Below are 138,564 nucleotides of genomic sequence, written 5' to 3'. Positions count from 1 at the left end.
TCAAGTCTGCACCTGTGACACTTTTTCAAAATGTTCAGAGGTAGCAGTGAAGGATAACATTTAAAAAAGAACACCATGCTTCTATGCCACCAAAAGTTGACCATCAAGGAAGGAATTGTCATTTTTACAGAGTAGACATGGCTTGGATATAATGATCAAACAGAGAGGGGCCAGAAGCTGAGGGATCATTGATCAATTCATTTACTTAGCAAACATTTATTGAGAACCACCCTTTGTCCAGTATTATGCTTGTCCCCAGAGAAAAGGGGGGTGACATATGGTCTTCCCATCACAAAGCTTATGGGGGGGCAGTAGAACATCCTACAAATAACTTCCTCTTCTGACATGAAAAGGCCCTGGAGTCCAGTTAGAGCCAACAGCCAGGGAGCACACCAGCGCTGGCTTGTGGTCAGCATGGCGCTGGGTGAGGTGTGGAAGACCTCTGAGGCCTGAGGGCTGCCTGGGCATGAGCTGGGCACTGGTCTGAATTGGGAGAAAAAAAGTCTGCAAAGGGCTAAAAGTTGGAAGGAATCCAGAGGGTTCTGGGAACGTTGAAGGAGCCACTGTGGCTAAAGCTATGAGAGAAGGAAGTTATCACGCAGGGCTTTCCGGGTCACTCTGAGGATCTAAACTACTTTCTAAAGGCAGTAGGCAGCAACTAGGGGATTTAAGCAAGAAAAGAAAAAAGTAAAATTTTAGTTTTAAAACTGGTGGAATTGGAACGGGAAGGAAGACAAGGTGATCAGTTAGGAAAGTGATACGTGCAAACCAGTGGCAGAGGAGGAGCAGGGAGACGGAGAGACACGAATAGTTCTGAGATTTGGGGGCCAGAATCAACAGGATTCGGGGCGGGAGGATGTAGGTGAGGAAAGAAGAGTAGGACATGACCCTGGGTCTGGCGGGAGCCCCTGGCTGAAGAGGAATCCTGTGGGAGGTGGAGGACCCGGGCTCCCTTTTGGCCAGCTTCTGTCTGAGAAGCCCATGGAACAGTCAAATGAGGCCAAAGTGCAGGGCGGAGGTTTGGAACACGGAGCAGGGGGTCTGTAGCCTGCAGAGGCTGGTGAGAGGCCCACAGGGCAGCCCCCAGGGAGAGAGGGGCCGGGCTGGAGCTGGTACCCAGGAAGCACTGAGGATTGTGTGTGTGTGTTGGGGGGGGGGGCGGTGATGGAACGACCTAGAAGTGAAACTGAGAGCAGAGGGTTGAGGTGAGGTTTTGGGAAATGAGGCAGGAGCCATCAGAGGAGAGGTTTACAGCAGGAGAAAACACTGACAGCCAGATCAGATGCTGCAGTCACTCTGCCTTCCCCACACTGTGCGATTTTCTTCTTTTATCTACAGGAATCCAAACCATAATGGCAGCCCCATACCATGATGTGGATTTCTACCACAGCAAACCAGGGACCAGCTATGGTGAGACGTGCACAGGGCCCCAGGCCTGGCCGCTGGGAAGAGGGCTGGGCGGTGGGGACCCCTCTGGTTCTGACAGCCAGTCCCCACTTCAACAGGAGAGAAACGTCCCCAGCCTTGCTCCTCATTTCTCTCCATTGACCCAGATCTTTTCCTTCCCTCCACCCTCTCCATTTCCTCCCGAGATGGCCATAACAGCTACTTCGGGGAGAAACGGAAAGGGCCCCCCATAGATCCAGGGCTCAGCACCATTTCTTACTCCCTGCTTCCCACAGCACAGACACCGCACAACAGCGGGCAAGGCCTCTCTGTTGATCTTCTGCTCCTTTCTTCATCCTGGAGGGGGATTGAGAAGGAGAAATGTGGGAGTAATCAATCCTTCCTCCAGGTCCCTGATTTGCCTGTTGCTGGGGTCCCCTACGACCAACAAAGTCAACAGGCTGACTCAGCACATCACAAAACCCCCCTTTACTCTTTTACCCATAGAAATTGAATATGTCAGTTGAACTGATTTATCAACCTAGCCCACAATTTAGTAGCTTAAAACACCAACTATTTAGTTGGTTCTTAAGGTCAGGCGGACAGTTCTTGGGTCTGAGCCAGCTTCTGGGTCTCGGCCTTGATAGCTTCATGGACCTGTGTGTGGTTAACAAGCTCTTGGGCAGGCCAAGGTGTCTTCAAGTAGGCCGGTCCAAGCGTCTTCACAGAGCAGTTGCAGGAAGAGCAGAGAGAAGGTGAACCATAGTACAGGAGCACTTTTGGAGTCTCTGTTTGAATTATGCATTCCATTGTGTCATTGTCCAAAGCATGTCACTTGGACCATCTTGATTCATCAGTTGCTTTTTAGTGGGAGGAGCTGCAAATCCATATCCCAAACAGGCGTGCACACAGGGATGGGAATGACATGGGGCAATCAGCCCATGGATTGCCATTCATACACTGTCAACACTGGCAGACTGGGGCGGTGTGGGAGCTGGGCTCTGGTGCCCTTCCATTCCACCTGCCGTGATTTTCCTGCTCCCCTTGCCCATGGCCAGCAGGCCAGTGCTCCCAGGAGGTTCCAAGGAGGGTGACTTCCTCCCTGATGCTAACTAAATAACAATGTGAATGTCCACCCACGTTTTTCCTTAGATAACTTTTGCCTTCCTTTATCCTGTGTTCTCAGACATAGAACTGTTGGAAATATATTTCTTTCATCTCCCGATTCTGGATCTCAAACATAGGAAACTTTACCATAAAAATAGTGATGAGTTGTGTAACCTGCTACTGGCTCTGTACTGGGAGCTCCATTTGGAATATAAATTGGGAAATGAATCTCCCACTGCAGAAGCTCCAAAGCCAAGTTTTGTGTTCTTTCCTAAATTACTTTGCTGGGATAGCTCTCAGCAGCAGTTCATAGTTCTCTTCTGAAACCATTTATGTCTTCCTCTATGGGCTGGGAAGCCACATATGGTCACAGTAAGGAGCTCAAGGGAATCCTGAAAAGAGAGTGAAAATGGGAGATCAAGGGATGTGCCAGTTGTCCAGGATGGAAATGGCCCAGAAGGCTATCTATAGACCCTGTGAGTACAGGCTAGCCTCAACAGAGAGAGCATGGGAAGCTGTCGGAGGTAGATTCTAACTCTGTGTCTATTTCCTTGAACGCCCAGGGCCCGGACACCAAGATCACAGAATTTCCCAATTGAGAATTGTATTAATTGGTAAAACTGGAGGAGGAAAAAGTGCCACAGGGAACAGCATCCTTGGAGAGAAAGCATTTAAATCTGGCATTTCATCAAAATCCGTTACTAAGTCCTGTGAGAAAAAGTGCAGTGTGTGGAACGGAAGTGAACTCGTCGTTGTTGATACTCCTGGCATTTTTGACACCGAGGTACAGGATGCTGACACACAGAAGGAGATTGCTCGCTGTGTCCTCCTGACCTCCCCAGGGCCTCATGTTCTGGTCCTGGTGGTCCCATTAGGCCGTTATACTGTGGAAGAACAAAAGGCCACAAGGAAGATCCTGCAAATGTTTGGAGACAGTGCTAGAAGTTTCATGATTCTCTTGTTCACTAGGAAAGATGACTTGGACAGCATCGATTTCCAGGATTACTTAAAGGAAGCTCCAGAAGGCATTCAAGAGCTGGTGGCCAAGTTCCATCATAGCTACTGTGCATTCAACAACAAGGCGACAGGAGCCGAGCAGGAGGCACAGAGGGTGGAGCTGATGACCCTGGTCCAGCAGGTGGTGAGGGAGAACAGGGGAAGATACTTCACCAATAAGATGTACCGGAGGGCTGAGGAGGAGATTCAGCATCAAGTCCTAGCAGTCCAAGAACGGTACAGAGCAGCGTTGGAGAGAGAGAAAGCACAGATAAGAGAGGAGTACGAAAGGAAAATCAGACACCTGGAAAGTGAGTTGGAGCGGGAAAGGAGAAAGGCCCAAATGGAGAGGACACTAGAGGAAACGGAGTCTGTCTATGCCCTGAGGCAGCAGAGTGCCAGAGTGGAGGTCGAGAACCAGAGTTGGATAATTGAATTAATCCTGAAAGCCTTGAATGTTGCTTCCTTGTTCTTCCATCTGTTTATGGATGACTAGACTTAAAGAAAAATGCATTTGGGGCTGGGGTTGTGAATTAGTGATAGAGCGCTCAACTAGCACCTGCGAGGTGCTGGGTTCAATCCTCAGCACCACATAAAAATAAATAAATAAAGGTATTGTGTCCAACCACAACTAAAAAATAAAAATAAAAAAATGTTAAAAAAAAGAAAAATGCATTTATATTTTCTGCATATTACCTGATGACCCTCCCCATGTGACTTGTTCACCGCAGTCTGAGTGCTCTAGTTTCTGTCTCTCAGGCTCTCAGGACCAGGGAGTGCAGGAAAGTTCACCCTTGGCCATAGGCAGATGTTTGACCTAGCAGGAGAGGGGCAAATCCTCAAGTTGTGAAGCTCAAAAGCAAAAAGTAATGATGCTTGCTGCCAGGGAATTCTTCCTTAGAGACATGGAGAGAGGGATGCAGGAGACCAAAGAACATGACCCCAAGCTGTATCCAGTAGTTTCTAGTAAAACTTTCTCCCCCAAATTCTTTTAGATTGGTAGATATTCTCTGTCCGTAGCTCCTACACACTTATCTTTGCCTTTAGGGTGCTAACAATATCCTACCTGCATAGTTTGTTAGAAAGCTTAATTCTTTGTTTGCATTAGGCAATCTTATAGATGGAGATGATTCTTTCTCAGTGAACATCAAATTATTTAATTATGATTCATAAAAGGACTCGAATTGTTCCTTATCATCTGCTCTTTGAGGAACAAGGAGTTGTTTAGAAAAAAGTTCTCTCAGAACTCAACTAAGTAGTGATCCCCAAAAGCCAGAAAGAGTGAAAGACAGCATTTCAACAAATAAGTGCACAATGTTTGATATGCTCAGGTGTATCTCTAGAATCTCTGTCCATCTCTTCTTAACCAGCTTGATGAATAACCAGATCTGACCTTTTCTTGAGAAACAACTAACTGTTGCCACCCCACGCCTTCACATCACACCTTGAGAACTTAACGCTTGGCAGGTTATCTGTACTTCTAATAAAACTTCTCAGTTCTCACCTGTTTGTACAGCATTGGACTCTGTTTTGTCTTGGAAGATACCACTGCTACTTCTAATAAAACAGATGATTTTCAGTTTTTTGCTAATAGTTCAAGATGATTTTGGAGCTAGACTTGGTCTACCCTCATGGCACCTCTGTTTCTCCTTTTCTTTTCTTTTTTTTTTTTTATTTTACCTGTCCGAGATTTTATGAGCAGGACTGTAGCGGCCAGTTGAATGGAGGGGGTGGGGGGGGGAGAGAGAGAGAGAGAGAGAGAGAGATGTGGGGGAGAGAAGAGGGAAAGGGAGAGTAATAGAGAGAGGGAGAGTAAGATGGAGAGGGAGAGTAAGATGGAGAGGGAGAGTAAGAGAGGAGAGAGTAAGAGAGCGAACATGAACAGGGTATTGATGTTTATGGGCTTAACCGCAGGATGAGGAGGAGCAGTTCTCACCATTCACAGGGATTGGAGGTGATGGTTCGTGCACCATTCAGTGTGTCATGGACCTGAGCTACCGGAAGAGAAGCGCTCCGGGCGCCATCTTTACCAACATTCCTCCCTTTTTTGTTTTGGTTTGGGGGCATCGTACTCGATCTGGCTACTTCCTGCTGAGTAGGGGCATTGATTAGAGGGAGGGAGGGAGGTCAGTTGGTTGGAGAAGAAGGGCCAATATGCCCCATATCCATGCACTGAAGGCATGGATTTCCTCCGGGAGAAGTCCATGAATGTGCTCTGCGGCTATTAGAAGAAACAGCATTAATGTTGTCCAGTCTGTGGGGCTGGTAGAAAAAGCCTGTGCCCAGGAGAAGGCAGATTAGAACATAAAGCTGAAAACCAAGGGCTTATTTCTTTGGCATGGTGGGTAGAGATGGCCCTTTGGTGCAGTTGTCATTCGGTATCTTCATCTTTCAGCACTTTGTGGAGGTTTCTTGGGATGACTGGATGTAGATGTCGTTCGGCTTGATGGCCAGTAGCTGGTAATCCCTGAGGAGGAGCTGATTGAAAGTTTAGTTAGAGATTTTGTTAATTTGTCCTTGAAGGAATTTTAAAATGCAAGGAAGGAAGGCACAGAATAAAGAGACTCCAACTAGAGGTCCCAGAATCGAGAGAATCCAGCAGCTGACGGGGTTTATGAAGAGGTCCCAATAGGATTGTTGTGCCAGTTGCTGATTTCTAAAAAGGCTGTGGGTGTACTGTGTTGACCTGTGTTCCTAGATCCTATCAGGAGGCCCATTCTTATATATGTTCTTCTCCAGAATGGGATGAAGGGTGGTGCATGACTGAAAAACGGAGCTTGAGAGGGTTATCTGGGGATATCTCACAGGTAAGTCTGGGCAATTGTGGGGGTCCTGCAAGGTTGGGAGCTGTGGTGGGATTGTCCTCTGGAGGGCTTGCCACTGGTTTTAACCTAGAAATATGAATCCAGGGGGTTAGTTTCTTTCCTTCCTGTTGGAGTTTTGCAGCATTGGGTGTACACAGGACTACCTGTAATGGCCCTTCCCGTTTGGGGGTTGAGGGGATCTTTCCCCTGGGGAAGAAAAGTAGACCCATTTTCCTGGTTTGAGCAGAAAGGAGGCAGCTGAGTTCTCTGGATCTGGAATCAACAAATCTTGTTGCTTCCATAGCTCAGATCGAATAAGGAAGAGGAGGGGAAGAGCATATTGGTCGGGGAGGGGCCAAGGCTCTGGTGAGATTCCCGGGGGGAGAAGGGGACAACCATACATTATCTCAAAGGGGGAGGCAAGGGATGGCTTTTATGGTAAAGCCCTCATGCGTAGTAGGGCAAGAGGGAGGAGTTTAACCCAATCTAAATGAGTCTCTAAAGATAGTTTCCTTATGATGTCTTTCATTGTGCGGTTGGCTTGCTCAACCTTACCTGAGGCTTGGGGGCCATAGGGACAATGAAAGTGCCATGGGATGGACAATGTCTTTGCCACATTCTGGGTTACTTGAGAGACAAACTCAGGCCCGTTGTCAGATTGGATTGAAGCAGACATCCCAAACTGAGGGATTACTTCAGTTAGGAGGTTGTTAGCAACTGTGGTAGCCCGCTTCTTTGAAGTGGGGAAGGCCTCTCCCAACCCGAGAATGTGTCTATTAAAACTAGTATGTATTTGAAGATTTTTACTCTGGGCATGTTGGGAAAGTCGATTTGCCAATCTGCCCCGGGAATATGGCCCCTAGCCTGATGAGAAGGGAAGGTTCCGGGTTTTAAAGATGTATAGGAATTCACTCTTTTGCATATCTGGCATGAGGCTGTGATTTGCTATATCACTTCTTTATCCTGGGGAGTCAGAGTAAAGAAAGAGTGGAGAAAGGCTTTGAAAGTCTGTGGACTGGTGTGGAAAACGGAGTGGAGGTAAGTAAAGAGTGCATGTTTATTGGGTCTCTGTTATTGGGTAATGATGGAGAGCACATGGCAATGAGAGATCCAGTGGGTTCTGAAAGGGAGGCTGACCTGGCTGCCTGATCTGCTTTTGAATTCCCCTGTGTGACGGGGGAGGAGTCATCCTGGTGTGATCCTCAATGTATAACTCCAAGTTTTTTAGGAAGCGGGGAGGGGGGCTTGTAGTAGCTGGGTGATGTATGTGGAGTTGGTTATAGAGGTGCCCTTTGAGTTCATGAACATAGAGAGTAAAAGGCCTATTAACATCTGGCAGGTGTAGAGCTGGTGCTTGTAAGAGGACCTTCTGGAAGGTTCTGCAATGTGGTGCAGCTGAAAGTAACAAGGGCTCATGCTTGTTCCCCTTTGCTAGATCCTATAATGGTCTGGCAAGTCATGAGTCATTTGGTACCCATGCCCTAAAATAGCCTGCCAGACCCAGGAACCAGAGAATCTCCTCCTTAGTTTTTGGTACTGGAAGGCTTTCAATAAGGCCTTTTCTATTGGTTGTGATAGCTTTCTTCCCATGGGGAAATGTGGAACCCTAAGTAAACAACTTCAGAGAGAGAGAGCTGCACCTTTTGCGGAGAAACCCTATATCCTCGGTGAGCAGGAAAATTCAGAAGGGTGGCTGTGTCAGACTTTGAGGTTTCTAATGAGGGACTACAGAGGAGGAGGGCATCAACATATTGTAGGAGGGTTGAGTTGGGGCATAGAGGGGAAAAAATCCTCAAGATCTCCATCGAAGACTTGTCCAAAAATATGTGGGCTGTCTCAAAACCCCTGGGGCAAGAGAGTCCAGGTTAACTGTCGGGAATGTCTAGTTTCTGGATCAGTCCAGGTGAAGGCAAATATGTCTTGGGAAGAGACAGATAGTGGAATCGAAAGGAAGGCATCTTTAAGATCAATAACTGGAAAAGAGGTGGAGTTTGCAGGAATGGAGGAAAGGATAGTATAAGGGTTTGGAACCAGGGAATGTATGGGCCTGGTTGAAGAATTTATTAACCTTAAGTCCTGCACCAAACAGTATGTTCCATTAGGCTTTTTTACTGCTAAAATTGAGATATTGAATGGAGAGTGTGTGGGATGGAGGAACCCCTTTCTTAGTAATCTCTGAATGATTGGCTTTAGGCCCTTAAGACTGGCAGTTGGCAGCGGATATTGAGCCTGGTTTGGGAAGTGGTTAGGGTCTTTAAGATGCACTTCCACGGGAGAGCAATTTGCAGAGGACGGGCTTTCAGTGTCCCATACAATTGGATCTACCATTTTACAGGGGAGGGGAAAATGTGTGTTCTCATGGCCGCTGGGGTCTCCACACCAGACACAAAGGGGTAATGTCTCTTCTTCATTGGAGAGTAAAGCCATGATGAAGATATAAGTAGGGGAGGACAATAAGAGTAAGGTTATGGAGGCCTTCAAGATGGATAGTATATCCCCTCCAAGCAATTACGCTAACCCGTCCAAGGGAGATAAGAGTGAAGGAGACGGAGGAGTTAGAAAGAGAGAATTAACCCTACGTCCCAGGCGGTCGATTCCCAGGGGTGCCCTAGCAGAGCACCCAGGGTCCACCGCAAACCTGATGGGTCTGGGTGGGGTGCATTTCTCCCCTAAAACACCCAGAGGGACTGTCAGACACTCAACGGCCAATTCCCTCTTTCTGGTGAGTTAGGTTCAGGCGCTCATGGGATGGGGGAACTCACCAATCTGCAGGCCTGTGGTGGATGTCAGGCAGGCAATCAGAGGAGTGGTCTACAACAGGAATGGTTGGGCTCGGAGTTTGGGAATGGGGTTCCTCCTTGAGCGACCGGGATCCCCGTCCGGGTTTCGGCACCAATGTAAAGGATGATGGAAAAGCTCCGTAAACTCAACAAGCCAAAACAACCGTTTACCTGTCCGAGATTTTATTAGCAGGGCCGTAGTGGCCATTCACAGAAGAGAAGAGGGGAGAGAGAGAGAGAGAGAGAGAGAGAGAGAGAGAGAGAGAGAGAAGAGGGGGAGAGTAAGAGGGAGAGGGAGAGTAAGAGGGAGAGGGAGAGTAAGAGAAAGTAAGAGAGGAGAGAGTAAGAGCTCTGTTTGTCCTTTTCCCTGAAAGATTAGCGCTATATCCTCAACCTTTCTACTGACCAAAGACCACAGCCTGGGTTCAATCTCCAGTACGATGCGCACACACAAAAATCTCTTGCTATGGTACACTTGACTACCTTTCCATTTATTAAAACTGTAGATAGGGCTGGGCACAGTGGCACATTCTTGTAATCCCAGCAACTAGTGTGGAGGGGTGGCTGAGACGGGAGGATCATGAGTTCAAAGCCAGCCTCAGCAATTTAACAAGGCCTAAGCAACTCAGTGAGACCCTGTCTCTAAATAAAATACAAAATAGGACTGTGGATGTGGCTCAGTGGTCAAATGCCCCTAAGTTCAATCCCCAGTATCCCCCCCCCCAAAAAAAAACCCAAAACCAAACAAAAAAAATCACTATAGATAGGGTTTTTTTTTCTCTACACTAGAATATTGCAATTGTTATTCATGGTGAAATTTGAAACAGATCTTCCAGCCTGTATGTGTTTCTCTATTCCATCATAAATACTAGCTACTTTCTTTAATTGTAATATGTTTTCATTTTTAAATTTAAAATATTTTCACACTTATTTTTAAACTAATATTAATTGTATTATATTATAAATAAAATTATAATTAGTATTTAAATTTAATTTTCAATTTCCATGTAGCTAGGTATAATGTAACTTGTGCTATCTAGATAAAATATTTAGAAATTTACAAATATTCAAATATTCAAAGACATTATTTAGTGCTTTAAGGATCATTCAGAATGAAGTAATCCATTGACACTTGAGTTGTTCAGTGAATTGCTTACATTGTTTGCAGGTGAGACCAGACTCCATCCATGGGGTAACATACCTGCAGCGCTGAATAGCTCTCTCTTTAGTGACACAACAGCTAGAGTGAGATATGTTTCCACCAACCCAGTGAAGTTGCCTTTTAAATTTTAAATTAATTTTAACTACCTAACTTCTGCATAGTACTGCAGCTTCTCAGGTGCACCAGCTCTGTAGGAGCTCAGTAACCACGTGGATCATGGCCACTGTGTTGAATGTTTCCAGAAAATAAACATTTAGAACTTAAACATACACACTTCTAAATAATCCATGAGTGAAAAAAAGATATCATAGAGAGTATAGAACATACTTTAAATGGAATGATAATGAAAACAGAATATACAAAAATTCTTGAGTTATGCGTGGAGGGGAAATTTACAGCTTTATATCTTTGTGTTATAAAAGAAGAATTTTTAGTAGTGTTGAAGATGTTGTTGGTAACATATTGTGGACTCTGGATACTGCTTTCTTCTGAGATTGTCCTAGCAGGCACCTAAACTCCTGGATCCCCTTGACCGGGAGGACCTGGTTTCCTTGTCTTTAGCAAGGGCCTGCTTTCATTGTGCTCTTCCCTGGTGCGGACCTCTTCCTTGTGAGGTAGGACCCCTTAGGTGTCCAGTGGAGATCTCCACGTTTCCAGAGACCTCTCACTTGGGGAACTGGAACTTCAAATTCCCGTTGCCGTGGGCTGCTGCCGCCTGGGATCAGCTCTTTCTCTCTCCACCTGGTTTTCCTCTGGATCCTCTGAGGTTGCCCTGTGCTTGTCCGGGCCCAGCCAAGGATTTGAACCTACTTCAGATACAGAATCTTCAGTCACCTTTCCCCATCTCCACCTTTGGACATTTGGGGGAAGGGGGGCTTCTGCACCATTTCCCACCTCCTCTGGTCACCCCCAAACTCCATCTTCTTGCTCTCCAGGGCCCTGAACTTTGGCCTGAGTGCTGCCTGTGCTCAGGACTGGGCAGTGCCCTCAGGAAAAGCTGCCTCAGTGCTGACCTGTGTGGTCCCCTCACCTGAGGCGCCCAGTCCCTAAGTGTGTCTGCACGCCTTTGGTCCCTCCCCAGAGACTCCAGAGTTATTTTTTGAGTTGTTCTTTTGCGTTTTCTATATAGTTTACAGACATTATCACAGGAGGCCTGGAGACTTCCCTTGTGGCTGAGCTGACTGGACCCACAAGCAGAATCCCTGCTTTTCCTCTTTCACTCCCCTTAGAGAAATAACATCTTTTAAAGGTTGCTATGACCACACCCTTGGCCTAGTCCACCCTTTCTCATCACACCTCCCCTTTATTCTGAGACAGACTGTGGATTTTCTAGAACATACATAGACCTTCCCCAGGTTTCTTTGAGGCGGAAGAAGTGATAGCAATGAGTAACATTTATCTTTCTTTCTGAAATGTGGGCAGTGTCTTCCTTACTATTTAGTAAACAAAGAGAAAAAAATATATGTTTGAGGTAATTAAAAAATTTTTAATGAATGTCATATTTTGAGTGACTTGCCATTTAGTTATCGGGTTAGGCAGCTTCTGTTACTATAACAAAATAACTAGGAATCCACTTATAAAGAGGGACAGCTCCCAGGTTTGGAGTTTTCAGTTCATCATCTAAATTAAAGGAATGCACCTCCTATCCTAATGCAAATGCACACGGTGTTGGCTTTCACTGTGAAGCTGCCATGGGTGGAGAGCCCCTTGACTCGGAAACAAGATGGTTTTGAGTCTCTTGTTTTTTGTGAAATCCCCCCCAAAAAATATGACAATAAAAATGCTTTCAGAGCTCATTTTAAAATGGAGTTGGGAGGCCATTAAGGGATTGGGCTCTGCACACATGACAAGGGCTTCCCGGGAAAGGGAACTCTACCTGGGCACGAGACAGTGCCATGGGCATGCTGACCTCTGAACCGGGCCAAAGGCTGCGAAGCCATGAACCCCTTTCGCTGGAGGTTCAGCTGAGTGCCTGTCACAAGGAGGAACAGCCTTTCCTCCAGACACAGCCCTAAGAGTCGACCCCGTGGGGTCCGGTGGGGCACCCTAGGGTCAGGACCGCTTCTCCGCACCAGTTACCATGCTTCTCGGCTTTTCCTTCCCTTTCCAAGTCGGACAATCTCAGCCACCCGGCAGCACTTAGCACTGACTCTAAATGTCTGAATCTTTGTTTTCCCAAACTGCAGGTCTCAGATGCTGAATGAAGCTCTTTTGTGTTTACAGTTTCTGAGCTTGAGGTATTTGCCAATTCTCTCAGACTTAATAGGTAAATGGAAGATGATTCCAACTAGAATTCCAGTAGGACTTTTCTTCTTTTTCTTTTTAAATTAGACAAGTGATTTTAACTTCCATGTAGAAGAATAAATGCCTGAGAATTAAAAAAAAAAATACATAAAATCGTAGTCTGGTGCACACCTATAATCCCAGCAGCTCATGGGGCTGAGACAGGAAGATCACAAATTCAAAGCCACCTCAGCAATGGTGAGGCATTAAGTAACTCAGTGAGACCCTGTCTCTAAATAAAATACAAAAATAGGGCTGGGGATGTGACTCAGTGGTCAGGTGCCCCTGAGATCAATCCCTGGTAGCCTGGTACCACTCCCCCCCACACAAAAAAACAACAATGTAGTCTGAGGAGGAAATTGGCTCACCATAACAAATCAAAGCTACTTTCATCAAATCGATATTTTATTCAAATAGGAAAAGTAGAAGATGTGAACAGAAATAAAAACTTTGACATAAGTCTTAGGAACTGTGAGAACTGAATCGGTGATAAATGCTGCACAGTCAGTCCAGCAGGAAGTGGATGGCCGAGTCAATAAATGCTCTGCACAAAGACTCTCTCAACTGTACACCAAAATGACTCTGTTCTGCTCTGAAAGAGCCAAGGACATATTTACACTTTCTTCGGAGGCTGCCCCTCTGGGAGAGCCTGGTGAGGCAGGCCTGAGTGGTAGGTGCAGGTCCTGGTGTCTGGGAGGACCTCCACCAGCAGAGGAGCCACCAGGCAGATAAGGCTGTGTCTGCTGATCTCCCACGGTCCTCAGCAGGGTCACCAGCACCTCCACTTCCCGCCCTTCCAGAGGAAGGCAGCCAGAGCCCTCTGCCCCATGGCTTGAAGAATGGAGAAGGGGACTGTATTGGGAGATCTTTTCCCTGTGGCTTCCCATCAGTTGGTTAAACCCCCCAGGAATATCTTGAGCCTCAAAGAATTTGAGGTGCCTCTGAGACACCTCTGCTTGCTTAGGTGGTTGAACGGCTTCCTATCAGAAGCCAGAGGCAGGCTAACATCCTCCTCCCTTCTCAGCATGCCTACCTCACTCCTGACAGCCTGTGTGCAGGACAGCCTCAAGGGGACTCACCCAGGAAGACACCCGTGCATTGGGAGTTCTCCTATAAACCAGACGGTGCTCCCAAGATATTTAGGGCACCCATCACCTTCCTTTGCAGGTTCCCTTTCTTTCCTGCCTCCCTCCATTCAACCCACCACAGATACATTGCTGGGGAGCCCGTTCACCTGCAGACCCTCCCCACTGTCAAGGGAGAGGCTGGGCACAGGGCTGAAAACTGTCTTCACCCTCCAGTACACAGGGCAGAGCTAATGAAGGGCATGGAACCCGAGGGAAGAGGGGAAGTAACCTGTAACCCCCAGTCTAAGTCCACCTTGGGGGAGTCGGGCTGGCCCACTCTGCCCACCTGGCACCTCAAGGGCCACCACACCCTGCAGCCAGGGCTAGGGCCCACACACTTGCCCAAGGCCAGCTTCTCGAATACTCTGACCCTGACTTCACTTGTTAGAGTTCAAGAGAAACTTTCTCCCTCTCTGCTCCTGCTCACTCTCCTCCCTGGACCCAGGCCCATCCCTCCCCATGTGTCAGAGTCCCTGGCCCTTCCTCCCTCCACACAGCAGGTGACTTAACAGCCACTCTGCCCACCCCTGCTGGACACAAGAGCAAAGCCCAAGAGATGGGAAGTCACCAGGTCAACAGCTACACTGGGTTGTGCCATGCTAACTGACTCCAATGGCCCGGAAGCCCTGGGAAGGCAAAGAGCAACAAGCCTGCCCTCAAGATGCTTTGGCTGTATTAGGGTGCAGACAAGGGCCCCCAGGAAACGCTAATGGGATGGAAGGTTCCATATGAGGACAGTGGGCTTTGGGATGGAGAGGAGGGAGGGCTCTGAGCAGCTACCCTGAAACAAGGCTCCACCACCTTGAACCAACAGATGCTGTGACCTGGGGACCAGGCGGTGCTCCATGAATAGAGCAAGTAGCCCTGCTGGACACAGGGGCACGGAGGGCTGAGCAAATCTCCTGCTCCCGTCCAGCATTGCTCAAATGGGCCTGCTCCTCAGGAGGCACCTGTCAGTCTTCTCAATGTTTTCTGCACTTGGGAAGCACTTCCAGCCAGGACCCCTCACTGATCGCCTCCACAGAACCCTGCTCTGGGCTCATTTGTCCTTCTGTGCTTCTCTGAGCAGCGCTCTGCTGGTGGTATTGGGAAGCCTGTTGCTGTAAGGACAGCCGTCGTTTTCCCACTGGATGCCTTCCACTTGCTGCATGAGCTCCTGCAGCTGGGCCTCCTGCTCCGGCCCCTCTGCCCTGTTGTTGAAGCCGCAGTGGCGCTGCTCACACAGCACACCCAGCGTGGCCAGGCTCTGGTTGTCGGTCTCTCGCACATATTCTTTCAAGGAGCCCCCAGCCAGGTCTTCCTTCCGGGTGAACACCAGGACCGTGTAAGCCAGGACCCCCGCTCCGAAGACCTCCTGGAGGCGCCTGACGGCCTGCTGATCCTCCCTGGTGAACCGGCCCAGCTGTGTCACGAGGAGCACCGCGTGAGGCCTCAGGGAGGAGAAGGTGCAGGCCTGACAGACCTCTGCAGCCGCCGCCCCTGCCTGGACCCCTGGAGACAAAATGTCGGGGGTGTCGATCACCTCCAGTTCCATCCCTGCCCACTCTCGGCAGCCTCTCTGGAAGGTTGTGGTCACTGGTCTGCTGCTGAGTTTAGACTCAAATTCTTTCCTGCCAAGGATGCTGTTTCCTGTCGCACTCTTCCCACTTCCCGATTTCCCCACCAGGATGAGCCTCAGTTTCCTTGGAGGAGGTTCTTTATCCCTCAGACCTAGAAGCATTAAACAAATTCATGAAAACGCAGGAAACAGGGTTAGGGTCCATCCTCTCCACTTATCAGGAGCTAGGCCTGTAGGTGCACTCCATCCCAGAGGGCAGGAGGTCCCAGGTTGGGGTGGGAGAGACACAGGCTGAGATCTCTCTCTGTGACCTGTCCTGGACTCTCATGCTTAACCCGTGTCCTTGAAGGTGGGGCTGAACATTCTCATCCAGTAGAATATCAGGTCCATTGGTCAAGAGAGGAGACTTAGAGATGTGCACCTAACCCTGGGAATTTGGTATCTAGATGTTTAGTATGACTGGGGCTGGAGGCCAGGTGGGAATTCTCCTCTCCTGACTTTGCAAGGCACCAAGGCCAAATGCACATAAAGAAGTGGCAAATATTGGTCGGTTTCCAAGTCTGGTCCCCATGAAAGACATTGATGGATTCAGATCATAGAGCACCAAGACTCCCCAAGGCGGCCGGACACTGTCTTTTCCTGAATCTCCTCAGCACCCATGGGCTTTGCTCCTGCCTCTGCACCTTGGGATGACCCACCCTGACCAATTCTGTCTCCCTCCAGCTTCTCAAGAGGGCAGGACAGGCATTTGAGCAAGTGAGCAGTTTCCAGGAAGTGGGTGTGGGGTACTCATTCTGGCCTCTGGCCAACACAGGGCAGGGGAAGCGAGGGATTCCCTGCTGAGCAGTGGAGCTGGCTCCCATCACGGGACTCAGAGCCAGATACATCGCCTGAGATCTGGGAGGAGTTTTGAGGTAACATCGAACCTGGCTTATGTAAGAAGAGGTAAAAAAGGCCAAATGCGAATTTTCCTATGTGATAGACTTTTTCTTGATGGCCCAGGCTCTTCAAGTTCATAAAGTAAAAAAAAATCATTTTGGTACATTACATTAAAACACCATGCGGGATTTCCTCTGGAGTGTACAGCATTCCTAAGTTCCGCCCTCCCAGGTGAGGTGACAAGCTGAGATGTGAGAGGGTTGAACCCTGTTACGGGCAGCAGCCACGGAGTCCATGCTTGTTCCCAGCGTCACCTGATGGCCCTGGCAGCAGTCACTCACAGCAGATAAGCACTGACATGAGGACTGAGGATTTCCTGGCCTTAGCCAAGGTTAGGAAGGTGAGCATGTCCCACCTGCACACCACAGGCCCCCCTCTGCTGGGAAAGTGGCTTTACCTCCTGACAGCTCTGCTGTAGGTTCCTGGCACAGCTCTTTTGGAGAATTCTCGCGGGGAATCTGGACATAGTCTTCCTCCACCTAGAGAAAGCAATGATCCATTGGACTGATTTTTCAATTGCATTTTAAGCTATGCTGCCTTTTGCCTTCCTTTGCCAGACAGAAGATGTCTGCGTTGGTTTAGGGATGGGGAGGACTGCATGAGAAGAGGGCCTAGCCCCCTGCCCTGCCCGACTCATGGTGGTCTCCATCATGAGTTGAAGAGGTTTCCCAGAGAAAAGGGCTGCTGGCCTGGAGCCCGAAGTGGGTGGGTGGACAGGGTCCAGGAGCTGTTGTGCAGGGAGAGAGGAGGGGGGAGAGACACAGAGGCAGGCGTGACCTAACCCTGTGTGTCCTGGAGTGGCAGGGAGGTTCCTATGGCTGAGTGGCCTGCAGGACTTGGGCAGGAAGTCGTGGGGAGGGCTGACTCTTGGGGACAGGCAGAGCCACCTGGGCTTGATCTTTGGAGAAGGCGCAACAGTGAAGGTTGGAGGGCTGAGAGCTGGTCCAGAAGACAGCCCCGGGGCCTTCACAATGCCCTGCTGCGAGCCAGACACCTCACTTTCAGGGTTGTGGCCATCAGTTCACAGCCTGTGCCTCAATGTCCCTTCACGGTGAAGGTTGGGCCTGACACGGAAGACACCATGAAGGCCCCTCCCCATATGGTCCCCACATATTTATAACCTTTTAACTCCTAGACCTCTTTGAAAATTAGAGTCACATTATCTCAACCAGGACTTCCATCAGCCACATGAGGAGAGCGCTGTGCACTTCTGTAGGGCTTAATGTGGTCCTGTGTGACAAGAGCCCATGTGCTGTGTCTGGGTCATTTTCTCTGGATTGAGGAGATTACAAGGCTCATGACTGCTTTTCCAGAACATGGGAGGATGGGCACAGCCCCGTTAATCTAGGGGAACCGTGGAAGCCCAGTTACAGGACCTTGACCGACACAGCTTTCTCTCCACACAGCACTGCGGGCTGTCTCTCCTGCTCTGTTCACCTGGCAGATTATTTAGTCCTCCGGGAAATCCCAAGGGCTGGCCAGGGGAGGACCACTGTGGACATGGCTTTGTAGCAGTGACTTCATTTAGTGAACGCCAGCTCTCGCAGGCTAGGCTGGGATGGAGGTGGACCAGGAAGATTTGGTGACTTCAAGGGAGAGAGGAAGCTGGACAGGTGGACAGCCACACTCCGTCATGGCCAGCCCCACGCTGGCAAGAACACAGTCCTCCACCCGTCAGCGGGCCCCAGGGGACAAGCAGGCCACTGCGTCCTCCCCCTGAGAACGTGGCCGGCTAACTGTAGACCCTCCCAGGCTCTTTGTCCCCAGCTTCCCTACGTCCAGTGGAAACTGAAGCAGCTCTGTGCCAATGCAACCTCATTCCACTTTAAGGACACAGGCGGCTTAGCAGAGGCCTGTGGCCAGCAGGAGAGGGCGGAGGGGGTGAGGAGCACCTGAGGCACTGCGAGCAGGACTTGTGGTTTGCACCGTGTCCAGCACAGCCCAAGGACAGGTCTGCACCCTCTGAACCAGGCAGCCTCCCCAGGGCCCCTCTCTGAGCAGCACCCACCCTGCTGGTCCCACTGTGTTTATTGTCTCCAGAAGATGGAGCAGTTGTCACCAGCTTGTTGTGCTGCTCTGGAAGAAAGAGAAACTCACAGAAGCAGCTTGACACACACTAAGCAGGGAGCCGGGCACAGGGCACACAGTGCTCCTAACTTCTGAGTCACAGTTTTTCCTATAATACCTCAAACACACACAGAGCACACACAGAAACACAAAGGCACATACACAACACACGAACCACTCCCACACACCTGCACACATGCACACAGAGAAGGGTACACGCAACCACAAACACACAAAGATTCCTAACACACATACACAAACAGCTCTCACACACAACATACACAAATATGGAAATGGATACACACACCCGCCCATAACACACACATACACACAAACAAAATACAGGCATACACAAGAATGTACACACACGCAGACTCACCGCCAGGCCGGCCAACAGACAAGAGGAATGGCCTCCTTTCTGGTCTTCTCTGGCCACACAGCCCTGTGCACTCCTCTCTATCTCTTCTGCTGGGGTCCACACATGCTCATCTCCTTGGGAGAGTAAATTAAGGAAGCGGGAAAGTGCAAAGATGAGGGAATTCATGGAGAACATCTGCTGTTCACTTTTCAGCAAAATGCTAGCCAAGCTCCAGGACACCCTCGAAAGGACTGCATCAGCGGTGAGGCCCAGAGCAGGAAGTGGGCAGGAGCCCACGGCAGGAAACCACGCGCTTGTACTTGTAACCTCAGAAATAGAACAAACCAGAATTCCCCTGCTGGAGCCATTGAACCCTGACCTGGGATAAGGAGCACAGAGGCTGGAGGAGCAGTGGGTCGCTCAGAAAAGTCTGTGCCAGAGACACAATGACTGGCCTCTCCTTCTGGAGGCTTGTCCACGTCCAGGGCTCCTGCATTCAGGCCTGGGCAAATGTTCCCTGTTTCTTTTCTTTCCCTAGTCGCTTCTTCCTTAGATACCTTCTTGCAGGAAAGACCCGGTTCTCATTCTTTCTAAGGCTTAAGTGTCTGAGAAGAATTTTTATGTTGCTCTGACAAGAGGAAAACTGCAGTAGGCTTGTGGAGAACAATGTTATGAGGAAGGACAGTACTTTATGAGACAGTACAGTTATGAGACAAACTAAGGAAGAAAAAACCTAGGAACTTCAAAGATATGTTTTTGTATGATTTTTTTCATTTATTTTTTATTCGTTTTAATCAGTTCTACATGACAATAGAAAGCTCTTTGTAAAGATGGAGCAGAATTTTTCACTTCTCTGGTTGTTTAGGAAGTAGAGTCACATCATTTGTGCAATCATACATGTACCTAGGGCAATGTTGTCCATCTCATTCCACCGTCTTTCCTACCCCCCTCCCTGCCGCAGTCTGGCTGGGCACAAATCACGAGCCACTGAAGCAGGAACAAACTTTATTTTTAAACTGCAGGAAAACACTTCACACAGCTCCCGGGGAATCCTCCCGAACGCGCCACGAGGCTTGTCCAGGAATCCCCAGCCGGAACTATCTCTCCCGGAAATCCCTCCTCCTGCACTTCCCCAACCAATGGGAACTCTCGGGGAATCCCCGGAAATCCCCACGAGAACTCCAAAATAGTGCGAGAACTCAAAAGTTGCGGCAGAGGCGGACAGGCAGAGGCGCCTGTCAATCAATACTGTTGGCAAAATGCCAGGGGCCATACAGACTCAGCCGTGGCTCTCAGCATCTCCCCCTTTTTGTTTAATTAAACAACAAGCAATGTGGCTTAGGGACCGTGCCTGTTAGGCAGTCCAATTCAACATATGGTCCTTACCCGTCATCGGATGAACTGACCTCTAGGCATCAGCCTCCTGTCTTAGGTTGGTACCACTGCAATTGGATCATACCCGTCACTGACTACCGGTCCAGCATACAGCCATACTTGTGGATAGGTCTATGCACCAGTGGGGGGGTGAGGTTCTTTGCCTCACCTCTGTTGGTCCCCAAATTTGGCCTTGGTGCCAGTGGGGGAGTGAGGTTAATGTGGCTTAAGGACCGTGCCTGGTAGGTTGTCCAATTCAACATATGGTTCTTACCCGTCATCGGAAAACTGACCTTTAGGCATCAGCCTCCTGTCTTAGGTTGATACCACTGCAATTGGATCATACCCGTCACTGACTACCGGTCCAGTATAAGCCATTGGCCCCCAAATTTTAGACCATCACTAGCAGAAGGGAGGAGGATGCAAAATGCCATGACACTAAGCCAATTGAGGGCTCCTTTGAAAAATTGTACCACCGGTGACACCATCAACAAAAATACTCCAGCACTATCACAATTCGCTGTACCAACAGATAGTTCACAATGCATACAAGTGACACATAGTCCAAGCAAGGTCTGCAAGCAATTCAAAGCAGAGGAATCTGTCAATATGTCCATTTCCTCCCAAAGTAAATCGACTCCTTAATTGAGCATTACTTGTGGAGTTATTATTCATTGATGCATCAGTTTTTACAGTTTGTTGTGATAACTATAGAAGAAGCTGTAGTTTGGTTTTATCTTTGTCTTCACCGGCACTGGGATGAAGATAGGAGTTCTGGCAATGATGCTAAGAAAAAAATTATGTAACATTCCAACAGGCACTAAGAAAACAATTTTTTGAACAATTTACATTATCCTGAACAGAATTATTAAATATAATGAGAAGGAAAGGTGAAAGTAAACAAACAGATCTGTTAACCTCCTATTTGTTCACATATTAAAACAATTTTCAACAGCTGTTTACCCAATCTAAATTAAACCATTAAAATCACGTGAATAAAAAAATTCGGATCCATTTATTCATGAGCGCTCCTCATATATGATATATGGACATACGCACATACAGACATACAACACAAAACAGAAGTGTGCACACATAACATACAACACTTAAGACAATAGTAAAGGCCTTGAAGCTTTACCTAGGTGAAATCTCCATTGCAATGCTTAAAAACTCCACAGTCAAAAAATAAAACTGATCAGAAAAACATTAACCTAGGTCTGTATGAGCTCAAAAATAAAATAGAACTTTATGATGTGGGAAAAGGCAAATAATAAAATAAATATTGAAAAAAGCATCCTGGTTAATCACTGTCGCAGATGTAAGAATAGCCAAACTGGAGTTCTGGATATCAGCTGTTATGGATTTGAGTCAAATCATCTTCCTTTTGGCCTGTAGAAATTGTTTTAGTTAATCTCTCTGGAATCCAAATCGGCTGCTGTTCTCCCTGTGGAAAAACACAAACAGAACCCCGACTCCAGACAATCACTGGGTCAGGACCTTTCCATTGTCCTGTTAGAATATCCTTCCAAAGTACCTTAGGCTTATGTACATTTTTTGGACACATATGCCTTTCCGCAGCACTAAGCCCTGAGGAATCCAAATTTAAAAAGTTTAGAGTAAAAAGGGTTATTTTAAGTTTATCTTTGGGTGACATATACCCCTTTCCAATTCCCTCTTTTTGCTTTAGTAAGTACATTTTAATAGTTTGATGAGCTCTTTCAACTATGCCTTGTCCTTGTGGATTGTATGGAATTCCTGTTATATGAGTAATGCCAAATGATGAGCAAAATTGTTTAAAAGAGGTAGAAGTATAACCAGGACCATTATCTGTTTTTAACTGTTTTGGAATGCCCACAGTGGCAAAATTTTGTAAGCAATGAGCTATAACATCTTTAGTTTTTTCTCCGGAATGAAGGGAGCCCATCAAAAATCCGGAAGAAGTATCAACTGTAACATGCAAATATTTTAATTTTCCAAATTGTGGCAAGTGTGTGACGTCCATCTGCCAAATATGGTTAGGTATCAGTCCTCTAGGATTGACTCCAAGATTAACTTGTGGTAAAAAGGTCACACAATTTTGACATTGTTTTATTATTTGTCTAGCTTGTTCCTTAGTTATTTTAAAGCGCTTTTGTAAAGTATTAGCATTGACATGGAACTTATTATGAAAATGTGTAGCTTCTTCTAGTGTAGAGAAAATATGTATGTCATGTGTAGTTTTATCTGCTAAATCGTTGCCCAAACTAAGGGCTCCAGGCAATCCTGTATGTGCTCTGATATGTCCTATAAAGAATGGATCTTTTCTGTCCCAGATTAGACTTTGTATAGCAGAAAACAAAGAGAAAACAGTAGAGGAAGGGGAAATCCTGCCAGCATCTTCAAGGGATACTATAGCATTAACTACATACTGACTATCAGAGAATAAATTAAATACAGAATCTTTAAACATCACAAAAGCTTGTAAAACTGCATTAAGCTCTACCTTTTGAGCTGATTGTTTGGGTACTAAAAATGTAAAAGTTTGATCAGGGGTAACTACTGCTGCTGTACCATTATTTGACCCATCAGTGAATACATTTGGAGCATTCATAATAGGGGTTTTTCTTGTCATTTTTGGAAAAACTACAGGATGCGAAGACCAAAAAGACAACAAAGGATTAGATGGTAAGTGATTATCAAATGAAACATTAGATTTACACATGATTATTGCCCAAGTATTTAACTCATTAGCTAACTCATCAATTTGATCCATAGTATATGGAGTAATAATTTTATTGGGAGAAATTCCAAACACTCCCTTTGCTGCTTTTATTCCTTTGAGTATTAATTGTCCTACAGCCTCAGGATACCTAGTAAGAATAGTGTTAGGAGAATAAGATAAATGTATCCACAATAATGGACCTTCTTGCCAAAATACTCCTGTAGGAATATTTTTTGTTGGTATTACAATAAATAATAAAGGCAAAGTTATATCAATTCTATCCAAATGCATATTTTCCATATATGTTTCAATAATTTTTAATGCCTTTCTTGCTTCAGGCGTTAACATGCGGGGTGAATTTGGATCTGATGGACCTTTTAGGATATCAAATAAAGGTCCCAACTCTCCTGTTGGTATGCCTAGATAAGGCCTTATCCAATTTATGTCTCCTAATAACTTTTGAAAGTCGTTAAGTGATTTGAGTTGATCTACTCGTATTTGAATTTTTGGTGGACGGACCATGGTTGAGGATAATAGAACTCCTAAATAATTAATTGGAAAATTTAATTGTACTTTATCTATTGCTATCTCTAGATTATAATTTTTTAATAAATTTGTAAGTGTGGCATAACATTCTAGCAATGTGTTTTTATCTTTGTGTGCTAACAATACATCATCCATATAGTGAAATATTTGTAGTTTAGGATTTTGATTTCTAAGTGGCTGGATTGCTTTGTTAACATAAATTTGACACATAGTTGGGCTGTTAGCCATCCCTTGAGGGAGTACTTTCCATTCATATCTCTGATCAGGACCTTCATGATTCAGTGCAGGGATAGTAAATGCAAAATGTGGACTATCCTCAGGATGAATTGGAATTGAAAAAAAACAATCTTTAATATCTATAGCTAAAACGTACCAGGTTCTTGGCAAAGCAGACAATTGAGGAATCCCCGATTGAGCAGGTCCCATAATAACCATCTCATTATTAATGGCTCTTAAATCTTGCAATAATCTCCATTTACCAGATTTCTTTTTAATGACAAAAATGGGAGTATTGTAAGGAGATACGGAAGGTTGTATATGTCCCTCCGCTAATTGTTGTTTGACCAGGTCATGGGCTGCTTGTATCTTTTCTTTAGTCAGGGGCCACTGAGGAACCCATACTGGTCTATCTGATTTCCAAGTAATTTTTATTGCCTCAGTGACCCCTTCTGAAAACCCAGTCCATGTCTATTTATTCCCTGATCTATTTGAATGGGTGTTGCTATGCCTTGTTCTCTTAATCTTTTTTCTTTCCTGAAACCTTGTCTAGCCCTAATAGTGGGCGCATTTGGATTGATGTTATTTGTTAATGTCAAACCTAATTGATCTAGGACATCTCGTCCCCATAAATTTATAGGAAGATGATCCAATACATATGGCTGTATAGTTCCTTCACATCCTTCAGGATCCTTCCAATCTAATACCATTGCACTTCTATGGGGATTAGTTGCCACTCCTAGGCCTCGAAGCGTTTGAGTGGCTTGTTGTAACGGCCAATGTTGTGGCCATTCTTGACGAGATATGATGCTAAGGTCTGCACCTGTATCCAGTAGCCCATTAAATTCATGTCCTTGAATATTTAGTTTTAGCATGGGGCGAGAATCTAAATTTAAAGATAGCATAGCCCAATCTACACCTGTGGAGCCTAATCCCCTGGAACCTCTTTCTATAGTACTACTGGAAAATTTATCATGTAGGCTGGGTATTATTAATAACTGTGCTATTCTATCTCCTGGTGAAATTACTGATATACCCTTTGGAGAACTAGCTATAATTTTTATTTCACCTTCATAATCGGGATCAATTACCCCGGGACTTATCATAAGTCCTTTTAGCGTAGAAGAACTGCGTCCTAACAATAAGCCTACTGTTCCTTGGGGAAGAGGTCCTTTTACTCCTGTGGGAATGATTTGAACTCCCATCTCTGGAGTTAGTACTGCTCTGGCGGAGGCGCAGATGTCCAACCCTGCGCTCCCTCTGGTTCGTCTGATGAGAGATCTGATGGATAATGTGTCCTGGGCACTACCCTGATGGTATTGCTGGGTTCCTCCATGGTGTTTCTGGGTTCCTCCAGTGCCCCGTACATTTGTGGTCGTGGGCCCCAGAGCATTGGGCCCCCCTGTCCGTTTTTTGGCAATGGAGCTCGATGCCTTTCTCCACGATATCGTGGGTAAACACTTGGTCCTTGTCTGTTTTTTGATAACGGAATACCCTCTATGGTGGTTTGAGAACGGCATTCATTAGCCCAATGTTTCCCTCTATGGCATCGTGGGCAAATACCCGGTATTCTATTCGTTTGATATCTAGCTTTGTTAAACCCTCCTCCTATGGGGCAACTCCTTTTAAAATGTCCTGTTTGATCACAATTATAGCATGTTTTTGGCCTGGCATCTAAAGCCTGTTGTACTGCTGCTAAGACTTGCCCTTGTTCATTAATGTCTCTACATAATTTAATATATGTGTTTAAATCTTCATGTCTCCATGGTCTAATGACCTCTCTGCAACAACGATTTGCTTGGTCATAAGCCAGTTGTTTTATAAATGGCATTGCCTGTTCTGTATCCCCAAAAATTCTAGAAGCTGCTTGAATAAGCCTATCTACAAATTCAGCGTAAGGTTCATTAGTTCCTTGTATTACCTTAGATAATTGACCTTGTAAACCTCCATGCCCCTGTAAAGTTTTCCATGCCCTAATCGCATCTACAGAAATTTGTGCGTATACGCCAGGATCATATTCAATTTGTTGCCGTTGACCCTCATAAGGTCCTTTTCCTAACAACATATCTAGATTTCTTTGAGGGTAACCAGCTGCTGCATTTCGCCTAGCTGTCTCCCTGCAAAATTCCTCATTGGCAACCTTCCATAACAAATATTGTCCTCCATTTAGCACAGATTTACACATACTAGCCCAATCTGCTGGCGTCATGTCCAAGTTGGTAATGGATTCGACCATGCTTACAGTGAAGGGTGCTTGTGGACCATAGGTTGTTACAGCCTCCTTTAACTGCTTCACTGTTTTGAAATCTAAAGCACGGTGAATTCGCTGCCCTCCTGCCTGCTCAAGTACAGGGCATGCTAATCTTTGAGGTCCTGTCTCAGGATCCCATCTATCAACTACGGGGTTTGAGGGCCACTCAGCTATCTCCATAGGGGGAGCTGTTGGTTGAATTACGCCCTCTGATGATAGAACGGTGTTAGTAGCAGCCTCCTGTTGTAGCTTTTTCCCCAATAGCTGTTTCTCCTCTAAGCTTTCTTCCTTTAAATTTTCTTCCTCTGTCTGACTAGCTTGAGAGACCTTCTCTTTTGCTTGATCTAAAATGTCTTTCTCCATGGTCTGAACCTCTAACAATTTACTTAACACTCTTTCAGTTTGTTTTTTACTAATTTCTAATCTGTTATAAAGATAACGCAACCCAATAAGATAACACAAAACAAAACCGAAACAGAATGAAACAAAAACGGAACAAAAAATTGTTGTATCAATTTTCCTATTTTCTTGATATGTGCATTTGTGGTCTATTTCTATCTCTTCCTCAGGGGCGAACAACTTCAAACCTTGAGCCAACCATTTTTCCCAATCTGCCTGAGAAAATTCTAGGGATAGGCAGCTTGAAACAAACACAAAACAAATCAAAACAAGAACACATTCTTTTTTAAAATGGTCACCCATTCTCTCGCCTTCCCTTAGGGGCAAGTAATTTCACTTACCCCGAAGCTTCAGACGTTCCCCGCACGGGCCACCAAATGCCGCAGTCTGGCTGGGCACAAATCACGAGCCACTGAAGCAGGAACAAACTTTATTTTTAAACTGCAGGAAAACACTTCACACAGCTCCCGGGGAATCCTCCCGAACGCGCCACGAGGCTTGTCCAGGAACCCCCAGCCGGAACTATCTCTCCCGGAAATCCCTCCTCCTGCACTTCCCCAACCAATGGGAACTCTCGGGGAATCCCCGGAAATCCCCACGAGAACTCCAAAATAGTGCGAGAACTCAAAAGTTGCGGCAGAGGCGGACAGGCAGAGGCGCCTGTCAATCAATACTGTTGGCAAAATGCCAGGGGCCATACAGACTCAGCCGTGGCTCTCACCACCTCCCCTTGCCCCATCCACAGTTTCTCCACTCATTCTATGCCCCCCGATTATGGATTAGTGAAAACATTCGGACCCTGGTTTTTGGATTGGCTTATTTCACTTAGCATGATATTCTCCAATTCCATCCATTCTCCTGCAAATACCATAATTCTACTCTCTTTTAATGCTGAACAATATTCCATTGTGTATAGATACACCACAGTTTCTTTATCCATTCACCTATTGAAGGGCTGGTTCATCTATCTAGGTTAGTTCCACAGTTTAGCTATTGTGAATTGTGCTGCTATAAACATTGATGTGGCTGTGTCCCTGCAGTATGCCATGTTTAAGTCCTTTGGGAATAAACCTAGGAGTGGGATAGCTGGGTCCAATGGTAGTTCCATTTGCAGTTTCCCAAGGATTCTCCATATTGCTTTCCAGATTGGTTGCACCCATTTGCACTCCACCAGCAATGTATAAGTGTACCTTTTCTCCCACATCCTCGCCAACACTTATTGTTGTTTGTATCCTTAGTAGTTGCCATTCTGACTGGATTGAGATGCAATCTTGGAGTAGTTTTGATTTGTATTTCTCTAATTACTAGAGAAGTTGAACATTTTTTCATACATTTATTGATTGATTGTATATCTTCTTCTGAGAAGTATCTGTTCAGCTTCTTAACCCATTTGTTGACTGGGTTGTTTGTGGGGTTTTTTGGTGTTATTTTTTTTGAGTTCTTTATATATCCTGGAAATTAGTTCTCTATTTGATGTGCATGTGGCAAAAATGTGCTCCCAAAATGTAGGCTCTCTTCACCTCAATTATTGCTTCTTTTGCTGAGAAGAATTAGTATTGTAAAAAAATGGCCATATTAACCAAAGTGTTATACAGATCCAATGAGATTCCAAATTCATTCCTTATAGAAGTAGAAAAAGCAGTCCCAAAATTCATTTGAAAAAATAAGAGACCCAGAATAGCCAAAGCAATCCTTAGCAAGAAGAGTGAACCAGGAGGTGTCACAATACCAGACCTTAAACTATACTACAGAGAAACAGTAACAAAAACAGCATGATATCAGCACCAAAATAGGCATGTAGACCAATGGTACAGAATAGAGGACACAGAGACAAATATAGTTAACAAATAGTTATCTCATACTAGACAAAGGCGCCAAAGCCATACATAGAGAAAAGATAGCCTCTTCAACAAATGGTGCCGGGAAAACTGGAACACAAAGTGGCTCAAGGACCTAGGAATTAGACCAGAGACCCTATGCCCAATTGAAGAAAAAGTAGGCCCAAATCTTCATCATGTTGGATTAGGCTCTGACTTCCTTAACAAGACTCCTAAAGCACAGGAAATAAAATCAAGAATCAATAAATGGGATGGATTCAAACTAAAAAGTTTCTTCTCCGCAAAAGAAATAATCAAAAATATGTTTTCTAAGACATTCCCCACAGATCTGACCACAGTAATTAAAAGGAGGCCATTGCAGGAAAGACCTGAGACCCTCTGAGCATAGGTAATGATATAGTTACCATGTAATTTAGGTTGTGAAGATTCTCCCCAAAATGTTAGTCTAAGACAGTGGTTCTAATTTTCTTGTTCTCTTCTGATTGAACAAAGCATTTGCCACAATCATTACACAATATATAAATCTTCTAATCATCTAATTTAAATTATTCTGCAAATGCCTTCACTTGGTCAATTCTTAAAGGAATTATGTAGCTATTTACCATGTCTTCCATTGCCTAAGTAATGAAAATGTTGTTGCTTAGCCCATAATTGAAACAGTCATCTAATTTTAATTCCAATATTTGGCATTTTCTGCAAGCTGAACTTGGAGTTACCCAGACCTGCAGCAGAGCCGGGCAAAGATTAGGCTAGCATTCAGACACTGAGATTTCGGAAGTGTTTATTACTGCAGCATAATTGGACCTAACCTGACTGATGCGAATGTAAATCTAATGTTGAATATTTTTCCAGCTTGTCACTTATTTTTCTTTCTTTTCTTTGGCACCGGGGATTGAACCCAGGGGCACTCAACCACTAAGGCACATACCCAGCTGTTTTTTGGGGTATTTTATTTAAAGACAGGGTCTCACTGAGTTGTTTAGGGCCTTTCTAAGTTGCTGAGGCTGGCTTTGAACTCACGATCCTCCTGCCTCAACCCCCCAGATACAGGAGTGAACCACCAGGCCCAGCTCAGACTCTCACTTTTGATGATTTCTTTTCTGGAAGAAGTTATTGTAAATTCAATATGGAAATTCCAGGGACTGAAATCAAATGACTTTACTCCGGGGAGGGTTTGCATAAGTAAGAGGCGGGTGCTGGTGCTATTGTAGCGAGGCCACATTAGCCCCATCCTGGGATCTCTGGCTCCAACTGCAACTTAGGTCCCAGAGGGCACGGCAGACATCTTGATTTGCAACTAGCCTTCACTTCGAGTTTATGGCTCACAGGTCCCATTTCACTTTACGTTCTGTTGTGTTATTGATTACGTTTTGTATTTGGCCCTCATTTCCTGCCATTCAAGTCACGTTGTTTTGTTGAGGAAGCACCACTGTGTGCTAAGCTCTTAAACAGAACACATCTACACAGAACCTGAGCTGTGGTCTTTCTCGTTGCCTGTTTCTTAAACCACGTCTCTTGACCAGAACCCGGATACCTGGCCCAACTAACTGCAAGAGCAGTGAGGACTGGAAGAACACATGGTTTTTGGTGAACACCCACAGCTTTGGATTCACCATCCAACCTGGGGTTTTTGCAAGAAAAGGTCAGTCCCAGTTACAGAGAAATAGCTACAGAAAAACAAAAATGTGGTTTACAGAAAGAATGATGATCAATAATGACTAATATGCAAAGAGCACTTTCTGTGTACCAGGCACTGCTTTAAGAACTTTACATAAGTTAACTCATTTAAACCTCGTAGGCGTCCTGGGAGGGGGAGCGTACCCTATCCTTGGTTTTTGAAGTTGAAGACTGGAGGCAAGGACACTTCTTAGCCAAGGCAGAGCTGCGGGCCGTCCTCCTGGGATTTGAACCCACAGCCCAAATCTGAACAGTCTGAAGTGCTGAACACAGTGCACAGGCCCCACCAGGAGCACCCTGTGGTTCAGAAAGAATGACCCCAAGTTCACAGCACCCGATGTTACCTACTCTCTGTCCAAAGCAATAGTAAGAGCTGAGCAGCGGCAAGGGGCAGTTTTTAATTTGCGATGCTATAAAAACCCTTCACCCAGACATCTCCTACAGGCCCTTGCTTACTGGACAAGAATCTTTGTTCTTTTTTCACATGCGTGTTACTTCTGTGGGAGTGGGAGCAGTCTGCTGGTTCAGGAAAAGGACAAATGACACAGAGCAGAGGGACCCCAGACAGCCCACATGTGATGTGATGGTTGGTTTGGTGTGCCAACTTGCCTAGGCTGCTGTACTCCGGTATTGGGTCAAATACTCCCCAGATGCTCGTATGAAGGTACTGTTAGCTGCAATTGACAAGAAGCCAGGAGACTTTGGTAAAGCAGGTCACCCTCCATGATGTGGGTGGGCATCATCCAATCCGTTGAAAGTCTTAAGATCAGAGACTGAAGTTTCCCAAAGAACAAGGAATTCAGCCTCAAGACTGCAAAGTAGAAGCCTTGCCTGAGATTAAGACTGCTGGCTTGCCCTGTGGACTGTGGACTGAAGACCTTAACTCTGAGCTGCTTTCCAGCCTGACACTTGACAGCTTGTCGGTTGGACTTTGTACTTGCCAGTCCCCACCATTGTGTGAGCTAATTCCTTTAAATAAGTGTCTCTCTTTCTCTCCCTTCTTTCTCTTCATCTTCCTCTCTCTCTCTCTTTCAATGCAGATAAGAATAAAGATAAATAAACGAGAAAAAAATTGTTCCTTGGTATCTGCCGAAAATTTTCTGTATGTGTTCAGCCCTTTATATAAAATGGCATTGCATTTCAGTGTAACCTGCACACATGATCCCTTCACTTTAAGAAATCTTTGCATTACTTATGATACCCAATACAATTGTAACTGCTGTGTCCATTGTTGCTTTGTAGAGAATAAGCACAAGGAAAAGGCTCAGAGGCAACGATGTGTGCCTATTGCGTTTCTGATCTGAATCCGTGGCTGTGGAACCTGCGGACACAGAGGGAAGGCTGTATGTATCTAAATGTAGACACAGATACAGAGAAAGTATAGATGGATGCAATTGATTCTGTTCCTCTATCTCTGACTAATACCCAGAGAGCCACAGAGAGTTCCAGAGCTGCTGAGCTGGGCCAGCTTCAGTCCACTGAAACCCAACCAAACACAGACATGCAAGTGACACACAGGGAGCCAGTCATTGGTTTGGAAGCATTATTGTGGCTAAAGATAATAAATATGCCACTAACCCCTATTTAATTATCTTCACATAAAACACTGTTTGAATTTTGCTTGATGTCTTTCATCAATGAAAGATAATCAAATGATTTTGTCCTTATCTTTATTAATACAATGAACTGTATAGGTTCCCCGATAGTAATCCATGTTTTCATTACAAGAAACTTTATTGGTCCTGATATATCACTTTTTATTACATTGTTGAATTTCATTTCTGATATTTGTTCATTTTCCGTTCATACTTAGAAGTGAAATCAGATGCATTTTCTTTTTCTTTCTTTTTTTGGTACCAGGGATTGAATTCAGGGGTGCCATACCACTGACTTACACCCCCAGTCCTTTTTATATTTTATTAAAGACAGGGTCTCAGGAGTTGCTTAGGGTCTTGCTAAGTTGCTGAGGCTGGTTTTGAACTTGTGATCCTCCTGCCTCAGCCTCCCAAGCTGCTGGGATTACAGATGTACACCACCCTACCCAGCTGCATTTTCTTTTGTGTGTATGTGTGTGTGCAATAGTTATCTAGTTTATGTGTCAAAGTTATAACCTATACAGAAGACAGTGACCTGCATCTTAAAAATTAGAAGTAGCATACCCACACTTGGGGGACTATCTGTGCAGTTAACCACTGCTATAGTGTATTGGCCACATACCAAATAGATTTGGAAATGTGATAAGGTTTTACTCTCTCACCTGCCTCTTCTCCCTGTAGAGTCTCAGCAATATACTATCTTGAGGGATCACAGTGTCATGGACCCACTGCTGAGACATCCATCTACATTGTATCAGACTAAGGGACTATCAGGAACAGTGAAGGGTATGACTTATGCCACTTGTAAGCCAACAAGTTGGCCTGCTGACAGTTCCATGGATTCTGGTAGAAGACATCAGACTTCTGGATCAGAGACAAAAAATAGTTCATTATTGATACAACAGCAGTGGTCACGTGTGCCAATGTGGGGTTTTACAGGCACAGACTCCCTCAATAGCTTCAAAACTCATCAGAAAGCCTGAATCATTCATGCCCATCAAACACACTAATGGAAATTAATAAATATCCATGATAAAAATGGATTGTACTTAAATATTGTTATGACTTGGATCTGATATGGCCCCCAAAGTAGGTCACTTATACCATGGTGGAGACCCATCCTCCTGACCTCAACTAATACTAACTATCTCCCAAAAACCTTCCTCAGAACCCTTCCAAACATTCTGTGAATTTAGTATGACCCTGATACCAAAACCAGACAAAGACACATCAAGGAATGAAAATTTCAGACCAATATCCCTGATGAACATAGATGCAAAAATTCTTAATAAGATGCTGGCAAATCATATCCAAAAACATATTAAAAAGATAGTTCACCATGACCAAGTGGGGCTCATCCCAGGGATGCAAAGTTGGTTCAACATATGGAAATAAATAAATATAATTCACCACTCAACAGACTTAAAATCAAGGATCACATGATTATCTCCACCGATGCAGGAAAAGCACTAGACAAAATACAGCATGCATTCATGTTGAAAACACTAGAAAAATTAGGGACAGTAGCAGTAAACCTCAACACTGCAAAAGTAATGTATGCTAAACTCAAGGCCAACATCATTCTAAATGGAGAAAAATGGAAAGCATTCCCTCTAAAAATTAGAACAACATAGGGATGCCCTCTTTCATTAGTCCTACTAAATATAGTCCTTGAAACTCTATCCAGAGCATTAGGCAAAAGAAAGAAATTAAAAGGATACGAATAGGAAAAGAAGAACTCAAGCTATACCTATTTGCCAATGCCATGACTCTATATTTAGAAGACCCAAAACACTCTACCAGAAAACTTCTGGAACTCATAAATGAATTCAGCAAAGTAGCAGGATATAAAATTAACACACATAAATAACCATGTTCCTCTATACCAATGATAAATGAGCTGAAAGAGAAGTTAAGAAAGCTATCCCATTCACAACCACCTCAAAAAAAAAATCTTGAGAATCAATCTAACAAGAGGTGAAGACCTCTACAATGAAAACTACAGAAGGCTAAAGAAAGAAGAAGACATTAGAAGATTGGAACAGGTAATGGGGGGAATGAAGGAGGGATGGGAATGGGAAAGGCAGTAGAATGAATCAGACATCACTTTCCTAAGTTCATATATGAATACACAACCAGTAACTCCATGCCATGTACAACCACAAGAATGGCAAGTTATACTCCATGTCTGTATGATATGTCAAAATACAGTCTACTGCCATGTCTATCATTTTTCATGAAGATGGGACTCTGAGAACATGGGTCAGCAGAGGCTAGGGCAAACAATCCAATTTTTGAAGTGCTGTTAACTAGCAAAGGTGGGTTCACTTATGAATATTTATAAAAATGATAAACAAATATCAAAGAACACTCATCTAAAAGACTAACCCTGCACTACTAAGTAAAATTGAAAGATAGTTGGATATTAGGACATTTATAAATACAATTCATGGTGATAATATATCCAAAAGGAGCACAGCTTGAACATCTGCTTGGAACTGCCACGGCTTAGTTTAAATGTGTCCCCCCAAGGTTCATGCAGTAGACATCACTTTCCTATATGGAAAATTGGTCCTCCCCATGATGATGTTAAGAGATGTGGGACAGGTAAGAGGTGGGGTCTAGTGGGGGTTCCTCAGCTAAGAGGGGACATGTCCTCAGAAGAGACTAAGGTGGGTCACCTGCAACCCTGAGATGGGTCTCCCAAATGGACTTGTTATAAGAAGTAGGACTGAATCCTCATGTAGTCTTATCTTGCCACCCCATCTCTCCCTCCCCTGCACTCCCTTCACTGTGATGGCATCTGCTCTCAGGCCCTCATTAAAACTCTGAAAGAAAGAAATGGAAGAAGACACAAGAAGACGAAAAGACCTCCTATGTTCACAGATGGGCAGAATTAATTTTGTTACAGTGGCCATGCCACCAAACGCAATATACAGATTCAATGCAGTCCCCATCAAAATACCAATGACATTCTTCACAGAACTAGGAAAAACAGTCCTAAAATTCATTTGAATACTAAAAGACCAACTGGGCTCAGTGGTGCATGCCTGAATCCTAGCAGCTAAGGAGGCTGAGGTGGGAGGATCATGAGTTCAAAGCCATGATCTGCAACTTAGCAAGGCCCTAACAACTCAGAAAGACCCTGTCTCTAAAATAAAATATAAAAAAGGGCTGGGACTATGGATCAGTGGTTAAGGACCCCTGGGTTCAATCCCTGGAAGAAGAAGAAGGAGAAGGAGAAGGAGAATACAAATAAAAAATGCAGAATAGCCAAAGCAATTCTAAGCCAAAGAGCAATGCTGGAGGCATCACAATACCTGATTTCAAATTATACTCCAGAATTATAGTAACAAAAATTGAATGGTACTGGCATAAAAAGATACACAGACAAAAGGTATCGAACAGAAGACAGACAAACTCACACATCTTCAGTCATCTGATGCTTGACAAAGGTGCCAAAATCATACATTGGAGACAAATGGTGCTGGGACAACTTGTTACGCACATGTAGAAGAATGAGACTCGACCTTTATTGCTCATGCTACACAAAGATCAATTCAGAATGGTCCAAAGACCTCAGAATTAGACCAGAACCTATGCAACTTGCAGAAGAAAACAGAAGATCAACAATCCTTTATGTAGACACAGGCAATGTCACTCTCAATAGGACGCTAAAGCTCAGGAAATTACTTCAGTTAATAAATGAGTGACATAAAATCAAAAAGCTTCTGCACAACAAAGGAAAGAAGAATATAAAATGAGAACCTCCAGAATGTGAGAAAATCTTTGCTAGCTACTCTCCTGACAGAGAATTAATATCTAGTATATATAGAGAATTAAAAAAACTTAACACCTAAAAACCACATAACCTGATTAATAAGTGGGCAAATGAACTAAACAGATATTTCTCAAAAGAAGAAATACAAATGGCTAACAAATACATGAAAAATGTTCAACATCATTAGCAATTAGGGAAATGCAAATCAAAACTACACTGAGATTTCATCTCACACCAGTGAGAATGGCAGTCATCAGAATACCAACAATAATAAATGCTGGAGAGGATGTGGAGGAAAAAGAACACTGTTACACTGTGGGCGGGATTGTAAGTTAGTACAACCACGATGAACCAGTATAGAGTCTCCCCAAAAGACTATGCTTATGACCCAGCTCTATCACTCCTCAGTATTTGTCCTAAAGAATTAAAGTCATCTTACTACTGTGATACATGCATACCCATGTTTATAGCAGCATAATTTACAATAGCCAAACTATGAAACCAGCCCAAGTGTCTGTCAATGGATGAACAGAAAAAGAAAGTGTGCTATATGTACCTAATGGAATTGTATTCAGCCATAAAGAAGAATGAAATTATATCAATTTCAGGAAAATGAATGGAACTTGAGAACATTGTGTTAAGTGAAAAAAGCCAAACTCAGAAAGTCAAGGGGCATATGTTTTCCTCATATGTGGAAGCCAAAAGGAAAGGCAAGAAAAGGTGAGGATATCTCATGAAAATCAGTAGAGGAAAGACACCAGTGAGAGGGAGGGCGGGTTGGAGGGGAGAGATAGTGGGGAATGATACTGGCTAAATTATATTGTTACATTGTGTGCATGTATTAATATGTAACCACAAATTCCATCATTATGTGCAACTGTATCTCCCCAACAAAAATTACAGAAAAAAAATTCAAAGCAGTACACTATACCTAAAGGAAAACTCTATAGCATAAAAATGTCCATAAATTCTTCATAAGTGCATCTATGAATTTAATTCAGAGTCTGCACTTTCAAAGCCTTTGGAATGGTTTTAAACTGGAGAGGTTTGAATCCCCTGCCAGTGAAACCAGCTCCTTATGAAGAAATTCATTGACCACATGACACAGCCACTGGAGAGCACCCTCAGGCTCTCTCCACCTCCTCAGCCCCAGAGATGCCCGCCTGAACTCCTCCTCCCCAACTGACCCCACAGCTTCCCGATAGCTCAGGGAGGCCAATTAGGCACTTTCTGGGTGTCTCTGGCTGAGTGCAGCAGGGGGCAGATTCTGCAATGATATACAAGTATAAAATCATAAGGATCACCGAAGGAAGTGAAGGAAGCAGGGGGCACCAGGCTGTGATGATTCACAGGCCCCTGAACCATCTCACTAAGACCCAGGAGCCAAGGTGGCCCTTGGAGAATCCCACACCAGGGCCAGGGCAGGCCTCTGTACCTCTATACTGACCAGACATGGGATTTGAGCTGTCCTGAGCATCAGCATGACCTTGGATGAGGCGACCCTGTCCATCTGAAGGCAACCTTCAGGAGATGGCCAAGGGAGGGGACAGGGTCAGCTGAAAGCTGTTGGCCATCAGCACTCCCGCCACCTGAAGAACTGGGGCTTGGGTCGGGATTATTCATGTTGTATTCAGTTTATTCTGTTTGAATCAGGATGCAGCGAAACTCCAATAAGATGGTCCCACGACATGTTAGGCATTTTTTCCCCAAAACTTTGAGTTGGTCATTTCCCCAGGAATCCTTGACTTCTTTTGTAGGGAAGCAGTGCTGATGACCACACTGAGCACAGGAGCTAGTTAGGCAACTGGGTGTGGCTTGCTTTGCCCTTGGCCTTTTCGGTGTGTGTGGTGTGTGTGTGTGTGTGTATCCAACACAGACACCACATGATGCTTTGAGGATAACGAGACCAATATCATTGCCAACATTATGACAATGAAGAATTTAAAGGCATTTTTTAGTTTTTTTTCATCTCTAGGTATTGTGCTACGGATGGTCAGTGAAATGAGTGTGTTTTAAATACACATGGGTACATAGTTATGACCACTTGTCTCTTTTTATTTTTTATTTTGGAGAATTAATTTCAATATAGTTTTCCATGAAATCATATACAACATTTGTATCGTTCTAAAATCAAATCTACAAAAGTCAATTGGAAGAAGTTTGGCTTCTGTCCTTGTGATTGTCACCTCGTCCCCTTTCTCCAGACACAGTAAGAACTTTTCTTGTACCCCTTATTAGCTGGGTGGTGGATGCGAGGCATGACTTTATTTGCCTCACAGGCTTTGCTCCACAATGTAACCTGGAGATGTTCCAGTCGTGTGCAGCATTGCTCCTGGTGAGCCTGTGATCAGCTCGCACGACTCATGAGCCTGTGATGAGCTTATTCTACCCATCTTTGAGGATGGTGATTAGCATCCTCCTCTCCTTTGGCTTTTATAAATAATAGCCTTGGAAATAGACTTTTACACTCTATTTTTATATTTTTGTCAGTGTCTTTGGGCCCCCTCCCCTCCCATCATGCCCCTCTACCTTATCCAAAGTAAATCTATTCTTCCCTAGCACCCCCCACACCTTATTGTGAATTAGTAACTACATATTAGAGAAAACATTCAGCTTTTGGTTTGGGGGAACTGGCTGTTTCACTTAGCATGATATTCTCCAGCTCCATCCATTTATTGGCAAATGCCATAATTTCATTCATATTTCATTCCTTTTAAAGAAAAAAAATATTGAAATGTAAGGCTGTGAAAGATTTATTTTAATGGGGCTGGGGATGTGGCATGCCTGCGGCCCAGGTTCAATCCTCAGCACCACATACAAACAAAGATGTTGTGTAAGCCAAAAACTGAAAAATAAATATCGAAATTATATCTCTCTCTCTCCCTCTAAAAAAAAAGATTTATTTTAAAACTGTCTTTGTCTTTTTTTTTTTTTTTTTGTATAGTCAATGCAACATAACATGTCTTTTTAAACAGTCCAGTCTTGGTAGCCACTAACCTGGACTGGCATAGCATGAAGGTCAAAACAGGCATGGAAATTTAAAGCAGGCTCATATTGGGGCCCAGCACAAATTGGCTACATATGAGGTTTGTAGGTTTTCATCTTCAGTTGTCTCAGATGTAGCTTATATAAAATTATTTTATTAAACGAATACAATTCTAATTGCAAAGAAACAAAAGCAAAACAAAAAACAAGCTACAATCATCTTATTGCTATTCTGAGTGCTTCTAAGTAAATGTGATTTTTAATTAAAAAATAGAAGGCAAAAAAAGAAGAAAACTACAGATGAATCTCATGTATGATACCAGTGCCAAGTTTGATATAAAATTATATCAAAGTGGATCCTACAACTTTTTTAAAAATGATACATCATGACCAAATGGGATTTATTTTAGAAAACTAGAGTAAGGTAGGAGGTTCACCAAGAGAAAAATTATTAATATAATCCACCAACAACTGCCCAGGTGAGGAACATTCTATAAAATATGAAATGAAACATGTTTTTCCATGTATTTCCTCCTCCTTCTCCCTCTCTCTGTCTCTTTGTCTCTCTCTTTCTTTCATCTACTAGGCAACAAAGCCAGCAACTTATGTAATGGGGAAACAGTTTTCTACTAAAATCCTAATATCTCCACGTCACTTACTAAGGGCATTTGAGAAATTTATCAATACAGGTAACAACAACAACAAAAAGAGATTAGAAGCAAAGACATAATGTGTTTTCAAAAGCTGTAGAACAAACTGTACAAATATTGTGCTCTGTTTGGCAAATTTGTTTCTCATGTGTATATGGGTTAATAATATGTATAAGAATTGAGGAAATGTATAAATATATCACAAATAACACTGGACAAACAAGTTACACATGAGGAAATAGGGAAGGTAGAATAAATCCTGAGTGTGGATTGGTGGAGAAATCAAGGGGATTTAACATTTTTTATTTTTTAAAAAAAGGTAGGTAGGTATCTTCTTAGAGTGAGAGAGTGTGGGGAGTGGTGAATGAATCATTGCTTTGAACTCTCCTGGACAGTGGGTCACCTCCCTTGGAAATTTAGATGTGAAGGTGCCAAGAAAACTGCCCATGATCTGAGGATCATTCTGGGGGGGGGGGAACACTGGAAGTGGGTGAAGGGCCACAGTAAGCACTGTCCTTGGAGAAAATAAACTTGTTTCCAAAATTGCCACCCACACTGTTACCAAGACCTGCCGGAAGCATCCAGGCAACGGAAGGGGAGATTGCTTTCAATGCTGACACCCCAAGGCCGGAGCCTGGACAGCACCTGCAGGAGGTCAGTTGGCGTGTCCTCCACTCCTGCCCAGGGCCCCACCCCATGGTCCTGATTCTGCAACTGGGCCTGCAGAGCTGACCTGCTGCCACTCTCAACCGAAGGCCAGCCACAGGCATCAGCGGCCCTCGGATCGGAAGGAAGCATTAAGGGGATGTCTGTGTCAAAAATTTTTATTGTTTTCAAGGATCACACTTTGCCCTGACATCCAATTTTATTTCTCTGTAGAGCCCCAATTTGGTGGTTAGGTAAACTGATAAATTATAAGATTTTGCCATAAGATACAGAGACTGGTTTTCCTTTGGGGCTCACAAGTCCCAGAACAATGCCATGGGAAGAGTTGCCCGGATATTGAGAAGGGACAAGAGGGTGAGAGTGAGCACCTCAGATTGAGGGGAGGCGAGGTGAGCGATAGTAACAACGCCCCCCACCCCTCGGGACCTCCCACCCCTCCCCCTCCCTCCTCCACTGTAACAGGGCCCCCTACCTGGTTCCTCCCACAAACCCCTTGGCCCTGACTTCTGTCCCATTCATTGCGGGCCCTAAAAGCCGGTCCTGACTCATTCTATCCCTCATTTAGGTCACAAGGGTAAGTCTCCTCCTTCCAACCAGATTGAGATCATTTCTTGTCAACACTTGCCAGAGCTGAACACAGGCCGTGCACCCCGAAGAGTGAGACAAAATGGGGTGAGACGGGAAGGGATGGAGGATAGGCCCAGCCTGTCCCTGAGAACAAAGGCCAGGTCTCATGCTGACGGTGGAGGGAGCAACGTGCTGATGGGGTTGTTTCTACGCTTGGCACAGGATCCTCAGCTTCCTTCAGGAGACACGAGTCACAGACAGAGGGCAAGAGCAGTCTGGGAGGAGCACTGCTCCCAAGCAGGGACTCTCATTTTCTGGCTACCCCCACTGCATCCACCCCAGTCCTCGCAGGCCATCTGCTCAGCACCCATCCCTGGAACACGTCACCTGAGTCCCCTTGTGCTCATGGCCATCCCCCGGGATGCTCACCTTCACCCCCCTCAGGTCCTGGATGCCCAGGGCTTCCTGACTGAGAGCTCCACCTCAGGCCAAGCTCCTCCCCCTTCCTGTGCCACCTGCCTGCTCACAGAGGAGCTCAGGGGAGCTGAGCTAACCGGCTGCCTGGTTCCCCCCTTCCCCTTGGGGAGCCAGGATGAGAAAAGGGCACTTGTGAGTCTTAGTGGAAAAGATAAGCCAGGCGCTCCACACAGCTCTCCCAGGGCTGTTCCTGCACTCGGGGAAAATGTGGGCTTCTCAGCACAGAGCCAGGGGAGAGGCTACAGTGCTGGCCCCCAAGAAAGGACAGGTTCCTAAAAATATGTTTATTATGTTAATGTTTCCAAACTGGATTGCTTCTCTGGGGTTCGGAATCCACAAAGAACTACTTTGCAGATGCCAGTTGTAGTCAATGTCAGCAAGGTCATCGGCTGGACCTCTTCAACTTTTCTGCTTGTACAATTTACATTTTTTGAGAATTTTATCTCTATTGTTTAATTGTTCTTCCAGCATCACCATGATATATTCCAAACAAATATAAGGTTTCTTTTAAAAATGTTGGGAAACAGTATCAAAAGATCTATTAAAATCATGCCATTAGTTATGGATTTGATATGTTCTCCTTAATTATCCAGAAAAAAATTATTAATAATATTTGCAGTGAGACATACTAAAAACAAGAAACAAAATAATCTAGACTAGCTTAAACACTGAACTAACACCATAGGGATGATTATTTTGAAAATTCTTTAGTGATAGTGTTTCCCAAAATTAAATATTAGAGAAGTAGACGGGAGGCATTCTAAAGAGGGTGATTTCAGTAGAAAATGACCTGGAGTGTTTGGTTAAGCTAAAACTAATAGGAACCAGTCATGCAAAAAAAAAAAAAAAAAAAGTTATTATTTCCTAGATATAATACCCCCTACTCTCTCAGTGTTGCCAGGCCACATAAAAACACAGCCACTCCAGGGACTAGTCTTTGGAAAGTATTGATAAGCTGGAGCATCCCTGGGGGTGAAGCAAAGAAGGCTGAGGCCCGTGTGAGATTATTACACAGACAACAGTGAACAAACTCAAGGGCTACAGGGAGAAGATGCTGAGTGAAGAAATCTGCTACCCAATGAAATGCAAAGCAGAAAACCGACACCTGCTCCATGGTGCAGGATGCTGACTTCCTCACCACATAAGGAAATCCATGTAGGGCGCCTAGAAACAGCCACTGGGAACCAACAGAAGAGCCTTAGAAAGCTTGGTACTTTTTTTTTTTTGGGGGGGGGGCGGGGGGAGAATGATACTATTTATTGTATTTATTGTAAAACCAAACCACTAGGAAAATATATCATGGCCTTGACAGAGCACACAGACAGGCTATATCATCATTTCAAGTAATAAATTGATTAAAAGACAACGAGCTCCTTATCCAGAAGATAAGGTACCAGGCTGGGGCAGGAACATTGCACAGTGCAAAGGCCCCAGGCAAAAATGGTGTTTGATAAAGGGTTCTGTGTGGGGTGCCCTTCATTTGCTCTCAGAGGGAGGGTATGTGTTGGAGCTTGTCCTAGCCCAAGCTGTTTACTTTGTAACCTTCCTGTTGCCGAGATATTATCTTAATAAGGCTCTGTACATTCAGGGAACTAAGTTAGCAATGCTGGATTTAGGCTTCTGTTCCATGAAAACAAGTTTTTTTTTTCTTTTTCTCTTCCAAGTACAGTACTTTACAACTCTCTTAGCTAGTGAACTGTCACTATTTTACTGTTTATTTCCAGATACTGGTATATGTATCACAATCGAAATTCCTTTCTCTTCAAAGGAGAAAGATTATCCTGTCACTTTGCTGCAGAAAGCCTCAGGGCTCGTATGTTGGTGGAGGAAGCCCTGCTTTCCACACTTAATGTGACATTGCCTCTCATGTTTTTGCAGTGATCTCCCAGCTGAGAGATGCAATAAGAATTTCAAGAAATCCGTGTCTTTATTTTTCAATTTTTTTAGCTGTAGATGGACACAATATCTTTATTTTTATTGATTGATTTTTATGTGGTGCTGAGGATAGAACTCAGTGCCTCATGCATGCAAAGCAAGCACTCTAACCCTGAGCTACAACCCAGCCACAAGAAATCCATATCTTGATGGCTATAAAGAATATACACAAGGAAGCTTTCCAAGTTCTTATTCAAACTACTTCCCTCTCAAATTCACTTCTTCAATCCACTTCATGCCTTGTATATAAAAAACAAAACAAAGACCTGGAAACCTCTTCCCCCTTCAGGAATAGTGATATCCTGGATGTTGTTTACAGTCTATGGAATATGGTATGATGATACCTCGGGTATATAGGAGGTTGGCAACAAGCAGAAACTCCTCTCCTCCAACTCCACAGGACCTGGCAGTCTGGAAGAGCCCGCCATCCTGTAGGTGCCTATGTTGTAGGAATTGGTACCTTGGAGAGCTCTGGCTTGGTACAAGGGAGTTCCCTGCTGTCAGGACAACCACTGGCCATGTGAAATTTAGGCTCTAAAAGACTCTGCTGTTCTTTACTCAAATTTTAGCACTATTTTTTATTCCATTTCACTTTCTTGGATCAAAACATAAAGGAACCAGTGTCTAGAGTAATATATGCCTTAAACTTGCTGCCATCCTTGGTTTCTTCATTCATAAACTTTGCTTCAAAGACTAAAATTCCCATTCCTCTTTTAAAATAGATTCCTGCTCTCAGCCCCAGTGGCCACTGGCAAGGACTTTTATTTCCCAATGGATGAGAGAGACTCTTTCATCTTCTTGGTCATAGTTGGGATGAGGTGCAAGTGGTCATCCACACACTTGGTCATACAACTGTCCAGCAGCCACTTCACCTAAAGCTCGTTACTCCCAGCATCTATTGAATCTTTGGCTGTGTGGTTGCGGTGCATGGTACAGGGGGTCAGGCGGTCCTGGAATTCTCGAGCTCAGTGGTCACCAAGGCCTGGGCTTGGGCCGGAGGTGCATGGCAGGACTCAGTGCCCTGGAGCCGTGCTGTGATGTAGCCTGGCTGTCCTCACAGCAGCAGGAACGTGAGGCCCTGCCTCTCGCGGATGTTCTCAGTCTCCACACTCTTCCCCACAGAGTCCGCTGCCTCCTGCCCCTGGAGCTGCAGGACCTCTGCCATGGCGACCCCGCGCTGCGCCACGGTGGCGCCCCCATGGACTCTGCGCATGCTCCCAGCTTGCTGCTTTTAACTGTGAAGCTTGCTGCTTTCAACCAAGGATAGGAGAGAGTAGGCAGCGAGGGCCCACGTCCTCTCCTGCCTACGGGTTTATCATTCTCACTGCAGTCTAACAGTAGGCCAGTGATCATAGCAGGACAAAAAAGAGGGACTTCCATTCGGGATTCCAGAGCCACATTTTAAAATTTGCCACCTTCCCCCCCTCCCCCCCGCTAGTATTTCCTCTAGGGATCCGCTCCTGCGTTCATCCCAAGGGTTTCATTGATTCCGACCCCAGACAGGCCTGGCTTGGCGCACATGGGACTGGGTACCGAGAGGCTAAGCTGCCAGGGCCCAGGAGAGGGGAGAAAGGAGGGGGCTGGGAGACAATGCGCAGCGGCCTTGCCCTCCCCCAGGCCACAACTGGGGGCCTGAGGGTGAGCAGCGAGATGCTGAGTGGGGAAGAGGACGCCCCGCAGCCCCCGGTTACCCGACACGGAGGACATCTGTGGGCGGCTATGGATTCTGCTTTCTGGTCCCAGTGGCATTTCCTTAGAATAAATAGGAGTATGAAGAGCAGTTTTTGTTGGAAGGGTTAGTTTTACAGCAACAGTGAGGGAAACCATTTAGAATTAAGAGTGTATTTCTGAAGCCAAAGTCTTGCTTGTCCCTTTCTCCATCCACCTACCACCTGTGCAACAACCTCGGGGCTCTAGAAGCCAATCAGGAGCCAAGGATCCTTGTATGCTGTGCTGTCCGGCTGCTGGAGCTAGTGAAATGCAGGCTGCCTGGATGTTGGGCTAAACTCCTAGCGGTGTCCACCAGGGGCTGCAACCTCAAAGCCTCTCACAGAAGTCCTACCCCAGTTCTCCACAGGCCACATCCGTGGTCAGCGCCGGGCCAGGCAGCGTGCCCTGCTCCCCTGGCCCATAGGCACCCTGCCCTCCACTCACACCCCAGAAGCCTACTGTGCTATTATTTCCTTGCTGAAGGTGTCACATGAATTTGTTTGCAGTTCTTAATGTGGTCTTCCATGTGTGGTCAACGTTTTTATTTTTAGAATAACTGGAATTTCTTGCTTTGAAACTGATAGCATCATAAGATTCAACAGGTGAAAGCAATATTTGTCTGAGTATGAGCAACTTAGTAACAAATATTTTAAATATCCATTTATGCTTCCATTTTGGATAAAATCAAATCTCTAATAAAAAAATATGGAGGACTCTCCCTCATCTCCACACCTCTGTGTTACTTTCTAAAATTAAAGGTACCTCTGGTGCACTTCATACTTCAACCTCAAAGCCCACCCCGGGGCACATCTGGTGAGAGTGCCCTTGGCCTATGTGGAATAGGAAGCTTCCATCTCTAAGGAACCTGGGATTGCACTGGTCTCTCTGCCCAGTCCAGCGTTATTTCCCGCCTGCAGGTCAGCTTATCAGCCCCCTTAACTGCTCCTTGCCATGCCATGAAACATGGCCCCAGGTGCCAGGATTAGGATGTGGTCACCAGGACAAGTCTTAAGAACTATCAGAATGCATGGGGTTTCCAGAGGTGTTCTCGCCTTCAGAGCAGAACCCCCTAATGTCTACCTGTAGAGATGTTGAGAAGTGTGGGGTCCTGACTTGGAAGGAGGGAGGGTCATGGGATCCACTTTCAGCCACCAGCCGCACAAACCCCCTTGTGGCCACCTCAGCTCCAGCCTGTCTGGGCTCAGGTTGATGTGGAGGCTCTGCCCCATGCATCCTCGCGTCTCTCTGTCTTTCAGAAATTTGGGTGAATCCCTTGTCATTGATGCCTGGTTTTCATTGTCTCTGTGTTGTAAGAGCTTCTGCCTCACTACTATTAACTTAGTCCTGCTTCTGGAAGCAGAGGAGCTGACCCTGCTCTCCCCAACCTCTACTTAACTGTGAAGAAATGATTAATACCTACAAACAGGGCCATACCTCTCTGTCTATATTCACACACAATTGTTGTGGATGTCCCCAATTTTGAAATAATTTTCTTATGAATTTCTAGTTGGAATTGCTTCAAAATAAACAGTTGACCTAAAAAATGAAAATGACAGCAGTTTAGGCTCTCAGAGCTCAGCTCAGCGGCCAGGTAGAGGCAGAAGAACATGTTGCACTGTGTGGTCCTTGCTTGCCCCCAGGGAGCCAGGGTGCTCCTGCTGCTCCCTCCTGAGCGAGGCCCTGCTGAGGCTTTGCAGACACTCAGGAGAAGACCCTTGCTGCACCCCAGGCCAGCAGCAGCCTGAGGTGGGGTCTGCAGAGCCTGACCCCAGCCCAGTGAACTGTCTCTCCACAGTAAGCTCCCTCTCTGTCCGAGCCTGCCCCTTGACCCATCCTGAGCACCATCCCAAGAACAGAGGAGGGGAGAGTGGCCCCACTTTAACTCTGTCCTGTGGGGAGCCATAATATTATGTGACTAGATAGACTACAGATGAAGGAGGAAAGGCAGGCAGTGGCTGTGGCAGAGATGACAGGAAGTGTGGCCTCGCACACAAGTAAGTTGACAAGAAACAAGTTCTGTTTCATGGTTTGAGGCAGTTGTGGGAGACGGGCTGATATCACCTGTAGACCACAGACTTCCTGAGACATGTTGAGACGCCCATGAACAAAACCCACATAACGTGTAACAAAGGGGTAAATAGAAGGTGTAAAAGTACAAGAGGAAAATGGCAGAAGCCTAGTGCAGCCTCAGGAGGAAGCCTGTGGTGTGGGAGCTGCAGTTGCTGCACTGCTTCTCGTCCTGTCCCACCTCTGCTCCCTCCATGGTGTCCAGGGCTAGGTACGAAGCCAGGGGCTGTGAGAGGACATGGTGTGGTCTGGGTGGGGTGCAAAGATACTTGGCCCACCAGGAGGAAGGGGCTGAGGACCCATGTCTTCCAGCTCAACCTGCCTCCTTGGGTATTTTATGCTAAGTGGGGGCAGGGGGCCGGGGAGGGGGTAGGGACAAAGCTGACTTAGTGACCTGCCATTGCCTCCAAATCAGCATTTCTGTGATGACCCCTTGGGGTCAAAACCCCAGGACTACAGAGCTGTTTCTAACACTGCTCTCCCGACAGTGTTCTTGTCTCTCCCTGGCCTGGTCACTACCCTGGTCTCCATTGTGATCACCAGTTCTTGAGAGAAGGCCCGAGGAGCTGTGTTACACCAGCTCTCTGAGCGTTGGGTCAGGATGATGGGTTGGTGGGCCCACTGTGTCATGGGTGAGCAGGAGTTTCATGCTCATCTGGGATGGCCAAAAATACTGGAAGACTTCAGATGTTGAAAGAGGAACAGACCTTAGCTCAAATACCATAACCCTCACTTTAACCATAAAACATGTGAAGCTCAGAAGCTGTACATGCCCTGCCCAAGGACATAATGTGAGGCAGAATCAAGCCCACAACCTGTGTCTTCTTCTCTGCACTAAAGGTAAACAAAGTGCTGGGGTGCTGATGGGGGAAGTCAGAGCTGATGGGCCCACAGTGGAAAAAGAGCCAACAACAGGAACCTAATGGGTCCCATCAACAGGAACCCAGTCACAATCACCACACACCCAGAGTTGATAAGGACTAATGCATTAGTAAGAAGGAGAGGAGATGACAATGTTAGAGGAAAGTCCCCACTTGTGTTAATGCAGTAGAATGAGGACTTTTGGAGTTGATACCTTCAATTATCATCAGTGTTATCCTCTTGGTAGAAGTTCTAATCCCCATCACAGTATGGAAATGTCTCAAGGCCAGTGGGTCATGCTTGCAGGCGAGGGAGCCTTTCACCCACCTCCGCCTGCACCTGTAATCTCCATCTCTCCAAAAATGAGAGAATCCTTGCTATTCTTCAGATTAAATGAACTCCTAAAGCAAAGTCCTTATAAAGGTGCTAAACTCAGTAAGAACAAGACTTGTAACTAGGAGAAGCTGGGAATAAGCTTGGTATCTAGCCACCATGCTGTGTTTGTGTGTGCGTGAGTATGTGTGTGCATATGTATGTGCCCGAGTGTGTGTGTGTGTGTGTGTGTATGTTCCTTGAATGAAGGATGATTGGTCTCTAAGGAGCAGCTGGGCAGGATCCCAAGTGGCCTTTAAAGAAAGCTAGGTCTCTGTTTTACTGTGTGACCTTCATAACCCATCAGTTCTGGATGGAGGGGACAGATTGAGGGAAGGGTGTTCTAATGGGGTTGGATATTTCAGATTCCCTAATTTATTTGGTAGGTAAGGAGCTGGGATCAGGGCTGTTAACCAGACATCATAAAAGAAAGAGAGGAAAAGACAAAGAAATTGAAGCAGGAGAGAGATGAACAGATAAGTGGTGGGAAAGTAAAATACAGGTTTTGGGGGGAAAGAAAGAGGTAGGAAAAGGGAAAGAAAAGGGAGAGTTTCTACAGATAGACACTAACTTTCCTCTTGTCCCGTTTTACTCCCTTACTTTCATCCACTAAGATGATGTAGCTCCTACTTGTCTCATGGCTGGTCTGTGAAGTTTGCCTGTTAATTTTTCCTTCTAGGCAGTGCTTACTTCTAACTCAAGTCATCCTTCATGCGTTTCCTTCCACTTGCCAGTTCCTCCTAGTTAGACAACTCTCCAAGGTCTTCACATATGTAAGTGCTGACATTCTTTAGTGGAAACAGGTCCAGGGAAACCTCCCCAGCAACGTGCCATCATTGGTTGATCCCCCTCTGCCTGTCAATCAGATGACGCTTCTTGGACTCATGTCTCATATGTGTTGGTTTTGTCTTCACAGAAACACATGAAGACAACTGAGGATAAGAAACCAGAATGGTTTCCTCTTTTACCTCCTTACAGTGTCCTCTGCTACATGACAGTCACTTCAGAGAATTTCAACTCTACTTGAACTTCACAGAAATGGCCCTTTCATCTTAGTAATTCCCAGAGGCACAGGAAACAGTAATATGAGCTCCTTGGCAGAGTGGCTGTGCAGCAGAACAAGCTGTCCCAACACGTGGGCTGTGGGTCAGCAGCAGCAGCATGAGCTGAGAACTTGGTAAAAAGCTCAGGCTCTGCCCCCAACCTACTGACAGAAACTCTGAGAATAGAGTCCGCCAATCTGTCTTCCAATAAATCCTCCGGGTGAGTCTGATGCATGTTAAGGTGTGAAAAGCACTGGGGATAAAACTTGTTTGTTTTTGCCAAAAACAAGAGACTGAAATTTTAGTTTAAATTGACACATGAACAAGGGGACAGATATTCCCAAGAAGGGGAATCCCAGTCAAACATGGGTCCAGCTGCTTCCACACATATGCATGGGTGCACCTCCCACCCCTATCCCACAGTTAAGTCCTAGGAGAGTCTAATCCTCAATATGACCAGGTACAGGGTCTTAGGAAAAGATCGAGGGCCAATTAGAAACATGGGAGTGGTGAAACAGAAAAAAATATTTTAATTGCAATAAAACTTTCATTCAAAACCCAATCAGGACCCTATAAGGGATAAAAGGTACAAAATAACAGGAAGACCACAGGAATAAAACCCACATGAATCACTGTGGCATCCGGTTTCTATTCACAAAGAAAAAGCTCTAGTTCATTCTTTTAATTTTTTTGAAAAATTCCCGACATTCCAGAACTAAGCTGAAATGAATGAATAGTGTACTTTTACATATTAAATGACAAACAGAAAAATTGATGAGCCATAAAAAATGAGGAGAAGCTTATAAAACTAAATATGGAGCTCAGCCTTAACATTTGAACAAAGAAAGGAATTAAAACACTTTCATTGAAAAATCATGAGTGGATGAAAAAAGTGTGTAGAAACTGAAAATTTGCAAAATATTTAAAACCTGGAATCACTGACTACTCAGAAACTACACAGATGAATCATGTGTGGTGGTGAACAGCAGAGAGGGATTAGGATGAATCTGCCTTGCTCTAGTGGCTCCCCATGCCACTGTCTCCAAGGAAAGCCTGGCATTGATTAGATACTGAGCCAGGCTAGGGCTGGCAGCAGATCCAGTAACCTGCCTATCAGTAGATCCTTCCGCTGGGCTGGCACTTTTGATTTGTACCCCAAACATCAGATGGATTTCATTGATTTTTGGCTCCTTGATGCCTGATTACGCAGCCAATCAAGTTGGAATGATGAATTCATGAGAAATAGTCTGAGCAGATACATCCCAACCTGCCCAAAGTTCTTCCCTCTGGAGAGCTGGATTCATTGCCCCTGAACACAGTATTGACGTGTCATAGGACAATGAGACTGTGCATTGCCAATTGGTGCAGCTTGGTCCAGTCTGGCTATGGAGTGGAAGACTGTCTTTGAATGGTATAGGCATCTAGATGTGTCCTTCCAGGTCAGGATTGAAGCACAGGGACAGGGTGGTGTGGAGAAAGCTCACAGTGTCCCTGCCTATGCTGTACCTGCAAAGATGACTGAAGAACCTGACAGCTTGGGCAGGTATGGGATGGTCACGCCCTTCGGGGGGACTCCAAGATGACCACACAGGCCTGACTGACACACTCAGGGATGGATTGCTGAAGACCAGTTGTAGTAACGGCCTGCTCAGTTGATGGGGAGCACACCCCTGCCACCTGAACTTGAGCCCTGGACTCCCTCTCATTTCCTTGATCTTGCAACCACCTTTTCCAATGAGAGAGCCACAATGACTAGTAGAGACCACCAGCCTCAGAGTGACCCAAGTCTACTGTGCTATTGGTCATAGAGCTGCTGATGTCCTCTACCATTTGTCCATAATCATCACAAAGGTTTTGAAGATGGCATTAGTGGGTTCGGACCAAGTGATCATTCTCACAACAATTCTCTTCTGAGATGTTGACATGTGCACCACTCTCCCCGTGCATCTTCTTAACTGATTCTCCTTTCTTTCCAACAATACTGCCAACTTCCTTTCCACACATAAGTAGTCGAATGGTGACAGTGACATTTATTCACCTTCAGTCACACCTGTGTCCATGTCAACCAAGGTTATGGGGAGCAGGACTTTGAGTGGTCAAGTCTTTGGTCACTGTTGTGGGTGGAAATCAAAAACTGCAGGGGTGAGACAACTGAGGGGGAGAGGGGAGCAGGGGTGAAGGGGAAGGATGGGAGTCGGGAAAGGAACAATGGGGCAGGCGGAAGGCGAGAGGGGCCTTTGGGCAGGTGGAAGAAGAGGGTTGGAGGAGATGGAGGAGGAGGAAGGGGAAAGAGCCCCGGGGCTCACTGCAACTGCTTCAGCTGCTGGCTCTGCTGGTCTGGGCTGCAGCTCTTTTATTTTGGCTCCTGTTTCAGAGCTTTGGTCCATTGTCAGCCCATGGCCCTGTGGCTTTGGGCTGTGATGGCACAGTACATGGTGGCAGGAACACATGGCAGAGAAGGCCTATTCACCTCTGGTGGCCAGGAAGCAGAGAGAGAAACAAGAAAGGGCGGGGGTCCCAAATCTCCTCATGCTCCCCACGACCTAACTTCTTCCTTCCAGTAGGCCCACCACCTCCCAGCAGCACCATAGGCTGGGGACCAGACCTTCAACACGTAAGTCTCTGGGGGACACTTCTCCAAACTACAGTATTCTTCCTCTGACCCTGAAAAATCTCATGTCCATTACATAATGCAAAATGCATTTGATCCATCTCCAAGAATTCCCAAAGTCTTAATAATTCTACCATTGCTCACACCTCCAATTTTAAGGTCTCCTCTGCGACTCAAGGCAAACGTAGTTACAAGTCCCTGTAAAAAAGAAAAGAACAAATTAAATCTTTCCAAGATATATTTGCACAGGAAAAACAGTCCCCTCCCAAAAGAGAGCAAAAGGAAAATAATGCGTAATGGATCAAAACAAGACCAAAACCCAGCAGGGCAAATATTAACTCCTATGGCTTCATGTCTGGCACCCGGGGAACACAGTGCTGTGACATCTACTTCCACAGGCTTGGGCAGCCCCACCAGCCTGACTGCCTGAAGCTCATATGGCCACTCTCTTGGGCTGGCTCTGCTGGCTGCCTGCAGCTTCCCTCGGCAGATCTTCCACATTCCTAACATCTCTAACCTCCTGAGGCCTCCACTGTAGCTTCAGTTTTACACATCACCCTGTCTATGGGATTCTGACCCTAACATGTATTACCTGCCCTCCCAGGCTTTCCTTTAATCTTGGAGGCAGTCTCTACGACCCCATAACTCTTGATTCTGTATGCCTGCAAAACCAGCATCACATAGACAATGCTAAGTTTTGTCACCTGTGTGAACTGTCCCTGGATCTGCTCCCACTATGGCTGTAGTGGCTTTTCTGAGTGCCCTGATGGCTGAGCATGGAGAAATAAACCTGGGGAAACAATTAGCTAGGCAGCCCTGTGCGAGCAGGGATCCCTGGCACTCTCTTCTCACATCAAGTCTTTGAAATAATGTACACTTTTACATCCTTGGCCCTGTGATGGGGGGGTCTTGCTGATTCCTGAGATGCCCTCAAGACATATTTCCAATAGTCCTGGTGCAAAGTCATTGGCTTTATATTCTTTCTCCTACCTCTGGTTTATTTGTACAGATATTACAGGATGACATCAGCCCCTGCCGATAGGGGCTGGGGGTCACATCAGTCCTTCTGCCCTCTCATTCACAGACAGAGGCCTTTACTATGGAGACTTTATGGGGATCTGGGCACCTTTGGGAACCTAGGTACCTTTGGGAGCCTGAGCTGGAGCGTAGGCCTTGATCTTTGAGTGGCAGAGCTTGCAGCCCTTAGTAGTGTGGGCACAAGCATGCTTCCTGAGCTTGGGGTGGGCAGTGCATGCCAGTTTCTTGAATTACTTATATATTATGGACATAAATCCTTTACCAGATGAACCATTTGCAAATATTTTTTCCCATTCTGTGGGCTTTCTCTTCATTCTGTCATTTGCTGTGCAGAAGCTTTTTGGTTGGATGTTATCTCATTTGTCAAGTTCTGCTTTTGTTTGCTTTGCTTAGGAGTCATATCCAAAAAATCATAGTCTGTGCCAATGTCTTCAAGTGTTTCCCATAAGCTTTCTTCTAATAGTTGTGGATTTTCAGGTCTTTGATCCATTGGGTCTAACCACTAACCACTTAGGTCTTTGTTCCACTTTGATTTGATTTTTTTGTACAGGGTGAGAGATAGGGGTCAAGTTCCAATCTTCTCCAGGTAGAGACCTAGTTGTCCAACCAAGAAAGCTGTACTTATTTTTCTTTTTCTTTTTTTTTTTTTTTTTTTTGGTGTCTTTGTTGAAAACCAGTTGACTGTAGGTTCTTGGGTTTATTTCTGGGGTTTCTATACTGTTCCACTAAACTGTGTGCCTGTTTTATGCAAATACCATGCTGTTTGGATTACTATGATTTTATAGTATGTCTTAAAATCAGGTTTTGTGATACCTTCAGATTTCTTCTTTTTGTTCAAGATTATTTTAGTTATTCAGGGCCTTTTGTGCTTCCATATGAATTTTAGGATTTTTTTTTTAGTTCTGTGAAGCATGTAATTGATGCTTTGATGGGGATTTTATTGAATCAATAAATGGATTTGGGTGGTATGGACACTTTCACAATAGTAATTCTTCCAATCCATGAACATGTTAGGCATTTCCATTTTTTGAGGGACCTTCATTTCCTTTCACATTCTTTCACTTCTATAGTTAAACTTATTTCTAGGTATTTTGGGTAGCTACTTGAGACACAATTTCTTTCATTTTAATGGATGATATTCAATCCCTAGACCTTGAATAGAGGTTATTCTAGCCCAGGATCTGTAGTGTTAGGACTTCAGAGCTTATATCTTTTACAAAATACTGACCATTCAAGAGTAATGGGCTGCAGATTACAGCAGAAAGCCTCCCAGAGGACACCCAGTATTTAAGGATTTGAATGGGTAACTCTTCTGCCCAGATACTTTGGTCTTTTTCAGTTCCTTTGACCTCTTCTATGTGTGCCGTTTCCTCTGCCTGACTACTATCCTGGTGGAAAATGTTTACTCATAAGAGAGGACTGATATTTCAGGGTGAGTGGGCAGCAGGCACATGTTATGTCAGAGAGGAATTTCAGCATCATCAGATCATATAGGGTAAGACAGTTCTCTGCTCTCCCAGAGGACAGATCTTGCCTCAGGAGCAGCCCTGGATCTTGTGGTTTCCCTTTACATTCTAAATTCAAAACAGTTATTTTTCACACTTGGCAAAACACCCCAAACCAAGTTCTTCTCAAGACATAGTTGAACTCAGAGAGAATAAAAATAAAAAAGAAAGAAACTTTCATGTAGACCGGTTGAAGGGGGAAAAGGTCTTGACAAGGTTCTGAGCAGAAGAAAGAGAGTAGGTGAGAACCCAGTGAGATCACCTCAAAGGGTCAAGCCAGGGCTCCTCTCCAGCTCAGTTTGACCACAATTGCTCTGTTTGTATGCACTAAAAGGATGAGGTGGATGGAGAGGCAGAGGAAGCAGAGGGCCCCAATAAAGCAAGCAGAATTCACCTCATGTAAAGCACATGAGGGAGAAGGCTTTTGAATCCATAATTCACATAACACACATAACCCATCTCTGACCATGACATACCTCAGTCTAACCTGCAGCAATTTTCCATTTTCAGTAAGAAAAATTTCAGGATCCAAACATAAAAATAAGTCCCTGTACAAATCATCTGCCTATATCTGCAACATTCCTTCTGTACAATCTGACTTGTACAGAAGTCCAATTTAGGAGCTAGCCATCCTTGACTTCCTTTAGGATCCAGCCATCCTGGACCTCCTTTGGTTACCTGTGCGCTCCCTGCCATCACATTGTATATTCTGTTTCTTCTTCCTGGAAACACTTGTAATTCCACACAGAACCTGGAGCTGAACAACTAGAAACTGGCTGCTGTGGTTTATTTAACGGGGTACATCAAAGGCAGGAATAAGGTTTCAGGGGTGGAATCTTGCTTCATGGTGTCTTGCAGTCAGCAGGCTGACTGGCATCTTGGCAGGTCACCCCCTTCTCAGAGGGGCTGTGTGGGACCTGGGGCAGAGCCTGAATAAGGTTCACAATGTCTCTGGGCAGTCCGCCAGAGGAAATGTCCCCTGGAACTTCCCAGACACCAGATTCTCCTATTCATTAGGCTGTGACGCCGATGTGGTCCACACACAGATGGCTCTCGACAGGGGTATATATTTTGTATCTGGCAAGTGGAGTCTCTCTCTCTCTGCTTCCTTATTATCATGAGAGCCACTTCCCTCCACCACTGTCTTCCACATGATGTTCTGCCTCACCTGGAGCCCCTAGGAATGGAGCCTGCTGCCTACGGATTGAGACCTCTGAAACTTGACCCCCACGTAAATTTTTCCTCCAAAGCTGTTCTGGTTGGGTCTTTTAGTCACAGCAGTGAAAAGGCTGACTAAAACAGTTTATTTGAAAAAAGTCATGAAATTTTTATACATCAAATTATAATGAATACAAATCTATAAAATCATGGTGAGAAGTGAACAGATTATATAAACTTTCCTGTGGGAGAATTATAAAAACTTGGAAAAAACTATATCTATATAAAGATACTGAAAGCATGTAAAAGTAGACAAATGAAGAGAGTTTTTCTTAAAAAAAAAAAAAAAAAAAAAAAACCCTGCAGGTATTTCTATTAATATTGGGCAAAAAGGAGCCTTGCTTCTATTTAGCATTTAGTGAGCTCCTAACTAGCAAGGTAAGGAAAAAAAAAAACAGGTTTGAGCATTGATAAGAAAGAAAAATAATTTTCTGACAGATTATCAGAAGTAAAAGTAGAGCAATGGGTCTTAATACAAAAATCAACATTTTACAAAGCTATGGCACTTCTATAGTCTGACAACAAACAAAAAACAGAAAATTAAAATTAAAAAAAATAAATGCCAGAAAGCTTCCTTGTGAAATCAAAATGGCAAAACAAGGAGCAGAATTACACCCTCCTTGCCCCATGTGAAACAACCCAGAAAACAGGCAAGATGTGTAAGATAACGGTGCTCAACACACTGAACATCAGGTAACAAAAGAATCATCACTGAGAGTCAAAAACAAGGCAAGACCACAGCTGCCCAGGTTCCCCCTTGAGTTTCCCCAGCCACAGCACAGAGACAGAGAGTCTCAGGCCATGTGACGACTGCCAAGGCCTCCTGACTCCTGGTGTTCCTGATTTTATAGACACTCCTCACTGGAATGTGGAAGGGACCCGCAGCCCACTTCTGACCTGCAGGCAGTGGCGGACTTGAAGGAATGCCACTCCAGTCCAAGTCCACCTGGCTTCAAGACCTGCTCCCTCTCCTGCTGGCAGGGGAAGCATCTCCACACTGAAAACTTCCTGTGGACAGGGCCAGTTGGCTAGGAACTGTAGGTGGTCTCTAAAACTTGAGTGTCACCTCCAGCTAACAGCCAGTGAAACAGCAGAGTCCTGTGTCCTAGAGCCACACAGAAGTGAATTCTGCCACTAACCGGAGGGTGCAGGTCTTTTCCCAGCCATGCCATGCATAAGGCTTCAGCCTGGCTGCAGCCTGGGAAAACACCAAAGCAGAAAATGCAGCTAAGCTGAGCTAAACTGCTGACCCACAGAGATTGTGAGATAGAGTATGCTGTTTTGGGTTGCTCTGTTTGTGGTAGTTTGTTCTGCGGTATTAAAAAACTAACGTGTAAAGGGGAGAGTCCAGCAGAATCCATGATTTGACATGATGCTGCTGGGATTCTGGAAAGACAGAAGTGGCCAGAGTTTACAGAACAGAGTATGAGGAGAGGAGAGCACTGTACAGAAAGAGAACTGCAGACACCTGTGGAGAGGGCCCTTGAGTCTTCAGTGCAGTACTGATCAGCATGTGCATGTGATAAAACTCCCTGTGGTGAAGGAAAGAACCACCCAGGATGCTAAACCAGTGAGAACAGACAGTACACCCCATCTTAACCAAAAGGCAGAGAGGCAAACACTCAAGAGTGTTAGAGGAAATAGTGTCCTGAACTTATGTGGGAGCAGGAAAGACTTCTGTCTTACCAAACATAAATGCTTATGATTTATGGGGCATTGAGTAGAGTGCACAGAAGACCCGTGCCTCAGTGACAGGGAATAGTTAGTCCAAAATTGAAAATTTCTCAGGTCTGCCTAAAAATCTTGAAAGCAAGGCCTAAAACATCAAACTATTTCCACATAACTCAATACATTCCAGGAAAAAAGTCCAAGAAATATTTAGCACATATCAAGGTTGAAACCAGATGCCTGGCATTAAATAAAATTATCAAACATGAAAAATAACACCGATTAATCAACAGCACGTGATATCAACCAAGATCTAGCATAAATGTTAAAGTAAGCAGACAAAGGTATTGAAACAATTAATACAGGTGTGAAATATATGGTCAAACCATTAGGTAGGGAAACTAAAGACATAAAGAGACTCAAATTTAACTTCTGGAAATGAAAACATGATATAGATGTGAAAAGTACACTGCATACAACTACTAGACTACTAGAAAAAGAAAAACTTAGTGAATTTGAAGACAGAGCAATGCAAATATTTCAATAGAGGAAAAAACAGCCTCAATGGGTCAACCCCAAGTAGACCAATGTTCAAAAAACTGGAATCACTAAAAAGAAAATGTATTAACAGAAAAAAAAAGTCCATTAAAAACAATGGCCAAAAATTGTATAAATTAGAAAAGAACTTTAAACCACACTCCCAAAAGGGTCAAAACACCTCAAGCAAATAAAACACAAAGAAATCTATGTAGAGATACATTGTAATAGCTTGCTCAAAACTAGTGATAAAGGGAAAATCTTTAAAGAAGCCAGGGATAATATATATCTTGCATTCAGAAGAAAAAGATAAAGTTGGCAGCATTTTTTTTTTTTTTTTTTTTTGCAGAATTAATGTGAGAGAGCAGACCTGAAAAAACATCTTTAAAATATTGGAAGAAAATCTGTCAAAATTAAATGATCTTTCAAAATTATTTTTCAAAAATGAAAGCAGATATCTTTGCAGACTTACTAGAGCTAAAAGAATCCATCACTAGCAAAGATGAACTATTAAAAAAATATTCAAGAAGGAGAATGATATCAGAGAGAACTTTGGATCTATACAAAGGAATTAAGATAATCAGAAATGGTAACAACATGGATAAATATTTAGGATAGTTTTCTTATTAGTTAAATTCCTTTAAATATAATTGACTTGAAACTATAATAATAATATAGAGTGAGATTTACAATATATGTAAAAATAAATTATATGCAATGATAGGACATAAGTCAGAAAAGGACAAATTATATTATTTTAAATATTTATACCTCCACCAACTGGATTGCCTTGGGTAAAAACATCTATCTTCTCTGAATCTGTTTTCTCACCTGGAAAAGATAAGACAATGAAATTATTATTTCAGAATTAAATGAGGTCATCAATGTAAAAGAAAATTATGCTCTATGTTCAGCAGTATTTCACTTAAAAGTAGACTGAGGCCAGTTGAAAGTATTTTCCCCAAGCCCTAAGCCTTACAGCTTCTCCCTGAAAGGAGTTTGTCCACACATCAAGCACCCCAACTTCTACAGCTCCTGTGTTTAATGGAATTCACTGGTAAAGCTCTGGGATCTGGACTTTTATTTGTGGAATGCTCTTTCATTACAAATTCAGTTTTTAAACAACACATATTAAGGCTCTTCTGATTTTTAGTATTTTCTCTTAGGCTCATTTCGATAAGTTGTTCCTGTAAAGGAATTTGCCTTCTATATTAAAGTTATTAGATTTTTTTGCATGAATTAATAAAATATAATTATCCCCTTAATAGATACAAGAACTACAATATCTTTCCTCTTTGAATTCTGATATTGGTGATTTGTGCTTATCTATTTTTGGCTTGATCAACCTAACTGGAGCTTTATCAATTTTTTTAAAACTTTACCGAGACCTAACTTTGATATTCCTGTATTGTATTTTCTGTATCCTATTTTTTCTGTGTGTTCTTTTTTTAAAATAATGTTTTAGTTGTTGATGGACATAATACCTTTATTTTATTTATTTATTTTTATGTGGTGCTGAGGATTGAACCCACTGCCTCATGCATGCAAGGAAAGCACTCTGCCACTGAGCCACAATCCCAGCCCTACTGTGTGTTTTTAACAGTGTTTTTGCAGAAGTTTTTATTTTTATGAAATCCAACTTATCAATTTTAATCTCATGAACTTGATGTTGGTGTTGTATTTTAAAAGTTATTGCAAAATCCAAGGTTACCTAGATTTTCCCCAGTATTATCCTCTGGGAGTTTTGTAGTTTTGCATTTTACATGTACATCTATGATCCATTTTGAATTAATAGTCTGGAATCACTTGTTGCAAAGACCATCCTTTCTCCATTAAATTACCTTTGCTCCTTTGTCAAAAATCAGTTCTATATAACATAATTATAGTTACAGGTGGATTTAAGTCTATCCTCTTGCTCCTCATTTTCATTACCTAGTCTTTTCTCTGTTCCTCTTTATCTCATTCTTTGGTATTAATTGAGTTCTAAAAAATTATTTCTTTTTATCTCTTTTAGCTCTTTTTTTTTAAAGTGGTTGCTGTAGCACCTGAAGTATTTATCTTTAACTTATTACACTCTCCCTAGAATATAAAGCACACCACTTCAAATGAAACAGAATCTGATATCAGTGTGCTTCCGTTGAACCCCTACCTTTCTCATATCATACTGACATTTTCACTTCTTTATGTGTTAAAAACATCACAATAACAGATGTCCATATGTAGAATAATAAACTTGACCCCTATCTCTCACCCTGCACAAAAGTCAACTCAAAGTGATTCAAAGATCTAGGAATCAGACGAGAAACTCTGCAACTCTGAGATGAAAATGTGGCCCAACACTCCAACATATTGGTACAGGAATCAACTTCCTTAACAAGACACTTAAAGCACAAGAAATAAAACCAAAAATCAATTAGTGGGATGGTATCAAATTAAAAAGGTTCTGCAAAGAACCTTTATTTATTTATAAATAACTAGAGCCTTTCTTCTATTTACTCATAGTTTTTTAAATTAGTGAAATATATATATATATATATATATATATATATATATATATATATATATATGCAAAATTCAATATGGTAACTTCATATATGTATATAGGATAGTTTGATCATTTCATTCCCACCTCCCTGCCTCTTCCTATCCCTACTCCCTCCCCCTCTCTTCCTTTCTTCTACTCCTCTGATCTCTCCTTTATTTTCACGGGGTTACCTACCTCCACCCCCCATCTTACTTTGGTCTAGCTGCACAAATAAGAGAAAACATTTGACTCCTGATTTTCTAAGCCTGTTTTTTTTCACATAGCATGATATTCTCCAGTTCAATCCATTTACCAGCAAATGCCACAATTTTATTCTTCCTTTTGGCTGAGTAAAACTCCATTATATATACATACCACATTGTCTTAATGTTTTATCTATTGATGGGCATCTGGTTCCATAACTTGGCTATTGTGAATTACATTGCTATAAACATTGATGTGGCTGAACCCCTATAGTATGCAGATCTTAAAATGTCTTTTTAAAAATATTTTTAGGTGTAGATATCTTTTTAAAAATTATTTTTCAAGGTTAATTTTGCTGAATATAGAAATATTTTTGGATCCATTATTTTTCTCATCCCTTTAAACATATTTTAATGATTTCTCACTTGCATTATTTTTTCTTACAAAAAAAGCAGCCATTATTTTTATGTTGTTCCCTTTTGTATAATGTGTCTCTTTTTCTCTGTTTGATTTTAAATTTTTATTTCTTTCATTCTTTTTTGGTTTCCAGAAGTTTAACTGTAAAATGCCTGTGTTTATTTTTATTTGTTTGTTTTTCTACTTTAGATTCATGAATTTTTTTGAATTCATAATTGAGGATATTCATCAAATTTAAATATTTTTGTTCCTTTGATGCTCAAATATTTCTATCCCATCCATTCTTTTCCAGTGACTGCTTGATATTATTCCAGTGATTTGGGGTGCCATGTTAATTTTTTCAATTGTTTTCCTTTTTGTGCTTCAGTTTGAATAATTTCCCTTGATCTGTCTTCAAATTTATGCATCCTTTCTTCAATGTCCAATGTGCTAGTAGGTCCATCCACTTAAGTTTATTTCAGATAGTATATTTCCTAGTTTAGAATTAAATCTTTGGGGTTTATATTCTGTCCTGAAATTCTTCATTTCTTAGCCCATTATATTTATTTTTCTATGAATTTTTTTATCATATTTATTATGATTTTTAAGTCCTTAACTGGTAATCCCACTGAATGGATCATCTGTGAATCTCATTGTACTAGTTAATATTCTGATTCTTTTTTCCTGATTCTTCATATGTCATATAAACTTTTATTTTATTTCAGACAATAACACTGATCTCTGAAGTATGTGCTGCTCTCTTCAGTTTATGTCCTGGGGAAAGCAAGTTCATTTATCTGATGATCAGAGTAATCACCTATTTGCTCTAAAATTTGAGTTGAAACAGTCAAGGCCATGCCTAGGTTAGGGCAAGATATTTGATATCCGTACCTTAGTCACAGCTGGAGGTAGATTTGTAGGAGAAACATTGCAGACTCACCAGTGGATGGGAAATGCTTCTGTCTCTTTAAGTTTTCATCATCAGGCCCTCCCTACCTTCCTGAGCTCTGGGGTCTGAGTGACTTCTTCTGTGAGCTGGGCCAAAGGAGCTTCCTGTGCTCACATCAGAAGGGAAAGCAGGAGGTCCTGCTTCTCAGAGCCACTCCAGAGCCTGTCACCAGGAAAGGTGAGCCTAAGTCTAGAGCTGGAGGGAGGAAGGAAGGACCTGACACCTGGGGAGGGTTCCTGCTGTGCTCCTGACTCTACTAAGCACTGTGCAGCCCACAAGGGCCATGTTTTGTCACTGTGCAAAGCAGCCAAGGTCGTGCTCCCAGGTTTTAAGAGATGATCCGAATTCCAAATAGAGCAAGTTCAGAGAAGGTTGGGGAGCATCTTCCCCAAGCACACACATTATGGGAATTATGGGAACTAAAACCTGTCTCTTCCCACGGTGAGTGCTGGATCTGCTTCCAAGAACAAAGCACAATTTAAAAGACATGAAACGTCCCCAGGTTGTATATTCAGCAAAGGCAAAGGATATTTCTGTGGCCCGTGAGCAATCTAACCTTGGGGCAGCGAGTTACTATGTGGAAACCTGGGTACACCTGAACTCTCCACCTCACTGACCACAGCAGGGGCCTTCAGGAGACATCTAAATCAGGACCTTGGTCTCCTATCCCTCACCCTCAATGTCCCTTAAATATCTGTTCCCTAATTCAAGCTTTTCCCACTCCAGCTGCAGAGACACCTCAATGTCCTCATCTATACAATGAAAGGATTTGAAAAATAACTGATTTCCAACTCTGAGTTATGGACTGACTACATCAGAAGGATCCCATTCTTTGAATCAGAATCTCTAATGGTGGGTGGGAGAAATGTGAATTTTGACAGAACACTAAAGTCATTTGAAAAACAAGTTTGGGAGGAAAGAAAATAATGAATTTTGACGTCTCCTAAAGTATTAAGAATATAGATTTGCATGTTTTATATTTGTGAATAATTAAGAACCACTTTCACCTCAGATGTCAGTGGGGCTTATTTCTCTCTTAAAAACTATTTAAAATAATATCAACCCCATTTGAAACTCTTGGAAGTCCCACTGGCCTGGGTCCCCTCCAACATGCTCTACCACTTTCAGCTTTATCAGAGACTTCATCATCAGCTAAATTCTTCATCTTGTTCTATAATCTTGTGGCTGTTTCTTCATTTCCTGTTGATTACAGGAGTTTGTGGATTTCTATATGCAATATAATTAGCCACACAAATCCTATGGGCTGAACTTCATGGAGACCTTGGAGAGGTGGCCAGGGAGCTCCTACAGCCTAGAACACCTTAGGGTTGAACGCAGCAAATCCATTCTCATAGACCCTCAGCCAGAGGCAAGCTGTTCAGCCCTCTCTGTCTGCTCTCCTTTGTGTTGGTGCCCAGGGGACAGAACACACACCCTGCAATAACCAGGGTGGCAGGCATAAGGAGGCAGAATTTGAAACGATGAGGAAATGTAGATAGGAACTCTGAAAGAAACATGGGAGAGTCTCAATGGCTGGTCATAGGAGGGCACAGAGGGGATTGGAACTGCCCTAAAGTCAGCTCTTTATGGAGTAGCTGAATGAGCACGGATTAGCTGGAAATGAGGCTGGAGATACAGACTGAGGGAAGACCATGCATTTGTGCTCAGGGATTTGTGGGACCATGGAAATGTGACCAGAGTGTCCACTGTATGAAATAATGCTAGACTTGGGCACATCCCTTTACTTAGAAAACCTCACACTTAGTGATTGAGAGCAGGTCCCAGGCCCCCCAGCCACAGAGCACAGGTAGATGTGTTTGGACAAGGCAGGGCTTTGCCTGGAAGACAGCAGAAACTAACTCTGCAGATAGGCTTGGGAGGTGACTGTCTTCCAGTTTCCAAAAGAAGGCTTCCCATTTTCTTCTTGCTCCTTCTCCAGTCCAACCACCCTAAAATAGGTCTGTAAGTCCCTTGGTAAACTTCCCAGTCCTCAGGATTTAACTAAGTGTCTTCTGGCTGCTGAATCCTCTGAGAATTTTTTATATCAGGAGCTCATGACATTGACCTTGAATTATCATCTGGGAAAATTAACACCTGAGGCTTAGTATATATTACACAGAGTAAATGTGAAAACTTGCCTTTGGCTGTTTGCATTTGAGTCCCTGAAAAGAAAAACCCATTGAATGTTCTCATGGGTCTAAGCCACCCAGGTGCTGGCCCTTCTGTTGTTATTCTCCAAAAAGTATTAGCACAATTTACTTTAACTCACAAAATGTACCTGCCTCTCCTCTCTGGACACCTGCCCCTCCCCAAAGCACACACCTGCATGTTCCCACCCTCACCAGCAAGGTCTTGTAACAGTGACATCCTCAGTTCTTTGGACTTTACCTGGCACAACGAAAAGGTGGTTATGCTATTCAGAGGTATAACATGTGAACGAGCAAATCGTGTTTGGGACTTTCAGGGACACCTGAGAGGGTGGAAGATGGCAAGAGATGAAGAAGACCCCTATGGTAAGAACAGATCGCAGCAATGCATCCTGTGGTTCAGCTCAGGGTAAGAGGGGAGTGGGCTCACTCGTGACCAAATACACGTAAGTCCCAGAGGGGTCTCCAGCCTGGGGTGAACTGGCAAGGCCCTTGGCTGGAAAGCAGAGGAGCTGCCCAGTGGAAGTTGGTTGAACTGATGTCGGATTCTAACCCTTGGTCCTCCAGGGTCAGAAGACGACACCGGGTCCCGGCAGGAGCCTGAGCTGAGGCTCATCCTGGTGGGCAGGACGGGAGCCGGGAAGAGCGCCACCGGGAACAGCGTCCTGGGCCACAGGCACTTCCTGTCCAGGCTGGGAGCCACGTCGGTGACCAGAGCCTGCGCTGCTGCCAGTGGGCGCTGGGACAGGTGGCGCGTGCACGTCATCGACACCCCCGACCTCTTCGGCTCCGACGTGCACAACACAGACCCCGAGTGCTTGCAGAGAGCGCGCTGCTACCTGCTGTCGGCGCCCGGGCCGCATGCGCTGCTGCTGGTCACCCAGCTGGGCCGCTTCACCGCCCAGGACCAGCAGGCGCTGCGCAAGGTGAAGGAGCTGTTCGGCCAGGCCGTGGTGGCGCGAGTCGTCCTCGTCTTCACCCACAAGGAGGACCTGGCCGGCGACTCTGTGCAGGACTACGTGCGCTGCACGGAGAACCGGGCCCTGCGGGATCTGGTGGCCGAGTGCGAGGGCCGAGTCTGCGCCCTCAACAACCGCGCCACGGGCAGCGAGCGCCAGGAGCAGGTGGAGCAGCTGCTGGGCCTGGTCGAGGGCCTGGTGCGCCTGCGCGGGGGCGCACACTACACCAACCAGGTGTACGGCCTGGCGCAGGCGCTGCACGGCGCCGACCCGGAGGAGAGGCTCCGCAGGGTGGCCGCGATGCTGGCGGCTGGCGTGCAGAGGCCCCTGGGGATGAGGCTGCTGGAGGGGCTGTGGCAATGGCGGAAGTCCCAGAGGACCTGCTGGAGACTGGGCCTGGCCCTCCTGCTGGGGAGCGCCGTCCTGGTCTATGCACTGCTCTTCCGGAGTTCATGGATGACCTGAGTGACAGAGATTGCAAGTCTTAAAATTTGTGGTAACTTAGCAATAAAGGAACCAATGCTTAAGAGTTCAAGGGGAATATTAAAACTTCATTCCAAAGGAATCCTGTCGTTTTCATACTCAGAATTTTAGTGACATGAAAACAACTTTGATCACTAACAACTTTGCAAAGGCTAAAATCTCACTTTAAGTCTCCTTTTTAACAATATGTATGAAAATTTTAGAAATAAAGTTTTCTAACTGAAAATCTTCCTTAAGACATTTTCTTCATCTTGCTGAATATTTCTTGTCTTCGAAAATAGTGAAATGACCCATAGCTTGCACAGGGGACAAATGCATGGCCCTGGGAAAACAGGATTTTTATTTGGGGATTTGGGTTGTTTGTTTGTTTGTTTTCAGTGCTTTCGCCTTAGAGTTGGTCCCTTTTGACCTCTTTTCTTCCCAAAGAAATAACTTGCCTAAAACTGTGCTTCTTACATATTTTTTACTATAATGCATTTTAAAAACACTTCCACATACTCATATTTAATGTGGTTAATGTTGACAGCCTCTATTTCATTTTTTAATGCCCATAATGAGGCAAATGAAATACCCTGGTCTAAAGAATGCATTTGGGGGCACTTACTCATTGTCTTTCATTTGCATATGCCTTGTCCCTCTAATGAGATTGTGGATCCCTTAATGGAAAGGTTTTTGGTCTGCTTCTGGTAAGTTCTATCTGGACTTCCATTCACCAGGCCTCTTATGGTGTATAGCCTCAGAAGAAAATGGTAAGTTTAGGACACATCAGATATTTAGCATATGATTTATGGCATCTCTAACTCTCCCTCCACCCTTGGGTCTGCTATGGGCTCAAACAGCTGCCCAGTGTCTTGACCTGGGCATTTCTGAACCCTCAGCTCCACCTCTTGGATTTACCCTCAGAGGACCTCTGCTTCTGCTATGGAGCATTTTGGGCACGTGTGGCCTCTTTGGCACATCCTGAGCCACAAGACTCTTTGGTCACCCTCATCTGACTCCTCTTAAACCTAAAAAGAGTAGCCTATGACCTTGCCCAGACACAAAGGAAACAATGACACTGGTAAAACAGAAATGCCTGTGTTTTATACCTTTCCATGTTCTTTGTGCCTGCTCTTTAATTTTTAAAAGAGCACGCTGAGCTGGTCAGGGCATGGATTTCCTTCCCTTCCCATTGTCCAAACTAGAAGACCAAAGTGCATCTATTGATAGCAAAACTGACAGAAGAATAACGGCCCACCTAATACAGGATGTCTTCACCTGACCTCTTTGAGTTTAACTTATTTACCTGTAAGCCCAGGCATTTGATTTGCAGGACATCTATTTCTTTAAAAGGATTATTATACCCCACACACTGGGCCCACTCAAGAACTTCTGCAAGGAAAAAAAAAATTTTAGAGTGAATGTAGATGAGGAAAAGAAAACAGACTTCAATATTTTGCTTCAGCACCTCCTAACTCTGATTGGAAGTTCCATGTCCACATTTCCTGCTAGTCTTGTTCAGGGGGACTTCCTATCCCAGGGCCAGAAGAGGTGCGAAGGGGCAGAGGGACATGATGGGGGAGAACACCCATGAACAAAGTGTTCAGGGACCACAAGTGACTCATTTGACTGATCTAAGGGTTTTCCCAGGATGTTGGACTTTTAGTGGTAAATTCAGTCGTGTTCTGGGTAAGTTGGAAGGGTGGGTCCTCCTGGGACCCCAGCACGATGGCTCAGGAGAAAACATTAAATGCTGCACTTCCTCTCTGCCTGGCTTCACCTCTTCCTCTATCAGAAGAAAACCATTATCAATCATTTTCATCCTAACTTCTGTCCTGAATGGGAGATTCGAGGCATAAACTGAGGGCCCCTTGGATCACTCTAAGTGGGTAGGGAAGATGGCTGCTCAAAATGTCCCAGAGATGTGGCTGTGATTCCCTGAGCTCAGAAAAGCTGATTCTCACATGGCAAGCAGTCATCCACCCTGGATGCCTACTGCACTCAGGCCTTCGGAACCTCTGTCAAGTGACCAGAGCATGCTGACAACTGAGCATGTTCGGTGCTTTCCACCCAGAGAGTCACATGAGGAGCACTGGAGGCCAGCATGGGGTAAAGACCTTCTGCCATGACTGAAGGAGGCTTGGTAGAGGAGAACATGGAACACAAAGAAGCAGGTGGAGAGTGATTCTCTCTCTGTTCAGGCTGAAAGGGGATTGACTTTAGTGTCACACAGAACAATTGTTGGGAAAACGGTCATTTCCTAGGTGTCCAGGGTTTCCTGTAGTTTGTTTCAGATCTGAATAGATGAATGTCAGGAAGGTGTGGAAAAGAGCACGATGTCTCCTCCTGGAACTTTAATGTCTGGATAGCTGCATGCACCTGTCTAAGTCTCTATCCTAAGAGTAGCCTGCTAAGATTGCTATTCTAGAATTAATTACAGAAGAAAGTGAAGGAACTGTTGGAGCATTTACTAGTAGGTTGTATTCATTTATTCAGTAAGTATTTTGAGCACTTTTTAGGGCTAAGCACCTTGACTTAAAGATAGTCACTGACCTCAAAGGAACCCGTGGTTCATCTGGGAGACTGCTAGCAGTCAGTTAGTACATTTCCTCATTGACTCTCTGGGGCTCTCTGAGTTAGGAGCCCAGGAACTGCTAGAAAGGAACACTGAAGACTTCTAAAGAATAGTAAAACTAAACAAAAAAAAAAAAAAAGAATGATAATTCCTCCTGATGGAAAAAACAGCAGAGAAGAATTACCTCCTCCCTTCTTAGAGCATTGTTTAAAAATAAAACTTGTAATTAACTGTTGATTCTTCCTCTTTTTCTGCCCCTTTGATATTTTTTAAAAAAAGGGTTTTTTCCCCCTGTAGTAGGGATTGAATCTGGGGGTCTGTATCACTGTACTACATTCCCAGGCCTTGGTAGCTTTATCTTTGTAAATTTTGAAACATCTCGCTAAATTACCTAGTCTGGCCTCAAACTTGCCATCCTCCCACTCAGCCTTCCTAATCACTAGTATTTTGGGTGCCTGTCACCAATTCTGGCCTTTTAAAAGTTTTTGCCAATTTGAAGAACTAGCACCTGGGAGGCATCTCTGTGAAGGCAAGCGTTGAGAAAGATGGCATACCCCCATCTCCCTATCTCCCTGGGAAAGCAGGAGCCTAACTTAACTTAGGTGGGGGCCTAACTTGCCCAGTTTCCTCTCTCCAGCTTGTCATACGGGTAGAAATTTATTTTCCTCTGGATAAAGGCAATTAGCCAACACACAAGGTCACCAGGTGACCTTTATTAGTGATAAAGGATGCTGCCACACTCTCACTTGAGGATTAATTACAGCTTATCTTGAGAACACACGTCTCATGGGTGGTATCTGCTTGGCTATGTGACCAGGTAACATCTGTGACCAATCTCTCAGTGGATTACTTGTGATGTGCATCACATTCTGGCTTAATGCTTATGTGTAATAAAGCTATTCTCTTTCTCGCCCACTTTCATGGGGATGTTTTCTGGGTTGACAGGAAACTTTTATTTTCCCCCATCAAACCTTGGATAATGATCATGATGTGACTCTAAACCTAATTTTAAAAGCCAACAGAAAGGAAGGAAGGTGGGGATTCTCTGGCGAATGACAGCCTCCACCTAAATCCATTTTGTATTCTCAACCCCACTGTGCGAGGTCATTGCTTTATGATGGTTGCTTAAACTTTAAACATGCAATCATTTGGAAAATAGACACTCTAGGGCCCTGCTACCAGCCCCACCCAAATAAACGCACAGATACACTGGAGCCTGTGCCTAGGGTTGGCTCTGTCACGTGGCAAAGAAGAGGCAGCCAGCCCACGTGGTTTGCTGCCAGGGGCTCACCCAGGTTCTCCAGGACTAGCAGGGTCTTTCTGCTCCTGGGTAGCAGGAAGATTCCAGAAATTAGAGCCAGTGAGAAGGGGCCCAGGGGTGTGAGGAGGCAGAGGCACAGGTGCTCACCATGGATGCTGGGGTGCTGGGGGTAGGGCTGGAGCCCCAGCACTTCCCAGACATTGGGGCGGGGGTGCTTTTCTGAACCTGGAGGAGGGAAAAGGCTGTGTCATTCCCTCCAAGACCTCTTTGCTCCAAATACTGTTCACTTTAAGAGTCACAAAGGGGAAATGGGAGGGGGTGGACGGCGGGTGGCCCACGGGCAGGAAGTGCAGGGTCAAGTCACTCATTGGCTGGTCCCAGAGACCTGCTTTCACTGGGTCTCCAACAACCCCAGCGAGTCCGCTGGGAGCCCGAGCGCGCCATCCTCCCGGTGTTCCTGCAGCTGGGCGGAGGGTTCCGCTCGCCCGGGCTGCTCCCTACCGCGTCTGGCTCAGCGCAGCAGGTGCCCTGGCTCTGCTGTCCTTCGCCTTCTGGAGAGGAACCTCGCGCTCGCTGACCGCCGCCCGCGGTAAGGAGGCAGGTTTACGCTCAGGGATGCTCTGGGGGCTGAAGGACCATGGATAAGTTCTAACTTAGAACGCGAATTTGCAAAAGCGCTCGTCCTTCTGGGTCCCCTGGCCAACGAAGCAGTGCAATGGAGTGAGCATCGTGGACAACGGCAGCCGGAGAGCTGCGGGACACCAGCCTAAACCTCCCCGCTTGTCCACAGGCCGCCTTGTTCCGTGGCCTTTGCTGAGGCTCTCTGCCCGTTCCCTAGCCCACTCCTTCTCCTGAAACCCGGGGAACAAGGCTGGGCCCTCCCCTCATCCTGCCTGACAAACGAGACAATGGAAGCTCCCAGAGGGCCCAGGCTTCCCGGGCTTCCTTAGGGGTGGAGGTTTAGTTCTGCAGTTCAGCCTCCCACTTCTCAGCCCACCCCAACGTGGCAGGCACCTCCTTCCAGGAGTCAGATGGCTTCTTAGGGCTCCGCTGAGCACACAAGACTCTTCAGTGGACTTGACCTTGCTCTTCTCAAAACCTTGACCTTGATCTTCTCAATACCACTTCATTGCCCTCTCCCATCCCAAGTCCCTACACCTTTGCTATGATACTGTACTGTGTGAATCTAGGACAATGGTCCCAGATTCAGGGCACATGTGAAGAGTCCCTTGGTCAGCTAAACTGTGCAAGAAACGCCTCTTGGAATCACAGTGACAGACCTGTCAACCAGTGATTCTCATAGTGGAAACTTAAGGATCAGGCAAGTTCATACTAATGAAGCAGGAAGAAAATAACAGTTGTTTTGAATCTTTCACAAAATAGCATTATTTGATAAATTATTTGCATTATTTGATAAATGGGTATCATGGTGATAAAATCAGGACCATGCAATTTTCAATTCAGAATGTACATTATGATCATTTGCTTCAACCTCCTCCCTAAGCTGGACCCTCCTGCTGCCCCTTATCAGTTGCTGCTACTATTTTGCCCACATACTACCTGCCAATCTCCATGTGTCCTTGTCCATTGTTAGGGAAAAGTTGTAGGATTTTTATTGGGGGGGAAGAAGTCTCTCTATTCTCAAACCCCCCACACACACACCCCACACACACACACTCACTTTTGTCTGCTCTGCTGACCAATAGGCTTCACATTCCTTCAGGTCTACCATGTGTCCACAGACTTCTCCTAAACTTGACTCGGTTCCTTTCCTTCTTCTCTATGTCTCCTTTAACATCTCCATCAGTATCCCTCCTGACTCACCTCTGGAAACTTCGTCATTTGTTACTCTGTGCCAGAGACTATTCCCCCATGGGACATACATCTCCCCTAGCAACCTGAACCACTCAAAAGCAGGTACAGGAGAACCACTTTTGCTGCACTTTGAATGATGTAACATTTTATTGGATTTTGTGACAGCCTCAGGACACCATTTGGGTCACACTGAGAAATACATCTAGAAAAAATACCAGATTGTTTCAAAATAAAATATTTCAACGCAGAACAACTCCTGTCCCTGAATTTTTTTCTTTGAATTATTTTAATTCAAATTACTTTAATTATTATTTTTGATTATTTTAATTATTTTTATTTAGTTAGCTTTGTAAATACATACAATGAACATTCTGCAATACAATTCTCTGTTGGTTGTAGGACAGGCTGGAAGCCCGTCGATATCAATTTGTGTCCTGACCTTGCATGTTGGTATTACATCCAGGAGGCTGCTGACTCTTCTGGAATTTGTTCATCATCTCCTTCTCCCTCCCCACCTCTGCTGCTGTCTCTCCACTAAGAAATCATAAAGAATACACAGGCAAAGGGGTCACTTTGAGGATTTAGTTTCATGACAAATATGCGGTCATTTGATGCTTTTTCCTAAGATTTTAATAAAAATTTTAATACGAACCTTAGTCACATCACAGGGAACATAGGAGAAGAGTTTTTACGGTGGACATGAAAGGAGTCTGAACATTATAAATGGCTACACAGAGATGAATCAGGATGATGAAGTTCATCATCAACATCACCTCCACAGTCAGTGTCCTCATTACATAGATAGGTAAAAATAGTGTCAGAGAATTGGGGCATTTTTAGCAAAAGCCAGGATATAACTTACCAGAGATGAGAACAGTATGTGTAGGAGAGGGTGATGAAGAGAAGGCTCTTCTCTGGGTGCAAGGGAAGAAAGGAAGGGAGGAGAGGGGAAGGGAGAATGTGGGGAAGGGATCAGAGAACGTTCAATGGCTCTAATGTATTTGATAATAGAAAAATGGATGGTTTCCTCTAATAAGGGAAAAGAAAATCCACTGAGTGAATAGTAAAATATGTAAAAGATAAAATAATAGGAGTAACTTAAATATAAAATCAACTATGAAAACTGTTTTGAATTCAACAGTAATCAGTAAAATGCAAATTTCAACCAATTGAGACATCCTTATTTCTGCTCAGAAGGGTGATAAAAATTAAGTGTAACATCACTAATTGGGGAAAAGTTGGGGAATTTTCATGTGACTGATATAAACATGAATTAGCACAACCCACCCAGAGTCATATTTGGCAATATCTACCCAGTTGAAAAGGTATACCCCATATAAATTGTTAACACCCATGTGCAAAGAGTGTCTATGCAAATTCTTTTGCAGCATCATTTGTGGTAGCAAGCAAATATTTCAGAACAGCCTAAGTGTTTGTTAACAAAGAATTGGATAAAATGTTACCAAAAATCTGTAAAAGTATAAAATACAAAACCAGTATTGTGAGTTCTCGATAGATGCATATGTATACAGAAGTGTAAATATACAAATAAGAAAGACTTATAAAGACCTTGGAGAGGTCTGATGGTATGACTCAGTGGTACAGCATTTGCCTAGCATGCCTGAGGCCCTGGGTTTGTTGCCAGCATTGAAAAAAAAATCCCAGAATATTGATTGCCTCTGAAAGACAGAAGGAGGAGGAAAGAATGATTAGATATTAAAAAAAGAAAAAGAAATGGGAAATATATCTATGATGTTTTAATTTCTTAACCAAACAGAATAGCTGTGGTAAAATTTATTCATTGCAAATGGTGAATATTTGTTTTATTATTCTGTGTATTTCCCCACTCAAAAAGTTTGTTTCACAACTCAGCCATCTTTAAAACTGAGCAAATAAAACATAAGGTAAGAGTTGATCCTCCTAGTAGCATCTCACCATCCATCCTTCTAATGTGTGCTTACTTTTCCCTAACATGAAAAATGTCAGTGTTATGCCTCATTTGAATGAAGAATTTATGCCAGTGCTTATGCCAATTTCTGGTTAAGCCTATTGGGTTCCAAAATGGTAATTATTAGGAGACCAATCAGGAAAGACATTTGACTAAAAATTAAGTGGGAAATATTTTGAATTGGTCTCTAATGTTGATTCTTCCCCTTCAGCCACAGCCCCATCATCTCTCCACCTGTCGCTGGGGGGGAGCCCTCATGCTCCCTCCCTTTGAATCCCTCATCTCTCACGGGTCCTTGGAGAAGTGCCCAGTCCCCAGGGCCACCCTCCCACTGGAAAGTGCCTTTCATGTGCCCCTTTCTCATGGGGATATTCATCTAATGGAGTGTTAGGGATTGAAAATCCCCAGTATTCAAACACATCAGTGTTAGTTGCATTGTTTTGTCTGGTCTGCAAGTTTGCCTACATTGGTACCAGTAAAAAAAAAGAAAATGATGCCCCACTCCTCATTCACTGAAGAATGCTTTCTTCATTTTGTGGCTTTCAGTTTTGAGAGTGATAATCAACTGATTTGCTTTTAAAAACATTTCCTGTTTTGCTGCAAGCTAAGGAGAAAAGCCACAGAGCACTGTGTTAGAATAACCCAGCATTGGCTCCTGTGTGCAAAGCACTTATAGATGCTTTCGAATAAATATAAGTTAGAAAATTAGCAATGGAAAGCACTATCTAAGGATAATAATTCTTAAGTTAATAATTGTTCAGAATTGAGGTGCTTACCAGCTCATATATGGATACCACCTTTTATTCCTTTCCTGTTTTTGTTCCAGAAAAGAATGGAAGAGTTTCAGAAAAGCAGATATGGGACTATGAATAAAGGTAAGAAAGTCTGGAAGCTCTAAAGAGCATCAGTCTTTGGGAGAGTTGCTCTTGCCTCCCTACCCATAGCCCACCCCCGAAACAGGGATGGAAACCCCATTATTCTAGACTGAAGAAGAAAAGGGCAACTATCCTTTGTTCCCTACCTCTCTAGCCCTCTTGTGCCTGGCCCACCATTGTCACCAATCACACACTACATGGTGTGACGCTGTCCCTGCACAGCCTGTGGAAGAAATGAAATTCAGGCCAGAGGTTAGAGGGTTGGGAATTGAAGAACATGGTTTCTCTTGCCCTGGTTCCTCTCACTGGAAAAAAGTTCCCCATAGAGACTTAGTGATTGATTGATTGAAACACCCCCAGAATACATAACAAAAGGAAGACTCAACATGGCATAGAAAGAACAGAATAATCAATTTTAGGTGCCTAAAAAGGAGGTTGAGTTCATTTGGGTCTAAAGAACTCTAGACATCTCCAGATTCTCACCCCCTCCAATATTGAAGATTTAGCTCTTGGCTCAGAGCCATCATCTCCTACACCACTTTTGTTGTAATTTCCTGCACTTCAATGAACCAAATAGATGGTCTTTCTAGCACTTGTGCTTCTGATGGTCTTATCTTCTTTAGCCACCCATTCTAGTGTCATCTCCCAGATTTTGCATTAACATTAACTGTGACCCAGGAGGTCGCAATTTGAGATGAGGAATCATATCAAATTCAAGAACCCCACTCCCCCCAACAAAGAGACACAGAGATGTTCATCTGGCAGTGGTGGTGGTCACTACAGCTCAGCCATGTGAGACCTTTTTTATTCTTAAGGTCCAGGTGAGGGCACTGAGCTCATCTACGCTGTATACCTGGGAACTTGTGCATGAGAGAGGTATACTTGGGCTTCTCATCTCTGCATCCTTCTAGACTCACATTTATTTAATAGTCAGTGCCCTCTGGCCTGCCCTAAGCACCATTCAGATAAAAGCATAGGGACCACTTTTTTTTTTTTTCCCCCAAGAAAAATCATCCAGATGAAGTGCGTGGAGCAGCTCCTTAGCGTGGCACTTCTGGCCCCTGGCTATAGGTCAAGCCAGAGCCCCAGCTGGGCATCTTACAATTCAAGAACCGGTTAACATTGTAGGCACACATTTGGATGCATTTAAATATGCCTATGTGTCTGCGAAGGAGGTCCTTAGCTTGTGAGAGACTCCCATGAGGGTCCATGGTCTGAAAATCACAACTTGGTAGAGCACAGCTCCCTATTTTTTTCACAGGTGAAGTAGAAGAGATCTGCTTTGCAACCGCGGCCTCATTGAGGATCCTCCTGGTGGGCAGAACAGGCAGCGGGAAAAGCGCCACAGGGAACAGCATCCTCTGCCGGCCAGCCTTTGAGTCCAGGCTGGCCGCCCAGTCGGTGACCAGGGCCTGCCAGGGGGAGAGGGGCACGTGGAATGGGAGGGACATCCTGGTGGTCGACACGCCCTCCATCTTTGAGGCAAAGGCCCACTCCCAGGAGATGTACAAGGACATCGCAGACTGCTACCTGCTGTCTGCCCCAGGGCCCCACGTGCTGCTCCTGGTCACCCAGCTGGGGCGCTTCACGGCCCAGGACGCGGTGGCAGTGAGGAGGGTGAAGGAGGTGTTTGGGACCCAGGCCATGAGGCACACGATCGTGCTCTTCACCCACCGGGAAGACTTGGGCGACGAGTCCCTGGACCATTACGTGGTCAACACGGACAACCTCGGCCTGCGCCGGCTGCTGGCGGAGTGCGGCCGGAGGTACTGCGCCTTCAACAACCGCGCGGCGGGCGAGCAGCAGCGCGCGCAGCTGGCCGAGCTCATGGCGGTGGTGGAGCAGCTGGAGCGCGAGCGCTCCTACCAGGGCGACCACCTCTTCCTCCCCGGGCCGCGGCTGCAGCCAGGCGGGGGCGCCGGCGGCCCGGAAGCCTATGCGCACTACGTGGCCGAGGTGAGGGCGCAGGTGGACAGGCAGAAGCAGGCGCTGAGGAAGGAGGAGAGGAACTGCAAGGTCAAGGCGATCCGCAGAGCCGAAAACTGCACGATTCCTCGCTATGTAATATCTGCCCTTTTGATTTTATGCGGTGTGCTTACTCTTGTCATTTTAATGACCTTTTATATTAAGCGCGGGAACTGAACATTTTCAAGTGATTGCCCCCAGAGCCACCATCAAGGTGTGGCATTTTCTTGCATATGGTAATTAATGTTGGAGAACAGACAGCTGCAAATGGTGGGAACAGGAAATTAACAGAATAATTCTGTTAAATGGGCCCACTGTGCTGCCCCCGGCCCCCACCACATGCTTTTCCAAGAAGCAATTTACCTGAAGCTCTGCCTGGCCTAAGTAGACAGGCTGTGTCACATTTCTCAGCAAACTACCTGCCATCTGCGGAGAAATGCAGGTGATAAACCTAGCCTAATTCCCTCTTAAGATCAGGAGCCATCTTGTCCCAATTTATAAAGGATTTATTTCTGTTTTCTGTAAAACAGAATTTCTGTAAAATAGGATTTCTGCATAGCCTGGCCATAATTTGATGTTGTAAAGCTGCTGGGAATGCCTGCCTGTGCCTTGAACTCACCCATTTAGGAGGCACCACTAAAGTGGTGCCTCCAATCTTGGCCTTCTCTGGCCAGATAATGACCCTCTCTGAGGCTCTAATGACCTTCATAAATTCTGATGGCTGTCGGGCCAGCAAAATATGAACTAGCTTTTGTGTTACACTTGTCAAAATTTTGTTATCTGTAAGTTCTCAAACCCCCTTTGTGTAACTTTCTGTGCTATAAAGCTGTACTCTTGGAGAGCTGGGGGGTTGTCTGTGGTTCCATGGTTTTAGGGAGAGACAGCCTGGCTGGTCAAAATAATAAGCTTGCTTTCACTTGATTTTAATTGGAGTTGGTGGTCTTTTCTTTGCATCATGGTCTAACACAGGCCTGAAATAATGTCTATAAGAGGAACACAAGTTAACCTGAAGGGGGAGACTTTTGTGATCTTTTTCACAGACCAGATCCCACAACTTAGGGAGATAGGATAATTTCTCCTAACCATAAAATCTGTGAGAATTTATGGTTAAGAATCCAATTAGAACCCTAAGTACATGTATGAAAACACACATGGTGTAACTGTACTTTGTGTTCAACCAGAGACATGAAAAACTGTGCTGTATTTGTGTAATATCAATACAATTGCATTCTGCTGCCATATCTAGCTAATTAGAATAAATAAAATAAGAATTTTTTTAAAAAAAAGAATCCAATTAGAACCAGTCAGCAGGGCTCTAGCCATGACCTAGAGCTGTCATGGATGTGGGGACTTGAAAGTTTGATGTTATCCTGCTGTCTGTCAAAAGTGAAGAGGTGGATCTGGGTGGGACTCTCTGGAAATGTCTCTGGGATCCTCAATAAAACTAGGGTGCAGGAGAGGCATGTTGTCCCTCTCCTCTCTAAGTGGATCCACTCTCTCCCTTGAGAGTGTTCCCTTCCCCTTTTCCTGTCCCTTCTATAAACCCATGCCTGTTTCTTTGAGCAATATGTCTGAAATCTTTCCAACTTGATCGCAAGAATCAGGGTTTCAAAGGTGGGGGGCCTTTGCACTGCCTCAGTTTCCCAGAAGGCCCAGCAGTTTTAGGTAATTGAAACTCAAAGGAGTGTTGTTTTGTTTTGTTTTGTTTTGAGAGAGGAGTTGGTTAAAAATCATGAGGGTAAATGATGGAAGCCACCATGAAATACCTGTGGGCTTGAAGGGAGGAAGGTGCCTGGACTGTGAGCCTCTGGGAATGCCTCATTCCTGGGCTCCAATTTCTATATTGTGATGTCAGGAGGAGACGCATGTTATTTCTTATTTTATTCACAATCATATCCCGACCACATTACCAGCTGCAAAAGTTGATGACTTGTCACCTCTCTGCACCCCTGAGTGGGGAGACGATGAGGGCAGTCTGCAGAACAAACCAGGGGGTTCTGGAGATGTGGAAGGGGCTGGAGAAAGGGGGCAGGAGCAGGGAGTAGAGTGAAGGATCACAGCAGCGGGATGGAGCTCACCAGGGAAAGTAGTTCACAGCAGGAAATACAGGCAGTGGAATATCCCAGAGCAGGGGCTGTGATGGACCAGAGAGAAGGTATCTTGGGCTCAGTGGGCTAGATGGTAGATATTACAACTACTCAACTGTCCTTGTATGCAAAATCCACTGTGAACAAGAGGCTGCATCCCATAAAACCAATGAACACTGAATTTTGAACTTCATGTAATTTTCATGTATGAAGAACAAGCAGTATTCTTCTGATTTCTTCAACCATTTAAAAATGTAGTTGGATGTGATGTCACACACCTGTAATCCCAGCTACTCGGGAGACTGAGGCAGGAGAATTGTAAGTTCAAGGCCATCCTGGGCAATAGTGATACCCTGTCTCAAAAAAAAGGGGGGGAAGGGGAGGGTTCTGGGGATGTAGCTCAGTGGTAGAGCACTTGCCTAGTATGCTCAAGGGCCTGCGTTAGATCCCCAGCAGATTAAAATGCCAAAGCACTTCTTATATCACAACTGCACAAAGAGGCAGTGGCCCTGGTTTGGCCCAGGGCCTGCCTTGTCATAGAATAAATTTCCCACTGTTGCCTGGGATGCATGGGTACATGGCATCTTTAACTTCAAATCAGTAAATCCTGGACAACTGTGTGACGCCTGTGGGGATTTGGGGAAAGGGTGGATCCACATTTCAGTGGTAGTAAGGAGCAGGAAGACACTGGGGTGCAATACAAGCAGAAGGTGGAATTCAGTGGAAACAGGGAAACCCATGAAACCGTGTGGTCGGATATATAAGATGAGGACAGGGATTATATTTAGAGGAAAGGTTTCCCTAGAGGCAGTCAGGACCTGGGCTGTACCACTAGCAACAGGGATAGAGAGCAGGAGGTATGGGAGACACTGAGGGTGGGGTCAATGCAAGATGGTCACTGACAGCATTAGGGGAGGAACCAGGATCTGTCTTGGCAACCCCTGAAATGCAGCTCCATCTGCAGCAGTGCCCTTTGGAGTAACAACGGGTTGAGGAGAAGAAGGTGAAGACTTTGGATCTGGATATGCTGACCTTGAAGCCCTCTGAGGGCTTTGGTCCAATAGACAATGGATGGTCTCATCCTCCCTCCAGGGAAGGCAGTCTGGTTCCAAGAAAGTATCAGAGAGTGGGGCTTCAGGAGGTTGGCCCCTCCATGTGTGTGGGTGGCTCATTCCCAGGCTTCCCAGTCAAGACTCCGCCCACCACTTTCCCCTGAGCAGTGTTGCCTGGTCCCCAGCTGACATGCCCCTTGTGAACTTCCAGGGGACCAGACTGAGCATTAACCCAGGGCATCTACAGGAGGAGTGAGGCTTTCCCTCGCCCTTCCTCCCACAGGAATGTTTGCTACACAGATTCCTTGGAGCATGCAGATGTGAGCTCTGTTGTCTCAGATTTCCCTCTGACTGGTGAAGAATCACAGAGGAGCACTGCCTAGAAATAGTATTTCCTCTGCTCCCATTTGTCAAAATAATCCAACTAGAAGTATTTTGCTAATTTCCTAATTCTAAGAACAAGAAAAAACAAACCTTTTCATTTACTCTGGATGCCACTTCCTCAAAGGAAGCAAGAGAACAGGGAAATTCTGACAGATTTCAAGGATAAAAAAGGAATGTGGAGGACTCTTCATCAGTCCAAATGCTTTTAAGTGCAGGTGAAAAAAGACCTGAAACCCAAATAGCTTGCCCTATTAGGAAATGTGTTGGTTAACATAACTGGAAAAGCAGAGATAGAGTAGGGTTCCAGGGTGGAGGACCCGGGGTCTGGGTTTTATTCCATCTCTCTGTTCTACTTGGAAGCATTGTCTTCAAGTCTGAGTTAGTAGCAAGATGGCTATTGCAGTGCCAGGACCACAACCAGACCCAACTAGGTCAAAAGGAAGAAGAGAGGCTGGTTCTTGCTATAGTTCTCCCCTGGGAAGGAAAAACCTCTTACTCCACCTACCAAGACTTTTACTCACTTCTCATTGGTTGGCATGGTGTCTCATGAGCATTTCTGAACCAATCATTGTCAAAGAGAATGGCACTGTATGTACCTATGTGTATGTATCTATGTATTTAGTTGATGATAGTTTTTAAAAACATTTTCCACATTTTATTGTTATATTATAGTTGTACATATTGAGGGGATTTGTTGTTACATATTCATATTGCACACAATATATCAACACTCAAAAAATAAATATCTGCCTAAATTTTTAAAAAAACAGGACTCATGATGAAAACTACAAAACACTGGTGAAAGAAAGAGAGGAGATATTTCATAGATTGAAAGAATCTACTGGTTAAAGGTGTTGACTCTTGTCAAATTGATATAAAAATTTGGTAAACAATTATTATCAAAATCCTAGCAAAAATTTTATAAATAAGAATTACTTGGGAATTTATATGGAAACACACACAAAAAAAAATTATTCCTTAAAATCCCCAGCATTTTCCCCCTTCTTCCCTTCCTCCTATCTCTAGGTCCCTTTCCTCTACTGATCTCCCCTTGATTTTTAGGACATCCATCCCTAACCTTTCTTTTTCTCTTTCCTCTCTAATTTCCACATATGAGAGAAAATAAATGACCCTTGACCTTCTGAGTTTGACCTGTTATAGATGGTTTCTAGTTACATCTATTTTCCTACAAGTGCCATCATTTCGTTTTTCTTTATGGTGGAATAAAACTCTTTTATGTGCATATACCATATTTTATTTACCCACTCATCCATTGATGGATACCTAACTAGGCAGTTTCCATAGTTTTGCTATTGTGACTTGTGCTGCTATAAACATAGGTATGCATGTGTCATTGTAGTAAGATGACTTTAATTCTTCAGGATAAATACCAACGACCTGCAGGATAAACACCATAGGACCACCTGGATTGTATTTAGACAAAACATCCCTGGAACTGAGGACGGAGCTCTGAACCCAACCGGAAGTCTGTTAAGAAAGAAGGGGAAACGCAGCTGCCTAGACCTGCAGCCCTCGACAGACCAGGGGGGCCTCTTTCTGATGGAGGATACTTAGAGCAGTGGATGCGGTAATTGATATATTTTGAAATCCCTAAAACACAAAGCATCAGACCTGATAATATATGATCAGCGCAATAACAGTAAGAATTAAGCTGCACCAAATAATAATGGCACAAATTTCAAAAAAAGTGCACTTTTCGGCTCTGCGGGTCGCCTTGACCTTGCAGTTCCTCTCCTCCTTCCTCAGCTCCTGCTTCTGCCTGTCCACCTGCGCCCTCACCTCGGCCACGTAGTGCGCATAGGCTTCCGGGCCGCCGGCGCCCCCGCCTGGCTGCAGCCGCGGCCCGGGGAGGAAGAGGTGGTCGCCCTGGTAGGAGCGCTCGCGCTCCAGCTGCTCCACCACCGCCATGAGCTCGGCCAGCTGCGCGCGCTGCTGCTCGCCCGCCGCGCGGTTGTTGAAGGCGCAGTACCTCCGGCCGCACTCCGCCAGCAGCCGGCGCAGGCCGAGGTTGTCCGTGTTGACCACGTAATGGTCCAGGGACTCGTCGCCCAAGTCTTCCCGGTGGGTGAAGAGCACGATCGTGTGCCTCATGGCCTGGGTCCCAAACACCTCCTTCACCCTCCTCACTGCCACCGCGTCCTGGGCCGTGAAGCGCCCCAGCTGGGTGACCAGGAGCAGCACGTGGGGCCCTGGGGCAGACAGCAGGTAGCAGTCCGCGATGTCCTTGTACATCTCCTGCTTGTGGGCCTCTGCCTCAAAGATGGAGGGCGTGTCGACCACCAGGATGTCCCTCCCATTCCACGTGCCCCTCTCCCCCTGGCAGGCCCTGGTCACCGACTGGGCGGCCAGCCTGGACTCAAAGGCTGGCCGGCAGAGGATGCTGTTTCCTGTGGCGCTTTTCCCGCTGCCTGTTCTGCCCACCAGGAGGATCCTCAGCAGCCGTGCTTCTGGGAGGAAGCCATCACGAAAAGTTAATATGTAAGAAATACTTTGTCAAGAGGAGGAGGAAAACCAGAAGGGCAAGACCCAGAGGAACGCTCACCCTAGGCCAATTAGGGGGCCATCTGCTCCATCACCTCACACCCACGTGTAGTGAAAAAAAAGGAGACTGGCACAAAAATCGTGGAATCAGTTAACCGAGCTGGTCGGAGTCCCAGACATTATTTCTTTGGGAACTGCTACATTTTGCCACCCTTTCCAGGGCCTTCCCTGTGCTCAGGCCTGAGGCCCCCAGACTCTCTCAGGAGGCCCTGAGCTATTCATCCTTCACTTCTGCTCCTCCCCTCCCTGCCTGGGCTCTGTTTTACAAGAGGCAGGGGAAGCTTGCCCTTGCTAAGGAGAGTATGCAAGCTAATAACCTAATAGTTCAATTCCCTGGGAAAGGCCTTTGCTCCTGTTGGGGTGAACACAGTCTTGTGCCTGGGGAGGCTGGCCCCCAGCTCTATTGAGAAAAGCTCCACCCCGAGCTCCTCCTGCTGCCTCCTTACCTGTGGGGGAGGCACCTTCTCTGTCCTTCCAGAGCCCTTCTGCTTTTTCCTAGAGAGGAAAACAGACAAGGATGGCTCATGCTGGAGTTGGATGTAACATCTGACAGAAAACATCACATTTTATTGATGAGGACATGGAGGCAAAAAAACAAAATCAAAACTTGCTGAGGTCACACACTATTTAACAGATGCTCTGACACTAAAACCTGCTGGCCCCAACAGGCAAGCACAGGCATGTCCTCTTCCTGTGGCCCATCTTTAGTGAGAGTGGCCAAAAAAAAAAAAAAAAAAAAAAGACCAAACAGAGGACCAAACAAGTCAGTCAGGTGTTTACTACTGAGCATGCAGCTGTCTGGGGGCCTGGTCTGCCTTTAGGGTCTCAGTGCTGCCACCCAAACTGAAGTTTGTCTGGCTGTTGTCCCCACTCAAGAAACTCATAAAAACAATTCTTTTCTGTTTCCATGGTGATGTAGCACTTAGGGTGACTGCTTCCCTGATTTGCCCAGGACTCAGCAGAGTCCTCATCAAAGGTCTCTTTGTGCTGAAACTGGGGAAATTCCAGGCAAACCGGGAGGAGTTGTCCATCCAAGAAGTGGAGACTGTGGGGGTCCAAGTTGGGGGGAGGAATGGGGGGCATGTTTAGCATCTGAGGGAAAAGCTGGTGTATCAGCTCAGATCAGTACTCCTGCCCTCAGCACAGTCTTGGACCAGCAGCTGCCTCAGAGGTGTCTCTCCTCAAGCCCCCTCGCCTTCTTCACGGTCCCTCAGACCCTTTCTCTTGATGCTTCCTCTCCCACCCCCATCTCCTACTCCTGCACTCAGGAGGTCCATCCAGGCTGCATGGAAGAATGAGTTCTGGGTTCACTGCACAACCTACCAAAGTGCTCTCAGGACCTTGTTGATGCAAAACTTTCAGGTGTTTCCTTGTAACAGGTTTAAGAAGTTATTGCTCAAAATGAGCACCTAATTGCAGAATCTCAGGCTCTGTCGTGGGTCAATTGGGGAAAAAAAAAAAAAAAGACTTTTTGGAATAAATGAGTTTTCCTGGAGCTCTATGGGATCACACCATAGAAGATCCCATCGAGCCCCTCTACATAAGAAATTATTCAGCGATCACCTTGACAGGAAACAAAAATTAGTAAATCAATTTGGAATCATTTTAACTTAAATACTGAATGTCAAAATTTAGCTTCTATCAGACAATTCCCTCGCAACTTCTTTGTAACTCCTCTGAGGATAGAGAGTAGAGAAATGATAGCAACTTTCTGCCCTTGGCCTCTCTGTTCTTCACTTAGTCCCGTGGAAACTCCCAGTTGGGATACACAATTCAGGTCTGAGTTACCCAAGCTGAGGAGCCACAGTCTGATCACATGACTCAGGCCTGCTCTGACATCCAAGCATGTGCCAGCCTTTTGCGTGGAGTGTTTTCTGTCCCCTGCAGTCCAGGAGACTTTGAAACTGAGCGTGAAGGTCATTCTGTGTTAGTTTGGCCCAGGCTGTGGCACAGGTGATCTAGTCAGTCATGAATGTAGGTGTTGCTGTGAGGGTGTTGTACAGGTGTGACATTCAGCCTCCAGGACAGGGTAGAAAACTTAGTTGGGAAACTGAGGTTTCCCAGGGAAGGAACTCTGTATCCAGACTGCAGTGCCAGTTCCTGCCTGGGTCCAGCCTGCCAGCCTACCTACAGCCTTAGACTTTGCCAACCCCCACAGTCACAGGAGCCAGTTCCTGGAACTAAATCTCTGAATACATGTATCTTGTTGGTTCTGTTTCCCTGGAGAAGCTGAAGGATCATCAAAGCTAAATCTCTCTGGAAGCCCAGAGACAGAGCAAACCTGAACACAATTCTCAGCTTCGCTGGTTCTTTTTGAGGACAGGAAAGGGTAATGTATTGTGAAGATGCAACTTCAGTGGGGGAGGGCAAGCAAAGAAAACAGTACTTTATAGGTGTCAGCTCATCTGCAATGCTGATGGTATGAAATCAAGACACCGCCCCACCACCACGCTGCCCCTGGATCCCCTTGAAGATGGTCTCCAGGGGAGCAGTCAGGCAGGCTCCAGAGCATCAGAGGAAAGAGAAGACCATGTGGAGTAGGCTGCAGAAAGGGGGTGGAGGAAGGTTGGGGCTGAGAGTCCTAAACTCAGGAAGTTCTAAGGGACCTTGGTCTTGGGCTCTTCTCCACCCCTAACTGGGAAAACCAAGACTTCCCAGACTGCAGACAACAGGACTCCAAAGAGTGACAGTAGATTCTTCACTGTGGTTCCCAGGCTCAAGGAGGGGTAGCCCTGTGCCCACTGCTCCTGGGTCCCTCTGGGTGTCAAGCAGAGCTACTTACATAATTCACATGACATGTTTGGTCAAGTGACTGGTAGCAGGCCATTTCCTCCAAAGGTGAGAAACTTCTATCACTGCTCTCCCAGAATCCAGCCTGTGCAGAAAGAGAAGTAAAAACAGGTGTAAAGACGTCCAAGTTTTTCTCCTTTCCTCATTTGTTTGTTTGTTTTTAAGGCTTCCCCCCGCCCATCACAGTGTTGCTTCTGGGGTCGGAACTGCCACACCTCCAGCCAATGTGACTGTCACCATTTCCTCACTGCACCCTTCCCCAACTATGTCCCCTACAGAGAATCGTGCCCAGGACACTGCCAGCCTGGATATCCCTATCGCCCACAGCAGCATTCTTGGCCAGGCATCAGCCTGTTCACTCATTTTCTCCTCAGTCCTTTGATTCATTCATTTGAAACTGTTGTTCTTAAACACCGCTCCTGAGCAGACATTTCTTGCCCTGGAAGGATGGTCAGATGGGTTTGAAGGACAGCTCCCACCCCAGTCTGGGATAGAATCCCCTGAGCTAGCTGGGGGGGAGGAAGATCCCTGGGCCCCTCAGGAAGCCGCGCCTCCTGCAGCTTCTCCAGTGCCCAGGCCTGGAAGAACCTGGGTGGGGATGGACATGGTGGGGATCGCCTTTGGGGGGAAAGGTGACATGGTCTTAAACTGGTGGATTGGATCTTACTCTTACTTTTCAAAAGTAATAATAATAATACTCTCCCCCACTGCCCTCACTGGAGTTTCCTGAAGACCAACAGCACCCTGGTTAGGGAAACACAGTGTGCAGACATGTGCAGGGATGAGTCAGGGCAACTCTCAGGAACAAAGCCCTTGCTGCTTGCAACTTCATCCTGAAGAGTTGTTTTAACTAATTACCATTTTTATTTATTTATTTTTGGTACCTGGGATTGCACTCAGGGTCACTCAACCACTGAGCTACACCTCTAGCCCAGCCCTATTTTGTATTTTATCTAGAGACAGGGTCTCACTGAGTTGCTTAGCACCTCACTTTTGCTGAGGCTGGCAGGGAATTCACCATCCTCCCGCCTCAGCCTCCAGAAGTGCTGGGATTACAGGCGTGCACCATGGTGCCTGGCAAATTGTATTTTTTATCAGAAAATAAAGCAAATGCTTCATGTGAGCAGGTCACTTGAATCATACTCTTAAAATGTTTCTCCCTCTTTAGAATGGAAATTATTTCTATGTATTTATCAATAACAAGAAAAATAATTAGAAAGAAGTAAGATTACAATCAAAAGATAAATTTCCAGCCTGTTCTTCAAAGACTGAAAAAGATATGTGTGGGCAGGTCGGATGAGGGGTCAATTCTTCCCTCACCCACACATGCACCTAGATAGGGCCTCAGCAGCCACCGTGTGCACACATAAAAATGCTTTTGCACAAGAAGTAAGTTCATTAGTATTAAAATAGCACCACTGTCTGAGCTCACTCCCTTCAAAATTTTAGGTTCTGAAAAATATAACCTCAGTAATATTTGCAGCTTTCACCTATTTGGGATACTGGGGTATATAATTCTTTTTTTTTAAGCATGTATAATTCCTGATCCTTATTTGGAATAAAGAAAAGATTTAGAAAGATCAAGTGCCTTGTCCAGGTTGGCACGTATTGTTACTGGTAGGATGAAGGGAGAGAAAGAGAGGGGACACAGCAGGTGGGGTGGGCGCTCAAGGAGATCAAAGCAAGCTCCTTACCTGGCCGATGTGACAAGTGCAGGTAGGGTCTTGCAAGGCCTGCAGAGTTCTTGGAGCAATCCCCTTCCTCTCCTAGGCAGCCTCTCTCATTGTTTTCTTGTCAATTCATAAAAACACAAGATCAGTAAGAGATGAAAACTGGCTCACAAAGTCTTACTACCAGAGAGAGAAGGATCGTGTTAAAAAAAAAAAAAGTGATATATGGGTGTGACCACTGGAAGACAGCACTTTTTTTAAAAAAAATAACAGTTTCATTTCCTTTCTCCACCACATCTCTGCAATGCTTTTCTTCAAAACAGGTTCTCTGCAGAATTAAGCTAGGAGACAATGTGCCTCTCCCAGGATTACCTTTTTTTTTTTTTTTTTTTTTTTTAAGTACTGGGGATTGAACTCAAGGCCTTGTGCATGCTAGGCAAGTGCTGTCCCACTGAGCTACATCCCCAGTCCTCAGTATTTTGAGACAGAGTGTCTCTGAGTTGTCCTGGCTGGCCCCAAACTTGCAATGCTTCCACCTTGGCCTGCTGAGTTTGTTTCTTACATGAAATTCTGGTTCGCAGAAAAGTTTCGACCCCAGGCAGCTCTTCAAGTAGCCTACATGAGGGTTAGACACTTAGCTTGAGACATTCTATGGCTCCCTCTTATTTCTCTGCCAAACGTCCTGCCCTCAGTTTACCCCCACTACAAGGCTCAGCGGAGTTCCCTGCCCAGGCAGACTTCATTTCCACAATCACCAGGGAGATAACCAGTCCCATCCATGATGTGCTAAGCAAAGTGACAGGCACCCAACCAGAGTGGCTGATACCACTGTCTTTGTACACTGTCTGCTGGGAGCTCTGTGTGTGGGCTGAGCTGAGGGACCTCTGGAGACTTTCTCAGGGGATTAGAGCAGAGCTTGACCAGTTAGATACCTGCATGTTTGAGTTCAGATTAATTTTTTCACAAACACACAAAAAAACTATAAGCAGGAAAATGGGATACACTTAACTCTTGGATCCCAGCTCAGTTCAGAGAGGAGGGCAGTTATAATGCAGATAACACACAAAACACATTTTGCAAAGAAAGCCAGGCTGGACTTCCTGGCCTTCCATATCAGATGGTTATTTAAACTTCTCAGACAACAGATATTTCACAGAATGAGCTGGATGCACACCCACCTGAGAGCAAAAAGAAAGTCAGGCATTTAACCTGCAGAAGATGTTATCTTCTTGCTATTTAAAATGCTCTTATATCTCATTTTTGCCAGGTAGTGGGGTGGGGGGAACAGAAGGCCAAAGATGATCTCTGCTAAAACAAAAACAATGATTTTGGTAGACATTTATTAGCTCTAGACAGGCTTGTCATAAATGATTTTATTCCTAAGGCCAACTCATTAGGCCTGCTTAGCATGTATTTTATGAATATTGATATACAAGAAGGGGACGTTGCTCAAAGGTGTCAAAACCACAGTGATTAAGTGATTAAGCCTCCATGGTGGAGGGAAATGTAGAGTTTTACCCACCTTATGAAATGTAGGCTAGTAATCCCGAGTCCAGAAAACAGGGATCTGGATCCACCACTTCCTGTGCAGTAGAGAAAATGCAAATTGACTGTGGAACAAAGAATCTGAATTCCACCTTCAGTCCTCGCCTACAATGCTCTCTGGGCTGAGATGGGATGGCCATCCATTTAGGTCAATTGAGTGCCTTTCTTCTAATCTGCTTTTCATAAGCTTAGTTGATTTTTTATATTTAGTTATTTATATTTTTCTTGTTGATTCGAGAAAGCCTTGTGCATTAAAGATACAAATTATCTATACCATTACACACATGTATACCCCTTCTCTGCATCTTTTCCTTTCCTTTTTCAGAGTTCCATGGCTATTTGGGGTTCTTCTTTTTCATTCGGTGTTAATTGGTGGAATTCTAATTCTGGCCATCAACTGGTCTTACAACAAAGGATAGTGTGATTGCTGGTGAAAGAACTGTCAGCAAAATAACCAAAGGGGTAAATTATCCTTTTCTCCTACAGCTACAGAGAAAAACAGCAAATATTATTCCTACGAGATCTGTGAAATATCTAGCATTCAAAAGTCAAAGCTCTGTCCTGTGAAAATAACTCTGCCTATCTAAAAGTCTATAGATTACGATTGTTTTGCACTTCATGATATGTTTTCTAATAATGAGACACAAATCTAACTCTGGTCATCCTTAGCAGGTCTAAATACTTATAAGATTTCTTGGACTCTTGAGACTTTAATATTATGATCTTATAATACTTACAAGATTTGCAGAGAGATTTGCTGCTATGTGCCTCTTCTTACCACAGACATACCTGTAAAAAATAATACAAAATAGTCAAAGGACTTGGTAATCTATTTAAGTTCATAATATACTAAGTAAAATAGAACGGTCAACTATTGTAAAATGTCTTTGCAAATACCGCCCCCTGCTGTTTTGCTCATAAATGTTATGTTTTTGTTTTTTCCCCCTCAGTCTGGAAATTTTAATACATGTTTTCTTTAGTGTTTCTGTTGTTCTTAGAAATCCCTCCTTTTCCACACCTTATTTAAAAAATATATTACTATGTCCAGACAAAAATCTATACATGAATGCTTATAGAAGCTTTATTCATTATTACAAAACCAACTGAAAGACCAAGGTGTCTTTGAATAGGTAAACAGAAAAGCTGTGGTCCATCCACACAACGGAACCATGTTCAATGCTACAAAGAAATGAGCTAATGAATCATGACAAACAGAGAGGAATTTAAATGCATATTGCTAAGTGAAAGACACTAATCCAAAAGGGCTCTGTTCTGTGTGATTCCAGTTTATGACGTTCTAGAGAAGGTGATGCTATGGAAATAGTAAAATAGTCAGTGATTGCCAAGGGTTCTGGGAAGGGAAGGAGAAATGAACAGATAGAGCAAAGGTCATTTTTAGGGCAGTGAAATTATTGGGGATGATATTGTAATGGTGGGTACTGTCACTATACATATGTCAGAACCCATAGAATGTACATTACCAACAGTGACCCCCCTAATGTCAACTATGGGCTCTGATTAGTGATAGGTCAATATTGGTTCATCAATTGCAACAATGTACCCTACGAATGCGAGACATTACTAATAGCAGATACTGAGGGGGCAGAGGCAAGGTGTGTATGGAAACTCTCTGAACTTTCCAAAGTTTTCTGTAAACCTAAAACTTAATAAAAATAGGCCTCTTGATTTTTTTTTAAGAGGTGGGTGAAAGGAGGTATGGAGAGTGAAAAGAGGTGGCTAAGGAAAGAGGAGGTGAGAAGAGAAGAGAGGATGAGAGAACTGGGAAAAGGAGAAGAGAAAAATATGAAAGGGAGGGAAAGAACAAGGGTAATTTGCATATGGTAAACTCCCTCCCCTTTAAGAACTCACAATTTGTTAGAGAGACAGCCAGGACAACTAAGGTGTCATCAAATAAAAATGGTATGAGTGCTGTGAAGATGTGAAGTAAGTCTTAGATCATTACAAGAGTCTTATTCTAATACAATGGCCCTTCCCAGGCTACCCTGAGTGACTTTTCTGGATCAGAGTGAAGGCTTCTGCTCCCTCAGGATTCACCTAGCACTGTTCTCCTTATCTGATTGCTTGGGTTTTTGCTCTGTTTTAAACCTGCGTCTGATTTCTCTTCATCTTTCTGTTGATTCATTAATACATACACATATACATAGATATGTATACAGAGAGTAGATAGAATACAGATATATGGTAAAATGTAGAGATATTTTACATACAAATATATTATGATTAATATATATACTAGCAGAGAAGTAGAACTATGATATTTAAAAGTCAAACTACTTGTGAGTAGGTAAAATATTATATAATGATACACTAATCAAAAATTTAGATTCCTATACCAATGGTTAAAAATTGTTTAAAGAGGTACAAATGATAACTCAATAGAGGAGAGAAAAATATAATCATAAAAAAATGTTCAACTAGGGGGCTGGGGTTGTAGTTCAGTGGTAGAGAGCCTGCCTAGCATGTGTGAGGCACTGGGTTCAATTCTCAGTGATATATATATATATATATATATATATATATACATATATATATATATATATATATATATATATATATAAAATAAAGGTCCATAAACATCTAAAAAATTGTTTTTAAAACAGTTTAATTAATGAAAAATAAGGCAGAAAAATGAAAAAAAAATAACAGAATAAATAAAAAACAGCTACTAGTTGGAGATTTTAATTTAGCCATATCAATAACTATGTTAAGTTTGAATGACCAAATATATCAGTAAAAAGCCAGAAATAGTCAAGGCCCATTTATATAAAGACTTCTAAAACCCATTTTGAAAATAAAGTCATAAATAGGTAAAAAATATGAGAATGCTAAAAATTATATACCATCGAACAATATCCAAAAGAAAACTGGAGTAGTTATAATAATATTAGAAAAAGAAACTTCAGAACAAGGACTATTTCAAGGATAGAAGGGAATATTGCTTAATGATAAAGATGCCAGTCCACCAAGGTGATTAACAATCCAGAATGTACAGGCCCTTAACAAAACAGCACATCAAGAAACACTGGAGGTCAGACAGATGGATATCTACAATTACAGAGGGGGTTTCAACCTTTCCCTGTCAGTCATGAATAGACAAGTAGGCAGAAAATCCTAAGCGCAAGGATGATTTGAACAGCACTATTAACCAGCACTATTCACTATTAGCCGACGGGAGTTTGTAGGACAGGCCAACCAACAGCAGTGGGACACATGTTCTCAAGTGCACGTGGGGCATCTGCCAACACAAGCCCTATTCTGGGCCATAAATCAAACCTTAACAAATCTAAAAGAACATGTTTTCAGATCACAAGGTTAAGGGGTGGAATCTTACAGAGGTGGGCAAACTTCAGGGAGAACCTCAGGTCAGTAGGGATGTGCTCGTGAAGGGGGTTGTAAGGTTCAACAGGTTTCCTTTGCACATGCTCCCACCATGATTATTTTTAAGTGGATTATTTCTAGTATTATGTTTCAGTCATGGAAACACAGATAAGAAAGTAAGTGGAATTCTCATTTACTGCCAGCGGGAATACAAAATAGTATAGGCACTTTGGAAGTAGTTTTGCAGTTTCCTTTAAAGTTAAACATACACTTTCCATGTGAACCAACAATCCATTTCCATTTGTTGATCCAAATAATTGAAAACTTATCCTGACAGAAAAACCTGTTGTAAATGTTTACAGAAAATTCATTCATAACCAAAAACTAAAAATGACTCAGATGTCTTGCAGCCAGGTGATATAAATAAATAAGTTGGTGTATAGTCACAAAATGGAACGCTACTCAGCAATGAAAGTTATCTTGATTCACACAATATGGATGAAACTGCTCAGTGAAAGAAATAAGACTCCAAATGTTATTGAATAATCCCATTTACACAACATTCTGGAAAAGGCAAACACTATGGAAACAAACCAGTGGTTTTCAGGAGTTGGGGGTCAGGCCTCAGAAATGACGTCCCACTGCAGGGCATCCTTGGGAGACTCTATGTCCTACTGCATCGTGATTGCATGCCCTGTCTGACCCACAGGCCTGTGCACCACAAAGTTCAAATTTTAGATTATGTGAATTTCTGAAAGATCAACCAGGGTATTGATTTTTTTCCACCCAAGATGGAAAGCAGACTGAGACAGACTGATTTAACTGTATTATAAATAAATAACAACCACACACTGCAGGGGGCAGGGGAGGTTACTTAGCTGATCTCAGTAACTTTGCAAGGCCATGTTTTGACTGGAGATAGTAAGGCTGAAAACAAAAAGGGTGTGCGAATCGAACTCTATTCTCCAGTTGCTAAGGTGGTTTCTCACAAACCCTTACGAAACCATCACACATTGCAATTCAACAAACAGGAAAGCCTGTGGTAGTTAATGGGATCCAGGTTTCTCGCCATCAGGGAAAGAGGTTAAAATAAACAAAGGGATCATGCTAGAATAAATCCTGGGGCTGGACAAGGGTCAGGAATATCAACATGAACCTATGGCTGGTTCCTTTTAGAGAGGGAAATAAATGTAAATAAGTGTGTGATGGTTAATTTTGGTTGTCAACTTAACTGGATTAAGACACGCCAAGAAAATTGCTAAAGCATGCTTCTGGATGTGTCTGGAGGTGTTTCCAGAGAGGACTAAAGTGTGGCCTGAGAACTGAGTGGACAAGACCTGCCCTGAGAGTGGGCAGCACCATCCGGGAGCCTGGAAGGAGCACAGCGCACCAGTGGCCGGGGCTTGCGTGCACCCACGCTGGACCTTCTTGCAGAATGGGGGTCGCTTTCACTGCTGTTGTCACCTGTGGATACCAGACTCCAGGCTCCTCAGCCTTTAAACGTGGACTTGGGCCAGCAGCTCTAGGGCCTTCCAGGCTGTCACCGTGGCCTGGGGCTGCGTCGTTGGTCCCTCTTATTCTGAGCCTCTGGCTTCTTAGAGTAGCTCGTGGTTTCCTCAGCTCTCCAGCCTGCAGACCACCGTCTGGCACTTTCCAGACTCTCATCATATGAGGCAAACTAATAGATCCCCTCTTGTGGTGATATAGGTTCTGCGGTTCTGTTGCCAGCCACGTGGGTCAGCTGCACGCACGGGGATTTCCTCGCTTCGTCCAGCCAGAGAGACTACAAGGAGTGGCAGCTCGGGAGCAGCCAGCACAGCCAGCACTCAGATCCTGGGTTCCAAATTCCATTCTCCAATGAAAGGAACCAGGACTCCTCCTCAGGGGAGCATGAAAGTGGGGACTCCAGGGCTGAACAGGGAAAGTGAGCACAAGATGATCCCAGAGTATCTTATGGTGCCAGGAAATAAGAAAGTCAAAGCAAATCAGTGAGATTTTTGAAAAGGTTGGGGCCTGTCAAACGGGCCGATGGTAGAGGCAGAACTTTACTTCTGTGCTCTTAAGGTTTCTCTCCCAGCTCCTTCTGAGAGTTAAACTGACACAACGTAGGTCAAGGGGAGAAAAAGCTACCATGTTCCTTAATCCACACTTCTCAGGGTAGGAAAGCCTTCATAGGAAAGGACACCCACAGAAGCAGAGTCCAAAGACACAGTACTGGCTTGACCCAGAGCGGTAGGTTGTGCAAACGTGGTGAGGGAGGGCAAGGGGCTTGGGGGAGGGCTAAGTGGGTGGAGAAGTGACTGGAAGAGAAGGGCTGTGTGTTCGGATTTCCCTCAGCCCCAACCTTCTGAATAAGATGTTGCCTCCTTTTAGTAAGGAGAACATGTGCTACGTGGGGAGTTCATCTCTGGCTTTTAGGAAACAGAGCAAAGGTCAGAGTGATCTTCTTCCACCTCCTGTTAAGTGCCTTCAGCTCAAAATAATTCTTAGCCCCATTGGCCTATCTTGGGCAGTGTGTTCTGAACTCCAGGCAGCAGAGGGAACCTTAAAGCACTCCCAAGGGCCAAAGCTTTCTTTCTGTAGAAATGTTCCAGCTAGTGACCACAGGAGGGTTGATATGCAGCCCCTGATAAATTGGAGGCCCTAGATGATAGCTCTCAGTGATTACTAAACATAACTCCAAAAGGGACAGCAGGTGTCTGTCTCTCCACGGAAGTGCCTGCCCCACCTGCACAGTGCAGTGTATGAACCTTATAAGGATCTGCATTCAAATAAACAAGATGTGAAGAAATTCATAAAGACAATCGGGGACCTGTGAACCTCACCTGGATGTTTCATGATATTAAATCTTTACTGGATTTTTTATGTGGTAATAATAAAGGGCGAGTCCTACTATATTAGAGCTACGTGGTAAAATGCTTATGGAGGAAATTATATGGTATCTAGGACAGGCTTTCAAGTTATGTGTCCATCCGCCAAAACTCATGTGTGAGACAATACTAAAACATTCAGAGGCGAAATGATTGGGTTATGAGAGTCTTAACCTAATCAGTGTGTTAATCCTGATAGGGATTAACTTGTTGGGAACCATAGGCAGACAGGGTGTGGCTGGAGGAGGTGGGTGTGCCTTTAGGGTTTATCTGTCCCTGGTGAGTGGAAGTGGAGCTCCCTCTCTGCTTCCTGGTGGCCAGGTCCTGAGCCGCTTCTTCCTCCACACCCTTCTGCTGTGCATGGGTCCAGAGCAAGAGAGTCAGCCATCTATGGACTGAGACCTCTGAAACCAGGAAGGCCAAATAAACCTCTCCTTCTCTAAGATTATTCTTGTCAGGTCTTCTGGCCCCAGAAGGAGCAGGAGTTCAGATGGAACAAGGTCGCCCATGCGGGATCACTGTTGACACTAGTGCTGGACACACCGAGTTCAGTACACTATTTCCAAAAGTTTTTAGGTATAGTGAGTTAAGTGGGGATCTGTGAACCTCACTTCTCAAGCTCTCTGAAAAGTAAGACACACCACTTAGGGTCATTTGCTAGGTCTTGATAAAGCCTTTTTGGTACACTTCCCAGATATTGAGAAATCGAACGACTCTAATGACTGACTAATAAATATTTTTGCAAGTCAAGCGGTTTCCACTATTTGGCTTTCAACAAAAATGAAGGAAGACATATCCATTAGTGGATAATTAAAAATTAATGATAGATCACTATGTGGCTTTTAACATTTCTCTTGTAAGGAGTATAAAGAATTGAGTAGCAATGCTATAACAAAATTGTTCCCATTTCTATTGATTTATTTATGTGAACAAGATTTCTGAGTGCTTGCACTGATCAGAACAAAATATTAGAATAGAGTCGACACTGTTTCATTCCAGATGAGAATGACATCATCTATGTACATATGAAATAAATGAAAAAAATCCTTCCATCCATTGGGAGATGCATTTCTAAAATTAAAGTTACAGATAAACTATTTTACAGAGATGATGTATTCATGTTGCTTCAATCAGTTATGTACTAATATTACTTTAATAATAGGTAATCACAGAAAAAAATTTCACACTTAAAGCCTTGTGGTCATAAACATTTTTTGTTCAATTTTCATATATATCTTTGTGGTAGAAATGGATGTGAAGGTAATGAAGATTTTTCATGCATAAAAATCCATTACAAGAAGATAAAATTCTGTAGGGAGGTAAATGAACAGCCAAAGAGGCAAAGGAACAGAGTAAAATGTCTAACTATTTAGAAAAAAACTTGCTCATGTCTTTCTAGAATAGCTGATGGTTGATATCCAATTACCACGTCATCTGTACTATATCAGAAATATTTTTTAAAAGAAGGATCAATCTTTCATTAAAAAATGTTTATATATACAATGTGCTATAAAGTACATTCTTTGCAAATAGTTATGATGAAGAAATTTTAGATGTTCAGTTTAAAATGCTCACAAGAGGATTTATATTTTAAAAAGTTGGTTTAGTGAAAAAATAAGCAAAAGTTTGAAGAACATCAGAGAAACCTTTTTATAACTGCATGAGGTTTTGTTTTGTTTTGTTTTGGGTACTGGGGATTGAAATCAGGTGCACTCAACCATCCCCAGCCCTATTTTGTATTAGATTGAGAAACAGGATCTCACTGAGTTGTTTAGGGCCTCACTAAATTGCTGAGGCTGGCTTTGAACTCATAATCCTCCTGTCTCAGCCTCCTAAGTCGCTGAGATTACAGGCCTGTGCCACTGTGCCTGGCTAGGATATTTTTATAAGAAGACTCAGACAGCAAAAAGCCAAACATGACCCAAATATTCACAAACAGTGGAATGGATAAACAAATGGTAGGATACCCAGACAATCGAGTGATGTGCAGAAGTAAAAATGAACAAATTGTAACTCTCTGCACTGACATGGATGAATCTGACCAAATAACCACTCTCTTCCCCAAAGAGAATAGTCTGATCTTGTTTTTGTCAAAGTTAACCATGAAAAATACTGAAAATAAATATTGTTCAGAGCAATCGATATAGGTGATAAAACTATAAAGAAAAACGAGGGCATAGTCACCACAAGAGCAAGACAGTAAATCCCCCAGGTAAGAGGCAGGGAGACTGGGGAGCCATGGAGGTGAGGTGGAGACGTCCAGGGCGATGCTCTGTTTTAAACTGGGTGTTTGCTCCTTGGACCGTCTTGGTGGACCGTCTTGGTGGACCATCTTGACGGTGTACAGATAGTCTCAAGCAGGTATGATACACTAGCTATAAAATTGCAACTGTATTGGAAAACACAAAACAAGATCTGCACTAATGGAAAAGCACACAAGGTTCGTGTATGAAATACTACAATAAAACTATACTTCATCCAAAATCGATATGTCCATGTACAATTCTATTTGTAATCTCCACTTTCTGTGTGTGGAATTGGCTCACGCTTTCCTAAGGCTCCTCCGGGACCAAACAATGTCTAAACGCAGCCAGGTCAGCCTGACCCGGGGGCCTCAGAGCAGAAGAGCCAGGCAGCCCCAGCGCAGGACAGAAGGAAGCCAGGTGATGAGCTGACCTCACACCTGGCAAAGGCAGCAAGTGTGGCTCAGGACTACGTGTTGTGAAGACCAAGCTGGGCTGCTTCCTCACACTGTGAAGATTCACAGATTCAGTTCACATCTGCACAAACTGAGACAATGAGAGCCTTGGATGAACCATAGGAAACTCTATGTACAGTTGGGTCAATTGTCTTCACCAGGATGCAGCCAGGCCAGGTGCAGGGGCTGCAAGCCTGCAATCCCAGAAATTTGTGAGGCTGAGGCAGGAGGATGCAGGTTCCAGACCTTCCTGGGCCACCTAGTGGCGAGACCCTGTCACAAAAAAAAAAAAAAGGATCTGGGAATGTAGCTCATGAGTAGAGCACTCCTGCATTATATACCAAGTATTTGGGGGGAAAAAATTATGAAGCCAGAAATAATAAAAGACAGCTTTAAAATTTTTCATATAGCACAGATGCTGCCAACAAAACAATAGATTTTTTTTAAAGAGAAAACTTTAAATCTGTTATAAATAGAGCTCACAAAAATAAACATGTGCAACATCGGTGTAGACTGTTCGTAGATGAACGATAAGTGTCCAAAACCCTACGAAAAAACCTCAACTTCCTAAATAGGTGAGGAAGTAAAAACTAAAATAACAATTTGAAAAAATATTTTAAAGTTATAACATTGGCTACTGGGGAAAATTAGTGGTGAGGTTGGGAAGAAAGAGCAACGGATACTCTCTGCACTCATTGCTACTGAAATGCAAGTTATTATAGCCTTTTTGGAAAGCTCTCAGATGAAATTTATTTTATTTTAAAATATTTATATCCTTCAATGCAGCGATCCTATTCCAAGAGCCCATCTCCTAGCAATTAAAGGTCCTGTTAGTACAGACCAGCACTGCAGCTTTGTTTCTAGAGGCCAAAGTACAGGAAGGGAGGCTCAGCAGTGGGGACGGCGCTGAGTAAATTCCAATACGCTCCTCTCACGGAAACATTATGCATCCATTAAAAAGGACTATGAGATGGACGAAAATGAAGTAGGCTGAGCTCACCGAGTGCAGGTAGGGATGGCAGGGAAAGGTTGAGGTATAAAACGGTGCCCTCTGTGGAATCCAGGTAATCAGTTCCTAAAAAAGTAAATTCATGCCCACGATAGGATCCAGCGATTCCCCTCCTAGGTGCATTCCCAAGAGAGAAGAAAGTATGTGTCCATAAAAACCTGCTCTTGACCTTCATCGAAGCTTTAGTTGTAGCAGTCCAAGATTGGAAACAACCCAAATGTTCATCAGCAGAAGAATGGACACCTAAGAGTTGTGTATCCGCACAACAGAACATCATACTTGGATAAAAGAGAAACGAGCTACTGACAGCATGGATGACCTCAAAATTAGTATGCTGGGCGAAAAAAACGACACCCATCGACAAAAGGAGTCTGCATTTATGATCACACTTGTGTAACACTCCAGCAGATGCATCCCAGACTGAAAAGCAAGCTGGTGGCGGAGTGAGGGAGACGGTGGCCAAGGGCATGAGGGCACTTTGGGGGACAATGGATATGTGCCAGAGTATATCAAGTTGTATAGTTTCTATGTCGTGCAGTTCACAGTCTACCAACCATACTTCAAAATGTACAACTGGGTTAATTATACACAAACACACACGTGTATAATTAAATACAAAGAAAACTACCACAGGCATAAGTTGCCATGAATATGGGTCTGAACATGAGTAAACGTCTTCCCTGCTTATCGTCCTTGCCCCTGCAGCATCCTTCCATTCTGCAAACTAAAGTCTTCCTTGACTTTATGGGAATTTCTTTTCATTCTTTCCTCCCTTTCTCTCTCTGTTCTCTCAGAGACTCCTTCCACCTCTGGGATTGTCCTCTGTGCTTGTTACCTTTTGTCTCATATTTTATGCCTATTTCTCTTTTTCATTCTTTTATTTTCTAGCTTTCGTTTGGAATTGTTTTAACCTTCAACAATTATGGTTTTAATTCTTGGTGGAATCAAATTAAATGTCAGTTGCTGTACTGTTCTCTCTGATGGTCCCTCTATACAGCATGTTCTTGCATTCACAGATTTGATACTGCAGCACAGTCCTATCCTAACGTCACCGAACATGCTGTTTAGACTTTCCCAACCTCTGCTCCTCTTAGGGTCTGCCTTTCGATTGGCTCATCTACCTTCCAGGGCCCTCATGAATCTGGTGCCCGGGGCTTTGTGTTCATGCTTTCAAATGAAGGAGTCCGAGACACATGACCAGCACCCCCTCTGCCCTTGTGTGTCTCTGCAGTGGGCTTCTCCCTTTTGGGTGGACTGGCTCAGGCCTGAGACTGTCAGACAAGGAATTACAACCAAAAAACATCCAAAAAAGGTTCTCTTTTCTACAGGGTCCAGCCCCACCTGAACCCTGACCCCTCCCTGGATAGATCATCACTCACCTTAGAGAAGGCTCTTGCCTTAGCCTGGAGGTGCTTCACTGGGTGGATGCTGTGTTGTTAAAGAATCAAAATGACCAAAGCAAGAGGTTTTTTTGTTTTGTTTTGTTTTGTTTTGTTTTTATTGGTTGTTCAAAACATTACAAAGCTCATGACATATCATCTTTCATACATTTGACTCAAGTGGGTTATGAACTCCCATTTTTACCCCAAATACAAATTGCAGAATCACATCGGTTACACATTCACATTTTTACAAAATGGCATATTAAAGCAAGAGGTTTAATGACAAGGCCAGATTAGAGACAAGGGGAAGAAGGGAGAAGAGTCTTTCTTCAATTTAAAACATGTCTAATGATTTAGATCACCATCTTCATTAGGGAATATTCCAAACATACTAATAAGTATGCAATGAAAAGTCCTCTCTTAGAGGCAGTCAAGGTCACTAGCTTGGGAGTTTCCTTCTAAAATTGTCTCATGCATATATATAAACACACAAATATACACAGTATTTAAATGTGTGTGTATTTGCAGGCATTGCAAAGATTAAACAATATACTATGCTACATATATATTTTTGTAACCCAAAGTCTCTCACAGGGAGTGGCGACTTGGAGGAATGATGGTAGAGTATTGTGGAAGTCGCCTTGGAGCCCCTGTGGATCACTATACAGGTTTATGCCACCTTGAAACCGCAAGCGAAAACGAAGCTCACTCTTCAGTCCTTACCAGCAGGTGGCGCACTCGGACAAAGTGTGCCGCCCTCTGCCTTGGAAGGGTTTTTCCACGGATCGTCCTGATTTTTGTGCTTTTGTTTTACCCTTGACGCCACAACACAGTAGACTTCGCCCTTCCTTACAGCACCTTCCATAAAGCTAACTTCAATTTATTTTTAAAAGTAAAGAGGGTTTTTTTTTTTAACGATGTCTTTTCTGTTTATAAGGAATCGACTTGTTTTTTTATTGTGCTAATATTTTTTAGCACAATTAAAAATTTTATTCTGTCCATGTACAATTCCAATTGAAATCTCCACTTTCCGTGTGTGAAATTGGCTCACGCTTTCCTAAGGCTCCTATGGAACCAAACAACATCTAAACGCAGCCAGGTCAGCCTGACCCGGGGGCCTCAGAGCAGAAGAGCCAGGCAGCCCCATGGCAGGACAGAAGGAAGCTAGGTGAGGAGCTGACCTCACACGTGGCAAAGGCAGCAAGCGTGGCTCAGGAGTAAGTGTTGTGAAGACCAAGCTGGGCTGCTTCCTCACACCGTGGAGATTCACGGATTCAGTTCACATCTGTGCAAACTAAGACAATGAGAGCCTTGGATGAACCATAGGAAACTCTATGTACAGTTGGGTCAACTGTCTTCACCAGGATGCAGCCAGGCCAGGTGCAGGGGCTGCCAGCCTGCAATCCCAGGGACTTGTGAGGCTGAGGCAGGAGGATGCAGGTTAGAGGCCAACCTAGGCCACACAGCAGTGATACCCTGTCCAAAATAAAAAAATAAATAAAATTAAAATAAATAAAGGGAGCTGGGTGTGTGGTCCACTTAAAGGAGAGCAAATATCAAGAAGCTTTGAAGAGCCAAAACAATATTAAAGAGGAAAAAAGTTGAAGGAAGCACATTTCCCAATTTTAAAACTTAATACAAAGTTATAGTAGTCGAACACGGTGATACTGACATAAAGACACACATATAGACCAGTTTTACCAGCACATTTGATGAAGATTGTTGTTTTCCATTTGGACACCCTTGACTAGGCATTAAAGGACAGTGTTAATGTAGTGAAAAATTCAACCCACAGAATAAAATATTCACAAGTCATACATCTGATGAGGGATTGATATCCAGATTATTTAAAGAACTAGTATAATTCAACAACAACAAAAATCAATTAAAAATGGTGAAGGATTTGGATAAACATTCCCCAAAGAAGTTATGTGAATTACAAATAAGCATCATTAAGCACCAAGGAAATGTGAATCAAAGCTACAGTAGACACCTCTTCATATATATGAGTTTGACTGTTATGGTTTGGAGTTGTGGTGTCCCCCCAAATTCCCTGTGCTAATGCAGAAGAGTTCAGAGGTGAAATGATTAGATTATGAGATGCGTAACCTAATGGGTTCATCCTACTTTAGACTGGATTATAACTGTCGGCAGGTGTGGCATGGCTGAAGGAGGTGAGTACTGGGGCCGCCTACAACCTCATCAGTGGATTGATCCATTGGATGGATTAAGAATTTGAATGGACTTCTGGGTGGTAACCGTAGGCAGGTGGAGCATGGCTGGAGGAGGCAGGTCACTGGGGTTGTGTCCTTATAAATTGCATGTCTTGTCCCTGGCTCCTTGCTCTGTTTCCTGCTGACACGAGCCGAGCAGCTTTCTTTGCCGTGCTCATCTGACGTGCTGCCCTGCCTCACCTTGGCCCCGAGCAATGGAGTCGGCTGACCACGGACCGAATCACTGAAACCATGAACCAAAATAAACTTCTCCTCCTCTAAGTTGTTCTTGTCAGGTACTTTGGTCACAGGGGGGAAAAAAACTGACCCACACAACTATTAGCAACAACAACGTGCACAGAGACACACAGAAGATAGCAAGTAACAGCAAGGACATAGAGAAATTGGAGCCCTCATCATGGCTAGGTAGAGTGGAACTGGTGGAGAGGAGCCTGGGATTCCTGTACCATCAGCAACTCCACTACAATGACACACCCCAAAGAAAGGTCTCCGATAGATACCCAGGTTTTCACAGTAACCTTATTCACAATAGCCAGGAGGTAGAAACGATCCAAAAAAAGAATGGATGAACAAACGTGGGGCAGACATACAACGGAATATTATTCAGACTCAAAACTAGATTCTGATCTATGCTACCTTGAAGACACTGTGCTAAGTAAACAGCCAATCACCAGAGGATGAATATTCTGTGATTCCACTTGCATGAGTTACCTAGAATAGTAAAATCCAGATAGCAGGATATAGCCGTTATCTAAGGGCTGGAGAGAAGGGGGAACAAGAAGTTATTGCTTAATGTGGACAGAGTTCAGCTGGAGATAATGAAAAGGCTCTGGTGATGGACAGTGGTCAGGGCTGCCCAACAAAGTGAATGTACTTGATGCTCTGTGCAACCATTTTTGTACTTAGAAATCATTAAAATGGTGAATAACAAGATTAAAATAAAAACAAAGAAGTACAATATCATTAGTGAGAGTTGGTATAAAAAATGCAAAGATGTCAAAATTGGAAGTTATTTCCTGCAGAAAATACTTAAGTTTAAAGAAATGAGATAGATTTTCAGTGGAATCAGAGAACTATTTGCAAACCAGATATCTGACAAGGGATTTATATTCAGAGTGTATAAAGAACCTTTACAATCCAACAGCAACAAGAAATAAGAAGGAATAAAATAATATAAAAATAGAAAGCTTTGAGAAAGAAGGAAATTCAATATTTAGAAAAATTTAAAGGGATTTAAAGTATAATAGAGTGTTTAAAAACAGGTTACGCATAACTGAGGCAGAAATAAGATAATCTGCAAAAATAATTATGGAGAATAAAACAAGAATGTAGCAGGAAGAAATAAAGAGATGGAAAAAATATAAAGGTTTTTAGAAAGAAGGAAGCCAGAGTGAGAAAGTCTAACTTAGGACTAATCAGAATTTCCAGTGAGATAATAAAGTGAATGTAGAAAAGGAACTAGCAAGAAGATAATAGAGTTGTACAGAATGGAAAAAGAAAACTGTAAATTCTGAGACTAAGAGTTCTTTAATTCCTCCTAAATAATTTTCAGGGGAAAAGAATCCACAAATACCTACACATTTTGAAGTAACCTTCAAAACCCAGAGACAAGGAAAAACTCTTAAAACCTACCAGAGAGGGCTGGTGTTACAATGTTTGCCTGGCATGTGCAAAGGCCCTGGGCTCAATTCTCAGCATCACAAAAATAAACAAATAAACAAATGTGACCTGAGAGATTAATTTCTTACCAAAGAAGTTGAATCACAGTAAAGTAACATCCTTACAATGTGCATGGAAAATACTGTGGAGCTAGAATTGTACATCAAATGCTACTATTATGAGCCAGACATAATAAGGAATAGTCTACTAAATAAAACTGAGAAGGCTTCCACCTAGCCCTCTATTAAAAAAAAAAAAAATTTAACAAAGTTTGTTCTTTAGGGAAGAAGAAAACCAACCTGAATGACAGGAGATAAAGTATTTTTTTCTTAACATAATCATGGGTAATTCTTATTAAGCCTAGGGCCATGGTATCACTGAGCTACACCCTAAACTCTTTTTTTTTTTTTTTTTTTATTTTGGAGCATGTTCTCACTAAAGGTTGGCCTCCAACTTGCCATCATCCTGCCTTAGCCTCCCAAGTAGCTGGAATTACAGGCATGTGCCACCGCACCCAGTTCAATCATGGGTAAATCTAAATAAATGCTGAGTATATTAAAATATTTAATTTGTGGGATTAAAACAAATCAAGGTAGAATTAAAATTCAAAACAAGAATATCGTACTTTCTAATTGTATTGCATTTTCCAGACAGAGGAAAACCATATGAATCACCTGAAGAATTTATTTAACTAATGCCCATATTTTTCAAATAAACATTTCAAAGAAAAACACTAAAAAATAGAAATCCTCCTAAATGGGAGGAGAGCAGACAGGAAGGGGAGAGGGAGACTGCTCCGTGGTGGGAAGGGGGAATGGAGAGGGATCAAGTGGGGCAAGGCTGAGAAGCTCCCGGCAGCCCCTGGTGAAGACAGACAACTGCGATGTGTTCTTCCTACTCCCGAAGGGATTGTTACAAAGCTGACAGTTTTCCTGAAACTTAGCTGCAATTTTTTTCTGCAAGCCCCTCTATGGGTCTGAGACTCTGCGGCCTTCTGTGCAGAACTGGAGGACGCGGAGTGCCACACATCACCTAGGGACACCTGCAAAGCCAGGAGAGCCCTTCCTTCCCTGCCACTCCATCTTTCTCTCCTTTGGGAACACTATTCCAGCAGGTTCCCAGGCAGCTCATGAACTAGAGGGCAGGGAAATTTCCAAGCACCTCCCAGACGAGGAGACACCCGACCCACGGCCCCCAGGTCACATGAGCAGAAGCCGCAAACATCAGCTGGATGTAGGTTGAGGCAAGAAAGCTCACCCTGTCCCCGCAGCATGCAGCCAGCTCAGGAAACCCTGCCCTTCTGTCTTCTCCCTGCTCTAGCTGGGAACGGAGAGGGGAGCTCATGGGAAAGAAATGATGAGGAGTCTCGCCCCATGCCAGCATTCCTTCCCTGGCCCTCCCTGGCCAAGGGGCCTGGTCTACTTGTGGGGGTGCCAAGCGCTGATGGTTGCAGCTTTTGAAATGAGTATGAGTGGGCCTGGAACACGGAGTGGGGTCCAATCTAATGACCAAGTTGTGGAATCTGGAATCTAGTCCTAATATTGAAGAACCCAAAGCGCAATGGGGAAATGTCAGGCTGCCAACACAGAGTTAAAAGCGGTGGTTAAAAAAAAAAAAAAATCCTGTTTATGCTCTGGGTGGTTTAAATTTGTCAACAAATACATCATGCATAAACAGGCTGGAGAATACTTGCTCAACCCACGTCAGGCCCTCCAAGTTATCCCCATTTGTATATATACAGTTTCATCACCAAGACTGAGTTGTGCAAACGGACAAATGGCTGTTGGCTTTTCCAAGTAAACAAAAGATGGGGGGTGACCTCTGATGTTCTACAGAAAAGAAAAACTAAACTTTAGGAGAAGCTTCTAGGCAATTCTGGAGGCGTGTGGGTGGACAGTGAGGGTCAGCTGCAAAAGAGACCATCTTCCCTCGGAGGTCTCCCCTTAGGAAACTTCGTGTCAGGAGAGAAGTTGCCAAAGGACACACGGACCATTTCCTGCAACAATGACGATTAAAAAGCAAAACAAGAGAGGAGCTGACTTTCGTTTACCAGAATGAAAAAGGAGATTTCCCATCCCGTCTGACCATGAAAGGACTGGTGTGGACAGTCCACTGGTGTGGACTGTGAGGAGGGAAGCACAGAGCCCTTTCTGACGTGTGTCCTCAGCTCAGCTCCGCCTGTTTCTTACCAATCACTGAGATTCCTTTTTCAAACTCTGAGGTTAATGAATTTGTAAAAACATAAAATAAAATAAAACAAGAAGATTAAACTCAAGGAGCCTTGTTCCATATCTGGAATCTCCCCAGCAGGCCATCAGAAGTGATTCCTATGAACCAGACTTTCTTAAAATTTTCTGAGCACCCAAAGCACCTGAGACGTTGGGGCAAATCAGATTCTGACCCCACCTGTCCGGGGCAGTGTGGACATTTTGACTTCTAGCAAGCCCCGCCTTGTTGCCCAGGTTACAGGACAATGAATCACATTTTGAATAGCAAGAATTGGGACCACCAAAGTGTTTATTCAACTGAATATAAAAAGTGAAAAAAAGAATTAGCTATTCCTCTGTCACCTCTCCCCCCAAATTCATTTGTTCATTAAGTGAATATGTATTAATACCCACCCCCAGGATTCCCCCAACCTGCAGAAAAGCAGAGAATTGTGCGTCAAAAATCTTCCCTCCTCATGGCCCCTCTCCCAGGCATGCTCCCCGACCACCTGCTTCTGTGCTAAGGGTCAGGATCATGCCATCCCTTGGGTTGGTGTGACCCACACAGAGAATCCTGTCCCCACCGGCAAAAGAGTCATGATTACAGAGGGAGGTGGGGTTTTTATCTCCCCTTCGTCCTCCGCGGCCACAGTTCCCCCCTCCACCACCTCATCCTCTCCAGAGACACCCCAAGGATTGAAAATGCCCAATTTGAGACTGGGTAGCTCCCAAAGAGCTGCTACCCCTCAGGGGTCTCAGAGTTATCTATTCTGAGTGGAACCAGAAAGGGTAGAGTCTCAGGGGGGAGAGGCAGGGCCCTGCTCAGGGGAGGGAGGATACTCTGGAGGAATGGGGACCCCAGCAACCCAACATCAGCGTGATAGAAAAACTGACCAAGACATTATTGAGTCCTGCTTCCCAAGTACCCGCCGCCTTTCTGACCACACAGGACCCTTAAGTGAAAGGCGTTTCAGAAGCATGCCTTGGCTTCTGAGTTTGGCTGAAATCTCAGGCTGCTCTTCCTGCCCTGTTAGCATCTGTGTTCCCTGAAGAGATGATACAGAAATGTTGGAGATTTACTGGAAATCACATTAAAGGAGATTGCACTAGAAATCCCAGTGGCTGTGGAGATTATGATGAAAGAGCTTATCCTGGAAAAGCCGGTGGGGGGCGGGGGCTCCTAGGGCAGCACTGGGGGATGGTGGATTTCCTGGAGACCGTGAAGGTCAGACGCAGAGAGAGAGGAAAGGGCAGCCGCATGAAACTGTGTGACAGTGGCCTAGGACCTGAGGAGACCCGACGGGGGGTGCTCTGTGGTGCACCCAGGATCAGCAGCCCTAGCAGCTGTGGCTGGGAGAGCCAAGACAGGTGTGCGTGCAGCCCTGCTGCATCAGAGGCTGCCCTTGGGAGGCCTGTGGAAGGATCCCTGAGAAGGGAGTGTTGGGGTGCCCCTTGGGCCCACTTCCCAGCTGTCCCATGTGTCCCCCATCTCCAAGGGTCCTAGTCTGCTCAGACCTCTGAAACAAAACACCACATCCTGTGTGGCTTAAACAATAGAAGTTCACGTTCTCTCGGTTCTGGAGGCAGAAGTCTAAGGGTTAGGTGTTGGCAGCAGGTCTCTTCTGAGGCTTGCTGAGGCCTGTCTCTGTGCGCTCCCGTCTTCCCTCTGTACCCTAATCTCCTCTCCTTATAAGGAGGCCAGACATGTTGGATTAGGCCCATCCACTGACCTCATTTTAACTTGATTACCTCTGTAAAGGTCCTGTCTCCAAACACAGTCACATTCTGAGCCACTTGGGATTGAGAATTCAACATACAGATTTTGAGGGGGACATATCCAACCCATAGCATCCACTACATTCCACTCTATTCCAGAAGGGGCTGGAATGGTGCCCTTTCTCCCCCCAGGACTCTGGGTGCTTGTTAAGCCCCGAGGACACCCCTGCTGCCGTGCAGATTAGGATCGTTGTAGATGGAGTCCTGCGTGTCAACATCTGTGACGACTAATAGGCAGCACCTCACCCCGCCCCCTCGGTCACTGTTTCTTGAGATCAAGCTGGTGAATGAGCAAATAATTCAGCCCCATCAAATACACTCGTGAACACTGGGGTGTGAGAACCCTGACCATTCTGCCCTGTCACGCCCGTTTACGCACCAACCTCAGAACCCCCTCCCCCTGAGTGCCTTCTCCTTTATATCTTCCCTTCTTCTGTTCCTCATCTCCCTACACTGACTGCCTTCCTGCCTAATGTGTCATTCATTTGACAGTAAAGTAATATTCATTCCTTGCAGCCTAGGATTCACATCTTGTCTCCTAACAAAATTGCCAACTCCTTGATATCCACAAACTAAGTCTGTGTGTTATAAACCTTGCAGTCAGCAGCACACAAGAACAATGAAGTTCAACATGTAAACCCGCCACGATTTCATGGATGCTGGTAGAAGCACAAAACCCCTGAGTCAAAAGATAAAGAACCATTATTACTCACAGTAACGGCAGTAGCCATTGCTACCGGCATGCAGCCCTTCTGCACTGGTCCCACGAGCCCAATTCCCACAGCCATGCAAAGAGGCATTGCAAGTGCCAGCTGCACATGTGATCAGCTGGGTTCCAGGAGAAGACCCCTGAGTTTAAGGAACCTGATTCTTTTATAACAGGCAATAAGCTTGCCTGTCCTTTGCTCCAGAAGGAGACACTACTTTCCAGGGCTACTCCTGAGGAGGCACAAATATCTTTGGAAAGACAGACTGGAGCACAGGGGGTCCGTGCCACTGCTCCCAAGACATGCAGAAACACCACAGACTCACAGACAGGCAACAATAAACGTCTCTTTATGAATCTGCTTTTCTTGAAGGCTACCTATGTGAGTCTCTACTATGGTTTGGGCCTTAAGTATCTCCCGAAGGTCCACATGGTAAAGGCCTGCTCCCCAGAGTGGTGCTATTAGAAGGTGCTGGAACCTTTGAGATGGGGTCTGATGAGAGATCCTCAGGTCATTGGGGGTATGCTCTTAAAAGAGTGCAACCCCAGCCCCCTCCTTTCCATGTTTTTGTTTGTTGTTTGGTGGAGGAGACTTGTTGTTTTTATTTTTCGCTCCCTGATCGTGAGGTGAGTGGATTTGCTCCACCACCTGCTCCTGCCTCGATGAGCTGTCTTGCCACAGGCCCACAACCAATGGGGACAGTGTATCATGGCCTAAACTTCTAAAGCCATGAACTAAAATAATCTTTTCTTTTGGTGAATTGATTATCTCTGGGGTTTGTTATGGTGATGGGAAGCTGACCAATACTGTCTCTTGGCACAATATGCACCTCAACCCAGCTTGGCTTCTGGACTCCACTACGTTTGCATTTACTTATTTGGCAAAGAATGGGGGCTTCCCTTGCTCCATAGCTGGCATAAAGTAAATGCGGAGGTTCAGGCTCTAATTTCTTTCCTTGGGTTGGGGTTGCCAGTGATCCTGGGCTCAGGTTTTCCTGAGGGATGGTTTGTGGATTTCAGACCTTAGGAGAGGAGTAAACCAGTTAAGCTCTGTGAGTCCTGATTGCCTAAGCGTTCTAGCCTCTTAGGGCACTGGTGTGGCCTATGGAGGAAATGACAATCTGCCCACACTCAGAGTTCAGCTTCATGTGTCCTGTTCAGGTTTCCAGGCTGTTGGATGTGGTTTGTAATCAGTAAGAGATGGAGATAAAAATCGGAGTATGTTTTCTGCTTAAGTCGTTCAGTGGCTCAACACCCACTCTAGGACAGCGCCCGAGTCCTGATCTCAGCCTCTTCCCTGGCACTCCTGCTCAGCTTCAAGGGTCGCTCCTAAAACCCACCATCAGGGTTCACGGCTCCCTTCAACTCTAATGTCCTCTCACTAAGCCCCACCCATTGCCTTACACTTGCCGTCCATCTTCAGTTGGCTCCTGGCTGGAAGGATTCTGGAACACTCCACGCCCCTCAATCCCTATGGAAAACCAACCCTTCCCTCCTACCCTAGGTCAGTAAAATGGAAAATGTTCTTGTCAAAAGCCTGATAGTGAATATTTTAGGTTTTGGGGCCTTCGGTGTCAATTCGGCCACCGTAACCCAAAACAGCCAGAGACGAGGTGTAAGCAAGCGGGCTGGCTGTGTCTCAGCCTTTATTTATGAAATAGGTGGCCGGCTGCATTACCCCTCAGGCTATGACTGGCTGACCCCCATCCAATGCTTGAACACACTCTAGTCTCACAGGCTTATTTAACAAATCTCTTTCTGAGGAATAGCAGGAGAAGGGCCCTGGGGAGAGTAAGACCACCCTCCTCACAGGCCCCGCTCCTGGCTTTCATGCATGAGAGCCACATCCCCTCACTTCAGCATTTCTGCACATCAGCAGAACAGCTCCTCCCCATGGGGCAGCAAAGGATCAGGACCCGCCTCGCGGAGACTGGAGCACCGTACCTTCAGAAATGATCACATCTTTGCAGTTATTTTCATATATGTGTAAAGAAAATGAGAAACTTCAAAACAACGTAATTCTATCATTTACAAAGAAAGTGAAGAACAGCAGGGGCGCGTGTGTGTGTGTGTGTGCGCGCGTGCGCGTGTGTAGCGAGGGAGAGAGGGAGAGAGGACCAAGACTACCGCAAAGAGAGCAAGAAAAAGGAAGTGGGGAGTGAACAGGAGGGGCGTCCTGCCCGTGCTCCCAGAGTTCTGTGAAGTCTACAGGCCAAAGTTCTGAGGCTCACAGCCAATCCCAGAGGGTGAGAAGGTTCTGTGCCTGCCAATGTCTGGCTGGGCACAAAATCCGCAGTCTGGCTGGGCACACAATCACGAGCCACCACACAGCTTGTAGATTCAAACAGCAACTCTTTATTCCCGATAAACGCCAAGGTCGCGGGTTCGTTCCCCGTACGGGCCACCAAATGCTGCAGTCTGGCTGGGCACAAATGCCGCAGTCTGGCTGGGCACACAATCACGAGCCACCACACAGCTTGTAGATTCAAACAGCAACTCTTTATTCCCGAACTCACACCAGCCGTCTACAATCACGTTCTGGGGAAATCCACGTTCTCTGCCCAAATCCACGTTCTCTGCCCAAATCTACGCCCACTGGGCTTCTATCTCCAAAATATACTGTCTGAATCCCGTGAGAACTCAAGGGGAACTCAGGCAGCAGGATACGCCCTATTCCCAGCAGGAATAATCTTAAACCTTAAACCTGGAACCTAAACTGGGAACGCCCTAAACACGATTATCTTAAAACCGGGAACACCCTAATCTGCCTTGGTCCTTGAGCAAGGTCACCTACATTCAATGTCACTGCAACATGTCAGCAACATGGGGTACGCTGGCAAGGAAATTGTCATACCTACTTGGCTAATGGCTCCCAGCATGTGCCCATGACAGTCACCTCACCTTACACTGAATGGAAGCAGATGGCAAGGGGCCATTCAGCTCTGGGATCAAGGAGCAGAGCCTAACTAAACGCAGCCTGGCTGGGCCTCGCCTCCGTGGGCTGAAAGCTCTCATAACGCACGCAAAGTGTAAACACCGAGGAAGACCCATCTTTCTGTGCCAATTCCTTTTCTGGTTGTTTTTTATTTCAATCAGCTTTCTCCAATGTGACGAGACCTCTTCGTGGGACCAGGACACTGGAAGAGCGTGGTGGAGGAAAGGCGGGGAGAGAGGGCTGCAGAAGGGCAGCACAGCGGCTGCAGCAGAGGCAAGAGGGACGCCTGTGGCCCAGGGACAGTCACCATCTCCCTGTGGGCCCAGGGTGCTCCAGACAGGGACATGCAGAGCCCCAGGCCAGGCTGCTCAAAAGATGACCACAGTTGGGGTCTTCTCCTTGGAGACGGAGGGAACCTCCCCCAGGAGCTTCTTATCTGACCCTTCCTCCTCCTGGGGAAAAGACAAACGGAAAAAATCAACCAAAGGGAGGAAAAAACACTGAGGGCAAAGTCAGCTCCCCAGAAGTTGACCCCAGGAAAGAGGAAACAGAAAGGCTGACAGGAAGTGGCAAACAGGGCCTGGTGGCAGAGGAAGGGGAGATGGGCAGTGCCCAGGACGGAGTGGAGGAGAGAGTGGGGAGCTGGAGTAGAGGAAGGGGCAGACAGGCACCGGGAGGCAGGGGTTAGCCCTGCCCCATTCCCAGACAGAGCAGTGGGCAGCCCGGCCTCTGAGGTGGGGCCTGCCTTGGACAAGGGAGTTCAGGCCCCGATGCTCCTCCCTCTCCCGCTGTTTTACTGCTCAGACCCACACCACTCAGCAGCACCTCCCGGACACCTCACCAGGGGCTGGGAGCTCTGGACACACACACTCCGGAGACACAGTCCCAGGGAAGCCAAAGCCAAGATGATCTTCAGGATACAGACAGCTGCAAGCAGGGAACAGAACGCTAAGAACATTTTCTGGAGATAAAGGAAGAAAGAGATACGGTCAGGAGCCAGCCCCTCGGATCCCGTCCAGACCACCACCTCATCAAAGCACAGGACCCTGCGCGAGCCACTTCCCACCAAGGTAGACTGCGTTTCCCGGCAGCAGGGACCACCATCCCTCCATCCCCCTGGCTTCTGCAGTGGCTCCTCGCCACCCTCTGGAGAAGTGGGGTCTCTTTCTCCACTCCCTTGAATCTGGAAGGGTCTGCCTTGGCCGTAAAACCCAGTGGGAATGGCCCACACAGTGACAAGCAGCCTCCAACCAGCCTGGCAGCTTCCGTTTCCCCCTCTTGAGTCGCTCACAGCTCTACGCCTGGGAGCTTGTTGCATGCTAAGAGCTTCCTGGAGAAGTCATTGCAAACTCTGGCTGAAGCCCCAGCTGAGCTCCCAGCCAAGAGCTGTCCTCATGCCCTCAAATGACCACCCCCAAAAAGCATCTGCCTGCAACCACATGGGAAAACCCAAGTCTGAGCCCAGGGAACCTACAAAACTCTCAGAAAGAACCAACTAGAGCTTTATGTTGTGGGATGGTTTGTAGATGGCAAGAGATAACCAGCAACACCCACAAAAAGCCAGGAGGGTGGCCCACAGTCTCCTCCCTGCTCCTCATCCCCTAGATTCAGGGAATCTCCATGTTGTGGGGGGTTGAGAAACATCTGTGGCTTAGTGAGACCTGGGTGAGGTCCAGGTGTAAAGCCTGCACCTCAGCCCTCCATTGTCCCCGTTCCTCGGAGCCCAGGATCAGGGTGGGTCCCTGGAAGGCTGCACCCTTCCTCACCATCATCTTCTCCATGTAATTCCTGCACCTCTCCTCCCTCCATTTGTCGTTGTAGCTCCTCCACTTGTATCTGTAACTAGTGGTTGTGTTGAGACCATCACACAGAGAGTTGATCTCCGTGACGGAGGAGCCATTGGTTTGCCAGACCAAGCTAGTCACACAGAGGACAGTCGCAGCCACTGCTGTGGCAATACACGCAAGGATGAGCAGGCCTGACACACAGCCCTGGAAGGAGAATGTCAAGATGCAGATTCTATCCAGCAACGGCAGAGCCATGAAGTCCCCACCCTCCAACCTGTCTCTCCTACCCCAGCTCCTGTCACAGAAAACCCCGTCAACACCCCCAGGGGTATCCTCAGGATGTTGAGAACCAAAGGGTAGAAGACAGAAAACTGAGCAGGAAAACTAGACCCAGGAGGGAAGAGATGGAAAAGAGTAGGAGAGAAAGACGCGGCTGACCATGACTCACGGAGAGTTTGCCCGGGTACTTCTCATGGGCGATGGCCCCAGCTCCGGCTATGATAGCCTGGAAGAGAAGACACCAGGAGAAGGCCTCCAGCCTACTCCCCTGAACTGACCCACCCTCCTCCAATGGTTCCCAGACATCCAGAGCGAAGCAGGGTTCAAGAGACAAGTGAGGAAACCTGGCGCCTGAACGGAACTTCAATTCCACTCTCCCCGCCTTCCCCACCTTGCCTTGAAGACAAAAAGGGCAAGACGGCTTCCTGGACTCTGGTGGCTTCCGCAAGTCCCCCACCCAGAGCCAAAGGAACTTTCTCCGCCAACCCCTTGCCTCCCTCTGAGCTCCTGGCCACCTCCTTCCTCACCACACAGCCTGCCCAGAAGGCACAGCCAGAGGCCCGCAGCTCCGACCCGGTCCCAGGCCCAAAGTAGAGACACACTCCGAGAGTACAGCTCACAACCCCCAGCAATATCTGGGTCACCTGCAAGACAGGATAAAAAGTCGACTCTCCCCGTGGCCTGCACACCCCAGGGCAGCCTCCCCTCTCTGCCCAGGGGCTTCCTGCCTGTCCTCTGTCTACCTCTTCTCAGCAGCTCCGACTCCAGAAGGTTCTGTTCCCTCAGCTTTCAAGGAGCTGCACCCCTCCCTCTCGTAGGTTTGACCTGTTTTCCTTCCTGGCTTCTTCTGAATATAAACACTTCCTCATCCACCTGGTGAGTCCCCCTTTTTTCTCCCCCTTCTCCCTTGGGAGTCTCATTCTGTGGTCCAGATACTCTGTCTCACCTCAGCTTCTGGCCCCACGGGGCTCTGTGGTAGGCACAAAAGTGTGCGACCCCATCCAGAAAGGAGTGTGGTGGCTGAGAGCCTACCCAGCTCAGCTCCTTTGGGGTCCCCCTCCTCTTTCAAGCTGAGGGCACATTCTTTGGGGATGGCGTCCCAGCCAGGGATTGAGCAAGATAATGGTTCAAGGCCATCACGCCCAATGTGGAATCTTGTGATGTGCCGTCTTGGCTAGGGAGCTCCCCAACAGAGACCTCGTCAGCACTGCACTGCAGGCTGAGAGGCCCCTGCCTGACCCTTCTCATCTCTTTTCATTTCATAGGTGCTACCCCTCAATAAACCATGCAACCCTAACTCCAACTTCCCAGGAAACCCAACCATCACAGGCTCCTGGGTACCACCAGCTGCACGTCCTGGGAACATCTCAGCTCGGTCGCAGCTAAAATCCACTGTGCTCCTGCGCTCCAGGGTCCCTTGCTTGCCCTCCAGGACTCCTGTCTCCCAGTCGGCCACACTCCAGACCTCGGCATCTTGAACCCATGTCTTCCCTCATATCCCAAAGCCAGTGACTCCCAAGTCACAGAGACCCAAACACAAGGGTGGGGACGCCTTTATTTCCTCCCCACTTCTGCTACGACCAGTGAGAGCAGACGTTCCATACGTCTGACCTGGACACCTCCTGCTCAGAGGCAGCCAGGGCCCAGGTTCCTGCTTGGAGCCCACCCACAGCCCTCCTGCCTCCGAGGCCGACTCACCAGGCCTCCCTGTCATTCAAGGCCCTCAGCTGGCCACGAGGCTCTCAGCTGAAAGTCCGATTCTCTCTGCTCTTTACGATTGCATAGGCTTTCTGGCCTCTTAACCTTTGTTCCTGCCATTTCCTTCACCTGGAATTCCTTTGCTTCTGCTGCTGCCACCACCTTTTCTAAACCCAGTCCTTCTGCGCTCAGGGTCTGGTGCAGCCTCCACTCCTGCCTGCCCAGGACACAAGGTGTGATTCTTGTTTCTCCCATCACCGGATCCACCTGATCATTTGTGTTATGAACTCTCTGCAGGATGTGGAGCACGTTTAGGTGACAGCCCAGGGGAAGGGCCCAGCAAATGGCCTTGTACCTGCAGCCCTCAGTCCCAATTGCACTAGCAGCTCCAGAGAGTCTTCTGCCTGCTGCCCCGCCCTAGGCTGGCACTGCCCGCTCTGCACCATTTCTTTCCATCCCATCCTCAGTGGGGAACCCTCTAAGCCTTCTCCCAAACATGACGGAAAACGCACAGAGTTCATGTCCCTCCTGGTGGGACTCAGCACTTTCCTTTTCACTTCCTATTCTCCATCCTCTGGGTCACCTTGGTGTCCCACCTAGCCCCCCACACTCACCCCCAGAGCCAGCTGAGCATTGTTTATCCTGGCCCCAGAAGGCCCAGTATCCCGAGGGCGTGAAATGAACTGCTTCAGGGAAGCCCCAGCTTTCAGCAGCTGTGTCAAGGCCGATTCCTGGTGGATGTGGATATCAATGTGGGTGGGCTGGGACAGCGTAGAGACCACATCAACTCCGTTCACGGTCACCTTGTTTTGGGTCATCATGCCTGGTAGGGAAAAGCCAGACAAGAGTGAATGGAGTCTGAGAATCAGGTGAGGTGAAAAGCCATACCTGACCTGGTTGAGTCCAGAGGTCCTCCTGGACCAATACCAATGTCCCAACAACCTTACCCTGGGGTGCAAATCCAGAATTTCACCACATACCTTATTGGACCCAAAATGACCTGTGGGGTGTAGGATAGGACAAAGAAAAAATTCGGAATAATTTTAGTGACTCGGTATATATGTTTGCACACAACACTTTCACTAGTTAAAAAGTTCAAGAGATGTGGAGATGTGGCTCGGGGTACAGCACTTGCCTGGCATGTGCGAGGCCCTGGGTTCTATCTCCATTATACCTTTAAGACCTCTCTTCTGTCTTTTTCTCCCTGACGTCTAGTTGCCTCCCAAATGGAAAGTAACATGATCCATTTCCTACATATCTTCCAATGACATTTTTCACACCCAAAATGGTCTAAAAATAATCTTTCTCGCCCCTTTTCCTAGAAATGGCAGTATCCTGTACACACTGGTCAGCACAATGCTGCTTTCCTATTAGTATATGTTTGTAGAACAGTCCTACATGTATCCATGAAAAGCTTCTTTATTCATTTGCTTAGCTGCATAGCATCAGGTGTATGAATCCATCATGATTTATATAAATGTTCCCTGATTGACAGCTTTTAGGTCATTTCCAACGCTTTTCTATTACAGCCAATGTGGAAACGTGCATTACAATTTCAGAGGGTACGAACAGTCACTCTCCACAGAGGGAGCAGCAGCCGACAGGAGTGGAGCTGCCCTCCCCACGGCACAAGAGGGTGAAGCAAACTCTTCTATTTCAATATTAGATGGGAAATAACATTCCATTGCAGATGTTAGTAATTTTGCGCAATAAAATGCTCCATTTTAAATGTGATAAGCATTTAAAGCATTGAGATCATCAATGAATTTTGACAAATTTTTACCTTTGTGCAACCACTATTACGATCAAGATATAGATATCTATGTTGAAAAAAAAATGATTCAATGATTCTCCCCAGTAAGCACCCCAACCACCAGCTGCAGGTAACTGCCAATGTCCTTCTGGAGCTATTCCACTATATTTTAAATTTTCATTCAAATATATTCCAGTATCTATTATATTTTAATTTTCATTCTTATCATAAATGAGGTCCATCATCTTTTCATGTGTTAAGAGCCATTGTCATTTGTTTTGTGAGCTCTTCCTCTATATCCTATGTGCTTCCTATTTTATTTTGTTTTGGTCTTTATTGAATTTCTTTGTATATACAAAAAAGCTTACAATCTCTGCCACGAGTTGCAGTTATTTCTTTACAAGTTGCTATTTATATGTTGACTTTGCTTGTATTTTCATAGTTTTCATTTTTAAAACTCTAGTTTAAATTTATAAAAGCTCTTCCTCCTTTTTATGCTTCCTAGGTCATATCACATACTTTAAAAGGTCATCCCAGTTCCAGATGTTAAAATAATTCTCCCATGTTTTCTTCTAAGTGAGTTTAGGCTTTTGGTTTTACTTTTTAATATTGATCCCTCTGGAATTTGTGTCCTAATTTGGAAGACGTGGATCTGAGTTTTTATAGTTGTTCCGATGCTTAACTTCTGAAGGATAGCGTCTGTTTGTGAAATATGTCATCTTTCAGCAACTCAAGATGCTCTCCTGAGCAAAAATAAAGTTCCCATAGGAAGGGAGGTCTACTCCAGTCTTCCTACTCTGCCCATTGGTGTGTCTGATGAGCTCTGCACCATTACTCCAATTTAATTAGTATAGAGCTTAATGTCTGATTATGCTGTTTTGTGATTCCCTATGCTATTTTTTCAAAATCATCATGCCCATTTTTGGGAAATTATTTCTCCATATATAATTTAAAATTGACTTCCCTAGCTCCAAGAGAAATCCTACATAGGTGACTCTAACAAGGCATGCAAGTGAAGTGTCACAGATTAAATCAAATAGTAATATCGACTCCGATACCACCTCCCACTGTATGCTGCCACTCTCGGAATATCTCACACCCCACCACCACCACCACCAGCAGCAGCCTTCTTTGAGTAAAAGAACAGGTGTTTGATAGCTTGGAGGACGCAAAAAAGAGACCCAGGCTCACTCATGGGCACACAGAAGGAACACCAGCCCTGGATTTCAGATCTTCTGTTGGGGACCCAGAGTTGGCATCAGGTTGCAGTACTGAATGTGTCCTGTGCTCAGATACTTTACCGGAAGGCTCCCTGGGTACTCCTCCCACCCCACTCCAACCCTCTGAAGAGCAAGATCTGGACCCTCCAGCACGCGTAAGACTCCATCCCCACCTTCCACTGATTCCACGCAGTGGGCTCTGCCCTGCTGCCCTGGACACTTCCCGGTCCTTCCTCCCAGTGCTCAAGGGGTTGGGGACAGAGCACCCTGCTCCCTCCACCCACAGCCCTCAGGGCTCAGTCTTGAAGGAGCTCCATCCACCCAAGCCCAGGACAGAGACGGGAGGCGCTGGGGAAGGTGGGGCAGAGCAGGTGCCGGCCTCTCCTCCCCTCAGGCGGCTTCAGTCTTGAAGGGACCCTGGGCAGTGGAGGGCCCTGCCTCACCTGCTGTCCTCTGGGAGCTGGCAGAGCCGAGCAAGCTGGGAGGAGAAGACTTGGAGCTGAGGACCCTGCAGGGTGGTTGGGAGGGAGGGGAGCAGGAGGCAGGGGTAGAGGAAGAGGGCCTGAGGCAGCCTCGAAACTTCCCAGCAAGTGGCTGAAACCAAGGGGCCCATCTTGGGGGGGTTCCATCATACACACACACACACACACACACACACACCCTACTCAGACAGCATGCAGCAGAGGCACACACTTGCTCAGAAAGCCCTGGCCTGACAGGGGCTGGAAGAGGGGACACCTTCATAGGATCCCCCAGGGCATGTCAGTTGTGTGCCTACCCTTCATGGCTCCAGCTCCCCAGTGCCCAGTGACACCATAGTCTGGAAAGCCCCTGAGGACTCCCAGCCCCAGCTGTCTGCTGGGAAGTGCTAAAGTTTGGTCACTGCCCTCAGTCTCCATCCCTCTGGCTCCCCGCCAACTTCCTCCTTCAGCCAGGGCAGGATCCTGGGCGCCAACCAGCTCCTTCGCGGTCCTCACAGCTCTCCCTGCCACACACTTGCTCAGGGGCCCTGAGGAGAGCAGGTGAGGAGGCCCCAGCCCTGGCCCCCCAGCACCACCTCGCCCCCCACAGGCCTGGCTCCTTCAGAGCTGGCCGGGGAGGGAGGGACCACCCCACCGGGATGGCTCCAGCAGATGGGAAGGGAAGAGGCAAGGAGGGTTCTGGCCTTTGACCTCCACCCCACCACTAGTGGGGCAAGTGGCATGGTCAGTGCTGAGTGAGCTTCAGTGGAGGGGCTGAGGGGTCTCCAGGGCCCTCTGGGGAAGAGCCGCCAAAATGGAAGCTCAACAGAGGGCCAGAGCTTGGGGGCCTCGGGATTTGAACAGTCAGAGGGCTCTGGAGAGGAGAGGCCAGAGGAGAGCCCAGCTGGGGGCAGGTGGTGGACAGGTGAGGCCCACGGAGAGCTTGACCCTGACGCCAGGATCTGACCGTGAGTGGCAGGAACAGATATGAGGTGGAGGAGGAGCCCTGGCAGGGTCAGGCCGCCCTGAAGATAGCCTTCAAGAAGGGCCACATGTGTGGCTCTGTGACCAGGGCAGCCACCCAGTGACCCTGGGCACTCTGGCCCTGATCTCCGGAACTCCAGTGAACCTGCGAACATCTGCCAGCTGCTCTTCCTCGCTCTCCTGTCCTCCCTCACAGCCTGTTATCCAAGGACATGGGGACTGCAGACGATGGTGAGGTGGCTCCCGAGGCCCTGCAACCCACCCACATCAGTGTGCACGTCCACCAGGAGTCGGCTCTGGCCAAGCTCCTGTTGGCAGGATGCTCTCTGCTGCGGCTCCCAGCCCTCCCCGGAGGCACAGCCCCCCAGACCCTCAGCAACAGCCGGCTGCTGGTGGCCTCCTGGGTGAGTGTGGCTGCCCATCTCACGGGACCCTCCCTGGTGGGACATCCCTGTCCCTCACATTAGGCCAAGGCAAGGACCCTCTTCTTGTGGGTCACACACTCTCTGCCAGTCTCTCTCCAAATAGGTGCTGGGCCAGTTTTCTCTTCTTCTTAGAAATCAGTTTCTCCATCTTCTCATTACAAGCAGGGCATGGGGCAGGAGGCAGGGGAATGAGTTGAAAGAGTCCCCTCTCTGGGTTTTAACCACCAGTACCTGAAGTATGGGTCCACAAAGCCACCATAAGGCCTGGGGGCAGGGCTGCCTCTGTGCAGGCACCTAGGAGCTTGTCTTTAGGTCCTCTGTCTTCCAGGTGGTGCAGCTGGTGCTAGGTGTCCTGAGTGGCATCCTGGGGGGATTCCTCTATATCTACAGGCCCACCAGATTCTGCTACTTGGGAGCTGCCATCTGGACCGGGGCTGTGGTAAGTGAGGCAGCAGGTGACCAACCTCCCAACAGAAGGATAGGACTTCCCAGGACCACCCCAAGATGGTGGAACAGAATGTTAGCCATCGAAAAGACCCTAACTATCTAGGTCAGTTTGTCATTGGTGCAGATAAGAAAATAACCAAAGGAAGTGGGGCGATGTCTGAAGTCACAGGGTCATCTTTTTGGTCCCCTGCCCAGTGCCCTTCCCACCAGTATAGGTCCTCGTTTCCATTGTCCCAGTTATTAGCTAAGGCTCTAAGGACCTACTCACCTCCAGATGTCTGCCCTGAGATAGGGGAGGCAGATAGAGAGTCTGCAATCCCCAGAGGAAGCATAGCCTCCTAGTTCCCTGTTGTGCTCTGCACATCAGTGGGAATCCAGGCACAAAGGTCAAGAGATGTGTGTGTGCAATCTTCAATGGGAGCTCAGTGGGCTGCTCATGGTGGACCTGGGGACTCTCCGACAGACTTGCACTCTTGGGATAGTAAAACACACTTAGAGAGAGAGAAAACAAAAGACATCATCCCAATCCATCCAGTGATAGAAACACTTGGATTAGTTACAGAATAGCCAAACAGGATTTGGATCCATCTGTCCTCAGGGCTACACCAGACTTTCTGATTCTTTGAGCCTAACCAAATGAACTGTAGAGCTGTTGGGACAGGCCCTGGGACCTGGGGCTAACCAAAGACATCCTGCCTTGAGAGCTTCTCCACAACCTGGACTTCTACCCCTAGGATTGCCCCAACCCTGGAACTCTCGTGAGGCACCTGGTGTGGCTCAAAAAGGAGGGTTTTGGAGAAGGGAGGAAAGGCTCACACCTGGCTTGACCACGAGCACTTCTAGATGTCACTAGAACAGAGCATTCTGTAGCCTCAGGGCTTTGACCCAACTCAGCATCCTCAGTAGTTACATAACTACTGCTTAGCGCAAAACCTAGGAACATACATGGGGACACAGAGGCACTCACATTTCCTGTGCACGTCACTGCTGATTTAATCTCTCCCCAGGCCGTGCTGGCTGGAGTTGCTGGATTTCTTTACGAGAAACGGGGTGGAATTTGCTGGGTGAGTTCAGGTCAGGGCAGGGGAAGAAAGGAGGCTCAGGCCAGAGGCCAGTCCAAGCCTCCTACCCCATCATACTTGAATGTCACCAAGCATGGCCCTTTTGTCCCCAGTGCAGGCTCTGGGAGAGACTGCATTGCTGAAGTCTGCCCCTGCCTCCTCCCCTCCCCAGGCCCTGCTGAGGACCCTTCTCATACTGGCATCTTTCTGCACCGCCATTGCAGCCATCGTAATTGGGGCTAGTTCCTTCCATGAATACCACTACTTTGCAGATGAAGATGACTGTAAAATCTACTCAGAAAATTGGCCCACTAAATCCCCCATCACCCCAAGTCCCAAAGAAGTCAGAAGGCTAAACCTGTGCATCTCCCAGGTGAACATGCTGAAGGTAGGTGGCCAATGTGAAGGAGTGGGCAGGGAGGGCCAGGAAGGGGCGAGAATAAGGCCGTCCACAGAAACAGGTGCCCCTGCTCTTCACCTGATGATCGTCACCAAGCACCACAGGAAGAGCTCCTGCGACCGTGAATGCTGCAGACCATGGCACAGACAAGCCCTAAAATACCGACCATGAGAAAACCGGGGCCGCAGGACTTCAACGTGTTGCAAAGACGTTAAAGGAAACTGCTCCCTTGGTCCTCTCAAGTCTTGGAGGTTGTCAGGGAATCCAGTCCTAGACCCAAGTCCATCTCCGTAGAGATGAGGACACTGAAGCCCAGAGGGAAGGGATTCTAGCTGCATCCTACACACGGGATGCACTGACTCACCTCCAGAAGCCACAAAATTGGCAAAAAGCATGGAAAGGGAAGGAGAGCCACTGAATCTGGTGACCCTGGCTTTGGCCCTCTGTCCCCAGGCCCTGGTCATAAGCCTCCAGGCCATGCTCATGGGTGTCTGGGTTCTGTTGCTTCTGGCATCTCTGGCCCCGCTGTGCCTGTACTGCTGGAGAAGATTCCCCCCGAAGAAGGTGAGTCCCTAAATGTGTGTCTGTGTGTTGCGGGTAGTAGAGCTGTTCACAGCATCGTGCCTTTCTACCCCAACTCAGAAATCCTGTTTTCAATCAAGTGTCTCCAGCCCAAGAGCCCAGGAAGCCAGGGAAGTTCATAGCTATGTCAGCCCTTTGGTGCTTTTTGAATCAGGTACCTTTCGGCCAGTGTTAGATCTGGCTGAATCCAGAATCAAGCTGTCCTGGAAGAGAGAATCTGCCCTTTCTCTCCTGATTGGGGTTGTCTTGCTCTCTTTCTCCCTTAGAAAAGACAAGAGAGGAAACTACTGGGAGCAAATGGGATCTAGCCCTGAGCACTCATTCCTTCGGAAGGAGAAGGTGCTCCTTCTGCTCTACCTGTCCCCGTATCTGACTCTTGGAAGAACCAGCAAACTGGAGGGAAGAGACTCCAATAACCTCACAACCGTGGGGTCATGCTCGTCCCACGACCATGGCCGTGCCCTGCTCCACCGACCTTCAAACAGCTCTCCACTCTCCACTGCTCACTTCGTCATCCTGCACCCCTCCCTGTCCCCTCCTTTGCAGTAATTTGAAAATAAATTGCTCCTGGATTCTTACTTTGCTGTTCCAGGGAAGTTCTCTTGGCTGGGAGGGCAGCGGAGCATGAGCCAATCACAAACCCAAGACGCTCCTCCCACAGATCCAACCTTGTACCCGGGTCTAGAGTTGCTGGTCCTGAACCTAGACCCCCTTTGAGTCTGGTTCTGCAGCTGCGGATCCTAATGCCTGGGTATGAAGGATGCAGGGTGCGGAGACTCTGAGTCCTACTCCCTGCCATTCAGATTTAAAAAGGTAAATGCTCGGCCATTTGATGATTGGATTTTTATTTTGACCATTTGACAATATTAAGAAGTAGACACATAACACCAAGATAAAATTATTTTAGAAATCATCTTTTTCAAGATAGGATGTCCAACAGTATGATGAAAAAAAAAAACCCAGAATAATTGTCCCATGGAAGGGAAAAAACTAAAATGCAGGATATGAATCATTTGTTTTTAAATCTATGGGTAAACTACCAGAAAAATGAGGGAAACTCTCAAATGTCATAAAAGAAGTAGGGGCACATTCGGAGAGATGAGTCTTGAAACCAGCATCTGCCTGTGTCAGGTTCCACATGCCCAGGGCTCCAACTGAAGGACCCACCAAGTTCAGCAGCCTCTGCCTGTACTCAAGGCTACTCTGTGACAGTATTGATAGTGAAGACTCAGTTCTTTTCTCCATTGCCCATCCAATAACAAAGACAAGCTTTTGAGAAAAAGGAAAAAGAAGTTTTATTAATTTGTCAGCAAATAAGAAACTCAGCAGACTCAAGACTCAGAGACTGCAATTGTAACTTCCAGGGGGAGCAGGGGGCTTTTTTTTTTTTTTAAAGAGAGAGAGAATCTTTTAATATTTATTTTTTAGCGGACACAACATCTTTGTTTGTATGTGGTGCTGAGGATCGAACCTGGGCCGCACGCATGCCAGGAGAGCGCGCTACCGCTTGAGCCACATCCCCAGCCCCGAACGAGGGCTTTTTAAAAGGAGAATACATGGGCCGGGTTCCAGGTGTGCCCATCAGGAGGTACAACTCATAACCAGATGGGAGCCTTGAGAGATGGCTGTTTCTTAGATCTCTTAATACCAGTTCCTAAAAATTCTTCATTCCTTGGTCAGTGAGTCAAAGGATACAATAAACCCAGCGTAGGTCAGGAAAAATATTGATCTTGCTTCTCCCACTGTTGGGGAGGGGAGAGGAAGGAGAGAAAGAAAGAAAGAAAAAAGAAACACGTTCATTTTTAAGTAAGCCTCCAGTGGTTGAGCAGCAAGATTTATATTTAAAGCCTGAAGTGTACCCTGTTACATGAAAGGGACCCCTGTGACAACCTCAACAATAGGTGGGTTCTGGAGGAATCCAAGCCCAGGCTTACTGCATCCTCCCAAAGTGAGAGACCACACAGGAACATGTCTGTGTTTCTGCCTAGGGAAGTCCACTTAAAAGTCAAAAATTTTTACTGGGGGCAGCCACAGAGGCACTCTCTGCCTGCACAGCTACTACAATTCAAGACTCCAAAGGGAAAATCAGGCACCTACATCACATCTGTACAGTCCAGGCGAGCCAAGGTGGTGGAGTTGTGTCCAGGGACATAAAACCACCTTATCAGCACAGGAACATTGCAAAAGCCAAAAGCCAAGAAGACAGCCCAAGGCCAGCCCTGCAAACTGAACCTTGATGAGAGCAGTCCACTGTGTCCACTCCCTCCGGTGCACTGCCCTCTGGGCTTCTGCCAGCTTCAAACTGCTCTGAACGGTCATCAGCACACTTAGAGCCTCCCAGGCTGAGCAGTAAAGAGCTGAGTGAAGAGCTCTAGGAATCTTCCACCTCAGCGGGTAACTGCGGGGAGTCCACTCCATCAGCGAGATGCCCAGGAGAATCTTGGTGAAAGGAGTGAGATGGAAAGTCTCAGACACAAGCTGGTTGCAACAAGAAGCCACAGATTGTTCAGAGGATCAAAAACCCTGGAAGGAGACTTTAAAGGCCCTCAAGATGGCAGTGACTCAGACGCCGCCTGTCGGAAACAAACACCTGAGATTTAGCACAAATTCCAAACATCAAATCAAGGACACAAATCTTTCAAAACTGTCATATTTAGATATAGAATACAAAGTTATAAAGTTAGCATGTTTCATATGTTCAAAGAAATAAAAAAATGGTAATTCAACTATTGGCAAAAATAAGAAAATTTAAAAAGTAATCAAATATGATTTTAAAATCCCAATGAGAGCATCTAGAAATGAAAATTATAGTAATTCGAATAAAGATCCCAGTAAGCAAACAGCTGCAGAAAGAAGTGGTGAACTAGAAGACAGGTCTGAAGGAACTGCCTGCAATGCAGCTGAGACACCAGGTCTCACCTATGTCCAGGCAGAAGCCCAAGAGGAAAAAACAGAGTGAGAGAAATGTTCAGACACAGTGGCTGAGAAATTTCCTGAATTAACAACAGAATAATAATTCTCAGAGAGAGGAAACAAGCAAACACAAAATGAAAAGAAATTCTCATCTAAACACATCAAAGAAAAATGTCAGGAAACAAAAAGAACATCGTTTTGTTTTGTTTTGTTTTTAGTTGTAAGTGGACACAAGACCTTTATTTTATTTATTTATATGTGGTGCTGAGGATCGAACCCAGTGCCTCACACATGCTAGGTAAGCATTCTACTGCTGAGCCAAAACCGCAGGCCCCAAAAAGAACATCTTAAAACCACTCAAGTGACACTGACCAAAAAAAAAAAAAAAAAAAAAAAATGGCAAAATTAGCCAGGCGCAGTGGCACACACCTGTAATCCCAGCAACTCAGGAGGCTGAGGCAGGAGGATTGCAAGTTCAAAGCCAGCCTCAGCAACTTAGCAAGTCCCTAAGCAACTCTGAAACCCTGTCTCAAAATAAAATATAAAAAGGCCTGGGCATGTGGCTCAGTAGGTTAAGTGCCCCTGGGTTCAATCCCTAGTACAAAAAAAAAAAAAAAAACAAGAAATGGCAAAATTCTTTCTTTCCCTCCTGGCAAAAAACAATAAAGTTAAAGGGTTATACAGACTTTGTTTGGAAAAAAAGTTAATTCAATTTAGTCTTTGCTAGCTTATTTATTCATGAGTTCAGGCAACTAATACCTGATTGGAATAGTTAAATGCAAGTCCTTTATTAAGAGTTCAAAGACAATTACTAAAAGAATAGAAATAATCATAAAACTTTAAATTTGGAGAAAAAAATGTAAAATGAGAAAAAAATGACTGCAAAGTAAGAAAACAGGAGATAAAAACAATGCTTTTTAAGAAGAGACAAATAGCAGAAAAACAATGGTCATGGGTCGAAATTAAATTATGTAAATAACTGCAATAAACACAAATGGATAAATTTGTCTTTAAAAATATAAATATAGACTGTATTTTATAAAATTCAGCCACATTCCATTTACATAAAACACATCTAAAACAAGAACACAAAGACTGAGAGTAAAAGGATGGGGGAAAAAGAAATAACAACCACATTGGCACAGTTCCACTAAAATAAGACTTTAACTAGAGGTGAAAGACCTATACAATGAAAACTACAGAACCCTAAAGAGAGAAATAGAAGAAGATCTTAGAAGATGGAAAAATATACCCTGTTCATGGATAGGCAGAACTAACATCATCAAAATGGCGATATTACCAAAAGTTCTCTATAGGTTTAATGCAATGCCAATCAAAATCCCAACGGCATTTCTTGTAGAAATAGAGAAAGCAATCATGAAATTCATATGGAAAAATAAAAGACCCAGAATAGCAAAAACAACTCTAAGCAGGAAGTGTGAATCAGGCGGTATAGCGATACCAGACTTCAAACTATACTACAGAGCAATAGTAACAAAAACAGCATGGTACTGGTACCAAAACAGGCGGGTGGACCAATGGTACAGAATATAGGACACAGAAACCAATCCACAAAACTACAACTACCTTATATTTGATAAAGGGGCTAAAAGCATGCAATGGAGGAAGGATAGCATCTTCAACAAATGGTGCTGGGAAAACTGGAAATCCATATGCAACAAAATGAAACTGAATCCCTTTCTCTCGCCATGCACAAAAGTTAATTCAAAATGGGTCAAGGAGCTTGATATCAAATCAGAGACACGCCGTCTGATAGAAGAAAAAGTTGGCTACGATCTACATACTGTGGGGTCGGGCTCCAAATTCCTCAATAGGACACCCATAGCACAAAAGTTAATAACTAGAATCAACAAATGGGACTTACTCAAACTAAAAAGTTTTTTCTCAGCAAAAGAAACAATAAGAGAGGTAAATAGAGAGCCTACATCCTGGGAACAAATCTTTACTCCTCACACTTCAGATAGAGCCCTAATATCCAGAGTATACAAAGAACTCAAAAAATTAGACAATAAGAGAACAAACAACCCAATCAACAAATGGGCCAAGGACCTGAACAGACACTTCTCAGAGGAGGACATACAATCAATCAACAAGTACATGAAAAAATGCTCACCATCTCTAGCTGTCAGAGAAATGCAAATCAAAACCACCCTAAGATACCATCTCACTCCAGTTAGATTGGCAGCCATTATGAAGTCAAACAACAACAAGTGCTGGCGAGGATGCGGGGAAAAGGGTACACTTGTACACTGCTGGTGGGACTGCAAATTGGTGCAGCCAATTTGGAAAGCAGTATGGAGATTTCTTGGAAAGCTGGGAATGGAGCCACCATTTGACCCAGCTATTCCCCTTCTTGGTCTATTCCCTAAAGACCTAAAAAGAGCATGCTACAGGGACACTGCTACATCGATGTTCATAGCAGCACAATTCACAATAGCAAGACTGTGGAACCAACCTAGATGCCCTTCAATAGATGAATGGATAAAAAAAATGTGGCATTTATACACAATGGAGTATTACTCTGCATTAAAAAATGACAAAATCATAGAATTTACAGAGAAATGGATGGCACTAGAGCAGATTATGCTAAGTGAAGCTAGCCAATCCCTAAAAAACAAATGCCAAATGTCTTCTTTGATATAAGGAGAGTAACTAAGAACAGAGTAGGATCGAAGAGCACGAGAAGAAGATTAACATTAAACAGGGATGAGAGGTGGGAGGGAAAGGGAGAGAGAAGGGAAATTGCATGGAAATGGAAGGTCCCTCAGAGTTATACAAAAGTACATACAAGAGGAAGTGAGGGGAAAGGGAAAAATAATACAAGGGGGACAAATGAATGTCAGTAGAGGGGGCAGAGAGAGAAGAGGGGAGGGGAGGGGAGGGGAGGGGGGATAGCAGAGGATAGGAAAGGCAGCAGAACACAACAGACACTAGTATGGCAATATATAAATCAATGGATGTGTAACTGATGTAATTCTGCAATCTGTATATGGGGTAAAAATGGGAGCTCATAACCCACTTGAATCAAAGTGTGAAATATGATATATCAAGAACTATGTAATGTTTTGAACAGCCAACAATAAAAAATTAAAGAGTTTCAAAAAAAAAAAAAAAGACTTTAACTAGCCTGCACGGGCCCTGGGTCTGACCATCAGCACCACTAAATAAATAAATAAATAAGACTTTAAGGTAAATAGTATTCCTAGAGACCGTCAATCTCGTAGTCGTTCTTCCTTACTAACAGAAATCCAGGTTTGTTCAAGGCAGCTGTGTACCCTATTAAAAAAAAAAAAGTCACCACCCCCTATCTTTTTTGCAACCAGGTGTGTTAGTCCCTTTTCTCTTGCTATAACAAAGTACCTGATGCTGGGTACTTATAAAGAAGAGGTTGGCCAGGAGTGGTGGCACACACCTGTAATTCCAGCTACTTGAGAAGCTGAGGCAGGAGGATTGCAAATTCAAGGTCAGCCTGGGCAACTTAGTGAAATCCTGTCTTAAAATAAACCTCAAAAGGGCTGATCGAACTCCTGGTTTCCTTCACCAGTACTACCAAAAAGAGAGTGAGAGAGAGATTTATTTACTCATAGTTTTGGAAGCTAAAAAGACAAGACCTGGAAGCCACTCAGGTGAGGGCACCCTTAGCTGCACATCACAATATGGCTGGTAGCATCATGGTGGGAGCATGTGCAAGAGGGAGGGACCATGTAGTAAGACAGGAAGCCAGAGAGAGATCCAGGGCCCAGCATGCTTTTTTTATAACTCATAACTCACTTGCCAGAGAACTACTTTGGTTCCTTCCAAAGGCGTGCCTCCAGTGACGCAACCACCTCGAATTAGGCCCCACAACGAGGCTCCACCAGGAGGAAACCAAGCTTCCAACACATGAGCCTTTGGGGGACAAGCCACAGCCAAACCATGGCACAAGGGTTGCTGTGACTCCTGCTCCCAGTCAAGGACAAGTCAAGAAAAGTCACCAGGAACAGAATGATTGATTGGTCTCCCTACCTTCCGCTCTTTGCCTCCCCCTTCTCCATCCCACTTATTCCCTCCAGGACCTGGGGCCCTATTCCTGGAGCTGGAGGACTCATCTCATGGCCAGGAGAAAACCAGCTGCAGGTTCCAGGAGTGTGGGCCCTCGACAGCATAACCGACTGCCCAACCCGTCCTGGACACTCACCTCTTCATATAAGAAAAATAAACTCCTTGCCGGCTTTAAAAAGAAAAGGGAGGCAGGAAGGGAGGAAAAAAGGCATTTACAGTAACAACAGAACTGTAAGTTACCTAGGAATAAATCAAGATACTCCAGACTGATTGAAAATGGAAAGGTGTATACCATGCTCACAGAGGGGTTTGGATATGGGCTGTCCCCCAAGCCTCGTGTGCTCAGAGGTGGGGCTTTGGGGAAAAGATTAGATCAAGAGGGTTCTGCTCTCAGCAGTGGATTAATCCATCGATGGCTGAGTGGACTACTGAGAGGGGCCTAGCTGGAGGAACGAGGTCACTGGGGTCATGCACTGTGGGGCTCATCTTCTCTTGTGCCCCTTTCCTTTCTGTCTCCTTTGCTTCCAGGCCCCTGAGCAGCTTTCCTCCACCACCCCCTCCCACCACAATGCTTCTTCTGGAAGCTGGCTGACCGTGAACTGAACCTCTGAGACCACAACATAAACCTCTCCTCCTCTAAGTTGCTCTTGTCAGGTATTTTGGTCAAAAAGTTGACTAACACAAATGTCATCTCCCTCTAAATTGCTGCGTAGATTCAATGCGATCCCGATTGAAATCTCAACAGAGTTTTCTTCGTGTTTGATAGACCTCTTCTCAAATGGATATAGAAGACTTTTTTTAAAAGCAACACAGACGATTTCAATGCTCCCTGAAATTCAGCCACAGAGCTGGACAAGCAAAGTCTGACCGCAGCCCCAGTTGGCAGAACTGTACCAGGGACAACCCGGGGACCGCAGAGGGAAAGAGGACACAGAGGAAATGGTGTTCTGAGGGGTTCTGAACTTGCGGACACCTGAGCACACGCATCAGCCTGCCACTGCTGGCCCGTGACCTTGGGTCAGTTTCCAAACCTCCTTTGCATCTGTAAACTGTGGACAATTGTTTAAAGCCCGACTAACAGGAGGGGGACATGACAGGCACAGAGGCAGCCGAGTCTAAGCCTTGGACACCCTGTGGCAGGAATACAGGCAAAGGGAAGTGGATCAATAACAACAAAAATGTGGGAGAACAGAAAGTCCTCGACAACCCCAAAGGTCCTCACCTCTGTTCAGAGGAAGGAGAACCAAGTCCCCACATGAGATATCCTCCTCCTCCTCCAAACTTCTAGAATGGGCTTCGGAAAGCCTGAGCCACATAAATCATCACTGGGGCTGACCTGCACAGACACTGTAGAAGGTAGAGGTCACCAGCACACAGGGACAGGGAGGAAGGGCTCCCTGTGGAGACTGAAATTATTCCTCAATCTTACTTTTTTTCTTACTTTAGTCCTTGTGATTTTTTGTCTGACTGTGACCCCAGTTGGTCGCCTGGAAATCAACTGAGCACATCTCAGAATGAAAACTAGATTTCCCAGCCTCATTTAGGCAAAGAGATTCAAGGGAAGTACTGCGTGTACCTCGTGGGAAGCACCCACAGGAGAGAGGTTGTGCCCGCTGCCCACTGCTGCCCACTCTGCTTCTCTTCTCTGATGCTTGGAATGCAGGTGTGATGGCAGGCCTTTGAGTAAGCCATCTTGGGTCATGAGGTGATTTGAAAATAGAACATATTCAACAGAGAACAACAGGACGTAGAAAGTGTGACCTGTGCACAACACGCTAATCCTGCGCTGCCTGCTCAGATGTTAACGTGTGGAAGAGACGGGTTACTTTACCTTATTCTGTCCATCACAGCCAGACATGGTTCTAATTTTCACATCACCAAGAATGACAGCTAAATTTGTCCAGTGAGCACACAGAGGATAAAACCCATCATTAAAGAATGAGTATCCTCCAGAGGATTTACTGGCAGGATCTGGCAACCTCCTGTGTTTATTGCCTCTGGAGGATCTGAGTCTTAGGAAACAGCTCCCCTCTGCCTGCCCCACTTCTGCCTGTGCCATGACTCCCCCTCTGATTCCCGTTCCCTCCTTCCTTTCCTGCAGTCTCAGAAAGTTCCAGAAAGCATGATGACATGACATATCACCTTTAAAAAGTGTCAGTGACAGAAGCAGTGTTGGGGCAGCATGGATAAAATGAAGGTGAGAGGAGAAAAGACAAGGTGCCACCCATAGCATCTGTGAGAGAGAGAGAGAGACGGCCAAGCTCTCATTTCACCTAACTGCCTCCACCCCACGCGGGTGCCTCCTGAGCCTACTGCCTGGATTCGCCGAAGACACACATCAACCCAAAGATGTGTCCTTCTTCCTTTGCTAGTCCAACAAGCAGGAGGTCAGCCATGACAACCCACTGAACACAGTCCTGGCCCACAATACAGTTCACCGTCCCCTCAAAGATGCCGTGCCGGGGCTTTCCAGCATGGTGGACTCACTCAACAACTGTAGGCACACGTTGCCTCCGGTGCTTGTGGACATCCACCAAGACAGACCACATCCTGAGTCATAAAACAAACCTCAACGAATTTCAAAGAACCGAAATTGTACAGAGTGTAATCTCTGACCACAGTGGAATCTACCCAGAAAATCAACAAACAGGAAGGTAATGGGGAGTAATTATAACTTCGGAATCAATCAAATACTTCGGAATAATTCGTGGGTCAAAGAAGAAGTCCCAAGAGAACTAGAAAATACTTTGAATAGAACAAAAAATGAAAGTTCTATCTATCGAAACTTGTGGGATACATCTAAAGAAGTATTTAGAAGGAGATTTGTAGTAGTAAATGCTTGTATGAGAAAAGAAGAAAGGTCTCCAATCAATAATCTCTATGTCATCTCAGAAAGTAGAAAAAGAAAAGCAAAATGTACCCAAAACAAGCAGAAAAAAGGAAATAATAAAGAAGAGAAATTCATTAAATATGAAATGGGAAAAAAAAAATCAGGGAAAAATCAAAGAAGTCCAAAGTTGCGTTGAAAAGCTCGATAAAATGATCAATTTTCAACAAGAGTAACAAAGCAAATAAGAGAAACTACACAAATCACCAAAATCCAGAGTGAAAGGGGGATGTCACAATTCCTGCAGACATTAAAAGTATATTAAAAGGACAGAAGGATAAAAGGATAGAAAATACAGGGATATAGAAGAAAATAGGGTGACTGAAGTTTAGGCCAAAAGTTCTTAGATATTGTTATGAGTTAGATAATAGGTGTCCCCAAAAGCTCAGGCGTGAGACAACACAAGGAAGTTTAGAGGTGGGATGATGAGATTATGAGAGTCTTAACCTAATAAGCGCATTAATCCCCTGAAAGGGATTAACTGGGTGGTAACTATTAGCAGGTAGGGTGTGGCTAGGGGAGGTGGGTCTTTGCACATGTACTTTGTGAGCTGAGTTTAGTCTCTCTCTGCTTCCGTGTGACACCTTCCCAGCTACTTTCCTCTACCACACCCTTCTACCATGATGTCTGCCTCATCTCGAGCAAAGAGAAATGGAGTCAGCCATCTATGGACTGAGACCTCTGAAACTGTGAGCCCCCAAATACACTTTTCCTCTAATTGTTCTTGTCAGATCCTTTGGTCACAGCAGTGAAAAAGTTGACTAAAACAGACATGAAATTAGTAAATTTGATTCCCTAAAAAGGAATGATTTTTGGTTTACAAAATATTTCGTTAAATGACAAGCTACATGTTAGAAAAAATACTTATAAGCCATATTTCCGGAAAAGGACTTGTATCCAGAATATATAAAGAACTCTCAAAACTCAATAGGAAGGGGCTGGGGAGATAGCTCAGTTGGTACAGTGCTTACCTTGAATGCACAAAGCCTTGGGTTCAATCCCCAGCACCATAAATTTAAAAAATTTTAAAAACTCAATAGGAAGAAAACAAACAATTTATATTTTAAAAATGGGCACAAGTCCTAAATAGACACTTATCAAAGAAGATATATAGATGGCAAATAAGTACATGAAAAGATGTTCAAAGTCAGCCTGTAGTCAATGCAAATTAAAACCATGATCAAACACCACTACATGCAAAGCAGAATAGGTAAAACAGGAAACACAGGCCATATGTCGACAGGAATGCAAATGGTGCAGCCACTCTAAAAATAATTAATTTAAACCTAAATAATATGATTCCATGATCCCACTCCTGGGTTTATAACCTAGAAAATTAAAACTCACCTTTACATAAAAGCCTGTGTGTGAATGTTCATGGAAGTTCTCTTTATAATTACCCAAAACTGGAAATGACCCAAATAACCTTCCATGGGTGAATGGATAAGCAAACTGTAGGAATAGCCATATACTGGAATACCACTTATAATTAAAAGAACTATTGACACAATAACGTGAATGAATCTCAAAGTCATGCTGAAGAAAGTCTCAAAAGGTTAAAATTTTCCTAATTCCATTCATATGATATGCTCAGAAAGTAAAAACTATAGTGACAGAGAACACATAGATGGTTTCCTGGGGCAGGGAGTGGGAGGAGGCTTTGATTAAAAAGGGGTGGCACAGGAGAGATTCGGGGTGATGGGATCATTCTTGACCCTAACCAGGATGCTGGCTACACACATCCAAACATTCATTAAAACTCATTTAACTGTGCACAGAAAAAGGAAAAGGTCACTTTTACTAGAATAATGAGAAAATAATGAAAAGGAGGAAAGTTTGGAGTTGTTGACCCATGTCTATCTCCACATCCCAGATGCATGAGGATGCATTTCCCCATCAAGGCCAGAACCTCAGCCTGTGGCTTTAGCTGTTTTCAGATACACAGATACACAGATACATTATCATTGTTCTTATTGTTGTTGTGTCATTTTTAATGGAAAGAGGGGGTGGCATGACATCCGATTTACTACAAAAGAAAAAAAACAAATATCTGGAACTTTCTGCGACTGCAGGAAAGGAAGGAGGGAATGGGAATCAGAGGGGGAGTCATGGCGCAGGCAGAAGTGGGGCAGGCAGAGGGGAGCTGTTTCCTAAGACTCAGATCCTCCAGAGACAATAAACACAGGAGGTTGCCAGATCCTGCCAATAAAAGTCCATTCCAAGCAAAAGGACAAACTGAGTTGACATGAGTTTATCTGAATGAAGAATGGAAAGAATTTACATCCAGTGTGGCCATAAAAGGACTGATTTAGAAATACTGTAGAAGAAAAATACCTGCCATCTTCAGCTTGGAAGAGAAAGTAATTTATCAGGGTTTTTGTTCCTGTTTCACCCTGCAAATGTTTCTTAGGACAATACATATTTTAAACTTCATGATTAACCAGTTCAGAAGCAGAACTAGAACGAAGCTGAATTTAAATTCAAATGCCTGGTTCCCTATTTATCTCTTGCACGTCTTCCAGAAGTGATTAACACCGCCACCTAGTGGCTATAAAAAGTTTTCTTCAGGTGGAAAAAAAAAAGAAATGGAATAATGAACTTTTTGATGCAGCTCTTTGAAAAGCATACATTCATTTTGAACAAATATCTGCTAATGCCTCCTATGTGGGAGGCACTTCCCGTAATGGCAGTTCCTGTCCTCCTCAGTGCCTGCTGACATTGAGAAACCATGATGCCTTCCACGCCCCCTCCTCCAGGCTTGCCCATACCACCTGCTCTGCCTGAGCCTGCTGGTCAGGTTGTGCCATTATACCCCCTAAGCCCCAGATTTAGAGGGAGGTGGAGTTTTTCCCTACTGCCCCATGGCCTCCAGCCAATGTTCTCCCTGTCCTCCTTCACCTGTTTCAGGGCACACTACTCAGGAAGCAGATTTTCCAGTTCTGAGCTGGAGCCCACCCTGCATCCATGGTCAATCAGCTCAGTCCTGCCCTGACCCTTTCACTAAACCTGGCCCAGTGAGACACAGGCACGCCAACTGGGACCTCAACCCTTGAAAAAAGGTTGTGTAAACAAGCTGAAGGACCTTCCTAGAAACACGGGTCCCATGGCAGAAGGACCCCAGGGACAGCTTCTCCTCTCCAGCTCACAATGGTGAACACAGAGATCCTGGAGATTCCCCCACCCTCAGAAAGCAGTGTGACCCACAGCCCACAGCAGAAAGTCTTCAGAACACAGCTCTGAGCCCCCAGCAATCTGGTCACTTTCAGCTCAAAAGACAGGGAATTCCTAAACAAGACACAAAAGGCACCAATCATAAAAGGGCTACAGCTGAAATTTTCTATCAAATTGGAAATAAAGTATCAGCAAAAAAAAAAATACTCTTAAAGATGACCCTTGCATAATATTTTGTTCCTTTTTCACAAAATGGAATTCTGTGTCTCTGGCACAGCTGGCAGGTATATACATACACCACAGTACAGCCAGCCATAATACTCTGTGCCACCAGGAGCCTCTCCTTCAGCCAGAGACTGGCCAGGACATCCCTTGTGGATTTATCATAAGGACAAATGATGAAAATTCGCCTGAGGTGGGTAGTGACCTTGGTAAGAGTCCACATCTTATAATTCGACTTAATCCAAAATGACATGACTCAAATCCAAAAGAGACAAATAAATGAACACCTCCTTTAAGGAATAAGTCCCTGCTTTAGACTAGAAATAAGGTCAGGATGTCCCATCAGTGAGACACATCCCAACTATGGAGTTAAGAAGTTCAGGAAACACATTCCCCAAAATTAGGGGAAATGGGTACATGGTAAATTAGAGAGAGGGTAGATGGAAAGGAGACAACTGGACAATACAAGAGTGGCCATGATTTAAAGTCTAGATTTAAATATCACTTTCACATACCTTAATCACAAATAGCACTGTTAAATCAATGGTTAGATCTTACCCACAGGTAAGTAATAGTAACAGTACTACCAACGTAATACTATTTAAATGCACAAAGCAGAATGAATCAAAAACAAAGAAGAAAGGAAAAAAATCCAATGGTCAACACATCAGAAAATGACCCCCATACCAGTAACGGTCAACATATTCAGTTCCCAGCACAAAGGAGAACTAAAATCACCCTCTTAGATCATGTCCCTGAACTATCGCTCTTACATGTATTAATATGCCTAGCGAATGAGGGGCACTCTACCCGCATCTCAGAGTGTGCACTTCTTTCTTCCTTTCAAAAAATTCAACTTGTGCCTCACTTTGAACCATCCTTAAATTCCTTTCTGCGGCAACATCAAGGGCCCTCACGCCCTGAATTAAGGTCTGCCCTCCCTTTGGGGCACAGCCCTGTGATAGAACCACAAGTAAAGAGGAGTCATATGAAGAGCAGCATTTTCAATGAGAAGGAAATAAAACCAACAGCAGAGATACCACTCCAGAAGCTTTGGAAGTCAAAATGATCAAGAAGTGTAGTAAAAGAAATAGAGGCCAGTCACAAGGACTGATGGAAATCAAGAACTGTCACGGAAGCTGAAATCTGACGCCCAGTCCATGGCTGAATTCATAAAGACTTCAGTGGTTTAGTGGAGGGACGGGATGAGAGGAATTTAGAGCTATTCCCAGTGAATTTAAGGGACACATGTCAGTCTTAGCCATGGATGGGAAGTCAGGACCTGGCATTGAGCCTGCCCACAGTAGGCGTGCATTAAATATTTGCAAAGTGAACCCCAAAACCAGAACAGGGTCTCCAAAGCCAACGAAGATGTACGGTATAGACACTAGGTGGCGCTGTTCGCGGTGGTGGGAAGAAAGGCGGGGCTTAGAGAGCCTAGAATACAGATTGGCTGTTAAGAGAGTGAGCGGCAGGCAGATTATCCATTGGCTACGAAGATATGGTCATTTCCCCGCCCCCCCCCCCCCCCCCACACACACACACACAAACTAAGAGGACACGCCCTAACACCCCGCAGGGGCTCCGAGCCGTGAACTGGCGACCCGCAACTGAGCGGCGCCCACCCCCTGGGCGCGGCCCTTGGTTCCCTCTGCTGCAGGTCAGGCGGGAGGGGGACCAGCCCCCGCGCCGCGCCAGGTGCTGTGCAGTTGGAGAAGGCGAGGTGTCGCCGCCGTGGTAAACGGTGCGTGGCCCAGCTTGCTTGTGCAATGACCGACCCATCTCCGAGGACAGCTTGCCCCCATCTGTTTCTGCAACTGTTGCCCAGATGGGCCGCGCGTACTACCTAAGGAAGCGCCCATCTGGCACGTACGTGCCGCGGACTTGGGCTTTCCTGCGGCACCTGCCTTCCTAAACGCCCTGGGGTCACTACTGCCAGGTGGGCGCCCTCCGCCGCGCAGCCGCGCTAGCTACTGGGCATCGTGGCCAGCGCAGCCTCACTCCCGGGTCGGGCAGGTTCCCTTCCTGATCAGAAGAATGAGCTTCCTCGCCACGCGGTTACTTGCTGTTTGGCGGCTTGGGTTCCTTTGGGACTCCAACTTCAAGTTATTCCTGCCCGTGATTCTCTGCGAGGTTTTCTGCCTTCAGCAGAGCCTGTGGGCTGCCTTTGGGGGCTCAGAATAGAGGACTTGGAAACCAATTAGGTTCTACCCTAGAGACTTGGTGTTTTAAGCCTTCTTCCTAACCGAGCAGTGGCCAGACCTGAGGACAATAATAGTAAGAGAAAGGTGTGAGAAAGTCCGTTTCTGGGTCTGCAGCAGAAGAGGTCCTCCGTTATGATCACCATGAGCGATGGAGCCCAGCTCCGGGTTTCTTATGGTATCTTATTCAGGCTCACCCTGAGGAGTTAGTTCTCCATGGAGTAAGCGGAGACCATCAGGAAAACCGGAAAGTCTCTCAGGGCGCTGGTGACCGCTGTTCCAGACAGAAGTGTCAGGAGTGTGCTTGGACCATTGCCTGCCAGCATGGCTTTTCTGGTTGAAGAGGGAGGCCAGGAGAAGGGGGGGGGGGGGGTGCTGTGTTCTTGCTCTCCTTCCCCTGCTCAGACTAGAGAACATGGGTGCCCAGGATGTTTTCTCACCCCTCTGGACCCTCTTTCCACTCCTCTCACCCTGCCCTGTGCCCTACAGGCTGGCCTTTAGGGACTCCATTCACAGGCATGGGGTTGGGCTCAGCCTGTAGGTGTCCTGGCAGGTGAAGAGACCAGAGTGTTTTCTCCCCTGGCCTCCTCTATACCAGACCACTTTCTAGCACGGCAGTGTTCTTCCAAAGGCCACAAATCTTGCCAGTATCCCTATCCTGAAGGTCTCACCTGTTCTAGTAACCACCCCTCCCCATCCCCTTGCCTCTTCCCATCTGGGGGTGAAAATTAACTTTAACTGCTGCTGGCTCCACCAACCCTTGTTGATTTCTTTAACTTGCCTCATCTTTGTACATAGTCTGTACTTAATTCTGTTCCACCTTCTGAGAATGCCATCTGTTTCCTAACAGGACCCCAATGGACATGCTGAGTTTTCTTTCTCTTCAGCTTTACTGTCAATAAGCCTGGAATCAACTCCATTCTCTACAAAACATACAGACGCAATGTTCCAGCCATTGAACTCAGCATTGGGGCTACAGAGTTAAAAGACAAAGGTTACAATTGATCAACAGACCAGGTGGTAAAGGCTAGGATGAAGGTCAACACCAGGTGGATGTGCAACCCCAAAGGGAAATGATCAAGAGAAGCATCAGAGTCCAGGCAGCGGGCAAGGAGGTGGGGTTCAGGGTTCCAGGTGACAGAGTGTGTGTGGAGGCTAGAGGGAGCATTGCAGGGACTGATGCAAGGTCAGGCTGTAATGTCCACGTGAGCCAGTGTACCCCCATAGACCCCTGGCAGCTGGAGGAGGGGCAGCAAATGGTTGGACTTCCACTGTGGGAAAGTCGTTCTAGCAGGGACAGAAATGGAAGTTGCAAATGTGGGTGCCAGGAGCCTACTGCAAGAAATTAGATAAAACATAAGGAAACAATGAACCAAAACAATAACAGGGACAGTGACATAGAGGAGATAAATGAAGGAAATTCCCAGGAAATAGAACCTGGTGGTACATCAGGTGTGTCAAAGTGTGAGCCTGGTGGGACTCAGATTCCCTGATGAAGCATCTGGGTGGCACTTAGTCTGATAAGGGAGGCATGGAAAACTGTGGGCACAACATGTTCTGTCAGAGTTTGTGGGGTAGGCAAGCAAAGTTGCCCCTGAGGAAGCTGGGGACATAGGTCTCAAGCACAGAACAGTCTAAACTAAAGTTATGCATTCAATCATCCCTTTCAAGACCTTAGAGGAATGGCAAATGGGCTTCCCACATGTCCCTGCTATTTGATAATAAGTCAATGAACAATAATGATAGTTCTGATCATTTCTTGAGCACTGCCAGGCACTATATCAAGTACTTTATGATGAATAATTTGACTTTGTTTATTATAATCCTCCCAGCAACCCTCTGAAGCCCTAATTTGGAAACTCAAAGAAGTTCAGTAACTTGATAGGCTGCACAGCTAGAAGATGTAATAACTGAAATTTTAATCTAGAAATCCTGATCTTGGTTTCTTAATCATTTCACTGAATAAACACCTCAGTTGTTCGATGTATTCAAGAAGGGTTTTTTATTTTTTTGTTTTTTAAGAACAGTCAGTCCTTTAAAATAAGGCTTGCATTAACTGTCCTTCTTCTACCACCTGTCATCTCTCAGGTCTGTATTTGTTGCTGTAAGAGCCCCAAGCTTTGCTGCTTTGCCCCTATCTCCCAATGATGAGGCAGACAGAGGGAGGA

General features: G+C 45.3%; 6 protein-coding genes and 2 pseudogenes across 9 annotated transcripts; 3 read left to right on the top strand and 5 right to left on the bottom strand.

The window, feature by feature from the left end:
* The first annotated feature begins 1,331 nt into the window (after positions 1-1,331).
* On the top strand, positions 1,332-5,068 carry LOC139705403 (GTPase IMAP family member 4-like). 2 transcript variants are annotated; one of them, XM_071610861.1, is made up of 2 exons: positions 1,332-1,410; positions 3,057-5,068. In XM_071610861.1, the coding sequence occupies exons 1-2, from the start codon at positions 1,353-1,355 to the stop codon at positions 3,983-3,985; spliced, it is 987 nt and encodes a 328-aa protein (XP_071466962.1). In that variant the 5' UTR covers positions 1,332-1,352; the 3' UTR covers positions 3,986-5,068. The 2 variants fall into 2 exon arrangements, with proteins under 2 accessions (XP_071466962.1, XP_071466966.1); XM_071610865.1 differs by lacking the exon at positions 1,332-1,410 and adding an exon at positions 2,325-2,969.
* Positions 5,069-12,902: 7,834 nt separating this feature from the next.
* LOC139705402 (GTPase IMAP family member 6-like) lies at positions 12,903-18,847 on the bottom strand. Its single transcript, XM_071610855.1, is given in 4 exon segments — positions 12,903-14,741; positions 14,744-15,355; positions 16,540-16,621; positions 18,589-18,847. Coding segments are annotated over 4 exon segments (1,002 nt in total). The 5' UTR covers positions 18,763-18,847; the 3' UTR covers positions 12,903-14,607.
* Positions 18,848-42,989: 24,142 nt separating this feature from the next.
* On the bottom strand, positions 42,990-43,393 carry LOC114079707 (protein FAM136A pseudogene; annotated as a pseudogene).
* Positions 43,394-49,169: 5,776 nt separating this feature from the next.
* On the bottom strand, positions 49,170-50,341 carry LOC139703355 (poly(rC)-binding protein 2-like; annotated as a pseudogene).
* A 148-nt stretch (positions 50,342-50,489) lies between these two features.
* On the top strand, positions 50,490-75,865 carry LOC114099150 (GTPase IMAP family member 8-like). The gene is made up of 6 exons (XM_071605403.1): positions 50,490-50,505; positions 61,002-61,108; positions 63,396-63,444; positions 63,646-64,499; positions 72,925-72,973; positions 74,235-75,865. The coding sequence occupies exons 1-6, from the start codon at positions 50,490-50,492 to the stop codon at positions 75,113-75,115; spliced, it is 1,956 nt and encodes a 651-aa protein (XP_071461504.1). The 3' UTR covers positions 75,116-75,865.
* Positions 75,866-79,090: 3,225 nt separating this feature from the next.
* Positions 79,091-85,683, bottom strand: LOC114099133 (GTPase IMAP family member 5-like). 2 transcript variants are annotated; one of them, XM_027943363.2, is made up of 4 exons: positions 85,508-85,683; positions 83,806-83,898; positions 81,470-81,518; positions 79,091-80,926 (listed from the first exon to the last, which is right to left on the bottom strand). In XM_027943363.2, the coding sequence occupies exons 2-4, from the start codon at positions 83,848-83,850 to the stop codon at positions 80,088-80,090; spliced, it is 933 nt and encodes a 310-aa protein (XP_027799164.2). In that variant the 5' UTR covers positions 83,851-83,898; positions 85,508-85,683; the 3' UTR covers positions 79,091-80,087. The 2 variants fall into 2 exon arrangements, with proteins under 2 accessions (XP_027799164.2, XP_027799163.2); XM_027943362.3 differs by having other exon boundaries at positions 79,091-80,929; positions 85,508-85,682.
* A 24,289-nt stretch (positions 85,684-109,972) lies between these two features.
* Tmem176b (transmembrane protein 176B) lies at positions 109,973-117,136 on the bottom strand. 2 transcript variants are annotated; one of them, XM_027943479.2, is made up of 8 exons: positions 117,024-117,136; positions 114,588-114,607; positions 114,222-114,430; positions 112,437-112,553; positions 112,079-112,135; positions 111,610-111,834; positions 110,685-110,804; positions 109,973-110,295 (listed from the first exon to the last, which is right to left on the bottom strand). In XM_027943479.2, the coding sequence occupies exons 3-8, from the start codon at positions 114,426-114,428 to the stop codon at positions 110,212-110,214; spliced, it is 810 nt and encodes a 269-aa protein (XP_027799280.1). In that variant the 5' UTR covers positions 114,429-114,430; positions 114,588-114,607; positions 117,024-117,136; the 3' UTR covers positions 109,973-110,211. The 2 variants fall into 2 exon arrangements, with proteins under 2 accessions (XP_027799280.1, XP_027799281.1); XM_027943480.2 differs by lacking the exon at positions 114,588-114,607.
* A 384-nt stretch (positions 117,137-117,520) lies between these two features.
* On the top strand, positions 117,521-121,518 carry Tmem176a (transmembrane protein 176A). Its single transcript, XM_027943418.2, has 7 exons — positions 117,521-117,602; positions 118,222-118,429; positions 118,779-118,889; positions 119,905-119,961; positions 120,131-120,346; positions 120,812-120,922; positions 121,207-121,518. Exons 2-7 carry the CDS (start codon positions 118,238-118,240, stop codon positions 121,246-121,248), a joined length of 729 nt encoding a protein of 242 aa, XP_027799219.1. The 5' UTR covers positions 117,521-117,602; positions 118,222-118,237; the 3' UTR covers positions 121,249-121,518.
* The last annotated feature ends 17,046 nt before the right edge of the window (positions 121,519-138,564 follow it).

Source organism: Marmota flaviventris, chromosome 1, assembly GCF_047511675.1.
Source record: "Marmota flaviventris isolate mMarFla1 chromosome 1, mMarFla1.hap1, whole genome shotgun sequence".
NCBI lineage: Eukaryota > Metazoa > Chordata > Mammalia > Rodentia > Sciuridae > Marmota > Marmota flaviventris.
Note: the sequence above shows the minus strand (reverse complement) of the source record. Positions and strands in the feature narration are given on the sequence as shown.

Excerpts from the sequence above, each read along its gene's own strand:
- LOC139705403 (XM_071610865.1), top strand. The coding sequence starts at position 2,903 with ATGGGAGATCAAGGGATGTGCCAGTTGTCCAGGATGGAAATGGCCCAG. Across the intron at positions 2,970-3,056 it reads GAAGGCTATCTATAGACCCT|GGCCCGGACACCAAGATCAC; the intron begins GTGAGTACAGGC and ends TTGAACGCCCAG.
- LOC114099150 (XM_071605403.1), top strand. Across the intron at positions 64,500-72,924 it reads TCCGGAGTTCATGGATGACC|AAAAGAATGGAAGAGTTTCA; the intron begins TGAGTGACAGAG and ends TTTTTGTTCCAG. Across the intron at positions 72,974-74,234 it reads ATATGGGACTATGAATAAAG|GTGAAGTAGAAGAGATCTGC; the intron begins GTAAGAAAGTCT and ends TTTTTTTCACAG.
- LOC114099133 (XM_027943362.3), bottom strand. The coding sequence starts at position 83,850 with ATGGCCTGCTACCAGTCACTTGACCAAACATGTCATGTGAATTAT. Across the intron at positions 81,519-83,805 it reads AAACATGTCATGTGAATTAT|GAAAAAGCAGAAGGGCTCTG; the intron begins GTAAGTAGCTCT and ends TTTCCTCTCTAG. Across the intron at positions 80,930-81,469 it reads AGAAGGTGCCTCCCCCACAG|AAGCACGGCTGCTGAGGATC; the intron begins GTAAGGAGGCAG and ends GCTTCCTCCCAG.
- Tmem176b (XM_027943479.2), bottom strand. The coding sequence starts at position 114,428 with ATGATGACCCAAAACAAGGTGACCGTGAACGGAGTTGATGTGGTCTCT. Across the intron at positions 111,835-112,078 it reads AGTACCCGGGCAAACTCTCC|GGCTGTGTGTCAGGCCTGCT; the intron begins GTGAGTCATGGT and ends TTCTCCTTCCAG. Across the intron at positions 110,805-111,609 it reads ATTACATGGAGAAGATGATG|AAAATGTTCTTAGCGTTCTG; the intron begins GTGAGGAAGGGT and ends CTTTATCTCCAG.
- Tmem176a (XM_027943418.2), top strand. The coding sequence starts at position 118,238 with ATGGGGACTGCAGACGATGGTGAGGTGGCTCCCGAGGCCCTGCAACCC. Across the intron at positions 118,430-118,778 it reads GGCTGCTGGTGGCCTCCTGG|GTGGTGCAGCTGGTGCTAGG; the intron begins GTGAGTGTGGCT and ends TCTGTCTTCCAG. Across the intron at positions 120,923-121,206 it reads GAAGATTCCCCCCGAAGAAG|AAAAGACAAGAGAGGAAACT; the intron begins GTGAGTCCCTAA and ends TTTCTCCCTTAG.